The 125,996-nt window shown below is 47.6% G+C and overlaps 33 protein-coding genes, 1 non-coding gene and 1 pseudogene across 49 annotated transcripts in view; 20 read left to right on the top strand and 15 right to left on the bottom strand.

The window, feature by feature from the left end:
- The window catches only part of LOC9652139 (tubulin beta-1/beta-2 chain), a 4,320-nt gene extending 1,213 nt beyond the window's left edge, over window positions 1–3,107 (bottom strand). Inside the window, exons 1-3 of the mRNA XM_024666669.1 lie at window positions 2,705–3,107; window positions 2,370–2,639; window positions 1,647–2,310 (exon numbers count right to left, since the gene is read on the bottom strand). Coding sequence (XP_024522437.1) covers window positions 1,647–2,310; window positions 2,370–2,639; window positions 2,705–3,098 — 1,328 coding nt within the window. The 5' untranslated portion in view covers window positions 3,099–3,107. The remainder of the gene's footprint in view (window positions 1–1,646; window positions 2,311–2,369; window positions 2,640–2,704) is intronic.
- A 612-nt stretch (window positions 3,108–3,719) lies between these two features.
- On the top strand, window positions 3,720–5,057 carry LOC9652138 (peroxidase 5). The gene is made up of 4 exons (XM_002992975.2): window positions 3,720–4,045; window positions 4,109–4,300; window positions 4,364–4,529; window positions 4,595–5,057. Exons 1-4 carry the CDS (start codon window positions 3,839–3,841, stop codon window positions 4,999–5,001), a joined length of 972 nt encoding a protein of 323 aa, XP_002993021.1. The 5' UTR covers window positions 3,720–3,838; the 3' UTR covers window positions 5,002–5,057.
- An 18-nt stretch (window positions 5,058–5,075) lies between these two features.
- Window positions 5,076–7,304, top strand: LOC9652137 (exosome complex exonuclease RRP46 homolog). The gene is made up of 12 exons (XM_002992974.2): window positions 5,076–5,198; window positions 5,249–5,362; window positions 5,415–5,515; window positions 5,586–5,606; window positions 5,673–5,745; window positions 5,797–5,864; window positions 5,926–6,046; window positions 6,124–6,212; window positions 6,270–6,500; window positions 6,559–6,746; window positions 6,863–7,025; window positions 7,090–7,304. Exons 1-9 carry the CDS (start codon window positions 5,090–5,092, stop codon window positions 6,306–6,308), a joined length of 735 nt encoding a protein of 244 aa, XP_002993020.2. The 5' UTR covers window positions 5,076–5,089; the 3' UTR covers window positions 6,309–6,500; window positions 6,559–6,746; window positions 6,863–7,025; window positions 7,090–7,304.
- TRNAL-CAA lies at window positions 6,350–6,433 on the top strand. The gene has a single exon. It is a non-coding gene; the product is annotated as a tRNA-Leu (tRNA).
- Window positions 7,305–8,388: 1,084 nt separating the features above from the next.
- On the top strand, window positions 8,389–10,282 carry LOC9652136 (F-box/kelch-repeat protein At5g15710). The gene is made up of 2 exons (XM_002992973.2): window positions 8,389–8,887; window positions 8,967–10,282. Exon 2 carries the CDS (start codon window positions 9,024–9,026, stop codon window positions 10,164–10,166), a length of 1,143 nt encoding a protein of 380 aa, XP_002993019.1. The 5' UTR covers window positions 8,389–8,887; window positions 8,967–9,023; the 3' UTR covers window positions 10,167–10,282.
- A 348-nt stretch (window positions 10,283–10,630) lies between these two features.
- Window positions 10,631–11,266, bottom strand: LOC112343355. Its single transcript, XM_024666672.1, has 2 exons — window positions 10,909–11,266; window positions 10,631–10,767 (listed from the first exon to the last, which is right to left on the bottom strand). Exons 1-2 carry the CDS (start codon window positions 11,247–11,249, stop codon window positions 10,653–10,655), a joined length of 456 nt encoding a protein of 151 aa, XP_024522440.1. The 5' UTR covers window positions 11,250–11,266; the 3' UTR covers window positions 10,631–10,652.
- LOC9652135 lies at window positions 11,239–13,724 on the top strand. The gene is made up of 8 exons (XM_024666668.1): window positions 11,239–11,355; window positions 11,431–11,782; window positions 11,849–12,072; window positions 12,125–12,158; window positions 12,228–12,961; window positions 13,023–13,291; window positions 13,349–13,384; window positions 13,443–13,724. The coding sequence occupies exons 2-6, from the start codon at window positions 11,470–11,472 to the stop codon at window positions 13,269–13,271; spliced, it is 1,554 nt and encodes a 517-aa protein (XP_024522436.1). The 5' UTR covers window positions 11,239–11,355; window positions 11,431–11,469; the 3' UTR covers window positions 13,272–13,291; window positions 13,349–13,384; window positions 13,443–13,724.
- A 231-nt stretch (window positions 13,725–13,955) lies between these two features.
- LOC9652134 lies at window positions 13,956–18,579 on the top strand. Of its 2 annotated transcripts, XM_024666666.1 has the most exons (8): window positions 13,961–14,748; window positions 14,823–14,854; window positions 14,926–15,073; window positions 15,157–15,549; window positions 15,612–18,018; window positions 18,080–18,195; window positions 18,254–18,366; window positions 18,415–18,579. In XM_024666666.1, exons 1-8 carry the CDS (start codon window positions 14,661–14,663, stop codon window positions 18,514–18,516), a joined length of 3,399 nt encoding a protein of 1,132 aa, XP_024522434.1. In that variant the 5' UTR covers window positions 13,961–14,660; the 3' UTR covers window positions 18,517–18,579. The 2 variants fall into 2 exon arrangements, with proteins under 2 accessions (XP_024522435.1, XP_024522434.1); XM_024666667.1 differs by lacking the exon at window positions 18,415–18,579 and having other exon boundaries at window positions 13,956–14,748; window positions 18,236–18,333.
- A 340-nt stretch (window positions 18,580–18,919) lies between these two features.
- LOC112343362 lies at window positions 18,920–20,271 on the top strand. The gene is made up of 3 exons (XM_024666680.1): window positions 18,920–19,063; window positions 19,107–19,670; window positions 19,774–20,271. Exons 1-3 carry the CDS (start codon window positions 18,920–18,922, stop codon window positions 20,269–20,271), a joined length of 1,206 nt encoding a protein of 401 aa, XP_024522448.1.
- Window positions 20,272–22,471: 2,200 nt separating this feature from the next.
- LOC9652133 (cellulose synthase catalytic subunit [UDP-forming]) lies at window positions 22,472–33,346 on the top strand. Of its 3 annotated transcripts, none has more exons than XM_024666663.1 (4): window positions 22,472–23,164; window positions 23,216–23,241; window positions 31,878–32,286; window positions 32,348–33,346. In XM_024666663.1, exons 1-4 carry the CDS (start codon window positions 22,532–22,534, stop codon window positions 32,507–32,509), a joined length of 1,230 nt encoding a protein of 409 aa, XP_024522431.1. In that variant the 5' UTR covers window positions 22,472–22,531; the 3' UTR covers window positions 32,510–33,346. The 3 variants fall into 3 exon arrangements, with proteins under 3 accessions (XP_024522431.1, XP_024522432.1, XP_002993016.1); XM_024666664.1 differs by lacking the exons at window positions 31,878–32,286; window positions 32,348–33,346 and adding exons at window positions 23,470–23,638; window positions 23,694–23,811 and having other exon boundaries at window positions 23,216–23,410; XM_002992970.2 differs by lacking the exons at window positions 31,878–32,286; window positions 32,348–33,346 and adding an exon at window positions 23,694–24,684 and having other exon boundaries at window positions 23,216–23,638.
- Window positions 33,347–33,870: 524 nt separating this feature from the next.
- Window positions 33,871–36,357, top strand: LOC9652107 (cellulose synthase 2). The gene is made up of 3 exons (XM_024666679.1): window positions 33,871–34,438; window positions 34,530–34,960; window positions 35,016–36,357. The coding sequence occupies exons 1-3, from the start codon at window positions 33,871–33,873 to the stop codon at window positions 35,946–35,948; spliced, it is 1,932 nt and encodes a 643-aa protein (XP_024522447.1). The 3' UTR covers window positions 35,949–36,357.
- Window positions 36,358–36,440: 83 nt separating this feature from the next.
- Window positions 36,441–37,317, bottom strand: LOC9652106 (polyubiquitin 11). 2 transcript variants are annotated; one of them, XM_024666665.1, is made up of 2 exons: window positions 37,304–37,317; window positions 36,441–37,205 (listed from the first exon to the last, which is right to left on the bottom strand). In XM_024666665.1, the coding sequence occupies exon 2, from the start codon at window positions 37,177–37,179 to the stop codon at window positions 36,490–36,492; it is 690 nt and encodes a 229-aa protein (XP_024522433.1). In that variant the 5' UTR covers window positions 37,180–37,205; window positions 37,304–37,317; the 3' UTR covers window positions 36,441–36,489. The 2 variants fall into 2 exon arrangements, with proteins under 2 accessions (XP_024522433.1, XP_002992988.1); XM_002992942.2 differs by having other exon boundaries at window positions 36,441–37,198.
- Window positions 37,318–37,489: 172 nt separating this feature from the next.
- On the bottom strand, window positions 37,490–38,784 carry LOC9652131 (oxygen-evolving enhancer protein 1, chloroplastic). The gene is made up of 2 exons (XM_002992941.2): window positions 38,492–38,784; window positions 37,490–38,392 (listed from the first exon to the last, which is right to left on the bottom strand). Exons 1-2 carry the CDS (start codon window positions 38,726–38,728, stop codon window positions 37,643–37,645), a joined length of 987 nt encoding a protein of 328 aa, XP_002992987.1. The 5' UTR covers window positions 38,729–38,784; the 3' UTR covers window positions 37,490–37,642.
- Window positions 38,785–38,881: 97 nt separating this feature from the next.
- On the bottom strand, window positions 38,882–40,134 carry LOC112343354 (oxygen-evolving enhancer protein 1, chloroplastic-like). The gene is made up of 2 exons (XM_024666662.1): window positions 39,849–40,134; window positions 38,882–39,734 (listed from the first exon to the last, which is right to left on the bottom strand). The coding sequence occupies exons 1-2, from the start codon at window positions 40,023–40,025 to the stop codon at window positions 38,970–38,972; spliced, it is 942 nt and encodes a 313-aa protein (XP_024522430.1). The 5' UTR covers window positions 40,026–40,134; the 3' UTR covers window positions 38,882–38,969.
- A 47-nt stretch (window positions 40,135–40,181) lies between these two features.
- On the top strand, window positions 40,182–42,033 carry LOC9652105 (protein LOW PSII ACCUMULATION 1, chloroplastic). Of its 3 annotated transcripts, none has more exons than XM_024666660.1 (9): window positions 40,182–40,324; window positions 40,447–40,550; window positions 40,611–40,746; window positions 40,816–41,047; window positions 41,101–41,258; window positions 41,322–41,504; window positions 41,558–41,658; window positions 41,715–41,811; window positions 41,873–42,033. In XM_024666660.1, the coding sequence occupies exons 1-9, from the start codon at window positions 40,199–40,201 to the stop codon at window positions 41,945–41,947; spliced, it is 1,212 nt and encodes a 403-aa protein (XP_024522428.1). In that variant the 5' UTR covers window positions 40,182–40,198; the 3' UTR covers window positions 41,948–42,033. The 3 variants fall into 3 exon arrangements, with proteins under 3 accessions (XP_024522428.1, XP_002993013.1, XP_024522429.1); XM_002992967.2 differs by having other exon boundaries at window positions 40,182–40,381; XM_024666661.1 differs by having other exon boundaries at window positions 40,273–40,381; window positions 40,443–40,550.
- Window positions 42,034–51,060: 9,027 nt separating this feature from the next.
- LOC112343367 lies at window positions 51,061–51,179 on the bottom strand (annotated as a pseudogene).
- Window positions 51,180–64,774: 13,595 nt separating this feature from the next.
- On the bottom strand, window positions 64,775–66,634 carry LOC9652130 (B3 domain-containing protein Os11g0197600). The gene is made up of 3 exons (XM_002992938.2): window positions 66,529–66,634; window positions 65,480–66,478; window positions 64,775–65,405 (listed from the first exon to the last, which is right to left on the bottom strand). Exons 1-3 carry the CDS (start codon window positions 66,592–66,594, stop codon window positions 64,821–64,823), a joined length of 1,650 nt encoding a protein of 549 aa, XP_002992984.1. The 5' UTR covers window positions 66,595–66,634; the 3' UTR covers window positions 64,775–64,820.
- A 47-nt stretch (window positions 66,635–66,681) lies between these two features.
- LOC112343361 (pentatricopeptide repeat-containing protein At4g02750-like) lies at window positions 66,682–68,877 on the top strand. Its single transcript, XM_024666678.1, has one exon. The coding sequence runs from the start codon at window positions 66,682–66,684 to the stop codon at window positions 68,875–68,877; it is 2,196 nt and encodes a 731-aa protein (XP_024522446.1).
- A 5,889-nt stretch (window positions 68,878–74,766) lies between these two features.
- Window positions 74,767–75,180, bottom strand: LOC9652101 (probable histone-binding protein lin-53). The gene has a single exon (XM_024666677.1). The coding sequence runs from the start codon at window positions 75,178–75,180 to the stop codon at window positions 74,767–74,769; it is 414 nt and encodes a 137-aa protein (XP_024522445.1).
- Window positions 75,181–76,996: 1,816 nt separating this feature from the next.
- On the bottom strand, window positions 76,997–79,271 carry LOC112343351 (psbB mRNA maturation factor Mbb1, chloroplastic-like). Its single transcript, XM_024666648.1, has 9 exons — window positions 79,075–79,271; window positions 78,590–79,009; window positions 78,466–78,532; window positions 78,233–78,411; window positions 77,825–78,172; window positions 77,656–77,766; window positions 77,501–77,602; window positions 77,333–77,434; window positions 76,997–77,278 (listed from the first exon to the last, which is right to left on the bottom strand). The coding sequence occupies exons 1-9, from the start codon at window positions 79,126–79,128 to the stop codon at window positions 77,084–77,086; spliced, it is 1,578 nt and encodes a 525-aa protein (XP_024522416.1). The 5' UTR covers window positions 79,129–79,271; the 3' UTR covers window positions 76,997–77,083.
- Window positions 79,124–81,242, bottom strand: LOC112343360 (pentatricopeptide repeat-containing protein At4g02750-like). The gene is made up of 2 exons (XM_024666676.1): window positions 79,221–81,242; window positions 79,124–79,165 (listed from the first exon to the last, which is right to left on the bottom strand). The coding sequence occupies exon 1, from the start codon at window positions 81,240–81,242 to the stop codon at window positions 79,284–79,286; it is 1,959 nt and encodes a 652-aa protein (XP_024522444.1). The 3' UTR covers window positions 79,124–79,165; window positions 79,221–79,283.
- A 560-nt stretch (window positions 81,243–81,802) lies between these two features.
- On the bottom strand, window positions 81,803–85,021 carry LOC9652129 (subtilisin-like protease SBT4.12). Of its 3 annotated transcripts, XM_024666647.1 has the most exons (9): window positions 84,527–84,981; window positions 84,372–84,466; window positions 84,146–84,301; window positions 83,978–84,095; window positions 83,443–83,926; window positions 83,298–83,398; window positions 82,882–83,233; window positions 82,607–82,829; window positions 81,803–82,551 (listed from the first exon to the last, which is right to left on the bottom strand). In XM_024666647.1, exons 1-9 carry the CDS (start codon window positions 84,769–84,771, stop codon window positions 82,016–82,018), a joined length of 2,310 nt encoding a protein of 769 aa, XP_024522415.1. In that variant the 5' UTR covers window positions 84,772–84,981; the 3' UTR covers window positions 81,803–82,015. The 3 variants fall into 3 exon arrangements, with proteins under 3 accessions (XP_024522415.1, XP_024522414.1, XP_024522413.1); XM_024666646.1 differs by having other exon boundaries at window positions 83,978–84,466; window positions 84,527–84,618; window positions 84,673–84,981; XM_024666645.1 differs by having other exon boundaries at window positions 83,978–84,466; window positions 84,527–85,021.
- A 512-nt stretch (window positions 85,022–85,533) lies between these two features.
- LOC112343359 (pentatricopeptide repeat-containing protein At4g02750-like) lies at window positions 85,534–87,708 on the bottom strand. The gene has a single exon (XM_024666675.1). It carries the CDS (start codon window positions 87,706–87,708, stop codon window positions 85,534–85,536), a length of 2,175 nt encoding a protein of 724 aa, XP_024522443.1.
- An 82-nt stretch (window positions 87,709–87,790) lies between these two features.
- LOC9652128 (serine/arginine-rich splicing factor SC35) lies at window positions 87,791–90,110 on the top strand. Of its 5 annotated transcripts, none has more exons than XR_002991249.1 (11): window positions 87,791–87,916; window positions 88,014–88,092; window positions 88,185–88,264; window positions 88,342–88,408; window positions 88,672–88,737; window positions 88,802–89,158; window positions 89,222–89,326; window positions 89,372–89,510; window positions 89,579–89,658; window positions 89,721–89,825; window positions 89,911–90,110. XR_002991249.1 is itself a non-coding variant. In XM_024666649.1 (9 exons), exons 1-9 carry the CDS (start codon window positions 87,841–87,843, stop codon window positions 89,585–89,587), a joined length of 978 nt encoding a protein of 325 aa, XP_024522417.1. In that variant the 5' UTR covers window positions 87,792–87,840; the 3' UTR covers window positions 89,588–90,107. The 5 variants fall into 5 exon arrangements, 1 of the variants encoding a protein (XP_024522417.1); XR_002991248.1 differs by having other exon boundaries at window positions 89,898–90,110; XR_002991247.1 differs by having other exon boundaries at window positions 89,750–90,110.
- A 7,843-nt stretch (window positions 90,111–97,953) lies between these two features.
- LOC9652098 (probable E3 ubiquitin-protein ligase ATL44) lies at window positions 97,954–99,474 on the top strand. Its single transcript, XM_002992964.2, has 2 exons — window positions 97,954–98,417; window positions 98,470–99,474. Exon 2 carries the CDS (start codon window positions 98,510–98,512, stop codon window positions 99,269–99,271), a length of 762 nt encoding a protein of 253 aa, XP_002993010.1. The 5' UTR covers window positions 97,954–98,417; window positions 98,470–98,509; the 3' UTR covers window positions 99,272–99,474.
- LOC9652127 (protein MULTIPLE CHLOROPLAST DIVISION SITE 1) lies at window positions 99,424–100,978 on the bottom strand. 3 transcript variants are annotated; one of them, XR_002991250.1, is made up of 6 exons: window positions 100,895–100,978; window positions 100,686–100,844; window positions 100,456–100,631; window positions 100,014–100,404; window positions 99,768–99,949; window positions 99,424–99,721 (listed from the first exon to the last, which is right to left on the bottom strand). XR_002991250.1 is itself a non-coding variant. In XM_024666658.1 (5 exons), exons 1-5 carry the CDS (start codon window positions 100,925–100,927, stop codon window positions 99,866–99,868), a joined length of 843 nt encoding a protein of 280 aa, XP_024522426.1. In that variant the 5' UTR covers window positions 100,928–100,978; the 3' UTR covers window positions 99,720–99,865. The 3 variants fall into 3 exon arrangements, 1 of the variants encoding a protein (XP_024522426.1); XR_002991251.1 differs by having other exon boundaries at window positions 99,424–99,712; XM_024666658.1 differs by having other exon boundaries at window positions 99,720–99,949.
- Window positions 100,979–100,985: 7 nt separating this feature from the next.
- Window positions 100,986–101,717, top strand: LOC9652126 (60S ribosomal protein L44). The gene is made up of 5 exons (XM_002992963.2): window positions 100,986–101,080; window positions 101,139–101,250; window positions 101,306–101,373; window positions 101,442–101,516; window positions 101,570–101,717. Exons 1-5 carry the CDS (start codon window positions 101,078–101,080, stop codon window positions 101,627–101,629), a joined length of 318 nt encoding a protein of 105 aa, XP_002993009.1. The 5' UTR covers window positions 100,986–101,077; the 3' UTR covers window positions 101,630–101,717.
- A 1-nt stretch (window position 101,718) lies between these two features.
- On the top strand, window positions 101,719–104,182 carry LOC9652125 (pentatricopeptide repeat-containing protein At1g51965, mitochondrial). The gene has a single exon (XM_024666654.1). It carries the CDS (start codon window positions 101,794–101,796, stop codon window positions 103,804–103,806), a length of 2,013 nt encoding a protein of 670 aa, XP_024522422.1. The 5' UTR covers window positions 101,719–101,793; the 3' UTR covers window positions 103,807–104,182.
- Window positions 104,183–104,938: 756 nt separating this feature from the next.
- On the top strand, window positions 104,939–108,747 carry LOC9652124 (subtilisin-like protease SBT5.3). Its single transcript, XM_024666653.1, has 12 exons — window positions 104,939–105,344; window positions 105,398–105,492; window positions 105,556–105,653; window positions 105,711–105,887; window positions 105,960–106,071; window positions 106,139–106,691; window positions 106,743–106,840; window positions 106,893–107,135; window positions 107,188–107,302; window positions 107,368–107,560; window positions 107,617–108,454; window positions 108,510–108,747. The coding sequence occupies exons 1-11, from the start codon at window positions 105,189–105,191 to the stop codon at window positions 108,255–108,257; spliced, it is 2,481 nt and encodes an 826-aa protein (XP_024522421.1). The 5' UTR covers window positions 104,939–105,188; the 3' UTR covers window positions 108,258–108,454; window positions 108,510–108,747.
- A 677-nt stretch (window positions 108,748–109,424) lies between these two features.
- LOC9652097 (pentatricopeptide repeat-containing protein At4g02750) lies at window positions 109,425–110,750 on the top strand. The gene has a single exon (XM_024666674.1). The coding sequence runs from the start codon at window positions 109,425–109,427 to the stop codon at window positions 110,748–110,750; it is 1,326 nt and encodes a 441-aa protein (XP_024522442.1).
- A 2-nt stretch (window positions 110,751–110,752) lies between these two features.
- Window positions 110,753–113,518, top strand: LOC112343352 (pentatricopeptide repeat-containing protein At4g02750-like). The gene is made up of 2 exons (XM_024666656.1): window positions 110,753–111,234; window positions 111,287–113,518. Exon 2 carries the CDS (start codon window positions 111,490–111,492, stop codon window positions 113,398–113,400), a length of 1,911 nt encoding a protein of 636 aa, XP_024522424.1. The 5' UTR covers window positions 110,753–111,234; window positions 111,287–111,489; the 3' UTR covers window positions 113,401–113,518.
- A 494-nt stretch (window positions 113,519–114,012) lies between these two features.
- LOC9652096 (probable inactive receptor kinase At2g26730) lies at window positions 114,013–116,382 on the bottom strand. Its single transcript, XM_024666655.1, has 2 exons — window positions 114,888–116,382; window positions 114,013–114,810 (listed from the first exon to the last, which is right to left on the bottom strand). Exons 1-2 carry the CDS (start codon window positions 116,257–116,259, stop codon window positions 114,176–114,178), a joined length of 2,007 nt encoding a protein of 668 aa, XP_024522423.1. The 5' UTR covers window positions 116,260–116,382; the 3' UTR covers window positions 114,013–114,175.
- A 118-nt stretch (window positions 116,383–116,500) lies between these two features.
- On the bottom strand, window positions 116,501–120,423 carry LOC9652123 (filament-like plant protein 4). 2 transcript variants are annotated; one of them, XM_024666650.1, is made up of 8 exons: window positions 120,312–120,423; window positions 120,006–120,240; window positions 119,864–119,945; window positions 119,652–119,798; window positions 119,468–119,582; window positions 117,453–119,394; window positions 117,290–117,359; window positions 116,501–117,218 (listed from the first exon to the last, which is right to left on the bottom strand). In XM_024666650.1, exons 4-8 carry the CDS (start codon window positions 119,739–119,741, stop codon window positions 116,796–116,798), a joined length of 2,640 nt encoding a protein of 879 aa, XP_024522418.1. In that variant the 5' UTR covers window positions 119,742–119,798; window positions 119,864–119,945; window positions 120,006–120,240; window positions 120,312–120,423; the 3' UTR covers window positions 116,501–116,795. The 2 variants fall into 2 exon arrangements, with proteins under 2 accessions (XP_024522418.1, XP_024522420.1); XM_024666652.1 differs by having other exon boundaries at window positions 117,290–117,353.
- Window positions 120,424–121,492: 1,069 nt separating this feature from the next.
- On the top strand, window positions 121,493–123,427 carry LOC112343353 (pentatricopeptide repeat-containing protein At2g03380, mitochondrial-like). The gene is made up of 2 exons (XM_024666657.1): window positions 121,493–123,218; window positions 123,294–123,427. Exon 1 carries the CDS (start codon window positions 121,509–121,511, stop codon window positions 123,186–123,188), a length of 1,680 nt encoding a protein of 559 aa, XP_024522425.1. The 5' UTR covers window positions 121,493–121,508; the 3' UTR covers window positions 123,189–123,218; window positions 123,294–123,427.
- Window positions 123,428–123,526: 99 nt separating this feature from the next.
- On the top strand, window positions 123,527–125,604 carry LOC9652122 (UDP-glycosyltransferase 13). The gene has a single exon (XM_002992959.2). The coding sequence runs from the start codon at window positions 124,124–124,126 to the stop codon at window positions 125,537–125,539; it is 1,416 nt and encodes a 471-aa protein (XP_002993005.2). The 5' UTR covers window positions 123,527–124,123; the 3' UTR covers window positions 125,540–125,604.
- The last annotated feature ends 392 nt before the right edge of the window (window positions 125,605–125,996 follow it).

Below are 125,996 nucleotides of genomic sequence, written 5' to 3'. Positions count from 1 at the left end.
CTGTTTCGTACCCAGGGCTAATGTTGGCTTACCCGGGCCTGTCAATGCTGTGGCTTCGTATCTAGGACAATATGTGTTAGCTTGTGCTGGGAATCACGTAAGTATTTGCTGTTCTTTCTTGTTTTTTGTTTTCTCTCTCTCTCTCTCTGAGGTGCTAAGGATCAAGCGATCAGCTGTTTTGTCTAGGAATTGCTTCCATGGACGAAAGTCCCAGGCGATGGAAGAAGCTGGCATCAATAAAAACGCGCTTTGTGATTACCAGTATTTCTGTTCGTTTTACAACAATTGCTGTTGGAGACTGTCGCGATGGTGTTTTGTTGTTTACATATAGAGAGGTATAGCAAACAGATTTCTCATTCTTGGCTCATATATCTCATGTCTGCAGGATTCCAAGAAGCTGGAACCGATCCGATGCGATCCAATGAGACGTCTGGTTTCTGACTGTACATTGGTAGATGTTGACACTGCTGTGGTCGTGGACCGCCATGGAAACTTCTGCGCCTTATCTACGAACGAAGAGACAGAAGGCAAGTGTGATTCAAGTTGTATCCATGTTTTGACTTCTCTAATCGCTCGGAATGTACAGACAGCGGCAGTCCAGAGAAGAATCTGGAAGCTCACTGCTGGTTCCATATTGGTGAAGTCTGTACGACTGTACGCAAGGTTCGAACCTCCCGCTTTCTCTGCAAGGATACTTCACGGGAATGTTCTGTTGTTTTTGGCAGGGATCATTTGCGTTCAAAGCAGTAGAAGACAGCTGCAGCGTTGATCGGTTAATACCTAACATGGGAAAGTCATGTGTTATTGCAACCACCTTGCTCGGAAGCGTCTTTATCTTCGTTCGCATAACAGGGTACCGAAGTTTTCCAAGTACTAATACAGATAACAACCATGAATTCTCTTTCGATTCAGGGAGGAGTATAGCCTTCTGCAAGCATTGCAGAGGAGACTGTCATTTTTACCCGCCACAGCTCCCGTCCTTGGAAATGATCATGCCCGTTTTCGAGGCCAGGGTCGTCCGGTAGGTGTTTTGTTGAAGATGTTATGCCGTGAACTACGACTGATGTGTGTTGTGGAAGCAGGCTGGCGTCAAGGAAGTTTTAGATGGAGACTTACTGGAACAGTTTCTGGAGCTGACAAGCGCAGAGCAAGTGGCAGTGCTGAAAGAGCCCGGACCGATGGTGCTCCGGAAGTCCGGAGGAGCTTACTCGCCGGAACTACAGGTGGAGCGAGTCCTACGGCTGCTTGAAAAGATCCACCACACGGTCACGTAGAAAAGAGGTAGGGAGTTTGTAAATACTGGTACAGGCAAACGGGCAGGCCAAGCTACGGAGCTAGAGAGTTATGGTCGATGGTTTGTGATTGGATCCCTTCCAGGCCCATGAGGTATGGCATGCAAGGAATTTGCTTCTTGCTATCAAACAAAGATGCATACTCCGAGATCATGTTTGTTTGAGCGACTAAGTTGTAAGTGGCGACGATAAGATCAAAAGTTTGCTGGGCTTCTTCGATATGCTTTCTCACTCGTTAAACTGGACGCCAAGTTCTTCATGTCTGGTGCTCGATACACGACACTAGCTAACTAAACTACAGCAACAGCAGTTAATTCCCGGCATCTATGGCTTTGATCGAACCGGAGAGCCTATGCCTCGCCGCCCTCCTCTTCAAACTCTCCCTCCTCGTCGGCGGACGCGTCTTGGTACTGCTGGTATTCGGACACGAGGTCGTTCATGTTGCTCTCGGCCTCGGTGAACTCCATCTCGTCCATCCCCTCGCCCGTGTACCAGTGCAGGAATGCCTTCCTTCGAAACATGGCCGTGAACTGCTCGCTCACCCGCTTGAACATCTCCTGGATGGCGGTGGAGTTGCCGATGAAGGTGGCCGACATCTTCAGTCCCTTGGGCGGGATGTCGCACACGCTCGACTTGACGTTGTTGGGGATCCACTCCACGAAGTAGGACGAGTTCTTGTTCTGGACGTTGAGCATCTGCTCGTCAACCTCCTTGGTGCTCATGCGGCCGCGGAACATGGCCGAGGCGGTGAGGTAGCGGCCGTGGCGGGGATCGGCGGCGCACATCATGTTCTTGGCGTCCCACATCTGCTGGGTGAGCTCCGGCACCGTCAGCGCGCGGTACTGCTGCGACCCCCGGGAGGTCAACGGCGCGAATCCCACCATGAAGAAGTGGAGGCGCGGGAAGGGGATGAGGTTGACCGCCAGCTTGCGGAGGTCGGAGTTGAGTTGACCGGGGAAGCGCAAGCAGCACGTCACGCCGCTCATGGTCGCCGATATCAGGTGGTTCAAGTCGCCGACTGCAAGAAAACAACAGTCAACGGTTACAGCGGTCAGGAAATGTCAACGGTCGACTTACATGTGGGCGTGGTCAGCTTGAGCGTACGGAAGCAGATGTCGTACAGCGCCTCGTTGTCCAGCGCCATGCACTCGTCCGCGTTCTCCACCAGCTGGTGTACGGACAGCGTGGCGTTGTACGGCTCCACCACCGTGTCCGACACCTTGGGCGACGGCATGATGGAGAATGTGAGCATCATGCGGTCGGGGTATTCCTCGCGGATCTTGGAGATGAGCAGCGTCCCCATCCCCGACCCTGTCCCGCCTCCCATGGAGTGGGAGATCTGGAAGCCTGAAACGCAAGCACAAGAGTTAAGCAAAGAATCCGCAAGTTTGATCATGGGTTTTGTGCTTTGCCTTGGAGACAATCGCATCCCTCGGCCTCCTTCCTCACAACATCCAACACCGAGTCGATCAATTCGGCGCCCTCCGTGTAGTGTCCCTTGGCCCAGTTGTTACCAGCTCCGGTTTGTCCGAAGACGAAGTTGTCCGGCCGGAAGATTTGTCCATACGGCCCCGACCTCACACTGTCCATGGTACCCGGCTCCAAATCCATGAGCACCGCTCTCGGCACATAGCGTCCGCCGCTGGCCTCGTTGAAGTAGACGTTGATCCTCTCCAGTTGGAGGTCGGAGTCGCCGTGGTAAGTTCCGGTGGGATCAATACCGTGCTCATCACACACAACCTCCCAGAACTTTGCTCCAATCTGGTTGCCGCATTGGCCGCCTTGGATGTGGAGAATCTCTCTCATACTTGCAGAGCTGTGTCTGGGAGGAGGACTTGGGGTGTTGTGGGGGACGCCTGCTGAATGGGAGAGGTTTTCAAGTGAACTTGCCGCGTGCCCTAACTACCGTTCAGCCGGCACTACGACTATGTTTGACCAAGTGTTGGCTCAAAGTCAACATACTTATGGCTTTTCATGTTCTTTCTCATGGTTACGTTGTTTTCAGACACATCAAGTGCTATAAACCACAAATAAGTCGTAGGGGTTGACAAAGTTGACAGTGACACCAGAGTTTGGCAGCTGGGAACATCGATCAACACTTTCAGTATTCGCGTGTCAGATCGTGGCTATCGTCTTTCTAGTAGAAAACGAGGGATTCATAACAGTCAGTTCTCTTTAATTATCTTGGAGCATGGCTTCCAAGTCACTCAAGGATTGTGATCGGTATAGACGTGATCTCTCTCTTTGACCTGTTTTGAGACATCCAACGGTGGGCCGCTAGCCAAGGAACAGAAGATCTAAACTATGTTTGAAACTATTGTTTGTTTGAGACAACCATTGAAGACTTTTGTTCTAGGCGTGTGCATCGTCCAGCGAGAGTCCAACGCGCTCACGAAATGTGATGTACATTTTATCGTGGGTTTAATCGTGGGTTTTAATCATCCCAGCGGCTGGTTTCACGCTCTGGTCCGGGTTCACCGATTTCTCGATCTCAAGGGCGTATAAAAGGAGCTCCCGAACTAGATCGCCCTCGAGTTATCAGTTAGATGGGTGATTATAAGGTTTGGAGAGTTTTGAGCCTGTTCTTGCTTGTTGTCATCGCTGCCCGAGGGGATCTCTCGTATGACTTCTACAAAACGAGATGTCCACAGGCAGAGAAGATTGTCATGGATGTCATGGTGAATGCCACATTGTCTGACAGGCGAATTGGTGCGTCCATCTTGCGTATGCATTTCCACGACTGCTTTGTCGAAGTAAGTTTTGATAAACCTTTGGCTCATAAAAACTTAGCATTTGTCAACTCTTTGATTGATCAGGGCTGTGATGGATCCATCCTCATTGATTCCACCTCCACAAACCAGGCCGAGAAGGATTTCCCAGCAAACTTCCCCAGCATTCGCGGCTTTGATGTGATTGACGCTGCCAAGGCAGCCGTGGAGAAAGTCTGTCCGGGGATCGTGTCTTGTGCTGACATTCTAGCCTTCGCTGCGCGAGATGGTGTTCATCTGGTATCTTATCTATCATTCCTAATCATCTTATCGCGAAACTAATCAATCTCTTCTGGTATTCAGTCGCACGGACCATTCTGGAACATCCGGTCGGGACGTCGAGACGGCCGAGTTTCCATGTTTAATCGCGTCCCTCTCTTCCTTCCACCACCCACATCCAACATCACGCAGCTCATCACCAGCTTCGCAGCCAAGAACTTAAGCAAGAGTGATCTTGTCTTCCTCTCAGGTACAGTCTCTGCAAGAATCTCTATAGATGTGCAAATCTTACGATGGGGTCATTGAATTATCTAGGTGGTCACACGATTGGATTCTCTCTTTGCTCCTCCTTCAACAGCCGGCTCTACAATTTCACCGGGAGAGGCGACCAGGACCCAGCGCTCGATGCGGCTCTCGCCCAGACTCTCAAAGGGCAGTGCCCTCGTCCTCCAACCAGGGTCGATCCAATCGTCCCAATGGAGAAGACCCCATTCAAAGTAGACACGAAATACTTCAAGGGAGTGCTCAAGAGGCGCGGCCTCTTCACCTCCGACTCCGCCCTTCTCAATGATCCATTCACGAAGTCTCTGGTGATCAAGAGCGCCGCGGACGAGTCATTCTTCCTTGGGAATTTCATCCAGTCCATGATCAAGATGAGCGAATTGGAGGTCAAGACTGGATCGAAAGGCGAGATCCGGAAGAAGTGTCACGTCATCAACTGAGACATTGTCTATGATTTGTTTGCGCCAAAGAATTTAAAATCAAATTTCCCCCTCTACCGGAGATTAGGGTTTAGGGTTTTGGGCGTCCATGGCGACGATGGCGAGAGGCGATGGGCGGAGCGCGGATCAGATCAGGCCGCTGGCGTGCACGACAGGCTTGCTCCATCGGGCGCACGGATCGGCGCGCTGGTCGCAAGGTGAGATTTCGCGTTTTCTGGAATTTCCTCCGCATGCTCGCCGCTGGCAGAGAAGAGCATTGTCCTCGCGGCAGTGTATGGGCCAAAGGCCGTGTCTGGGAAGCAGGAAAACGCCGAGAGGGCGACGGTGGAAGTGATCTGGAAAGCCAAAGCGGGTCTTTCTGGTGAGCCCTCCTTACATTTATTCTTTCTTTTATTTTTATTTTTTTCTGCTAGGGAGTTCTGAAAAAGAGGCTGAGGTGATCTTGCGAAGAACAATCGAGTACATTATCATGGCGGCACAACATCCAAATACGGGCATTTCAGTGATCGTCCAGGCAGGCAAAACCGCGTCTTTCATGCTCCCGTGCCAACTCTTTCTCTTTGTTTTTTCCTTTTCGTGTGCAGGTTGTGAGTGACGATGGGGCTGTATCCTGGGTCGATTTTATTCATATCCTGTATGGTTGGTTCATTCTTGACTCCCTTTGCGTACAGCTACTTGCTTGTGCAGTGAATGCAGCTTGTGCAGCGCTCGTGGACGCAGGCATCCCTTTGAATGGTTTGCTTGGTACGTAAAGCTCAGAGGCCTGAAAAACTTCTCACCTTTTCGTCTTTGCAGCGGCTGTAACTTGTGGTGTTACTAGCGGAGGGGAGATTCTACTGGATCCGACAAGGATGGAGGAACAGGTTTTGATTTGATTAGCCTCCCGGTTTTATTCTGAAGGAGCCTTCTCTTTTGTGTTACCAGAGAATCCAGGCCCATGTGTGCTTGGTTTTTAAGAGCCCGGTCGCATCTGTGGTGCCTGGCATGTCTCAACACTCTGGAGAAGATGCCATTGTCACATCTATCACACGCGGCTCCATGTCCGGTACTAGCGAGAATTTCATCGGTTGTTTCTTTCCTTGTCAAGCTCAGCTGTTCGCATATGTCTCTCTGCGTGTGTAGTGGATTCTTACCTTGATTGCTTGGCGCGGGCAAAGGCCGCATGCAAGATGGTTTCTGAGTTTTCAAGGAGCAGCATCGAGAAAAAGCAGGTTTAAAGCCAAGCTACTTCGTTGTTGCATTGGTACTAATGTGATCTCTTTTATCAGATCGCGATGGGCATTAATTCCAAGGCGTCTGATAGCTAAATTTCTTGTTCTTGTTGTTAAGTGTTAGATTATACGCAAACGTCAGGATGGCCGAGCGGTCTAAGGCGCCAGACTCAAGTGCTGGTCTCCGTGAGGGGGCGTGGGTTCAAATCCCACTTCTGACAGTCACGAACGACGACGCGGACAAACAACATGTGTAGTTGCGTATCTCGTCGGCGATATCAGTGATAAGTGAGTGTTTTGTAGCAGAGGAAGTTGTGGCTAACTTGTCTTTTGTCTTGCGTTTTAGGACGCAGCAAATGGCTCCCAACATCACGCTTTGATACGGTCGCGGATTTCGTAGCTGGGCCTTTGCAGCCTTTGGGATCATCCATATGCCTATTGCTGGATCGTTTGGTCGAAGATAACGAAGCATCTTGGGCAGTACTCGTATCTCATTGGATCAATACGCGCGACCTTTGACACCTCGGCTGACAGGTACGTTTTGCTCTTACATCATTCAGCTGGTGATGTCACCAGAAAATCTTTTACGAGCACTTTTTGATGCACTGTGCTCGTCCTTTTTTCTTGTTTTTTTTTTTCCCTTTGTGCAGAGCATGCATTGGGCATCATCCACAGCTTGCAACGAAAGGACGATCGCTCAAAACCTGGGTGTTTGCGTGGGACGGAAGAAAACGCTTGCGTGAATTGTGGCACTGTTGCGTAGATATGGATATTGGAAGAGAATCGTGCGGAAACTCTCCTGAGCAATGAAAGGTGAGCCTATCCTCAAATTTTGGATCGCTCTCGATCTGACGCTGCAGAGCTTTTCTATTGGCAGGTAGATCTTGGACACAAAGCCAGTTTTCCTGTTGCGGTCGCTCGCCACAGCGCTCATATCATAAGAAAATCGTAAAGTTGAAAATGGTGGTGGCATGGTCGGTTGAGTGCATTATTATGGGACCGCAAGAGCAAAAGAAGAAGAAGAAAGAAAAGAGAGGAACCTTTCTCTGGCACTATGCGGCATCCATGAAATCAAAGGGTTATTGAAAAGCTCGCTATGCATGATTGATACTGATGCTACCAAGCTTTTTCTATGATAGATGGATAGCTTATAGCATGCAAAAAACAGAGGAGAGAACCAAAAGAAGAACAAAAACACACGCACACACACAGGGGGCATGTCTAGCGCGCGCGAGGTGCGTGTGTTTCATGGCATATTTCTTGCGGATGCGTTACAAGGCAGCAGCATCACGGCTTTGCGGGCTTCTTCGATTTCGAGAGTTTGACACCCAAGTCAATGCTGTGGCGTTAAAGATTGTGTGTGTCGATCCCTCAATCCTGGCTGCGCTCGATATCTCCTTGTTAGAAGAAGAGATTTTGCCGCAAAGTGGGAATTTTTAGCTGTAGCAAACACGGTTGACGCAAAACGTAGGAACTTCCTCCCTCGCGCCAATTCCATAATTTCTGGAAGAAGAAAGCAAACACGCTCTGTACGGGTCGCAGTCAACGTAACCGAGCCCACCTTCCGTGTGACTAACCGAAAACGTCAGCCCTGTCAAAATCAAGATGCCGCCCGTCACCCACGCAATGCGTTTGACGGACCCCTCCCCGTCACTGGCGTGGTGGAAAAGAAGGGCCCCACGTTAAGAGGTGGCCAATACTCGCATTTGGTTTTGGGCCACGAGGAGTACGACAAAAATAATTTACACAGCCAAAAGAAGAAAAGAAGGAAAAAAAAAAAAAAGAATTAGTAAGTTTTTAACACACTGACTCATAGAGGAGCTATGGCGGCCACAGGAAAGAGTCTTTCTTTCTTTCTTGGCGAGCGAGAGAGGAAAAAATAAAAGAGAGAGGGTTTTGTGTGTGCGAGCTTCATCCTCTCTCCTGCATGATTGAGGGCCCCCGACAGATCACACAATTCCTTCTTGATTGATTGATTGATCTTTCGCAAGGTGTCTCTGTTCCTCTCCTCTCTAAGAGAGACCGCTGCCCCCCTCCTGAGAATTTCTCCTCCATTCTCTCCTCATCTCTTTCGGTTTTGTGCACGAGAGCGAGAGAGCGAGCAAAGTTGCAATTCCTGGAAAGCGAGAGAGAGAGAGAGAGAGAGAGGAGCATGAGTTAGTCGCCAAAAAGAGAAGATGGTGTGAGTGAAAGATCTCCTTCCCCTCTTACCATACGTTCCCTCACGCATAGAATCGTAGCTTTGACTGGCTAAATCGGTTCATGTTGCGGTGGCGCTCGCTTAACCCCTCTGGATGCACCCGGTTGTCTCCGAAAGCGTCCACTCCCACCCCCTGCTCCTGCTGCTGCATGATTGACGACGACCAGCCTTGCTCCTCTTGCTCAAGCACCTCGCTTTCACACCGCCTCCTCGTCTCTCCAAGTCTGCTCCTCCTCCCCCCGCTTCCCAGCAGATATAAGTCCTTGACTGCTGCTTGCTCTTTTCTCGCTTGCTCCACCACAGAGTCCTCTGCTGCTGGAGATGACTTTGTTGACGGATCTCTAGCTGGTACAGTTACTGTTACTACCCCTCTTCTTCTTCCAATCGTTGCTCTTGCTGCTGCTGGTGTTGGAGGGTGGACGCAGCATCATCAGGTGTGGCCTTTCTTCTCGTGCCGGCCCACCCAGCAATCAAGGTTTGCACTTTCCCCCTTCCCGCACCTCCACGGCACCACCTTTACTTTGTGGTTTGATCCTGGATCTTCTCGTTTGCAGCTTGTAATTATTGCTCCTGCCCCCAAGTCAGCCAGCCTACGTGCGTCCGTCACACCAATGAGCTCCCGAGCGAGAATCATGGATGGCGGCCAGGAGCAGCACGAGCCTTCGTTCCCACTCTGGCATAGCCTCCCCGAGGACATCATGGACAAGGTGTTCGCCTTCATGCCAATTGAGAGCCTGGTGGCGGCCGGCCTCGTCTGCAAGTCCTGGAACTCCCGGATCAAGTCGAGCAACTTCCAGAGAGTCTACCGCAGCACACCCGCGAGGGAGGCCCCCTGGCTCCTTGCCTGCTCCTATAACTGCCGGGACAAGTCGTGTGCCTTCAGCCCCACGCTCAACAAGTGGCTCAATGTCTCGCTCGCATTCCTGCCACCTTATATGAGGTTCCCGCTGGCTGCCATCGGAGGCCTCATCTTCATGCGAGCCGGTCTCAGCAACTTGGGGATGCTGGCGGTGTGCAACCCGATCATGCAGACCTGGAAGGAGCTGCCTCAGATGACTTACAAGCGATTCAACTCACTCGTCGGGGTGTTTCAAGTCGACGACAGCAGCGGGTATAGGATCATCGTCGCAGGCGGGACGTCCGAATGCGGGGGTGACTACGAGTGCTCCACGGAGATCTACGATTCCAGAACGGACTCCTGGACCGTCCTTGGAGCCATTCCCCGCTACTACACCGTCAAGATTACTGTGTGGACCTCCAAAACCGTCTTCTGCCAGGGCACACTCTACTGTCTGACGTCTGCCCGCCCTTACAACCTCATGTCGTATAACCTGGGTACCAGACTATGGTCCGAGATGAAGGTGCCGCGGCCCGCGTGCCTGTACTCGTCTTTCCTGCTCAAGCGGAAGGAAAAGCTGCTGTTAGTCGGCGGAGTGGGAACTGACCGAGTTTGCGAGAGGATTCACCTGTGGGAGCTTCAAGTTGAAAGCCAGCAGTGGCTTGACAAGGACCAGATGCCGCAGCATTACTTCCAGATGTTTTACGAGAGCAAGGGAGACTTCGATCTTAAGTGCGCTGGGTCCGGCGATTTAATATACTTCTTCAAGAGCTCGCACTCGGGGATGTTGGTCTGCGACCTTTCCACCACCCCGGCTTCATGGCAATGGCTGCCTTCGTGTCCTTTCAGCAATCACGACATCAAGTTCGCCTTGAGAGGTTTGTTTCTCAATCCTCGCCTCGACTACACCTTCTGAGATTGCAGAATACACACGAGTCGGGCATAAGAAAAATGAAAAAAAAAAAAAAACTTAAAGAAGTAGAAAAGCGAAGAAAAATACTTGCAGATGTACAAAGGCCGTTGTCCCCTCCTCCTCCATTTTTTCTTTTTCCTTCATTTTTTAGCACCGTAGGAGCAACGTGTTCTTTTAGCTGGACTCTGATTACAGGAAATGGTCAACAAAAACACCAACAAAAGTACGACAGAGACAATACCTGCGTTCTCTCTCGACGCAACGACACCTGCATAAAAGCCAAGGACCAGCGCTGTTAAAAGGACAAAGCAAACCAAAACAATAAGACGCTTACTTGTCAATCTTTCCGGCTTCCGTCCGGCATACATGAACGAGGACGCTACTGTGGATGGCGAGCGCGACAATATTCCCTCACCCAAGCGTCGTACGAAAGCTCTGAGAGAAATGATCACGGGCGATTGATGCTTTAGGTAGAGAGGTGTCCCAGTATCATGCAATCATCATCGCATCAAGCAACAGTTTTTCCTCTTCTTTGAAAGAATTTCTCTCTGATACCAGTGGAAATTTAGAATCCAAGTCACGAGCTAGCACCAGCCTTGCCAGTCTGCAAGGAACAAAAGAGAATTAAACAAAGGATCCAGAGCCAAGCGATCCAGAGATTCACAGGTAAAAAACAAAAGAAAGACTATAGATAGCAAGGCATGAGTGAATGCAGCGCAAAGAGATCGCAAATTCACTCTCATACCTGATCGAGCTTGTCCAAGAACCCTGGGAAATCCGCCCAATCTCTTCCTGCATTCCACACCGCGAGCGAGCTGAGATTCCTACATTTCTAGCAGCCATGGCGATCGAGGCGCGCGATCGCAGCAATGGCGCCCAGGGAAGAAGAAGAGGGAACGCCCAACAATGCCCTAAAACCCTAAGAGAATGATTCCATGGCGGAGAATATGCCCTTTCTTGCTTGCGAGAGTGGAGCATCACCGACCCGTTACGAGCGGAGGAGGAAGAAGAGGAAATCCACATCTTCCAATCCCACGCCCTTGTCGCCAAGCCTCTGAGATGCGCCGATTCGCCGCCTCGATCCATCGCGCGGGCGATCCGGTGTGCGGCATGTGAATGAAGGGCGGATTCCAGCGATTGTGGCAGTGGATGCGACGAGAATCCGGGCGAAGGACTCCGTCTTCCTCGTCCGGTATGCAAATCCTTTGCCTTGGCTTCCAAGCTTTCTTCCAGATGCGTTAAAGGAGCTCGCGTTCTTTCCTTGCAGCTCTTGGGCGGTTTGATTTCTAGCTCGATTGATTGCAGCATGGATCAAAGAACGCAGCCGGATGAAAGTAGCGAGTATGTGATATTTCGATCCAGGGAGTGTGGCCTGGGTGAGCTCGTGGCGTCTTTTGTGACGTGGAGTGGGCATGCACCAGGGATGGAGTGCTCGCCATCGCTCCAGGGGATGGTGGACCAGAGCTGGCAAGCGAGGTTCGCCATGCTCATCCTCAAGCTCCTCCATCTCGTCTCCAAAGTGCTCGCGGCCATTGGCGAATTCCTCGAGATCTTCCTCAACACTGTCTATGCCAATGGCGGACTTTCCAACCTCGTCCAAAAGCTTCTCACTGGAAGAGGTACGTAGAAGAACTTGTTCTTTCTTTCTTCTTCTTTGTCTCATTTTTCTTTTTTTTTCTTTGTAGGAATCATCATCCCCGACGAGGATTCCGACTCCTACTGGAGTGTGATTGGGTTTTTAGATCCACGCACGGACTTGCTGGTCCATCAACTTGAAGATCAAGTAGCCAGCCACTTTGTGTCAGATCCTCCGGGGTCGAAACTCATGGCAGATGTTTGCATGATGGCGTCCAAGCTTGCATACGAAAACTCCAAAATCATCCGGAAGATCATCACGAACGAGTGGAAAGTAAGTATCAGCATCGACGTTTTGTTGCTTGACTTTTGTGCTGTGAATGTAGATGCATGTCGTGGATATATACGAGTGCATCAACAGTAAGTATCGCAAGAACTTCTCTTCTTCCTGATGCTGAGTTATAGTTCTATGTTTTTTTTTTGTCACAGAGAACGAACCTACGAATCCAACTCAAGTTCTCATTTTCATGGACCGAGCAGTCGATGCACAAGCTGTCTTCGTTGTCTTCCGCGGAACAATGCCGTTCAACGCCTCCGACTGGAGCACAGACTTTGATTTCTCGTGGTACCTTCTCCCCGGCATTGGCCGTGTTCACGTCGGCTTTCTGGAAGCTCTCAGCCTGGTGGATCGCCACGACATGGATTCATTCACTCGCATGAAGGACAACGTCGCCAAAACCAGAGCCTCCGGCAACGCCACCAGCAGCAGCAAGCACACTCCAGCTTCGGGGCTCATCGAAGCTGTTACACTGGGGGATCAGGATCAGGATCACGGTCAAGACAAGGGGAAGCCTCTCTTCGCCTACGACACCGCCTGCGACGAGCTCAAGGTCCTCCTCAGAGCTCACAGGAATGCCAAAGTCTACGTAACTGGACATAGCTTGGGAGGTGCTCTGGCGACCGTCTTTACCACCATACTCTTCCACAACAAGGAAAACACCATCACAGGCAAGCTGGGTGCTCTCTACACGTTTGGACAGCCTCGAGTAGGGGACAAGGAATTCGCAGCTACCATGACAAGCAAGCTCAACGGAGCAGACAATCGCTTCTTCCGCGTTGTCTACAGCGCTGATCTTATCCCACGCGTTCCTTTCGACGACTTTCTCTTCCAGTTCAAGCACATCGAGCCGTGCTTCTTCTACACCAGCTTCTACACCAAAATGGTACGTCTACATATCTTCTGTTCTTCCTTTTCTCTTGAGACGAACTTTGGTGATACTGTAGATTGTGAAGGAGGAGCCCAACAAAAACTACTTCAATCCATTCTACTACATCTTCAACCATGCCGTGGCAGTGTGGGAGCTTCTCCAGAGCTTTGTTCTCCACTTCCGGTATGGTGACAACTATCGGGAGTCCAGCTCGTCGACGGTGCTGCGGCTCGTTGGTCTGTTCTTCCCCGGCGTTTCTGCTCACAGTCCAGTGAACTACGTCAATTCCGTGAGGCTCGGACCAGCAATGCTCGACACGAAATAGCTTGGCAGGAATGCCAAAAGGTGGTGATAGTCTATTGTTTTCCTTTCTTTTCTGAATCCCGGGTGGTGTTTCGGCAGGTGTTCGAATAAAATGGAAATGGATCCACAGCGAAGGTTTGTTGGTTTCCTGCTCTTGGGAAGTCTGCTCATAGGTGGCCTGTGTCACTTTCAGGCAAGGCGTAAGCAAAGCATTTGTTTGAGACATCGACAGTGGAAAATCCAATGAGATGAAGACAAGCCCAACGCTTTTCCAGATTTTTAAGAACCAACGCAGGCAAGCATCATCGTCCAGCTTCTTTCTCGTGTTCCTTCGTTCGTGCTCGTCTCTTACATCGTGAAGTGAATCGCGCATTCATCGATTAGGAGGTTACCACCACCACAATCAAAGCACAGTAGAGTGTGTCCCTGTGCTAGCTAGCTGTTCTTGGTTATCACAAAAGAAGCTCTTCATTAATGCCGCAGCTTATGGCGCCTGCTCGCCAGCAGACATGAAAGCAAAGCAAATTTCTTTCTCTTTTTCTGGAGGGGAGAGGGAAAAAAATTTCGGAATTTTAATAACCAGCTAGATCTAGGATCATGTTCTTCGTTAAGATCTCTCAAGCGTTAAAGCCTTTAAAGGAGAAAAGAAAAAGATCACAGGCATAAAGGCAACAATTTCTCTTATTCTGTCATTGATCACATCACCATCCAAAGCAGCAAAGCAAAGCAAAGGTCGCTCTTTTACTTTGCTCTCTTTCACGACCAAAGTTGGTCACTATCACACTCTCCAAATCTCTCTTAACGAGCAAACGACGATCATTTTCTTCGTGGGGGCATTTGTGATCTTTGCGTGTGGGGAGTGTCCAAATCCCCCCAGGCAGCAAGAGAGTAGCAACTCCTCTGTCCGGTCAGGCTGGAAAGCGCGCGTCCAGAAATTGGATTGCTTTCTTTCTTCTGAGCGCCGAGACCCCTCTCTCTCTCTCTCTTTTCTTCCCTCTTTTCTCTCTTGCAGCTTTTTGTTTCGTGGGCATTCGCTGGAGCGCGCAGGACACATTCTTGCCGGGCTGGGCCGATCGAGCAAGCAATTGGGTCACTGGATTTGTCGTGCTGCTCTACTGGGTGGGATTTGCGAGCCAGAGAGTAAAAAGGATTGGTTTCTCATGCCTAGGGGGAGATGATCATATCTGATCAACCAAAGTCAAGGATAAGTGGACAGCGACTGGCCAGGATGAGAGAAGAGCCGAGAGGAGAAAAGAGAGACCTTTCTCCATCTTTCTTTCCCCTTTGTGTGGTAGTGGCTTAGCTCCTCTAGCTAGCGCTGGATAATTCCAATCCAGATAGATGGTTGGAATTGGATCTGAGGAGCTCTTGATCTTGTCGCTCGCCAAGAGATGAGGAGCGCTACTGGTGAATGGAGATCCGCGAGGTTCCAGAGGTGTCACCTCCAAACGGCGGTGCCAAGTCTTATAGCCATCGCTCGCATTCTTCGTCCTCTCGAGGTAAGAGGAAAAACACTTTTTTTTTCCTCGTGGTAGCTCGAAGGTCTTAAACCGAGCGCTCTTTCGTTGGATAGGTTCTATCAAAGGCGCTGTTGGAGCGAGAAAGGTACGTTTTTGCAAACAAAGCGTCCGGTGGCTAGTCTCTGGAGATTGATGCTCGCTGCTCCTCTTTTCCAGATCAAAAACTCGGGTAGCGAGGAACAAAAGGCTCCGGAGCAGCAGCCCCGCATCTCTCCGGAGCGACCACCTCGCCCATTTCTCAAGACCAGCTTCGGCCAGAGGCTAAGTGCTCAATGCGGCTCAGTTTTCTTCGATACTACAAGTTGTAAGAGAGAAACTTTCCCTTCGTTGAGCTCTTTCTTTCTTTGATACGATCAAACGATAACCATTCTCTTTTTTGTTCCATAGATTCCCATCAAGCTCCACTGGCTAGTACGACCAGGAATCACAACGATCATGGGGGCCAACCTTTAGTGGAAGGATCATCGCTAGGAACAGGAGGAGATAGGACCAAGTTGCGATCAACTGGAAACAGTCACAGTGCCAGCGGTCGCGGGAGCTCGGGGCTCTCGGAAGCGGACGTCAGAGGCATGGCTCTGGTTGCAACTGCTACTCCCGAGGTTCCAGCGTTTCGTCCCGGATCAAACTCACAACAACAACAACAAGCGCTGAAGTTATGGGGTGGTGCGATTCCAAAGCAGCGAGCCATAGCCATGGTTGGACAGCTCGCTACTTCGTCGAGGGTTAGCACTGATACTTTCAGCTTCGGTGGTGGTGTACGTGATCGCTCTTCCAAGAGAGGTGAGTTCAAACGTCTTGTAGCAGCGATCTTTGCTAAGCTTCGTATTGTTCTTCTCGCTTAGATGGTTCTCCTCTGGGACGAACAGCATCGACTAGTCCAGCGCCTCCAGTGCAGCCTCCAGTGCAGGAGCAGGAAAATGAAAAGGAGACAAAGGTGGTGAACAAAGACGCGGGTTTGCAGCTGGTTCCACCAAAGCTGGAATTTTGCGACGAGGAAAAGAACAAGCCCCAAGCTGTAAGATCGTCCTCCGAGCTAGAGCTGGAAGAGGCTCGTAAGGAGATGATGCTGATGGCCAGTGGCTCAGGAGCTGCATTGAGCGGACGACACTCGCAGACGAGCTTGAACTTGGCGCACGTAAAGACCGAAGTCGACGATCAAACGATGATCCTCTCGGGAGCTAAGCCAGGCAGGGAGAGCAGTAGCTTGCCAAGGTGTAGCACAGATATCCTCCAGCCAGCTCCACTCTCCACTGCCGCAGACTCGGAAGCTCCAAATCTCAGCGAGCTTGGAGCTGCTCAAGCAGCCAAGGCTCGGCCATCTTTCAAAAACGACTGTGGCTTCCTCAAGCTTCTTCCTTCCAAGCGGAAGTTCGAAGTGGAGCACGACCAGGCATCTCCACTCCAGAAAACAGCGAGCTATGTGCTGGCCGATAGCGAGAACGCCGGATTGAGGTTGAGTTCCAACAGCAGCTCTGGCATCCCGCCGATCCGGAAGAGTCTTCTCGTCCATCTCGCTGATAAGCCAAAGCAAGTGGCAAACGAGGTGACCAGGAATCTTTCGAACTCCAAGGAGAGATGCTCGGACCAGTTTGCCGCTGCTGCTAGTGCACAAAAACCAGTCGTCGGCTCCTTCATGAAGTGGATGATCGACGTCGGCAAAGGCCTGGCGAAGAAGAGATGCTTTGGCTCCGAGGCAACAGCCGCTCCATCCACCGAGCTCGGATCTCCAGTGGGAGGACTTTGCTCCAGTGTAGACTTGCGGCTGGAATCGTCCTCCAAGGCCAAGGACCACGATCTCGTGCTCTCGCCACCTTTGATGAAGCGTTTCCCCGACGAGCATGCGGTGTCTCCCCAGAGCATGGATTGCACAGACGATGGTGCGCATCACAAGGAAGCATCGGAGATGCAAACTTCTGGTGACGAGCAGCAGCAGCGAGTGCAGCAGCGGCAGCGGCAGGAGCAGCAAGATGGAGGAGAGCACGAAAAGAGCGAGAGGCGACGAGATTTCTCCTCGCGGGAGGAGCCTCAAGCATCGGGTGATGGTAACGAAGGCGGTGGTAACAGTACCAATGCGACGGAAGGCACCACGCGCTCTAGTGGCCCTCCCGAGCAGCTAAAAGACGGCAAAAGAACCAAAGAGCATGCGTCCAAATCTCTGGCACAGCAACAGCATCAACTTCTCAAACAAGATCAAGATCAAGACCAAGCTCAAGCTCCAGCTCAAGCTCAAGCTCAAGATCTCCTGGAAGATCGCGCTCATGCTTCCCAGGAGGAGCAGCATCTCAAGCAAGAGCAGCAAGACGCTTCCAAGTCCAAGTCTGGTGGTGGCGAGGAGGCATCCTTTGGTATGTGGCAAGCCGCTTCGTGTCTCATACCATCTCAGGGGCAGCAAGAGAAGAGTTCCAAGCTCCAAAGATCATCCACAGGTAACCGTAGCAAGGCTCGCAACTTAGCAGCAGCTTTGGATGGATCGGGTGATCCCGAGTGCTCGCAAGGCATGGCCGAGTTCGTAGCGAGCATGGCGACGGTCAAGAACTGGGTGAACGCGAGCTTCAAGCCCAAGGACAAGGCGGCCATCTCGAGCGCGTCGAGGTCATGCAGCTTTTGCGGACTCAAGGGCCATTCGGTCATGGATTGCTCCGAGACGCTCGAGTGCGAACTTAAAGAGCTGGAGAGGCGAGCGCTCGTTCTCGAGGACATGAGTAGCGAGGTCCTCGACTTCCCTTGCTTGAGGTGCTTGGGGATGGGACACTTGGGAGCTCAGTGTCGATTCTCGGTCACCGAGGCGGCGTCTCGAGCTCGAGAGAACAGTGAGATGAGGAACTGGAGATTCATGAGGAGGAACTCTAGCAACGTCGTCAACACCACCATCGTCGTCAAGCCGTCCGTGACCAGCGTAACAGTACCTGCGAATCCAAGTCTTGTGCTCGTGGATCACGCAAAAGCTAGTCCCGCTGCCAGCATTCCTCCGGTTGTATGGACTCAAAGCACCAACCTCGTTCCACAATCGGGTAACTTGTCTATAGCTCCGCTTCACGAGCCCGATCACAAGGTTGCGAGAGCCAAAGATCAAAGAAAGAACGAGGAGAGTCCCAAGGACAACACTCACAAGAAAGTTGGCCTCCAAAGGACTGGAACTCCGGCTAAGAAAGCGGCAGCTCCGCAAACCAGTGAAACACTTCCCAGCGTTCCCAAAGACATGCTTGCTGCTATCGAGTCCGTGAGGCTGTCAAGGTCCGAGCTATGGAGGTAGTGGTGTCTCTCAAACACGTCTTTGTCTTGCTTTCTAACATAGATCTCTCGGGTGTAGATGGATGGATTCTCCAGACTTCAACACAAATGTGCGAGGCTTCTTCTTGCGGCTAAGGTTTGGAAGATGGGAGAAAGATCTTGGTGGAACCGGCTACAGGATGGCACGAATACGAGGTACTAAAGCTCTCGCAACGTTTCACCGAAGTTTGTAAAGGTCTCCCCAAATAAACAGGAGCCATCCGGAAGCTAGGTGGTGACGACAAGAACATGTCCGTCTCCGTGGATCTTGGAGACATGGAGTGCACAGTGGACAGTCAGTACGTCTCGAATCACTCCTTCACAGAGGTAAGAGAAAGTTCCATGGATGGATCCATCGATAAGCTTGGTCTCTAGGCGGAGCTTGTGGAATGGTGGAGGGGACGATGGAAGGCTGGCAAGCGACTCATCCCCGAGGCCGAGCTACAGGCGAAGCTCGCGCAGCGTCACAACTGGTAGGATTTTGTATAGCGCTTATATAAATCTTCCAAAGGATCGAGTTTAGTCTAGATTTTGGAACAACTTACGCTGGTTTTGGTTCTCTTCATCGAGCCTCTTCTATGTTCCAGGGAAGCAAGGATCTTTCAAGCTTGTGGATTGTGCTTTGTAGCGGCTTCGAAGGGTGGCTTGGCCTGGTCGCCCCAAATCGCCGGGACTGTAAGACACCACTGCACGTCCCCGTACTTCTCCTGCAGATGGTGGATGATAAATTGGGAAATAGATCTCAGGTAATCCACGACCAGCCTCTCCTCCTCCTCGCTTCCTTCTTCGGCGCAGCAGCTTGGAACCCGTCTCAAACACACCAACCTTTTGCTCGATCTCCTCCTGTGCAGGGGGAGTGAGGTCTTCTTTGAGCCACAGCATGCAAGTCTATGCCGAGAGGGCCAATCGTGGTGCCAAGAACGATACAGTGTCGGAGAGGGAGGCCGTCACACGCACCTTCGTTCCTCTAAACAAGAGCGATACCATCATGGGCATTAGCTTGCTCGGCTCCAGCAAGTCGCGGGTAAGTTTTGCAGCGTCCCCGATGCGAGCATCTATCCCCTGAGGATCATCCTGGAGCCGGAGGCAGCTTCTTTCTCGTGCCAGAGGCAGCTCCGAGGTGTTCTCTCCTTCGCCCAGGGTTAAAGTTCCTAGTGGCGGATGTCGGTGGAATCATTGATATCATCGTGCATGAGAAGGAGAGCGCGCAGGATTGGATCATTCACAAGGTCCATGAAGCTTGTGCTAGCTCCGGTGCACTTGGAGGTGGGACTTACGTCGACTCCAACTTTCTGGAGTTTCTCAGGAAGAAGATCGGCTGCTTCGACACTTTCAAGCAGCAGGAGCCGGATGTGGTGCACAGGATCTTGAGCTGGTGGCTCGGACCCAAGGGCAAGTGCACGTTCGACGGAAGCGGCTCCAAGTTTTTGGAAATCCCTGCAAAGTTGTCCAAGGCATGGAAGAAGCACGACAAGGCGGAGCTGGGATTCCCAGAGAGCGGTGACTACTACGACGAGATCGAGATCAGCTGCGAGCAGATGAAGGCGATCTTTGACACCGAAGTCGACAAGACCATCAAGCTGATCGACGAGAAACTTCGCAAAGTTGACAACGTCAAGTACATCCTTCTGGTGGGAGGCTTCTCCGAGAGTCGCTACCTGTTCAACAGGATCAAGAAGCGGTTCGAAGACTCGGTCGAGGACGTGCTCTCGCCCCTGAATCCCGGTTCCGCAGTGTGCCGGGGCGCAGTGGCTCTTGGAGTTGGAACAGGCGTGGTTCTCTCCAGGATCTCCAAAAACTCTTTATGGCATTGCGACGAGTCGCTATGCACGGTGGGACGATCCACCAGCATCCAAGTTTATCGACAACTATGGAATCGAGAGATGCAGCGTCTTTAGCCTCTACGTCAAGAAGGACGAGTCAGTCTCGGAGAACCAGGAGATCACGCACTCGTTCTTTCCCATATACACTGACCAGAAAGCCTTGAGGATCGACTTACTCATCTCGAGCAGCAGCACGATCGACAAAGGCTGTGCCATGCTCGACAGCTACAGCATGGACATAAATGAGGATCTAGAGCTGGGGACGAGTCGCCAGGTGGCCGTGACAATGTACTTTGGACGGAGCAACATCGAGGTGTCTGCACAGCGCGTCAACTTTGGGAGGAACCGTGGGCTTGAGAGGCTCTACTCGGTGGAATTTGATGCGGCTCAAACTTATGTCAACAAGTAGAGTCTAGCGAGTGACAAGTTCTTCTCCGTGTTTTTTGTCTTAGTAGTTCTTCATGCTTTTCTATCTGTGTGCTAGTAAAAGTCTCATTTAAAAGATCTGACTAAACTTAAGGCCATATCCCGAGAATATCGTGAGCGTGCCTCGAGCATAGGGTTTTGTTTAGGCTAGCTAGTTATGGCTTCTGCAATCTCCTTTACCGTGCATAGCTCCGATCCACAGGACGTCCATCTTTTCACCGACTAGCCTGGAGCTCATACTACGGTGATGTGGCATACTCGAGTGTGGCGACGTGGGGAGCAAGCGAGCTATCTGGTCAGTAGCGAGTGAGTACAGTGTGCCCCACATTGTGGGCAAGAGTGGATTTGCAACGTAAGACAGTTACAAGTCCAACTAGAACCTGAACTCATACTCCAAGAGCTGTGTAGGAAATACTAGGAACAAAAGTTTCTATTCCTTCAACAATTCAGCCAAGACTTCAACTAATAGCAAAACCCCTTGCCCACAATGTAGTCACACTTCAAATAGCCTCATTTGCTCTGCACATCACCACACTTGAATACACCACATCACCACATCAACTCTATACTGTGTTCCATCTCTGGCTCACACTAAGCTCCACTATTTTCCTCTCGCTTCCCCTTCTTTCGAATATTCTCTGGAATCTCAACACTTCATTAGAACAACAAAAAAATGCAAAGTTTTATCACCGACAACAAGAACTCCAAGAAGGCTGAGCTTGTGAGAGGTAACTTTTGTGAACTGTTTACCCTCCGAGGATCATCTTGGAGACGGAGGTGACGTCATTCTACTGTGGTAGTGTCTCCCTTTCTTGAGGGGACAAGTTCTTGGTGGCGGACATTGGTGGTGGAACTATTGATATTGTTGTGCACAAGAAGGAGAATTGCGTCACCCACAGGGTCCATGAAGCTCGTGCTAGCTCCGGAGCACCTGGAGGTGGTACTTACGTCGACTCTAACTTTCTGGAGTTTCTCACCAAGAAGATTGGATGCTTCAACACTTTCAAGCAGCAGGAACCGGATGTGGTCCACAGGATCCTGAGCTGGTGGCTCGGACCCAAGGGCAAGTGCACGTTTGTCCAAATTCATGAAAGTTCCACCAAAGCTGCCGAAGGCATGGAAAGAGCATGACAGGGAGTTTGATACAGGAAACTGGGATTTGCTCCAGAGAGATGATGAGTGCTACCATGAGATTGAGATCGACTGCGAGGAGATGTGCGCAATCTTTGATACAGAAATCAACAAAACCATCCAGCTAATCGAGGAGAATTTTGACAAAGTTGACGGTATCAAGTACATATATCTGGTTGGAGGCTTCTCCGAGAGTCCGTACGTGGTGAAAAGGATCAAGGTGCGATTCAAAGAAGCAGTGGAAGCTGTGCATTGTCCTTTTAATCCCACCGCTGCGATCTGCCGAGGTGCCGTGGCTCTCGGCACTGGAACAGGCGTTGTGCTCTCGAGAATCTCCAGAAAGTCTTACGGTATCTCCACAAGCCATATCTTTCGCTGGTGTCGATCCACCAGAGTACAAGTTCTTGGACTTCTTTGAGATCGAGAGGTATCAAAATGTTTTCTTCAAGGTGTTTGTCAAGAAGGACGAGCCAGTGACGGAGGATCAGTTGGTAACGCACTCGTTCTTCCCGGTATATAGGCGATAGAGATTACTTGTTCAGCTACACCACCTAAACAGGTTGTGAGAAGCTCGATCACTATAGCTTCGACATTGACGAGGATCTACACCTCGACACTGACCCCGAGGTGGCCGTGACAATTTTCTCTTGGAGGAGCAGCATTGAAGTGTCTGCCCGGCGCATCAACTTTGGGAGTAACTGCGAGTCGAGAGGTTCTACTCGGTGGAATTGGACGCTTCTCGAAAGTATGTCAACAAGTAAACAAGGTTTATACAGCTCTCTTTCAGTACTACATTCCGAATACACATCTGATTTAACATTAAAACAGACCATTGTACACCTTTGGTCACGTAAAAGAATTAGCTGGCCTGTCAAGGTTCGCCGGCGTGATTCATCAGTCAGATCGTTAGTCATGTTCATCTATTCACGTCGCGTGCTTGGTCGAAATCAAAAGATTCGCAATGTTTTCTAAGATAGATTGGTATTGAAAGTCCATGATCTACAAAATGACTGCTGAACCAAAATGCACATGGACAGCTGGACGGAACGTCAATAATAACCCTATCAAACATGAATATGTAAGAAGTTCCAGATTCCTCCTCCCACAGCATCATGTCTAGCGTGCAGGATCTTGAGTTGCAGCAGCAGCCAAGTGATAATCTTAGCGACCAAAGTGACTCTAATGCTCCCCATGAATCTTCTTCTTCTTCTTCTTCTCCGTCCAGTTCTCCTTCATCATCCACATCTGTGTTAGCTGCTCCTCAAGCATCTCCATGGGGAAAGCTAATCTGGCACACAATCATTTGTCTCCTTGTCTCAGCACACATAGCTACATTTGTGAATTACCTCGGTTACAGGTTCTATGTCTACTCCAAGCATCCTGGCGAGTTTGTGAGAAGGCCGTGGCTGATAATTCTGACGATCTGCGAGGTGATATACTTTCTGAATAGCGTTATTGGAGCTGTGGATCTGGTGTTACCACCTCGAATATGGAGGCCCCGTCAGAGTTTGTCGTTGAATTGGGAAGAGCTTCCGACGGTTGACATATTTCTTACCTGCTGCAAAGAGCCCACTGACGTTCCAGAGGATTCGATTCAGGCTGCCCTGGCTATGGATTATCCCAAGGACCAGTTTCGAGTTTTGGTCCTGGATGATGGAGGGGACGATCAGCTGAAACAATACTGTGAGGTATTGGAGCATGTCGAGCCTCCGAGTGCTTCGGTCCGATATCTTCGTCGAGTAAAGGTCAGCTTTTAACTTTTCTAACAGTTCTTTTTACATGACCATTTGTTACAGATTCCAGGAGTTCCACACAACTTCAAATGCGGTAACCTTAACTACGGCCTGGAGCATTCGGACGCGGAGTTCGTGGTGATGATGGACGCAGACATGATACTTCACCCATCGTTCCTGAAGACTTTACTTCCTCATATCGTGAAAGACCCCAAAGTGTCATTCGTACAGATACCTCAGTCGTTTTACAACCTTCCGGTGGGAGATCCTCTAAACGATGCTTGCGTATTTGGCTACGAGCGTGTCATGATTCACAGGGACACATTTGGGGCCGCACCGTGCGTTGGAACTGGAGCAATCTTCCGAAGGAAACATCTGGACGAGATTGGAGGCTTCCAGCCAATGTCAATCACAGAAGACACCTTGACCGCATTCAAGCTCTTCAACCAGGGCTTCAAGTCCGTCTACCTCAACCGCAAGCTTCAGGTCTGCTGTTCCTCAAAACACGGCGACTTTTGTTGACTTCACCTTTGATTGTTAGATTGGTCTTACACCGTGGACGCTTGAAGGATATATCAAGCAGCGGCGGCGGTGGTGCCAGGGAGCTATACAGCAATTCTCTGCGACATGGAGAGAGATGCTTGGGCCAAAGAGCAGGCTTTCATTCCTACTCAAGGTGTGGTACTTCTGGCACACTGGATACTACTTCATCCCAATTTTCAACACTGTAATGGTCTTGCTCTTCATAGTTCTCCTTGCCTTAAACTTGAACCTCATTGTTGGCACCTTTCATGATAGCCGACGCATTCTTATAAATCTCTCAACTCTTCTTATCTGCTGGCGCCTGTCTTGGTTCGCAGTATGGCTCAGTCTTCCCCAGCCAATCCAAAGTCGCAACCGGGACGAGTCACATTTCTGGTGGATGACCCCCTACTTTTTCAAAACGATATACAAGTCGATCTTTTCATACTCTTCCACCTTTATATTCACTCCAACAAGCAACATTGACCGTGCTGCGGCACAAGCCAAGCTCAAGAAGCAACCAGCAGTGATCAAGTTCCTTGTCAAGCTCAAGCACGTAAGGGTGCACATTACCTACATATTCCTGGTTTTGGGTGTGGTTGGCTACAGGATTTATTGGATAGCCAAGCAAGGTGGCAAAAACTGCCAGAATAATTTCTACGTGATCACCATATCGTTTTTTCTACTTTCCACCTGTGCACACATGCTCATACCAATTATGTACATCTTGTGCCCTCCTAGCTACAAACCTGGGGAACGCAAGTCACTGCTTCACTACAAGGAAGGAGTTCCACAATTTTTGGAGGGAGACTATCTCCCAAAGTGGCACTGGTCAATAATCTTTTACGAGGGGATATCTAACGTTGCTACGAGTATCTTCTGGGTGGCGGCACTTGTCATAATCGTCACCAAATCAGATCGACGCTGGTGTAAGGCAAGTGCTATATAGTCAATCAACACTTGCACTTCTTTATTCAATAAAGTGGCAAACTAGCCTGTTTATCTACGTATAGCGAGAGTTCCTTTTTGCATTTGTGCCTTCTTCTCTGTAGTTCTGTTTTCTGTCCTAGCGATCTCTTGAAGATTGCTAGTGTGGTCAACATATAAGTTTCCTGAAAAGAGGCATCAGACTCACACGGTCTTGAATACTAACCTTTGTGCTATCGCAGTCAAACTTGTATTGCAAGACGAAGACAAGTTGTCGGTAGCAGAAAGAAGTAGAATTGAACACGCTACTTGATTTGCAAAAACACATGTAGAATCGAAGGCAGTTTGTGGACAATTCTGATTTGGTCGGCGTCATATGGTACACCACCAATGTAAACCGGAATACTTAGCTGGCTTTTACACATGATATTTTGTTTTCGCTTGCAGTTCTTAACATGATTACGAAAAAACTCTTCTCAGTGGAACTTTACACGATTCAAGACATAATTTGCAAGACAGCAACCAACCATACACAAATGCAGCTGTACGAAAAGTAAACTATGGTCACGAATAAATTCTCTGGAACGAAGGAAACTCATTAAGATAGTAGCATGTCTAGCGTTGGAGATATTGAGTTGCAACTGCAGCACCAGACACCACCAAGTGATCATCTTAGTGATCAAAGCGATTCCCATGATTCTTCTTCTCCATCTTCATCCAATTTGTCTTCTCTTCATCCAATATCGACACCACATTGGGGGAAGCTAATCTGGCACACTATTATCTCCATCCTTGTCTGTGCACACATAGCTGCATTTGCGAATTACCTCGTTTACAGGGTCTATGTCTACTCTAAACATCCCGGAGAGCTCGTGAGAAGGCCGTGACTGATAGTTTTGACGACTTGCGAGGTGATATACTTTGCGAGCAGCGTTATTTCGGCTGCGGATCTGGTATTACCGCCTCGAATATGGCGGCCCCGTCAGTGTTTATCGTTGAATTGGGAAGAGCTTCCGACGGTTGACATATTTCTTCCCTGCTATAAAGAGCCCACTGACGTTCCCGAGGATTCCATTCAGGCTGCCCTGGCCATGGATTATCCCAAGCACCAGTTTCGAGTTTTGGTCCTTGATGATGGAGGGGACGATGAGCTAAAACGATACTGTGAGGAATTGGAGAGTGCTTGTGTCAAATATCTTCGTAGAAAGAAGGTAGCTTACAATATTGTTATTCCCTTCCCAGTGCGTGCTCATGATCTCACTGTTGCAGATTCCAGGAGTCCCACACAACTTCAAATGCGGTAATCTTAACTACGGCCTGGAGCATTCCGACGCGGAGTTCGTGGTGACAATGGACGCAGACATGATACTTCACCCCTCATTCTTGAAGACTTTGCTCCCTCACATAGTGAAGGACCCCAAAGTGTCATTCGTGCAAATCCCTCAATCGTTTTATAACCTGCCAGTGGGAGACCCTCTAAACGATGCTTGCGTATTTGGCTACGAGCGTGTCATGATTCACAGGGACACATTTGGGGCCGCACCATGCGTTAGAACTGGAGCAATCTTCCGAAGGAAACATCTGGACGAGATTGGAGGCTTCCAGCCAATGTCAATCACAGAAGACACCATGACCGCATTCAAGCTCTTCAACCAGGACTTCAAGTCCGTCTACCTCAACCGCAAGCTTCAGGTCTGCTGTTGCTCAAAACACGGTGACTTTTGTTGACTCCACCTTTGATTGTTAGATTGGTCTTACACCGTGGACGTTTGAAGGATATATCAAGCAGCGGCGGCGGTGGTGCCAGGGAGCTATACAGCAATTCTCTGCGACATGGAGAGAGATGCTTGGGCCAAAGAGTAAACTCTCCTTGGTTCTCAAGGTGAGTTTCTTCTGGCGCACGGGATACTACTTCATCGCAATCGTCAACCTTGTTATGCTTCTCCTCTTCATCGTTTGTCTTGCACTTCACTTTGACCTCATGATCGGCACCTCCCATGAGGCGCGGCGTGTTATCATACAGCTCGCCATCTTCCTCATTTTCTGGCGCCTTTCTTGGATGTCAGTCTGGCTCAGTCTTCCACAATCCATCGGACGAGTCACATTTCTGGTGGATGACACCCTTCTTCCTCCAAACCATATATAAGTCCATCTTTTCGTACTCTTCCACTTTCACATTCACTCCAACAAGCAGCATCGATCGAGTTGCAGCACAGGCCAAGCTCACCAAGCAGCCAGCCTTGATCAAATTTTTCCTTGTCAAGCTCAAACATGTAAAGGTTCACATCATCTACATACTCCTGGTCTTGGCAGTGGTGGCCTACAGAATTTCCTGGGTAGCGAAGCAAAGAGGCCGAAATTGCAGCCATGATTTTTACGTGATCGCAATGTCCTTCTTTCTTCTTTCAACTTGTACACACATGCTTGTACCAATTGTGTACATTTTGTGTCCGCCCAGCTACAAGCCTGGGCAGCGCAAGGGGCTGCTTCACTACAAGGAAAAGGTTCCACATTTCGTGGAGGGAGACCATCTCCCAAAGTGGCACTGGTCAGCCATGTTTTACGAGGCCATAGCTAACGTGGTTGTGGTGATTTTCTGGGTGGCAGCACTTGTTATTGCTGTCACTAAGGCAGTTCGCCAATGGTGTAAAACTGGTGCTGTATAAAAGCTTACATAAAGTCTTGTTTAAAGGGTTTTGGGAAGAATGCGCCAGCGGACTTTCGTCACACCATCTGCTAGCACAGGGACTTTTACTACGTCCAGCCCGATGTTGCCTGGACAAGCTGTACCACACCATCAAACGTATGAAAGACGATGGCACGATGTATAAGGTTCAGGGCTTTCTGCTCATCGGCATGATGAGCGTGAAGGACTTGTTTGAGGGGCGATTTGGTGATGGACAATTGCGTGCTATCCAAGACTATCAGCTGTCATTCTGGTTGGAAGACTTGTTTCGACAGGTTAACTACAAGGCTTAATGTCCGGACATAATAAGAGTCTACTCGGCATTTTTCACTTGGGACGCTATTAACTATTTAGACATAAACCTTGACAGCATACACCTCCACAACTCCAACACATTCAGCCTGGTTGGGCGAATACCAACTCAAGGGGCATGATAGCAGACCGGAAGAACTTTGAGATTGTCTTGCTTTCTAACATAGATCTCTCGGGTGTAGATGGATGGATTCTCCAGACTTCAACACAAATGTGCGAGGCTTCTTCTTGCGGCTAAGGTTTGGAAGATGGGAGAAAGAACTTGGTGGAACCGGCTACAGGATGGCATGAATACGAGGTACTAAAGCTCTTGCAACGTTTCACCGAAGTTTGTAAAGTTCTCCCCAAATAAACAGGAGCCATCCGGAAGCTAGGTGGTGATGACAAGAACATGTCCGTCTCTGTGGATCTTGGAGACATGGAGTGCACAGTGGACAGTCAGTACGTCTCGAATCACTCCTTCACAGAGGTAAGAGAAAGTTCCATGGATGGATCCATCGATAAGCTTGGTCTCTAGGCAGAGCTTGTGGAATGGTGGAGGGAACGATGGAAGGCTGGCAAGCGACTCATCCCTGAGGCCGAGCTACAGGCGAAGCTCGCGCAGCGTCACAACTGGTAGGATTTTGTATAGCGCTTATATAAATCTTCCAAGGGATCGAGTTTAGTCTAGATTTTGGAACAACTTACTCAGGTTTTGGTTCTCTTCATTGACTGGCCTGGCAAGACCCAGTCGAGCCTCTTCTATGTTCCAGGGGAGAAGCAAGGATCTTTCAAGCTTGTGGATTGTGCTTTGTAGCGGCTTCGAAGGTGGCTTGGCTCAAAGAAGACCTCACTCCACCTGCACAGGAGGAGATCGAGCAAAAGGTTGGTGTGTTTGAGATGGGTTCCAAGCTGCTGCACTGAAGAAGGAAGTGAGAAGGAGGAGAGGCTGGTCGTGGATTACCTGAGATCTATTTCCGTGTTTATCATCCACCACATAGTTGCCGGAAAACATGTGAAACTTAAAAAACGTAACGTTTTAAACGCGTTCAAAAATGCCATTCTAAACGTTTGCACTATTTGCGAAAAGAGACAAAGGTTTCTTTAGGGTTTCTTTAGGGTTTCTTCAGGGTTCTTGTGGTCATGACAGGAATTGGAGGACACCGCAAATGCTGGAGCTGGAAGCATGTGATATGAGCAAAGCGGCATTGGACATGTAAGTATTGTCATGAGATTCACATTGGGGGAGTGGACCAAGTGCAAGCACATCTCATTGGAGTTCGGGCAAGAGGTGTGAAAACATGCAAAGCAATGCCTATGACGACTAAAATGGCTTCTTCTTTCATTTGTTTTAGTATGTTATTCGATTAGGTTTTATAAACTTAATATCAGATTAAAGTGTCTTTAGTAAATATTAGTGTTTTCTTAATCATTTTAGGCTTTAATATGTAAACGTTGGATTGTCCTGAAATGTTTTAAACGGCATTTAAACGTTGACACGTTGGAACATTTGCACATCTATGATCCACCATCTGCCGAAGTACGGGGACATGCAATGGTGTCTTACAGTCCCGGCGACTTGGAGCGACCAGGCCAAGGGCAGCATGCAAGTCTATGCTGAGAGGGCCAATCGTGGTGCCAAGAACGATACAGTGTCAGAGAGTGAGGCCGTCACACGCACCTTCGTTCCTCTAAACACGAACAATACCATCATGGGCATTAGCTTGCTTGGCTCCAGCAGCGATGCAGTACCAGTCTACCGCTACTACTTTGATATCAGCGAGGATTTGCAGCTGGGCAAGGGCCGCAAGGTGGAGCTGCATCAAGGTGTTTGCCCGGCGCATCAACTTTGGGATCAACCTTGAGCCCGAGAAGCTCTACTCGCTGGGGTTTGACGCAGCCACGCATTAACTAGTCACGTCCATAGTAGAAACGCGAAAGATAACCAAAACGAGTTGTTCTTTTAAAGGAGTTTTTTTTTTTTTTTTTTTTCTTGTCTCGGGATCGCTCGCACTCTGTGACACCCCATTGCCAAAGGTTGTCGTGGGTCTGGATTTCGGGACGACTTACTCTAGTTTTGCTTTTGTGCATCGCTCTGATCCAGAGGATGTCCATCTTTTCATCGACTGGCCGGGCGCTCGCTCCGGAGCACTTGGAGGTGGTACTTTTTTCGACTCTAACTTTCTGGAGTTTCTCACCAAGAAGATTGGATGCTTCAACACTTTCAAGCAGCAGGAGCCGGATGTGGTCCACAGGATCTTGAGCTGGTGGCTCGGACCCAAGGGCAAGTGCATGTTTGTTCAAATTCATGAAAGTTCCACCAAAGCTGCCGAAGGCATGGAAAGAGCATGACAGGGAGTTTGATACAGGAAACTGGGATTTGCTCCAGAGAGATGATGAGTGCTACCATGAGATTGAGATCGACTGCGAGGAGATGTGCGCAATCTTTGACACAGAAATCAACAAAACCATCCAGCTAATCGAGGAGAATTTTGACAAAGTTGACGGTATCAAGTACATATATCTGGTTGGAGGCTTCTCCGAGAGTCCGTACGTGGTGAAAAGGATCAAGGTGCGATTCAAAGAAGCAGTGGAAGCTGTGCATTGTCCTTTTAATCCCACCGCTGCGATCTGCCGAGGTGCCATGGCTCTCGGCACTGGAACAGGCGTTGTGCTCTCGAAAATCTCCAGAAAGTCTTACGGTATCTCCACAAGCCATATCTTTCACTGGGACGTCGATCCACCAGACTACAAGTTCTGCTTTGGGATCAAGAGGTATCAAAATGTTTTCTTCAAGGTGTTTGTCAAGAAGGACGAGCCAGTGACAGAGGATCAGTTGGTAACGCACTCGTTCTTCCCGCTATATAGTAATCAGAAGGCGATAGAGATTACTTGTTCAGCTACACGACCTAAACAGGTTGTGAGAAGCTCGATCACTATAGCTTCGACATTGACGAGGATCTACATCTCGACACTGACCCCGAGGTGGCCGTGACAATTTTCTTTGGGAGGAGCATTGAAGTGTCTACAAATTTTAAAAAGCTTACAACTTCTTGAACTCGTGAAACTTGCTTCCGTCCACAATTCGAGCAATGACAGAGCGAATATCATAGACTGCCTCACTTCCCCAGGAATGATACCATGCAATTCAGAAGGATCGTACAATGGTTGACGACAGCGTCGTCGTCCGCCCGGCGCATCAACTTTGGGAGTAACCGCGAGGCCGAGAGGTTCTACTCGGTGGAATTGGACGCTTCTCGAAAGTATGTCAACAACAAGGTTTATACAGCTCTCTTTCAGTACTACATTCCGAATACACATCTGATTTAACATTCAAACAGACCATTGTACACCTTTGGTCACGTAAAAGAATTAGCTGGCCTGTCGAGGTTCGCCGGCGTGATTCATCAGTCAGATCGTTAGTCATGTTCATCTATTCACGTCGCGTGCTTGGTCGAAATCAAAAGATTCGCAATGTTTTCTAAGATAGATTGGTATTGAAAGTCCATGATCTACAAAATGACTGCTGAACCAAAATGCACATGGACAGCTGGACGGACATGGCACGTCAATAATAACCCTATCAAACATGAATATGTAAGAAGTTCCAGATTCCTCCTCCCACAGCATCATGTCTAGTGTGCGGGATCTTGAGTTGCAGCAGCAGCCAAGTGATAATCTTAGCGACCAAAGTGACTCTAATGCTCCCCATGAGTCTTCTTCTTCTTCTTCTTCTCCGTCCAGTTCTCCTTCATCATCCACTTCTTTGTCAGCCGCTCCTCAAGCATCTCCATGGGGAAAGCTAATCTGGCACACAATCATTTGCCTCCTTGTCTCAGCACACATAGCTACATTTGTGAATTACCTCGGTTACAGGTTCTATGTCTACTCCAAGCATCCCGGCGAGCTTGTGAGAAGGCCGTGGCTGATAATTCTGACGATCTGCGAGGTGATATACTTTCTGAACAGCGTTATTGCAGCTGTAGATCTGGTGTTACCACCTCGAATATGGAGGCCCCGTCAGAGTTTGTCGTTGAATTGGGAAGAGCTTCCGACGGTTGACATATTTCTTACCTGCTGCAAAGAGCCCACTGACGTTCCCGAGGATTCCATTCAGGCTGCCCTGGCTATGGATTATCCCAAGCACCAGTTTCGAGTTTTGGTCCTGGATGATGGAGGGGACGATCAGCTGAAACAATACTGTGAGGTATTGGAGCATGTTGAGCCTCCGAGTGCTTCGGTCCGATATCTTCGTCGAGAAAAGGTCAGCTTTTAACTTTTATAACAGTTCTTTTTCAAATGCGGTAACCTTAACTACGGCCTGGAGCATTCGGACGCAGAGTTCGTGGTGATGATGGACGCAGACATGATACTTCACCCATCGTTCCTGAAGACTTTACTTTCTCATATCGTGAAAGACCCCAAAGTGTCATTCGTACAGATACCTCATTCGTTTTACAACCTTCCGGTGGGAGATCCTCTAAACGATGCTTGCGTATTTGGCTACGAGCGTGTCATGATTCACAGGGACACATTTGGGGCCGCACCGTGCGTTGGAACTGGAGCAATCTTCCGAAGGAAACATCTGGACGAGATTGGAGGCTTCCAGCCAATGTCAATCACAGAAGACACCTTGACCGCATTCAAGCTCTTCAACCAGGGCTTCAAGTCCGTCTACCTCAACCGCAAGCTTGTTGCTCAAAACACGGTGACTTTTGTTGACTCCACCTTTGATTGTTAGATTGGTCTTACACCGTGGACGTTTGAAGGATATATCAAGCAGCGGCGGCAGTGGTGCCAGGGAGCTATACAGCAATTCTCTGCGACATGGAGAGAGATGCTTGGGCCAAAGAGCAGGCTTTCATTTCTACTCAAGGTGTGCTACTTCTGGCACACTGTATACTACTTCATCTCAATTTTCAACATTGTAATGGTCTTGCTCTTCATAGTTCTCCTTGCCTTGAACTTGGACCTCATTGTTGGCACCTTTCACAATAGCCGACGCATTCTTATAAATCTCTCAGCTCTTCTTATCTACTGGCACCTGTCTTGGTTCGCGGTATGGCTCAGTCTTCCCCAGCCAATCCAAAGTTGCAACTGGGACGAGTCACATTTCTAGTGGATGACCCCTTACTTCTTCAAAACGATATACAAGTCAATCTTTTCAAACTCTTCCACCTTTATATTCACTCCAACAAGCAACATTGACCGTGCTGCAGCACAAGCCAAGCTCAAGAAGCAACCAGCGGTGATCAAAGTTCCTTGTCAAACTCAAGCACGTAAGGGTGCACATTATCTACATATTCCTGGTTTTGGGTGTGGTTGGCTACAGGATTTATTGGATAGCCGAGCAAGGTGGCAAAAACTGCCAGAATGATTTCTACGTGATCGCCATATCGTTTTTTCTACTTTCCACCTGTGCACACATGCTCATACCAATTATGTACATCTTGTGTCCACAAAGCTACAAGCCTGGGGAACGCAAGTCACTGCTTCACTACAAGGAAGGAGTTCCACAATTTTTGGAGGGAGACTATCTCCCAAAGTGGCACTGGTCAATAATCTTTTACGAGGGGATATCTAACGTTGCTACGAGTATCTTCTGGGTGGCGGCACTTGTTATAATCGTCACCAAATCGGATCGACGCTGGTGTAAGGCAGGTGCTATATAGTCAATCAACATTCGTTGTACATGCCACTTCTTTGTTTAGTAAAGTGGCAAACGATCTCTGAGAAAAAACGTATAGCCAAAGTTGCTTTGTGCCTTCTTCTTTTGTAGTTTGAATTCTCTTTTCTGTCCTAGAAATCTCTTGAGGATTGCTAGTGGTCAACATTGGGATGCATATAAGTTTCGTGAAAGGAGGCATCAGACTCGCAGTGAGTGTGGTGGTCTTGAATATTAACCTTTGTCCCTGCTATCACAGTCAAACTTGTAATGCAAGACGATGACAAGTTGTCGGTAGCAGAAAGAAGCAGAATTGGACACGCTACTTGATTCGCAAAAACACATTTAGATTCGAAGGCAGTTTGTGGACAATTCTGATTTGGTCGGCGTCATATGGTACACCACCAATGTAAACCGGAATATTTAGCTAACTTTTACACATGATATTTGTTTTCGCTTGCAGTTCTTAACATGCTTACGAAATAACTCTTCTCAGTGGAACTTTACACGAATCAAGACACAATTTGCAAGACAGCAACCAACCATACACAAATGCAGCTGTACGAAAAGTAAATTATGCTCACGAATAAATTCTCTGGAACGAAGGAAACTCATTAAGATAGTAGCATGTCTAGCATTAAAGATCTTGAGTTGCAGCAGCAGCAGCAGGAGACACCACCAAGTGATCTTAGTGATCCAAGCGATTCCCATGATTCTTCTTCTCCATCTTCATCCAATTCGTCTTCTCTTCATCCAATACCGACACCACATTGGGGGAAGCTAATCTGGCACACTATTATCTGCATCCTTGTCTGTGCACACATAGCTGCATTTGCGAATTACCTCGTTTATAGGATCTATGTTTACTCTAAACATCCCGGAGAGCTCGCGAGAAGGCCGTGGCTGATAGTTTTGACGACTTGCGAGGTGATATACTTTGCGAGCAGCGTTATTTCGGCTGCGGATCTGGTGTTACCGCCTCGAATATGGCGGCCCCGTCAGAGTTTATCGTTGAATTGGGAAGAGCTTCCGACGGTTGACATATTTCTTCCCTGCTGTAAAGAGCCCACTGACGTTCCCGAGGATTCCATTCAGGCTGCCCTGGCCATGGATTATCCCAAGCACCAGTTTCGAGTTTTGGTCCTTGATGATGGAGGGGACGATGAGCTAAAAAGATACTGTGAAGAATTGGAGAGTGCTTGTGTCAAATATCTTCGTCGAAAGAAGGTAGCTTACAATAGTCGTTATTCCCTTCCCAGTGCGTGCTCATGATCTCACTGTTCCAGTCTTCCAGATTCCAGGTGTCCCACACAACTTCAAATGCGGTAACCTTAACTACGGCCTGGAGCATTCCGACGCGGAGTTCGTGGTGATGATGGACGCAGACATGATACTTCACCCCTCATTCTTGAAGACTTTGCTCCCTCACATAGTGAAGGACCCCAAAGTGTCATTCGTGCAAATCCCTCAATCGTTTTATAACCTGCCAGTGGGAGACCCTCTAAATGATGCTTGCGGATTTGGCTACGAGCGTGTCATGATTCACAGGGACACATTTGGGGCCGCACCCTGCGTTGGAACTGGAGCAATCTTCCGAAGGAAACATCTGGACGAGATTGGAGGCTTCCAGCCAATGTCAATCACAGAAGACACCATGACCGCATTCAAGCTCTTCAACCAGGGCTTCAAGTCCGTCTACCTCAACCGCAAGCTTCAGGTCTGCTGTTGCTCAAAACACGGTGACTTTTGTTGACTCCACCTTTGATTGTTAGATTGGTCTTACACCGTGGACGTTTGAAGGATATATCAAGCAGCGGCAGCGGTGGTGCCAGGGAGCTATACAGCAATTCTCTGCGACATGGAGAGAGATGCTTGGGCCAAAGAGCAAACTCTCCTTGGTTCTCAAGGTGAGTTTCTTCTGGCACACGGGATACTACTTCATCGCAATCGTCAACCTTGTTATGCTTCTCCTCTTCATCGTTTGTCTTGCACTTCACTTGGACCTCATGATCGGCACCTCCCATGAGGCGCGGCGTGTTATCATCCAGCTCGCCATCTTCCTCATTTTCTGGCGCCTTTCTTGGATCTCAGTCTGGCTCGGTCTTCCACAATCCATCCAGAGTCGTAACCGGGACGAGTCACATTTCTGGTGGATGACACCCTTCTTCCTCCAGACCATATACAAGTCCATTTTTTCGTACTCTTCCACTTTCACATTCACTCCAACAAGCAGCATCGATCGAGTTGCGGCACAGGCCAAGTTCACCAAGCAGCCAGCCTTGATCAAATTTTTCCTTGTCAAGCTCAAACATGTAAAGGTTCACATAATCTACATACTCCTGGTCTTGGCAGTGGTGGCCTACAGAATTTCCTGGGTAGCGAAGCAAAGAGGCCGAAATTGCAGCCATGATTTTTACGTGATCGCAATGTCCTTCTTTCTTCTTTCAACTTGTACACACATGCTTGTACCAATTGTGTACATTTTGTGTCCGCCCAGCTACAAGCCTGGGCAGCGCAAGGGGCTGCTTCACTACAAGGAAAAGGTTCCACATTTCGTGGAGGGAGACCATCTCCCAAAGTGGCACTGGTCAGCCATGTTTTACGAGGCCATAGCTAACGTGGTTGTGGTGATTTTCTGGGTGGCAGCACTTGTTATCGCTGTCACCAAGGCAGATCGCCAATGGTGTAAAACTGGTGCTGTATAAAAGCTTACATAAAGTCTTGTTTAAAGGGTTTTGGGAAGAATGCGTCAGTTCTGCAGCGGACTTTCGTCACGCCATCTGCTATCACAGGGACTTCTACTACTTCCAGCCTGATGTTGCCTGGACGAGCTGTACCACACCATCAAACGTATGAAAGACAATGGCACGATGTATAACGTTCAGGGCTTCCTGCTCATCGGCATGGTGACCGTGAAGGATTTGTTTGAGGGGCGATTTGGTGATGGACAATTGCGTGCTATCCACGACTATCAGCTGTCATTCTGGTTGGAAGACTTGCTTCGACAAGTTAACTACAATAGTGGTGATGTTGTGCGCGACTGTGGTGGGCATACGTGATGGGCTTACTACTCGGCATTTTTAACTCCGATAACATAAACCTTGACATCTCCACACAGCATACACCTCCACAACTCCAACACATTCAGCCTGGTTAGGTAAATACCAACTCAAGGGGCATGGGGAAGAACTTCGAGATGGTGTTGAAAGCGGCAGTGTGTTCTTTATTACATGGAAGAGAGGTTACTTACATTCCACCACGCAGACGAAGGACGAGATGGAGGGTCGACTCCTTCTGGATGTTATAATCCGCCAGGGTACGCCCATCCTCGAGCTGCTTCCCGGCAAAGATGAGACGCTGCTGGTCCGGGGGAATTCCCTCCTTGTCCTGGATCTTAGTCTTGACGTTGTCAATCGTATCCGAGCTCTCCACCTCCAGAGTGATGGTCTTGCCAGTCAGGGTCTTGACGAAAATCTGCATGCCACCACGGAGGCGCAGGACGAGATGGAGGGTCGACTCCTTCTGGATGTTGTAGTCCGCCAGAGTCCGCCCATCCTCGAGCTGCTTCCCAGCGAAGATAAGTCGCTGCTGGTCCGGGGGAATTCCCTCCTTGTCCTGGATCTTCGTCTTAACATTGTCGATGGTGTCCGAGCTCTCCACCTCGAGAGTGATCGTCTTGCCGGTCAGGGTCTTCACAAAGATTTGCATCCCGCCGCGCAGCCGCAGGACGAGATGGAGGGTAGACTCCTTCTGGATGTTGTAGTCCGCCAAGGTCCTGCCGTCCTCTAGCTGCTTACCTGCAAAGATGAGACGCTGCTGGTCCGGAGGAATCCCTTCCTTGTCCTGAATCTTCGTCTTAACATTGTCGATGGTGTCCGAGCTCTCCACCTCGAGAGTGATCGTCTTGCCAGTCAGGGTTTTCACAAAGATCTGCATCGTTGCTGCCGAAAGAAGCCTACAGTCTCGCAAAAAGAAACGATAAATCGATCAGATCCGGTAAGGCAATCACGAAATCCTTGAGAATTTCAAGCAAGAAATCAACACCGCCATACCCACTCACCAAGAAACGCAACCACCGCCTACGAATTGTAGAAAACCCTTACCCTATCCTTTATTTTATACGTGAGAGAGAATGATCATGGCCGTTCAAACTGACGGTTAAGATTCAATCCATTGTGATATCATAGAGTCTTGTGCTCCAGATGAGAAAAATGTGATTTGATTTTAACGTTGGCTACTACAGATGGAATCTTGGAACAGCTTTGTAGTTTAAAAAGGATTTGAGACTTTACAATGTGAGATCGCTCGTTTGAGAAGATGACAGCCTTCTTATGCAAGGATTTTCTCCTGATCAAACATCCGGACATCATCTCTCCTCTCTGATTTTGTGACTCTTTCTTTAGTCAAGTTGCGCGTACCATATACCTTGGATCTTCACTTCCTTGGGAGCCTTCGATCCCAGATCCGTGTCCGAGGGCTGGATGCTCTCAAATACCCCGGCAATCTCTCCAGTGGCGGTGTTACTCTCCGCCACCTTCAAGGTGATGTTCCCAGTCGACCCCGAGGTATCTTTGAGGTTCTCCTTGCCGAGCTCCTCCTCGTCACCAGCGCCTCCGGCCGGCAACGCCACCGCATTGTCATACCCGGTGGATCCACCGCGTCCCTTGGGGTCTAGAAACGAGGAGCCCCTGTAAGACGGCACCAGAAAGCTTCCACTGAATCCATCCGGGGAGCCAGTCGCTACGAGCTCCTTGATGGTGAAGAGGAATGGAACTCGCTCGCCTCCGGGGAGCTGGACGGTAACCGCAGCGTAGTCGATGCCATCCTTCTCCACCAGCTTGAGGTTTCCCTTCTCGTCCACGCTCAAGTCGGCCTCGATCTCGTCCAGCGTGTATGTCAGCCTCGTCATGAGCTTGGTGTCGACGTATTGATCGCCGCCACCCTTGAATGGCGACTCCTTCTTCACGGTGAAGGACGTGGGCTCGAGGCAAAACTTCTTGACGCTGTAGCTGCCGGGCTTGAACTTGAATCCTTCGTCGCCACCGGACAGGATCGGGCACTGGTTGGCGGTGCCGCTGCCTTTCACCTCGAGATACGTCTGGGCTTGGACCTCGTCGTATGTGAGGCGCTTTGGATTCGCGGCGGCGGTCTAGAGCATCACAAAACAGGGGAAATTCATGAGAATGACTACCAGACTTGCTCCAATTCTCTCAATTCATCCGTCCAGCAGAGGAGATCTTTCGCTTACCCCCGCGACGAGCAATGTGGCTGCGGCAGTGGCAACGGCGACCTTGCCCACATCCGTGGCCCTCTTGACAATGTCCTCCATGGAGCAAGTGAGGCGCGCTCCTCCTCCATTGCTGCGCAATCCAAATGCCTTGGACACCGACACCGGGCGGAGGCTGGCGGACGATCCTGCAGAGGCATCGAGCTTGGGCTGGAGGAGCGATGGCCCGGCCTTGGCTGCTACCACCGATGCCGCCATTGCGCTGCTTGGATCTCGCGCACTGCTCTGTTTTAGGGCTAAACAGAGCGTTTAGGGCTCTTGGATAGCGCGGATATATGGATAAGAGGTTTGCCGCCACAAGCTCGAGCAGCCAATGAGCACGCGCCACCTGGCTCTTTCAAAGCCAAAGGATATGATATCTAGCTTTGTTTGATTGAGATATCCAATCCATGGTACTGTTTTTCTTTACATTCTTTCTATCAGAGTTATCTCTTAGCAATCAATCGAGCTTTGCATACCACACGCCCGATACCTTGACCCTCTTCTTCTCCTTGTTTCCAATGAGGAAGCCCGCGTTGGATCTGGACCGTAGATCCAGGCCCGAGAGCTGGCTGGTTTCGAACTCGCCACCCAGCTCCTTGGCTTCCAAGTTGCTCCTCGTCACCTTGAACACAATGCTGCCCTCCGTGGTGGTGCTCTCCAGCGGCTCGGTCTCATCCACGTCCAGTTTCTTCGGTTGGATCGTCGCTGTGGGAACTATAAACTGGCCACCGAAAGATTCCGGCCTACCCGACGCAACCAGGTCTTGGATCCCAAACATGAAGGGCACTAGCTCCTGTTTCCCGGGAAGCCTAGCGATGACTTTGGCGATGGTGGTGTCCGTGTTGAGCCCTTTCTTCTCCTCGAACTTGACACCACCGTCTGGAGCCACGGCCAGGGAGCCCTCGATCCCGTCCACCCTCGCAAGCAGCTTCGTCTCGTACGTTGTCGAGATGTCAAACTCGCCAATCCCGGCCTTCCGGGTGACTTGGTATGAGGTTGGCTGCAAACACATGTTGGTCACGTAGTAGTCACCGGGTTCCAGTTTGAAACCGTCGGTGGCACCGCTGGTGACGGGGCTCGGGCATTTGGTTCCTGTCCACTTACCTTTGACGTCCAGATAGGCTCGCATCATTTGATCGTCGTAGCTGGGGGTTTTGTCCAGGTATTCGCGGATCTCCTCGTCGCTGGATCCGAAGCGAGGGCGCGGCCGGGCATCTGCTGCCTATCAAAGCCAGACAAGGGACACAAGATCTATAAGAGAACTCACAAATGCCCACACCGGGCAAATGCTGTGTCGAAGGAGGAGGTGAAAGATGGTCTATGGCGAGGAGCTTACCCCGGCCAGGAGGACTGTGGCCGCCACTGTAGCGAATGCGAGCTTGCCTGCTTTTCTGGTGAAGTCTTCCATGGAGGAGCAAGAGCAAACTACAATGTGGCCGCCATTTCTTCGAGTAGAGGAGGAAGATTGATGCGGGAGAAGGAGCGACCTGGTTGCAACGAGAGAGGACGCCATTACTCTGCTATCTCTGGAAATGGATTCGAGCAAAGGGTAAAGAAAGTGTGGTTCTATCTAAAGGTAAAGAACGATCGATGTCTCGCGAGCTAAGATCCTCGTAGAGGTCACAAAAAAAAGATAAAAGGGTTTCTTTTGGTGTGTGTGCGTGTGTGTGTGAGAGAGAGTGAGAGATGGATGTCTTGTGTTTTTCCGGGTGCGTGTCGCTCAGGTGTGGTGCCGCCCCTCGTCGCCTCGCATTTGGGCGCGCCAAGATCGCGATCAGGGTGCGCGCTGCCAAGGATGGAAGCGAATCACAGGTGAAAACAGCAACCGACGCCGTCAATCTGGGCTTGTCACTCTTCTCCAAAGGAAGGGTACTTTAGCGAAGCTCCATGGATGTGGATGATTCCATACGTGTTGGTTTGTTCTCACTAGGCAGGTGAAGGACGCATTGCATCAGTTTGATACCGCCCTGGCCATGAATCCAAACTTCGATGAGGCGCAGGCCGCGTACTACAACAAAGCTTGCTGCCATGCTTCAAGGTTTCGTGCTTTCTTCGACTCTTTCGTTTCTTCTCTCCTTTCGTGACCATTTGTTTCCAGGGAAGAGCCCGCGAAAGCAGCACAGGCATTGCAAACAGCGCTGCGTGATTACAACGTCAAGTTTCATGTCATCCTCAATGATCCGGACCTTGCTCCCTTCCGAGCGTCTCCAGAGTTCAAGGCTCTCCAGGACGAGGTTGAGCCAATCTCTCTCTCTCAATCTTTGCTTGGCCCGAAGTGATGAGCTTTGCCGTGCACTGGACAGGCTCGGAAAGGTGGCGAAGACACTGGAAGCAGCTTCCGAAGAGACTTAAAGCTCATCAGCGAAGTCCAGGCACCGTTTCGTGGCGTTCGCAAGTTTTTCTACGTCGCATTCACGATTGCCGCTGGGATCGCGACTTTCATCACGGTCCCGAGGCTCATTCGTGCACTGCAGGGGGGAGAGGACGCTCCAAGCGTCACGGAGACCGCACAGAATCTGGCAATAGACCTCGCAGGTAAATGTGATGAGAGTGTGTTTTCATCTAATCAAGGTTGCGCTTTTTCACAGGTATAGTGGCTTTTGTGTCCTTGTTTATCTGGGACAGCAAGAAAGAAGAGACGCAAATGTCTCAAATCACAAGAAACGAGACTTTGTCAAGGCTTCCTGTCCGGCTCGGAACTGGACGCATCGTGGAGGTGGTGCAACTTCGAGGGATCACACGACCGGTAAGAAGTTTTTTCTTTCCAATATCAAACCAAGCTTGCTTGTATGTTCTCTTGGAGCGAAAGGTGATATTGGCCGGTACCAAAGAGTCGATCAAGGGAGCTTTGGAGAAGGCGGAGAGATACCGCAAAGATCTCCTGCAACGAGGCGTGCTCTTGATTCCGGTCGAGTGGAGGAAAAAGGACGAGACGCCTAAGAAGAAAGGATTTGGACGCTCCGTAAAAGCTCCAGCAGCTGGCTCCGGCAGCGTAAGCTTATCCAATCCGTGGTTCCTAAATTTCCCTTTTCTCTCGTGATTCAGGATGATTTTCAAAAACGAGCGCAGGACGCGGCACTGAAGGCAGTGCTCGAGAGTGAGAAGCGATTTGTAGCGGAGGTGGTTTCTCAAGCAGAATGGGAGAGGTGAGTATCTTGTTTCTACCTTGTTTGAGCGTTTAGAGTGTGGAAACGACAATCAGGTGGATCTTTGAGCAGCAAGAGTCGGAAGGAGTAACCGGTGGCGAAGAGGTTTTCATTGTGCTCCGGCTCGATGGGAGAATCCGCAAATCGGGTCGGGTAAGCAAATCTTCTTAATCTAGTTGGCTAGAGAGCAAAAGTGATTTGGGTGCTGCTACAGGGAATGCCTGAATGGCAAGAGCTTGTCAAGGAGCTTCCTGTGCTAGATTCGATGATGAGCAAGCTCGAGAGATGATATCATCGATCGTTTGCTCATGAGCGGTGCTTTTTAGGCAATTGCTACCAAGTTGGAAATTTTAATAATATAGAAATTTAAATACTTATAAAAACAAGGTAGAAAATTTTAAATTGTAATTATGATTAAAATTCTCCTTATTAAAAGACAAGACAGTGATGAAAGAAACAATTTAATAAGATATTAGAACATGATTAACTATTTTATTAATAAATTTACATATATAATATAAGAAACAGAAATGGTAAGTATAAAGAAAATATGTTGATATCATCGATCGTTTGCTCATGAGCGGTGCTTTTTAGGCAATTGCTACCAAGTTGGAAATTTTAATAATATAGAAATTTAAATACTTATAAAAACAAGGTAGAAAATTTTAAATTGTAATTATGATTAAAATTAAAACCTTCTCCTTATTAAAAGACAAGACAGTGATGAAAGAAACAATTTAATAAGATATTAGAACATGATTAACTATTTTATTAATAAATTTACATATCTAATATAAGAAACAGAAATGGTAAGTATAAAGAAAATATGTATTAGCAAAAAGATTTTGAATCCCATTCAGAATATAATTTAGGGTTAGTGCTAAATGTTTTTTGGTATCCAATATATAAAACCAAATTACAATCATTTTGTATAACTAAATATGTAGCTTTATAACAATTATAAGAAGTGCAATAAGTATTTGTTGTCCAAACAGGTTTACTATCATAAGAATATAAAACTAAATTTCCATCCTCTTGCAATCTTAGAATACAGTTTGTTCCTTTTTTTGAAGTATTTGAAGACCATAATGTTTTTATACCCATATATACTATTAAGTTACAATCAGAGCTTAAATATAAATGTGCTTTATGATTTGAAGAAATTAAAAATTGTGAAGGTAATAGATATTGATGCAGCATATTGATAGAACCACTTATTAAAAAGCTTGAAAACAAATAGCATTGAGAATGTCTTACTAAAATCTGTTGTCTTCTGTGTTGTTGATTATTAAAATTTCTAACAAAATAATAAATTAAAAAATGCTCAGTGTTTATAATAATAAATGAGGCAGCAAAATTGAGCATCTCATCAGAAGACTCTTCTAAAATGTGATTTAGTGAATTTCTTATGTTAACTCCTAATTCTACACCTCCTTCGGAATTTATAGTACAAAATTCTCTAATTGTTTCTAATACAAAAATACCAAATCCAACATATGTATGAGTTCTATCTGGATGTTGAACATCTACTTCTCCATGTACACTTTGTCTTAATGGAATTATACTATTTGGTATATTATTAATTGAATTTCTAATAGCTCCTATAATAGCATGTACAACATTTTCACTTATAGCATCAAATACTCCAGTCTGATATTCAATTTGTTTAGAAACTTTAAATAAAAGTAGTAAAATGAAAATATTTAATGCTATTCTCATTGCAAATAGTAATAGCAAAGAAATAAAATTAAAACTGTTTTTAACCTTATAGATATATAAAAATTTATTTATATAAAATTTAGAATAAGTTAAAATAATAAAATAAAGATTTTTTAAAATGTAAACTTATAGATATTTTTTTTGTCTCTAAGGTTCAAGATAATTTATGAAAGACATTCCAAGCCAGATGGATTTTTGTTTTAGTTTGAATCTTTTATTTGTCTTGTAATGCAGTAGCTAATTTATTTTCAAGTGGATGACTAGGAATTAAGTACAAATACAAAGTACACCAACATTTTGTTGTGAAAGATACCACTTGTTCCCACATCATGGGTGGCTTGTGATACCTAAGTAAAGGGTGAATAGTCAAACTTGTCTTGATTGGTGCATGTGTCACCAGCTTGATAGCTCAAATTGTGGAAGTGTCAATCAAGGCTTTATCAGCCCTTGAACATTAAACTTGTTTACATGAGATGTCAACACAACCTATAAAAGCCTTAGGCAAGGGACCCAACCAAGAAAAGACACAACTCTCTCTCTTAGTCACTCACAGACCATTTGGGGCAATTAGATTTCCCTAGCCAGCTATAAGAACCATAAGAACCCGAGTGTTAAATGTTGCAACCCTAGATGGTGTATAAGGGGGTTTCCACATGCCAAGAAAAACAACATTAGAAGTCTCATATTATAGAACTTTAACTTTAGGTGCTAGCATGGGATGTTGCAAGTCTCAAGTTGCTTTACTTCACACTCTCGAATGCATAGAAAGATCCTATTCCTGACACAAATTCTATTACACTTTTACAGATGTTAAACATTAATAAACACAAATGAGGTGGAGTGTGCATATGATTGATTAATCAATCAATTAGTCTATACTTCTAATTTATGTCTTCAGCCATAGATTTGTAGTAGCTAAGGCCTAGCTTAACCTCATAAAGCTATGAACACTATAAACTAATATACTAACTATACAACACTTTGCCCAACCATACCATACTAGTTGGTGGAATCCTTATGTTAGGCTATTGGTATGCTAAAATTATGCTATATCCTTGTGCTAGACTATTGATATATGCCAAACTTTGTTTAACTTTGTTTTGCATGTTAGTCCTAGTATTGAGATGATGAATGCTTTAGAATTGTTTTAATGTCACTTTGTATATTTGTCCTATTATTCTTTGGGTTATATGTTCATGAGTAATTCCATGTTTTAATTCCTTCACTCTTTGGTTATATGCTCAAAAATTTAGTTTTATCCCTTCATTTAATGGCTGAGTGTAGCGCATGTGATTATGGGATGAGATTTGGATATACTATTACCGTGGATCCTTGGAACCTTGGGGGATAAATGGGGATAAAATAGCCACTAAGGGCTCTTTCATCAAGCAATTGCCCCTTTTCCAGTTGGCTTAAGGGGAAAGAGATAGGGTGCACTACAGTTGGTATCAGAGGATGAGTTTCGGCAAGTACTATCTAATGAGATTGGGCAACTAGTTTCATTGCATACGTAGAGATGAAAACGATGATCCAAATGGGTACATGTTTGGGTGCAAAGGCTTCACAATCGTTCTTTGGGTATGGATTTTGTTACCTTGTTGTACTTTGTAATGTGAGTTTGCTCTTGGGCTCATAAGAGGGATTGAGTTGTTCCGGTTGCACGAGTTTAAGCTTGGGCTCGTGAGTGAGGCACATTAGCAACTCGAGGTTACACTTTGAGTTGGCAGGATTAATGTTAGCCTATCGGTGGTTCCATGAGTTGTTCCATGTACCATGGGTGAAAGTAAACTTTCCCTAGGTTTGCTATGAGTGGCAAATAGGCTGGTCTATAACTGTTTAGCACGGCATTAGTGGATCCTTCCTAAGCATGATTATGAGTGAATCAACCAAGACTGTAGGGATTAGTCTATTGGTTCAAGTAGTCATTGCCGTGCTCTCTCATAAACTTTTCTTAGATTGAACTGAAAACAATGCGAATGCAAACTTGAGGTTTAGTCAAAGATGAGACCGAAAAGAGAGTCATTAGAGACGAAGGATAAAACATGTAAATCATTTTCTCTTGGAGAGATGATTTGCAATGAGGTGTTGACTCATTGCTCGTGTTCACATTATGCAATCAAGAGTCCCTACCTTGATGCATGTTGAAAATGATGGTCTTACAAATGGTGAGTTATGGGATGGATAGCGGTGAAGCGCTAAACCATTTTGTCTAAGCTTGCTATTAGAAGACTTGAGTTACAGTGCTCAATTCTTTTCTAGGGAACCTTGCTATTGCTCCTTAAGTAGCTTGGTGTTAGATTAGTGTTGAGTTTGGTCGGATAGAGAGTGGTATGAGGTTGTCCATGTTGTGAACAAAAGTTAGTGGTGTTTAGTATTGTAAATCTCTATTGGTGGAGTGTGGCATTTATGTTGCATTTTGTTGAATTGAGTTGGCACTTGATGCTCACATAAACTTTTGAAATAATGACATTAGCATTGCTCATGGTGTTGCTCAATTGATGATTAAGTCATTATGATTTTATATCATATCCATGTGATAATGAGCAATGTGTTTACAAAGTTGCTTGGTTAAAAAATGATCAACCCCAAAGTGGTTGATGGTGAAGCTAATCTACTTACATGAAGTAGCATTGTAGTAGCTTTGATTGGATTCTCGATGATGGTCCATTATGCTAAATTTAAGTTGGTTCCCTGGTTCCTTAAGTTTGCCCATTAAAGTGGTGGAAAAGGGGTATAACATTCATTTGCTATAGCTTGTTGGTTTATCCGTTAGCACTTGGAGTAGATTGTTGGATAAAGAAGGTGTGAGGTTTAAGGCATTGACATCACTAGCACATGTGTTAGTGGAAGTGGCATTATTACTTCAAGTGATAAAGAATTTTCCTTAGAGCTTGATTTTCTATGTCATTTTTCTTGTTAGTGTTTTAGCTTCACATTGGATTTTGAGAATGATTGAAGAAAAGTGTTAGTGCAATATGGATATTTGAAAGATATGGTCTTCGTGATCAAGTTTTAGATGTTCACTTTGTATTTTGCAAATGTCGGTTTTGGATATTGGAAATATGGGCATGATGTTCGACGCTTAAGCATACGGTGGGTCATAAGAATTTGTGTTGAGATGAACATATGTGAAGTTGTTAGTAAAAGGAAGTTGGTTGAGTTTTGAAAGTTTGCATTCATAAACTAAGAGTCATTCTTTCTCTAAGATGGAAAATTTTCCACAAATTTTCTTAAGCTTTCTAATGGTTGATCTATTGATCACTTGCTCGAAAACCATTCCGTTTTCGTAAAGCCAATATAAACTAATGAAAGGGTTGGAGTTGACTTTCGTTGGCTTAGATCTTAGTAGGTAATTTGTATGATGCGGCTCGATAAGGATGTTGACTTTTGGGGCTAAAGCAATTGAGTTGGATAGAGTCTGGAGTTGGTGTAGAAAAGTGGCCGTTGCGCTTTTCTAATAAAGGTGACCCTTTTGCCTTTCTTCTGTAGCATTGTGCTTGGTGGCAGGTTGCACCTTGCATTTTGTTAAAACTCTATGAGAGTAATGAGCTTTCACTGATCTTGACTTAGTTTTGGTAGCCCTGTGCCTTGGCTAAGGATAGTGATGTTCAACTTAGTTGTTTGAATTGAGATGTTAGTACCTGTACTATAGCATTGTTTAAGTGGAGGTTGTGTACCAATATGAGTCCATCTCATGATCTTCACTTTAGTTTCAACTAAGTGTTGGACATGTATAGCTAGCCTCTTCAAGGCATGCTCAAAGCTATTGACTGGATGTGTTTGTGAGTTTATCTCGGTTGAGTTGGATTTGAGTGGTCATTTAGTTTATGTTTGTCTATGAAACTTTATCTCATACCTAGGGTATTATGTTTATATTGGACAAGTGTATGACTCAATGACGTGAATTTAGTGTTTAGGTCTTGTGAAAGGCAAGTTTAAAAGTGATTGTTGGTTGCTTTGCAACTAATGATTGTTTGTAGATTTCGTTGAGGACTGTTAACATTTATTTCACTCGATGATAATTTAGCAGTGATGGGTTTGTTTTACCGGATGATGTTGCGGAGGATTATGTTGTTAAACTTACATAGTTTTTCCATGTTAACATATCGATTATACCTTTGTCGATATCATTTGGTTGCATTTAGTTCATAGTGTTAGATTTCATTGAGTCTTGGACATGGTGAATCACTCCTTGATGAAGTGTTATCTATAGCTGAGTATTGTTGAAAGATTAGTCTCGGATATTGAGTATAGTATCTTCGACTTTGATTAGCTTAGTTGCTAAAAAGTTATGAATGGTAATTTACTCTTGCTTTCTTCTAGCTTTGCTCTAGTGTTGATGGCATAGAAGTGATGCTTTGTTGTTAGTAATATTGATATTGAGATTCAAGTGAAATGAATTATCTTAGGATTGATATTGAGTTTCATTAGTCTCGATAGAGATAGTATTGATGATTTGGTTATAGCTTTGTGTTATTAGCATTCACCTATTTGCTAGTTAGCAACTATGTTGACGTTCAAATGAACTGAGTGGCAAATTGAGTTAGTTGTGTTTTAGACGAGATTGTTTAGTAGAGGTTGAGCTTTGGCTTTTCCTTGAAAAGTGATTTAGTCGTGGATTATACTAACTTTACGAGAAGAAGAGTTGGTGATTAATGTTTGAATTCTTATTAGATTTAAATTGAGATATACCAATTATTGATGATTCTTTTTGTGCTTGCTATGAAGTGAGTTACGTCTTGCTATAAATGAATTTGTGGAGGATCGTTTGGTGATCACTTGTTGAGCATAACTTCATTGTACTTGGCTTTTGGATTGATGCAGATATGCTCTTCATTAGGTTTGGCATTATGAAGTTTAGCTTTGGCATTATGAAGTTTAGCTTATGGATGTGTTGAGGAGAATATTATGGGTTGTACCATGATTTCTTCTTTAGCATTGAAGTTAGTTCATATGAGACTCGTGATCATTGTTTGACAAGACTTGGCTATAGACTTCTTCGAGCTTTTGGTTCTTTGAATTTTATATTTATTGTTCCATTTGTTAAAAGTTGTTAGGGAAGGCATTTTAGCTCATTAGCTTCGATGTTGAAGTTGGCTTTTGCATCTAACAATCATTGGTGATGATTGACTATCATCTAGGATAATTGATTATCCTTGTTAAAAGGTTTTGCTTGATTATTGTTGGTATAGAATAATTTGCCATTCTTCGGGATGGTGGACTCCTTCTTTGACAATGATTATGCATCTCTTCATTGATGGGATAATTAATGATTTTTCATGATAGTTAGTTGTTCTCTTTGATGGTTTATGGCTTTTTGTAATACCATATGTTCTTTGTGGTTTGCTTTGGATTGGTCTCTTGGGTTTGAGACATCTATAGAATGTTGCTAGCACTTGCTTAAGCAAATTGAGTTCCTTTGTATTGTTGATCAGGATCTATTCAGATTGGCTAGTGTGATAGTTGACATGAATGAGTGTTTGTTGGTCTTGCCGCATTCATTTTGTTTTATTGATTATTGCTTAAGCTAGTTTTGATAGGTTGGGATGTTATTTCCTTTGGGTGATACATTCGCGAGCTTTGTGCTTGTCAGTTAATGATACTTTGTGTTCTTTGAGTTATCTTTAGTAAGTTATTTAGCATACTATTTACCATCTTCTGTAGTTAGGGTTCATTATTGAGTTTCCTTGATGATATACTAGCTATTGAATTTTATTGGATGGTGAATCCTGTATTTACCAATTATGATGATCTTGGTGGTTCCTATACTATAATACTGGTTTATTGGATGATAACTTATTTAGAATACTTTAGTGTTCTAATCTAAAATATATTCACTGATAATTAAGTCTCTAAGATATTATTATCTCTGACTTTGATATTGTCCATCTATTAATCTTTGAGTTTGGGCCAGTACTGGGCAGACTGGCTTCGGCACTTCATATGCATGTTGAAATCTCTAGTTATGGGGTAGCTATTGTCGATTGGTCACATAACCCACCTCTCTGTCGATGTTCCTTATTCCATTAAAAGGGCGTGGCCATGTAAACAACTCTAACTGCCTGTTTACAGTAGTCTATCTAAACCTTACTGATGGGTTTGGTTTCTTTGCTCAGGAGGGTTGGGGCCTCTGGCTTCTTTCTCTATGTCCTTGCGGGCAAGGGCATATCACACTTTTGTAAATTGGGTGACTCCCAGAGCAGCAAAGGTGGCTAACTTTGTTGGTCATTTCCTTGTTGGCGATGGCCAGAAGGTGTCTGAGTTGGTAGCGCATCCGTGTTAGACAAAGAGGTTGCTTCCTAACTCATTTAAGTTAGTGCATTTCTTACATAGTGTGAATACTGTGAACTTTTTCTGGAGTTGTTTCCTTGGCGGTATTTTAGACTCGAGTATGCATCAACGAGGACGTCAATCTTCTTTAGGGGGGGAGAGTGTTGCGAATGTGACTTCGGGTATCGAAAGTTACCTGTTGGCCAATCCTTACGGACACTCTTTCCTTACTGCCACAATGGCAGGAGGTCGGTATTGCTGGGCCTGTTATCAGTCTATGCCTAAGCTAGTTGAGAAACTGGTCTTCGCGTGTGCACTTGATCAGATGAGCATAAGGAAGGAATTCCTAAGTGTCTATTTAGTCAAGCATACTTGACTTGGTTAGAGAAATTCATTCATTGACTTGCACTTGCTAGTGTTGGGAACCCCTGTGATATTGAGCTTGGTCCCTTAATATTGTTAGATGGTAGCTTACCGTGTTTGCCAAACACCCTCGTTATCATGCCTTTAGGGTTAGTCTCAATTCAGTCCCAAATGCTATTTATGGAAAGTGTTTAGATTTGCTCATTTGGCATATATACAAAATGTAGAGATCAGCCTGAACACGATGGTGTTCGTCCCGTGTCCAAATTCGCAATCTAGCACCATTCGATATTTAGTAAGTTTCGAGCCTCGCAGCCAAAGATGCGCAAGTGTGCCACATAGGGCTTCCGTCCAGTTCAGGCACTGATTTTGGCCATAGTTAGCCAGGCTAATCCAAAAAGAATTGTCCGGCCCTAGATATGTTGGGCATCCGAGATGTCAGGCCCCGGACATGTCTGGCCCCGGATATGTCGGGCACCCGATATGTCGGGCCCCGATATGTCCAGCTCCGTACATGTCGGGCCCTAGACATGTTTGGCACCCAATATGTCCGGCCTCGGACATGTCAAGCACCTGATATGCCGGGCCCCGGATGTGTCTGGCCCTGGATATATCCGAGTTTTATTTTGACACGTGGCATGGCCTTTGGTTTGATCTCATAGAGTTTTATGGTTTTCAAAGTGTGCCATATTGACATGTGGATGTGCTTTGGTTTGTTTTGAGTTTTATGGTTTTCAATATGTGTCATATTGACGTGGCATGCCCTTTGGCTTGTTCTCATTGTTAGAGTTTAGTGTCCTTGTATGCCATGTGACATATATATGTTTGGACTTGTTTGCCATACCACATGGTGACAGTCACAACATATTCTTTGTGACTTATATCCTAGTTAATAACTAACTAATGACACAATTTGGCAAATATACCTTACATTGACAATTGTAAGTAGTATTTAAGGACCATACACTTATATGCTATGGAAAAATACTCAAAGTTTATATATTAAAACAGTGATCTTACAAAAATAAATGACTTGTAAGGAAAAAAAAAAGAGGGGGTCACTTGGACTTCCCAGGTGGCCACCCAACCCAGTACTATTCAAGCCCATGGACACTTAACTTTGGAGGTCTAATGGGATCTAGTGCTATAGTCACAATTTGAACCCACTCTAAAATATTTCACACTCCCCCTACTTTTATAGTGTGGGGCAGCTGATCCAAAGCTATAGTGTACCTCCACAATCCCGTGTACTTTTTGGGCGCCAAAAAGCACGCCCGCGGGACATGTGGTACCTCCCCAACAATTCACGAAGACTGCGTTTTGGGCCCCAAAACGCGCACTGCGAAATGTGGGGTACCTCCCCAACATTTCATGAAAAATCGCGTGTTTTGGGCCCGAAAAAAAGCCCACGAAACATGTGGTACCCTTGCAAATTTTTGTGAAAAATCACGCGTTTTGGGCCCCAAAACACTCCCCATGAAATGTGGGGTACCTCCCCAACTTTTCACGAAAAATCGCGCGTCTTGGGGCCCAGACATTCCAGGCCACTTTTTTTTCCCCTCCCCCCCTTTCTGTGCCACATGGCAGGCAGACAGGGCCTTCCCCCCCTCCCTCACGCACACGCTGGTTGAGGCTTAGCCTGTGTCGTCTCCGCGCACTTTGGGCCTGGGAGAGTCCTCCCCCCTTCCTCCCTCTGTCGCATGGCAGGTGGGGACCCCTCCCCTTTCCCGCCGCATGACGCTGGCCCTTGCCAAGCAACTGTGCCGCCCCTGAGGCTTGCCTCCCTTGGAAGCCTAAAGGACCACACTGCTGTAAGCCACAAATTTTTCCTTTCCAATTTGCTAGCTTACCTCGTCTATCTGACCAACACTGCCTTGGCTTGTGCTAAGTTCCCTTGCCAAGGTTCTTGCCTATTGTACAAGCTCCTACTTGGTCCTACTGGGTTTCAGCTACTCACTGCATGAGCAACGGAGTGTTAGCCATCCATCTACGGATTCCCAAATCTCTCCCAATCCCCCTCCCCGGGTTAGATTGGACTTAAGGTTCGGCTACACTCCCCGCAGGCACAAGCAGCCAAGCACACCAAGCCTCCAGGTTCCTAATACCCCTTGGTACAGCAAGACTTGATCATGGGACCCTCTAAATCCCAAGCCTTGGGTGCAGCACTTGCTTCGGGACGTCGGGGCGAAACACCGTGGCCTAATGGCCCAGTATGGGTACCTTTACTCCCCCACTTCCATCCCGAAGGGAAGGCCCAAGCCCCTAGGAAGGGCGAGGACCAATGAGCCGCAAGGTACTCAAGTGGGGCACCACTCCAAATGAGCTGGGAGCACCGCAGTCGGTTTCCCTTTCGGGAGTGGGAGCTGCTCTTGAACACTTCCCTGGGTGGCCCCTCCGGCACCACTCAAGCCCATGCTCACTCCCACCCAAGGCCCCTCGGCCCCAGTCTCAACCTCAAGTCAGTTTGGAAGCACCACTGGAGAGTTCCTTCAAGACTGGTTCCTGAACCTCACTATCCCTACTATACTTTTGGAACCCCCTGCAGCCCCCCCCCCCCCTGGGAGACGCACACTTTGGGCTTTCACCCCTTGACCCGTATTAGTACTTGGACTTAGTCTCTAGCTCGATCTCGGATCTAACTTCGGATTCGGTCTCGGACTCGATCTCGGACTCGATCTCGGACCTGACCTTGGACCCGACCTCGAACTCGGTCTCCGAGTCGGTCTCGGACTCGATTCCGGACTCTATCTCGAACTCGGTCTTGGACTCGATCTTAGACTTGGTCCCATCCAATGAACTCTTTATCATTTTGGTCAAGCTTTCGGGGCTCCTTTAGCCTACGACACCTCGGCGAGTTGGTTCCTTACAACTGCTGCCTCCCTCCCCCTTGCCTGATGGCATGCGGATGTGGTCCCAAGGCCAGGCCCATGGACCGCACAGCACAACTCTGCCGAACGCTGGAGCGGGTGCCAGGGAAGCCACGTCGAGGCTCTCTCCGTAGTCGAGAACCCTTGCACAACCCCACCCCCCATCAATGCTGGGGAGGCCCCCCCCACGCCACCAGCCAAAGGCCATGAGCACTCACACATGCGACACTGCCCAGGCATTCCACGTCGGGAGTTCCACGTCTGGATTGCCGATCGGGTAACACCTGGATGGATGTTGCACATGCTTGCCACTAGAGCAGTTGAGCACCATTTCCTTTGGCTGGTGGGCACGGGAAGCCCACAAGGTGAGGCACACAAGGGGAGCCATCGAAGTGCCACGACATGACCCTAGCAAGTGAGCCAACCCTCGTTTGTATGGGAAGCAGAGCTGGGCAACCGCGGTTCAACCCTAGCTGCTCGAGAGCCTCCACTCCCCATCCATCATCCTACAGGTAAGAAAGTCCCTCCTCTTTCTAGGACAACAGCTTTTGGCTATTTGTCCCAGTCGGAGTTCAAGCTTGAGCATGAGCAAGAGCCAAGTCCAAACGCGAGCCCGAGCAAAAGCTCGAGTACGTGCTTGAGCCCAACTTCAAGCCCAAGTCCGAGCAGGCAGGAGCCCACGCGTGCGCTGGAAGTCCAGCTGGGGGTGTGGAGCTGGGCACCCAAGGTCTGACCTCGGCTGCCCACACTCCCATCCCCCACTATCCTTCTGGTGGTTGCGGCCTACCACACCCCAGGGAGACAAGCGCTTTGGGCTTTCACCCCACATGTCCATGTCCAAGCCGGAACCCGAGTCTGAGATGGAGCCCGAATCCGACTCGGACATGGTGCACGCGGGGTGGAGCCTGGCAGCCCGCGCATGCACTAGAAGTCCAGCTGGAGGTGTGGAGCCGGGCACCTGAGGTCTGACCTCGACTGCCCACACTCCCATCCCCCACTATCCTTTCGGTGCTCGAGGCCTACCACGCCCCAGGGAGACAAGCGCTTTGGGCTTTCACCCCACGTGTCCATGTCCGAGCTGGAACCCGAGTCCGAGATGGAGCCCGAGTCTGACTCCGACATGGTGCACGTGGGGAGGAGCTTGGCAGCCTGCACATGCACTAGAAGTCCAGCTGGGGGTGTGGAGCCGGGCACCTGAGGTCTAACCTCGGGCTGCCCAACACTCGCATCCCCCACTTACCTTCTAGTGCTCAAGGCCTACCACGCCCTAGGGAGACAAGTGCTTTGGGCTTTCACCCCTAGAAACTAACTCCTAATACTAAGGGAGACTTGGGGTGAAAACCCAAAGTGTGTGTTCCTCAAGGGGGGGGGGGAAGGGCTGTGGGGGGTTCCAAATGTATAGTATAGTAAGGATAGTGGGTAAGTTGGGCATGGCTGACCAACTTGAGGCATAGTCTAACTCCCACTTGCGTGTTTGTCCTTGTTCTATGTCCAGCTTGGGTCTAAGCCCAAGTTCCATTCCATGCTAGCTGGTAGAGTACCTATATCCTTACGTTAGGCTACCAATATGCTGAAATAGCACTAGACTCTATTTGGCTCTGTTTTGCGTGCTGGTCATGGCATTGGGATGCTAGTTACTCTAGGACTATTCCAAGTTGCTCCGGGCTCCTGTTTCTTCACTCTTAGGCTGTATGCTTGGGAGTTGCTCCGGGCATTGGTTCTGTCACTCATTGGCTACATGCTTGGGAGTTTGGCACTGTTCCTTTGTTCAGTGGCCCAAGGCCTTGAACCTCAGGCTCCGCACCACTGTCCCTTGGACACGTGGCATATGAAATGTGGCATGTGTCACGTGGCATAAAGAGGGTTTCGGTTTCACTTTGTGGTGTTATCTTATGGTAAATCACCATAGGATAAAAGGTCAAAACCACGTGCGCTACATTTGGTATCGGAGCAAATGGCACAATTTAAGCCCAACCTCCTATACTGAAATTGTATCAAACACCATTTGACACCATTTTGCATACAAGTGTTAGATACAAGGAGTTAGTGCTTGTAGGATTGAGAGTGTACCGGACTCGCATTTCATAGCACAATAGGCTTGAATTTTGGCTCCAAATTTAAGTGCGATATATTTGGTATTAGAGGAATTGTTTTAGCAATTTTTATCCAACTTTTGTCTAAAATTCTGACTTAAATTGCATATGCAAAGACTTTTCTAGTAGATCTGAAGCGACATGTGTGGGATTCATTGGATTACACCATTTGATAAGAATGTTGTATGCATGTTTAGTTATTGATAGAGGCATGCATGCAGCTAGCGAGATGTTGAAAAGGAACTATGTTGATGATGTTGAAACTAGTGAGTCAAGAGGAGAAAACTCCTGCTAGAGACTGCTAGAGATGCTGTGAAAGAGGCTGAGGCTGAGTCAGAGGATGAAGAGCCTAATGTTGTGGCATTGCAGCATATAGCTCAAGAAATTGAGATCAAGAATTTGCAAAGGGAAGTTCGCAAATTGAAGAAGGAGAACAAAAAAAGGAAGAAAGAAGCTAAACTAGCTAAACTAGCTAAACTTAAGAAATCAGACTCCTCTTCAAGTTTTGAGGATGATGAAATTCTACAACTATCCCTCAAAAACCTGATAGTTTCACATGCCTTTTATTTTGAAGGCTTGAATTTTGAAACTTGGGCAACTGACTAGGTCTATGATATGGAAAAATATTTCATAGTGGCACATGTAGATGATTATACGAAAGTTGTGTGTGCACAGTCTTTTTTCACCAATCATGCAAAAACTTGGTGGCACCAGGTGTGTGTTGAAAAAGAGCAGACTAAAAGTTGAACTAAGATGAGGTCTTGTATTCATAAGGAATACTTGCCAAATGATCCTAATTTGAGACTTCATGTGGAGCTATGGTAGTTAAAGTAGCAAGGGAACCTTATGCATTACGTTAATGCATTTGCTCAAAAGTGCATTATAATTGCAAATATGAGTGATGAAGACGCTCGAAGTTATTTCTTAAAAGGTTTGAGTTCATTTTCTCACAATGAGATTTTGAAATTTAAGCCAAAGACATATATAGAGTGTAAAGAAGCAGCATAATAAGTTGCCTTTAGTCACTCACTCATAGAACTGTATCAATAGCCATGTGTTGGTATATTAGACAAGATTAAGAACTCTAGGAATAAACAAAGTGATCGAAATAGAGGGTGGAAGAAAGGTTTTACCTTGGAGGCTCACAAGCAACGATTAATAAAAGTGGTGGTTGGCAACCACTAATAGCTTCTCTTCTGGTCTTATGCCCTATGTTCCTCCTCCTGATGGATACAAGTAATAGCAATATGTAAAACCTACTCTTAGCAAAATGGGTAGTATGGGTTATTGCTTCCATTGTGGAGAGATAAGACATAGGTTCTTGGAATATCCTAACAAGCATAAGACAAGATCTTGTATTAATGTCATGAGGTAAGATGGTGGTGGTGAAGTTGAAGGGGTTGACAAGTTAGTCAATGTAGATTATGAGGAAAAGGAGGTGAGTTAATTTTTTCAAGCTTTTCTCGCAATCAATGCAAACACTAATCTGTTGATGTATTTGATAGGCTTTATCTGCAGATTACTGAATCCAAGTGATGATTGATACGGGAGTTATGCATAACATGATATCCGAAGACTTAGTAAAGTTGTTAGAATTGAAACCTGAGTAGATGTTGCCTATACACTTTTGGTTTGTAGAAGGTGGGCAAGTAGCCAAAAGATTTATGAGTGATGTTCTAATAAAAATATCTAAGTGGAAAGAAAGATTAGACAAGGTAGTATTGAAAATACTAGATTTTCAAATGGTGTTTAGTATAGATTTCTTCAAAAACTATATAAAAGGGATTTATGGTGTTGAACAAAGTCGCATTATGTTAAGGTCAGAAGGACATCCTAATATGTCTTTTTAGTTGCAAAAGCACTCCTCAAAGGATTGAGATATTAAGTTCTTGATTGTGAGAGCTACTTAAAAAATAGCTAAGAAGGGATGTCGGACCTTTTGGGTTCAAGTGATGGAAGCTGAGGGTGATGATGACTCGATTCAAATCAATGACAATGTTGATCTTGAACCAAAGGAAATATTGAAATTGTTAGCATAGAATCAAGATCTCTTTCTGAAGGATTTCCTGCCAAAGCTACCTTCTAGCCGTAAAGTTGATCATCGGATTGAGATTGTTCCAGGCACCTATAAAGGCTCCATATCATTTGAACATCAAAGAGATAGCTGGACTCAAGAAGCAACTCATGGAACTTCTTGTCAAAGGTTATATCTGACCAAATAAGTGATCTTATGGACCATTGGTTTTTTTTGTTAAGAAAAAGGATGGTACTATGAGGATGTGTATTGATTATTGGTCTCTCAACAAAATCATTGTCAAAAACAATTATCCTTTGCCTCACATTAATGACTTATTTGACCAACTCTTAAAGGCTAAGTATTTTACGTGACTTGATTTGCAATTCAGGTATCATCAGATACTGGTGGCAAATCAAGATGTAAAGAAAACAACCTTTAAGACTTAATATAGATCCTATGAGTTCTTTGTTATGCCATTTGAGTTATGTAATGCTTCAACAATGTTCAGCATAATGATGGATAGAATATTCGGAGATTATTTGGACATATTTATTGTCTTATATATCAACGATGTTCTAGTTTTCGATGAAACGTTAGAGGATCATTTAAAACACTTGGAGTTGGTATTTCAGAAGTTGCGTGAACATAAACTATATGCTAAGGAAAGTAAATGTGCTTTTGGACAATTATGTGTGAATTTTCTTGGACATATAATCAATGGTGGTGTAATTGAGGTAAATCCAAAAAAGGTGGAAGCAGTGAAGTTATGGGAAGTCCCCACCATTGTATCAAATGTTTGTTTTTTTCTTGAGTTAGTAAGATACTATTGCAAGTTTGTTGGTAATTTTGCAAATATTGCTCTTCCATTAACTAAGTTAACAAAGAGTAGTATACTGTTTCATTAAACACTAGCTTATCAACATGCTTTTGTACAGTTGAAGAAAATCTTGACTACAATTCTTATTCTTAGGATCCCAAATCTTGATAAACCCTTCAAAGTGCATTGTGATGCATTTGGCTATGCTATAGATGCTGTGTTGCAACAAGATTGTGACAATGCAGTTAGTGTTATACTAATGTGACATAGTTGTCCTATTGCATTTTATTCCAAAGAATTGGATGAAACCCAATGAAGGCTAATGCATGAGAAAGAGATGTTTGCTATAGTGTCAACATTACACACTATGGATGGATATACCAAGGTTTATATAGATAATAACACACTAAGTTCTTTGCTATGTGGCATACTTTGCTACGCAACTAAAGTTTATGCCGAAGTAGGCTCATTCACAAGAGAAGCTCGCTAGATTTGATATTGAAATCATCTATAAACCTAGTAAAGACAATATTGTTCCAAATGCGTTAAGTCATCAGGCTCAATTCCGGGCAATATCAGCAATCAATTCAGACTAGTTGGAGGATGTTAGGGCTTCATATAGAAGTGATTCATTGGCAAAGACAACATTGCACCATGCGGAGTTGTTAAAGTAGAGTGGCAAAAGTTATTAGTTGTGCCAATATGAAGCTATACTTCTCAGTTTAGGATGGGCTTATTTTCTATAACCAAGAAAGATTGTATCTTCCGTTGAAGGATCTGTGATAGCTATTTCTGCAGGAATATCATGATGTTTTAGCAATGAGATATGGTGGAAAACAAAAGACTCTTGCTTCATTGAAAAAGGGATTTTTCTGGTTTGGTATGGAAGGTGATATAAAAGATTGTTCATTCTTGCCCTATATGCTAGTAGTGTAAGCGAAGAATTGAGAAGTAAACTAGAAAGTTGCAGTGCATTCTAGCACTAGCATGGCCATTTCAGAGTGTGACACTTAATTTTATCACTTGCTTGACGAAGTCTAAGGGTTATGATACTTTGATGATGGTTGTGGATTGGTTGTTGAAGATTGCACACTTCATTTCAACTATGAAAACAATGAATGTGAAGCAAGCATGAAAGTTCTTTTTCCATGAAATAGTATGGGTTTGTGGTTTTCTTAAAGAGATGATCTTCAATAGAGATTCAAGATTTACGGGGAAGTTTTGAGGCATATTATTCCAGTTATTCGATACTAAGTTGAAGTTTAGTATAGTTTATCATCCTCAAACTAATGGGCAGACTAAGTAAGTACTTTGTAGTTGAGGTGTTAGTACCTATATTATAACTTTATCTATTAGGAAATTATATACAATATGAGTTTATCTCATGGTCTTCACTTTAGTTTCAGTTGAGTGTTGATCATGCATTGTTAGCTTTTTTAGTTATGCTTAGAACTATTGGATAAATGTGATAGTGGGCTTATTATTATTTAATTGAATTCAAGTATCACTTTGTTCATACTTGTTCATGTTTCTATATATTGTACATGGGGTGTTATCTTCTTGTTAAACAAGTATATAACTTGATGATGTAATGTAGTGTTTAACTCTTGTAAAGGTGAGTTGAAAGTTGATTATTGGTTATTTTGCAATTAGTGATTGTTTGTAGATTTCCTTAAGGATTGTTAGCACTTTACATAACTCGATAATGATTTAGCAGTGATAAACTCACTTTATTGGACAGTGTTGTAAAAAATTGAGTTATTGGTCTTACATAGTTTTTCTATATTGGCATATTGATTTCACCTCTATTAATATTGTTTGGTAGTGTTTAGTTTGTGATGTTAGATTGTATTAAGTCTTGGATGTGGTGATTCATTCCTTGATAATGTGTTATTTATAATTAAGTATTTAAAGGATTGTTCTTAGATACTAAGTATAATATTTTTGACTTAGATACTAAAAAGCCTTGAGTGGTGATTTGTTCTTGCTTTCTTCTGGCTTTATTTTGGTGTTAATGGTATTAAAGTGATGCTTTGATATTACCATTATTGGAGTTGAAATTGGAATGAAATAAAATATCATAGTTTTCATAATTATCCTAAAGACTAACTCTTGGGATTAGGGTAAAAGCCCAAAACAAGCATTTTTCTAGGGGAGGTCTATAGGGTGCAAATGTATAGTAAGGATAGTAGGTAGGTTAAACATGGCTAACCAACCTAAGGTATAATTTAGTTTCTTACTTGCGTGTTTATCCATGTTTTGCATTTGATTTGGGTTTAATCTTAAACTCAATACCATGCTAGCTACTGGAGTACTCATATCCTTTTATTAGGTTATTAGTATATCAAAATTATACTAAATTCTATTTAGCTTTATTTTGTATACTAGTTCTAGTATTTTGATGATTGATGCTCTAAGTTCTTTAATTTATTAATTGTATACTTGAGAATTTGGCTCTATCCCTTTGTTTAATGGCCCAAGGCTTTGAAACTTGAGTTTTGCTTTACTGCCTTCAACCCATATGTCTAAGGGTTAAAGTTCCACTCCATAGTAAATTATTATAGGGTATAAAAAACTATATGTGTTATAGTGGGACTATGGTACAAGTGGATAATTAGTTAGCTCACATTGAATAGATAATATATACAATGGAAAGAACGTTAAATTCAATGTAAAAATAGAAATGTTGGTTCCTCTTATCTCAATAAGGGTTGTTAGTATATAGCCAATACATTGATATTTTTAGAGGAGGGAGTGTAGCATATTTAATCATTTAGATATACTATCATTATGGATTTTTTAAATTTTATAGATAAATAACGAAGGGATTTTTTATCAAGCAATTGTTTCTTTTCCAAATGGATTAAAGGGAGAGAGATAAGATGCACTACATTAGCACTATATATCCCAATTTACACTAAACACTATCTAAAAATTTAGTATCTTCAACACTACCAAATCAAATCTCTCTTTTAGATATCTTTATTAACACATCATTTACAATTTCCTAGCTACTTGCCCACCTTCTATAAATTAGAAGTGTATAGGTGACATTTGCTTAGCTTTCAATATTAACAACTTAACAAGGTCTTCATATATCTCATTGTGCATAACTCTATTGATCGTCACTCGGTTTTGGTGTTCATAGACAAAACTTTTGAGATACATTAATTTGCATTAATTGCAAACAAAGCTTAAGGAAAATAACTCACCTTCTCTTCCTCATAATCTTTATTAACCAATTCATTAACTTTTTTAACTTCATCACCATTATTTTCCCTAATGACATTGATATGAGATTTTGTCTTATGTTTGTTAGGATATTGTTCTTTTGCAAATTTATGCATTTGATAGTCTCATTTTTAGCTTTTTTCTTGCAATTATCTTCTGCCTTGGGTAGAGCAATAATGAGTTGTTTCAGTTGTCTAACAAACTTGGCAAACTACATTATCTCATCAAAGGAATAAATAGTATTATTTCACCCTTTCCATTACATACTTTACCATTTCTTCGGATCATCTTCATTATTTTTTTTTGCAAAGAAGCCATTGTGGTTGACAGAAAAAATCAATATGGAAAAAGAGACCTTCTCTTACGGCTCTTAGTCTTGTATCTATCTGTGAAAAAAAAAAAAAAAAGGAAACAAACCAAAACCATATATAAGTCTAAATCCTTGTTTTGGTTCTAATGCATACTTTTTTCTTTGGAGACCTCTCTTTTGCATTCTATCATTCAAATAATCTTGCATGAGCTAAGAAACATCACAAAGACAAAACTTAAAAGGGAGTTATTGACTACATCCCTCTAGTTGATGGGGTACCCTCTTTATGTTAGGCCATTAGTATGCCAAATTTATACCAAACACCATTTTGCATGTGAATGTTAGATATAGGGAGTTGATCCTTGTAAGATTGAAAGTGTACTAAACTTTCATTTCATAATGCAATAGGCTTGGAGTTCAACTCCAAATTCAAGTACACTACAACATATAAGTAACAATTAACAAAGGTGGTAATTGGCAACCATTAATAACTTCTTTTAGTCCTAAGCTTTCTATTCCTCCTTTTAGTAGGTACAAGTAGCAACAATTTGCAAAACTTGTTTCTAGCAAAACAGGTAATGTGAGTCATTACTCTGATTGTGGAGAAGCAAGACATAAATCATTACAGGAGAGAAGCCTTGAACAAGTGCTATAGCTGCCAAGAAGGCCTAATAATTAGTAGTTCCACTCATTTTGCTTTTAATTCTCTCTATGTGAAATCATTCACTCTTAGGTGGAACACTTTTTTCCCCTAAAGAAAAAACACACCAAAGGACTCTTGAGCAAATGATCTTAAGGTTATGCAAGCCAAAAAAGGGCAAACAATAAGCACTTGATTCTAAGCAGAGGAAATGGATGATCAGAGTATGACTACTGCAAAGTAGCTTGTGGGTTGAGAGTTGCTCTTCTCCAGTTTTAATTCGAGGCCATTGTTGAATGTAAAAACTTGCTTGCTGTGAGCAATCAGATTTCCTATTGCTACTGGCTGTTCCTTTTTTGAAATATTTTGTTTAGCTTAAATCCTCATGTCCGCGACTGTTATATTTGACTCAGTCTTCCTTCTGCACGACTCTGCGTGAGTGGAGCTCGCTGGGAAACACGTTTGACCAGGTATGAAGTGCCTTGTAGCAGCGCTAGAGGCAGTCGCTAGGGTAGATTCCGAGGCCATAGCATTGTTGCTAAAACAAATTTTGCTCAAATGTTTCAACAGTGTCAAAATTTAGCATCCAAATGTATGTTTTATGATCATAATAATTCTCATTTCAAAGTCAGGTTTCTTAGCATCCAAATGCCTGTTACATGTTAGAGTTTTTCCCTCTGTTAGATGTTTTATGATCATAATAATTCTCATTTCAAATTCAGGTTTCTCAAGCCAAAATATGAATATTCTAAACACGCACAGAGAATATGCTTCAAGCAAAAAAAAGGGTATGGAAATTTGAAACTTCGCATCTCAAAGCCCATACTTACTTCCAAGGCGGGGACTGCAGTGACAAACGAGGTTGAGTTCGAGGAGAAAACAGCAGTAATTAATTAGCAGACTTAACCTTTTCCGGACTGGGAGGGGACTTTGGTCTTGCGGCTGGAGATTGTGATCTGGTACTGTCTACGTTATATGGACCCGGTGATCCTGATCTCGATGACACCATTGTTGTTAAATGGCTCTTCATCCGGCAATCCTCCTCCCTCGTTGTCGGAAGTGGTCCAGTACTGGTAGATCTCATGCTGCAAAAGAGATTTAAAGAAAAGGTTGCTACGTGGTTTTCGCAACTTACCGGTTCCATGGTGGTACGAAAGGCCGCTTCGAGAGTGGATTGTGAAGTACAAGATCCCTTAAAGTGTGCGGGGAGATCACTGGAAAGTCTGCAGCAAAACAAACCATCAAGCAAGGTTCATAAAAAAAACTCTCTGGTGTTTACCGGGATACTCGTCTGCGAAAGCCAAACTTGCTCCTGATTTGAGACTATATCTGCAAGCAAAAGAACAAAAGCATGTTCGAAAAGACTTCGGAGCTATTCGTTCGTCTGCGTACCTGGGAGATTTTCGTCCAGCAAGCGCGCGAATGAAACCATTCTCCCCGAGCTCAAGCATCTTATGCCGCATGAGCGCATTCTGCTTTCTCAGACGTGCCATCTCCACGTCTTTCCTCTGTCCGCCTGGAGCCTTTAAACAACGACTGTTATGCTCGACAGAACACTTCGAAAAAACACTTTCATTACCGGCTTTTAGAGAGTTCTGGTAAGCCCGAGCTTTGGAACGATCAATCCGCAACACAAGGTAAAACTTGTCTCCCAAAGAGCTAGCCTGCAAAAGGACTTGCCATGGCCAATGTAAGTCCCAAACCAGCTTGTTATACCGAACGGGTGTCGCCGTCCATGTACAAGAGCGTCCAGAAGCAGCCAGTCTCAGGCCATCTGAGGTTGCAATCCCCAAGCACAACTTCAATCATGTTTACTGCTTTCTGGCTGGAAAGGGGAAAAAAACGAAAGGAGAGTTGTCAACCGAATAGCTGCTACATCAAAGCTCAAACACTTACGCAGGTGAAGGAAACACGCAGAAGCACAGCGTTCCCAAACACGCACTTATCGGGCCTGACGTCCAGCTGCATATCACTGGCCTCAGTTCTCAACAAAACAAAAGAAAGAGAGAGTTCTAAGTACCTCGAGATGATGTGATTGACCATTTTGATCGTGTCCAAGTACTCCTCGGCAGTCACAAAGTCCTCAAGCTTCGCAACCTTGTACAAGTCGGCAGGATCAAACGCACCACCATTGCTACCTGGTACGAACTGCGCGGCTATGACAATGGGATCTTCGATTGCATACTCGTCGTAGTACCCCGAAACTTGAAGCAACTCGGCCTTGAGCCTCTTGGGACCATCTTTCACACCAAACTTTCGGACAAGTTCCCTCATCAAGTACGATGGATGGATGTACTCGATCTCGCTCTTGCAAATCGGGCACCTGGAACAGTCCAACTAGGAGAGAGCTTTAGCTGGAGCTCGATACAAGGTAGAAGAAGAGAAAGAAAAACAAGAACGAGAGCTTACATCTTTTGGCGTCCCATTTTCCTTCGAAGGCACCGATTGCAAAACACATGCCCGCATTCGATCTCCACCGGATGCTTCAACACCTTGTGGCACACCGGGCAATCGATGAAACTGATGGGCTTCTCCTGCCGCTTCTGGAGCTCTTTCTTCTTCTTCGCCGCATTCTTGTCCTTCTTGTCCTTCTTGCTCTTGGAGGCGCCCTTGTTCAATTCCTCCTTCCTCCTCGATTGCTGCGGCATGACTGGCACTCACCGGGATGGAGGACGATCGCCCTCCCGCATGAAAACACCGTCCTCGCCGCCAAAAGGTTGCAAGCACTCTTTTTAGGGCTTCTTGGCGAGGAAGAGACGTGCCACGTCACACTGCACTTTTATGCCATGTCATACAAGAAAATCTTTGTTACTTCACACATTAACAAGAGTACTTCTAAGTTTCTTTATCATCGCCTCCATCTCCGTCGTCTCCCCCATCGTCTCCTCCATCGTCTTCCTTTGGATCATAGTCTTCGTCATCGCCCTCCTCGTCATCGTCCGCCTCTTCCTCCGCGATGCCATCTTCATCCCTGTTTGATCCACCAGTGATACCAGTCACAACAGCATCCAAATCACGCTCACCACCACCACCACCACCACCACCACCACCACCGCCACCATCGCCACCATCGCCACCATCCACATCGCCATGGCCATCTTCCTTGGCGGCCTCAAATCCCGCACCTTCGTTTGCGGCTGGATTCGCAGGAGGAGCTGCCGCTTCTCCTCCTCCTTGGGCTGCTTTTGGATCCGCCTTGAAGATGTTAACTCTGACCCTGTTCTCGCCGAGCATCTCCAGCACGCACACGTCGTTGAGCTGCAAGTTGTGATCCTGCGCAAAGTAGCACCACCCTCCGCTGAAGGCACGCTTTGGAGGGCCGAGCCACCGCACCCCCCACGCCTTGTTCGTCGAGTCCACCATGTCAAACTCCTTGAGATCCTCCGGAAGGTGCACCTTCGCGAATTCGTTCGGAATGCTCTGCGGCAAAACCACGATCGATCGTGTGTCAGTCACGGCAAAGGAGCAGCAAAAGCAGGGAGATGGATGGCTACCAGGTAAAAGCACGGAGCGATGTTGCTCTTCTTCATCACTATCACGGTGCTCGGGTTGCTCGTCTTGAATGCCGCCGCTTGTGCGAGAGCTGCCGAGTCTGCCGCAGGAATAACCTGCTTCTTTCCCCTGGAGCTCGATGATTTCCTCGCAGAACTCGTCTTCCTCCTCTCTCGCGTCTTCTTCTCGGCTGTTCCTTTTCCCGACTTGGCCACCTTCTTCCTCTCTCTCGGAGTGTCCTCCTGCTTCGCTGCAGGGAGAGTGGAAGTGGAATCCACACGTACCTCCAGAGCCGTGATCTTGCTCACCACCTTGCTCTTCCTCCTGCTGGGCCGGCCTTTGCTGCCACTACCCGACTCTAGCGAGCGCCTGGTGGAAGCTCGCGTTACCTCCCTCCTCTTGGATGGCTCGGTCCTGGCCCTCTTGGCAGGAGGAGCCTCCTCCTCGGCGTCCGACTCCGACACCGGCAGTGGTTGCTTCTTCTTCTTCCTCGACTCCACTCGCGCCACCGCCGCTGGGGGTGGAGCGGTCTTGGGCGACGACCTCGTCCTGGCGGACGGTCCATTCCCAATCCCCGCGGCCTTGACGATCTTGCGAGGAGTGGAAGGCTCCGCGACCTCGACGTCGACCACTCTGGGAACCTTGGAGATGACGAACTTTAGGCTCGACTCCTCATCCAGATGGACGACGCACTCCTTGATCACCTTCTCCATGGCCTCCGCCAGGGCATTTCCTCCGGAGGTGGAGCTCTTGGCTCCTCCTCCCGGCTTGGCGGATCCATCGCTGCTGTAGAGCTCCACGGAGAAGCGCCTGGCCGACTGGTGGTGGAAGACGAGCGAGTCGTTCTCCTTGATCGCGTTGTCGAGGCAGAACTGCTTCCATCCTGTGGTGAATGATCCGGAGCCCACCTCCACTTGCCAGTCGCTGCCTCCCAGCTCCAAGATCACGGTGCCCCGCAGAGCGCCAGTGGAGTACTTCTCGTACACTGGCTTGGGAATTGGCTGATCGATCACAACGAGAATTAGAGGGAAAAGAAGGAGATGGGGATTACCATTTCGGCCATGTGTGCCTTCTTCATGATCTTCGTGAAGGAGATCCTGCTGTTGGTCGCGGCCATCGCCAGTAGCTCCAAACAAAGCCCTCTCTAACCCTAGAAGAATCCCGAGCTTAGCTTTGATCTACGGCCTGGATTTCTTAATGGTTTATGCCACGTCGGCCGTCCTCTTGGCTCCTTCTGTGGCGCCAGTTTTGCTCTTCTTCTTCCAGCGCTGCTGCGCTCGATCGCACAGGCGAGGCAAATCTCGCGCGCCTGGTGAAAGCGGCCGGGAATTCCAGGGATTTGTTCCAGGGGAAGCGTGCCCATGCGCTCATCGGCGGGGATCCAAAGCGATACCTGGCGCATCTCCTGGTGGAGATGTATGGCAAGTGTGGCAGTGTGGGTAATGCGGTCTTGGTCTTCCATCAGATCAAGGACCCCAATCTCTTCTCGTGGACGATTCTCATCAAAGCGTATGCCCTCAATGGGCATCTTGAGGAAGCCTGGAGTGTTTTCATCAGGATGCCACAAAGGGACGTTGTTGTGTGGACAGTCATGGTACAGGAGTACGCGCACAAATCCTTTCTTGTAGAAGCGACCGCGGTGCTGAGAAAGATGCCGGAGCACGACCCAGTTGCTTGGACTCCTTTGATTTCTGCAAATGCCCACAAGGGGGATTACACGGAGTCTCGCGGCCTGTTTGAATCTATGCCGCAGCGCACCGTCGTCTCGTGGAACGCTCTCATTCAAGCTTACGCACACAGTGGGAATCTTGGAGAAGCGAAGGAAGTCTTTGAGAGGATGCCTTCGCGTGATGCTGCGTCTCACAACACCCTGGTCGCGGCCTTTGCGGAAAACGGAGACTTGCAGGAGGCCAGGCGAGTGTTCCATTCCATTCCTCACAGAGATAGTGTCTCGTGGAATGCGATGATCCAGGGGTGCGTTTGTAACAAGCTTCTCGAGGAGGCCAGGGACTTGTTCGAGCGGATGCGTGAGAAGTCTGTGGTGACTTGGAACGTGATGATCACCGGGTATGCCGAGTGTGGCGATCTCCAGCGAGCGCTGGAGCTGTTTGAAAAGGCCGAGGTTCGGAATACTGTGACTTGGAACGCAATGATCGTCTCTCTTCCAGGAAAGATAAGCCACTCGGTTTCTTTTTTCAAAAGGATGCCAAACAGGAACGCAAGCTCCTGGAACGCGCTCATCCAGGCCTATGTTTTCAACGAGAAGCTGGTTGAGGCCAGGCAAGTCTTTGAGAAAATGCCGCATTTTCATGTCGTTTCTTACAACTTTATAATCTCTTCGTATGCACAGGTTGGGAACTTGGAGCAAGCAAAGCTTCTCTTTGATCGCATGGAACACCCGGACATTGTTTCCATGAATGCCATGCTGGCTGCCTACGCGGTGGAAGATCAGGTTGGTGACGCAAAAAAGCTTTTTGATGCGATGGCGCTGAGGGACTTCATCTCTTGGAACTCGCTCATGAACGCCTACACAAACGTTGGAGACTTGGAGCTAGCAAAGGTGGTTTTCAAGAGGATGGCGCAGCATACGAGCGTGTCGTGGAACACCATGTCCGCGGCCTATGGATTCGGAGGATCATCACTTGCGGAAGCCAAGTTTATGTTCGACAACTCGCCGGAGCAAACAGTGATCTCGTGGACGATCATGATGGCCGTGTATGCTTACCACGGTCAGCTGACTATGGCTAGAGACATATTCGATGGTTTCCCGAACGAGAAGAACGCGGTTACGTGGTCAGTCATGGTAACGGCTTACGCCCAAGCCGGAAAGATGGAGCACGCTAGAGATCTATTCAACAGATGTCCAACGAAGAGTTTGCTGTTGTGGAACTTGATGATCCAAGCTTACGCACAAGATGGACACTGCCGTCAGGCGCTCGAGATTTTTCACGTGATGAACTTGGAGAGCTGCCCGACTCCGGATGAAGCAACTTTGCAGATAGTTCTTGCCGCTTGCAGCTACGAAGGCTACGTTGATGGAGGGAGGGACTGCTTCATTTCAATGCAGCAGGATCACGGGCTGGTCCCAGAGGTGGAACACTTCTGCTGCATTGCCGATTGTCTGGGACGGGCCGGGCTGCTAGTGCAAGCCGAGATGCTGATACGAAGCATGCCGTGCCTACCAAACTCCGCCGCCTGGACGTCACTGCTCGGTTCTTGCAACCTCCATGGCGACGTTCAGCTCGGAGCCAGCATCATGGACAACTTTTTAGAGCTCGAGGAGATGGCAGCTCCATACATTCTTCTGTCTAACATCTATGCCACAAATCCTCGTTCTCTGAACATGGAGAGCCGTATCAGTTGGATGCCGAAGAAGTGGCAGCAACGAAGTTGGCCGTGATGTGTTCGCCATCCTCCAGATCTGGATAGTGAGCTGTCTTCTCTGACACTGCTGATAAGATTGTTGGTAAGGAGATATTGTGGACTATGACCATTTTTGTGGAATGAAAAGGATCCTTTCGGATGGTCTCTCAGCTTCTTGGACACGCTGGTTGATCCACATGATGGGAGCTCATGAACAATGGATCAGTGTTAGCACATGCCTACATTCTTATGGACCACATAATTCCTGAGGGCATTGTTAAAGTTCCATACTTCCAATTTGTGTTTTACCTCATTGCCAATACTGTTAGGATCCTATGGGTGATCATTTGATTTCAAGGCCTTTCCTATTTTATTATCTTGAGCTGGTGTTTAACAATTCTCCCCTATATAGATAAGGGTTTATTAAACTTTGGTTCTCCCTTTAGATCCCCTCCTTTTAAATCCACCATGTTGACTATCCCTTCAAAATATTCTTACCCCACCCCACTGGTCTGCCATCAGAATCTAACTAAGCTTCAATACCAATGTTAGTATTTTATCCTTTACACCTTAAACTAACTAGCTAAAGAAGTGATCACTTAATTGCAAGGCCTTTTCTTATTCTATTATCATGTTTAACAACTATTGCAATTGTAGAGGGGGGCAAGGAAACAATGGCACTCTAGAGCTTGTATTCATCTGCAATAGAATATGGCCATGCCAACTGAAGCACATGGACTAAGACCAACCATAAGTACTGAGGTGGATAACATAGATGTTGATGAGATTGCAACAGCCATAGCAATTGTCATTACAGCATATTTGAACCTATCAGTCTCATGCTTCTTAGGGCTGCTGTAAATAAACAGTATATGGATGACTAAATGAATTATTATTTAGGTTGTTTTCTACATTCTTGCAAGCATTCACTCATTGGCATTTGTTCTAGATGAGGTTTGTCCTCTCAATATATCTCATGTTCTAGAGATTGATAAACACAAATTGCCTATATATTTTAGACAAAATACCATCATAGAGCCTGAGAGATTAATTTCTTTTACATGTTATGCAATTACCTTACATATCATAATCTTTATATGTCATACAATTATTTTGCATGTCATAATCTTTACATGTTATGAAATTCCTAGCAAAATTACCTCCCAACATTAATTATGAATCTATAATCAAAGCCTATTGATATTGTACAATGGAATGATCACATATTGTGGAATTGCTTGCTATCAAGCATCCACATTCCACAGCAGGATAGAAACCATGAAGAGATCACTTGAAAATTGCTGAATATCAAGTCCTTGCATTGCCTCTAGAAAAGAAAAGCAAACTAAGACTTTAAAATGACACCTTTATAAATTTTATCCACATGCTAGAGCATCGATCTGCCAGAGAGGCTTTTCATAATAAACTCTCTATAGAGAGAGTCCTGGTCTTGCTCCTTTGGTCGTTGGGATACTATTCTTGGCTCACTGGGATATTGATCAAGAATAAGATACTAGGGTGGCTATCCTATGGGAGGAATCAATTATTAACTCTTTTATTTTTTATGTGCAATAGTTGCAAGAAGTTCCATTTTCAGATTCTGAGCGTTTTTTTTTTTTTGCACAACGTTTAGTCTTCCTCATCTCCTCAGTTCCAGGCATTTGCATGATCAATATACAGCAAGTTTCCTATGTAATTTTCTTAACATGTTTTAAATCTTCAAAACTTGCAAGTTGTTTGTTGCCACATCAATAAGCTCCCAAGACTTGAGCTTGAGAGATTAGTCCATCTAAAATTTCATAATTAAAGTCCCTCTTCTTCAAATCTATTTTCTCCTTTAAGAAATGCCCTAAAGATATAGTGTTGATGTAGGTCTAGAAAGTGTTAGGATATTATCCCTTACACCTTATCCCAACTAGCTAAAAGGGATTAATTGATTATAGAGACTTTTCTTATCCTATTATACTGATTTGGTGCTTAACATGCCTAGGGAATGATCATCCATGATCATACTTAAGCACAATTATAACATTGGTATTAGTTCAAGAATATTCTAAAAGAATATTTGACATAGTGGATTTATAAAGAAAACTAAAGTTTGGTAGATCCTAAAAGGATAGTGGATCTAAGAATGATTTGGATTATCATTCCCTAATGAAGGGAGGATTGTTAAGCATGAGGTTAGGATAATAGAATAAAAAAGGGCAATTCATATAGTGTAAGGGATAAGATCCTAAGATTAGTATTGGAGCCTATTTCAATTCTAGTGGTTAGTGAGTGAGGCAAAAATATTTTGAAAGAATATTCAACATGGTGGATTTAGAGGGAGGGGAGAAATAAAATTTAGTAAACCTTAAAAGAAGTATGGCATAATGGATTTGAAGGGTGGCCTAACTATTAATCATTTTCTAGTGAGGGGAGGATTTGCTTTAGGGTGTAAGGGATAGAATCTTAACAAAAAGAGCCTATTCAAGGGGTTAGAAGCTTCATGATATAGACTAATTCTAAGAATATTTGACACACACAAACTCTAGGAATTGGTCAAAGAATTCCAAGAGTGGCTTGGAATTCAAAAAGTGAAAAGATTGAGAAGGGAGTTGTCAATATTTAAAGGAAATTTTACACTTTTTGCAAGTATGTCTGGAACATAACTCCTCCAAGGCTGAAGACATACTTATGTTTAGCTGTCCAGGTAACATGTCTAGATCTTGAAGAATTAAATTAGCTCTAGTGGGAGAAATTACTACTGCTCCCTCTTCAGGATCCAATCATGGAGAGCACTCCATGATCACAAATTAGTAACAAAGAGATGCTACTAAATAATTGTCATTATGTTGCAAGAGTACAGAAGCATTGTCACATGTGCTAGATGCCTATTCTTCAATCATCACCCTCATTATGAATCATCACATGAAGCATTATGTTTGTCACACTGTGGGGTGTATTAATAGGATGTGGGTAGTCACATTAACAGTGTATCATATATAGTGTAAATCCTTGTCTTGTATGATGTCCCAGTGGAGTCTCTATTGCTCTTGAATATGTACCATCCTCTAGATCTGGGCAGATCTGGGCACCATCATCAATCTATTAGTGACATTATATTGAAAGAGATTCATTATGGTTTAAAGATATGGGCTTTTTTTTTAATGATTAAGGGTATTAAAAGTAAAAAAGTCTTTACTTTTTTGGTTGACTAGGGATGTTGAGATTGTTTTTTAATTGATTAAGGGTCTTCTATAGTGGAAACTGAATTCAAAGTGGACAGATCTATCAATCTCTTCACCTAACACTAGATTTGACTAGAGTCTAGTGGAATACATCATCGGGGCAGCAAAAAACTCCTCCACTACTTCTTTGACATTGAATTATGGAGAGCAAGATGTTACTAAACAGCTGCCATCTAATGTTGCAAGAGCACAGAAACTAATGCTGGTGATGAGATTGGTGGTGGTGCCATAAGAGAAGTCATAGACTATGTACCATGGATGAAATGGATTGATCAAGTTGTGATAAAAGTACCAACAATGTATGCACTGGAGGTCTGTATGTCAAAGATCCAGGCAATGTTATTATGATCAGGAGCCCACTCGCCAGTGGCCAATTGAGCATGAGTAATGACCACATCGTAGAGACTAGCATGTGCTTCTTCCAAATCCGCCATTGCGATAGCTGAGCTCTCTCTCCTCCGCAAGCTTAATTTAAATTATGGCATATGCTAGGCTCCTTTATTGTGAACTGTCTGTCTAGGCACGCCAATCTAGACTGTTGACTGGCAGTGACGGAGCTGAAATTAACTTCATGGAGACTAGTGTATCTTATATAAATCATTACGATAAGAACCAGTTGATCACTGGAATGACTATCCCATCAACACCACCAAGGGTGTGCATTGGGTCAGATGACTAAAAAGACATTGCCAAAACACGAATTTTCCCAGACCTTGATGTCTTGCGGGAGATGAACATCAGTTTTTTTTCTGTTAAAACAAGAGATCAATAGCATGAGCGAAATTTTACGCACTTTGGGTAGAGTATGAAGCGAGAAAAGGTTTGTGTTTTTTACTCTTTTCATGCTGGTTGCGGCGGCATCTTGTTCTCTCGTGCTGTAATCTTCGAAGAAACTGGAAACCTCAACTACTACGTGCTTACACTGCAAGGATGGGGCTTCTCTGGAGCCAGAGCTTCCAAATCGTTAAAAGCTTGGAAGGAATCCATATTCGTGGCTAAAAGGTAGGCACTGGTGTTCTTAGTTTTCCTTTACTGAGCTAGCCATAGTTTACTGCTTGCACATGTGGAAGACAAAGTTGAAAACTTGAGTCAGGCACGAGAGCTTTGCAAAGAGCGGCAGCCATTCAGCCAGAAACATTGTGGTCCATCAGAGAGCTCTCATGGAAGCCCCCCTGGTGTGCTCCTGGCACTCGTCTATACACTCTCCAGGTTATTAATTTAACTCTTGATGAAAAAACGAACAAAAGAAGTTGGTTAAAGAAGAGGCACCATCGTTCCATCTCCCAGGACATCATTCACTCTCAAAATCTTTTGACTTTTAGCACAAAAATCCTAGCCATGGCATTTACTCATGGAATTTATTCGGTAAAGGTGGAATTCATCAACGAATTCAAGGAATAAGTGTCATGGCTTAGAGTTTGTGAGCTAAAAGTGAAACAATTTGCAAGAGAATGATGTCCCGAGAGTTGGAACAATGACACCTCTTTTCTGAGAACTCAAGGGAGATCTTTGGGGTGTGAGGCTGTGAAGTTTAAAATTTTCAGGCACTTTATGGTAAATTTGTAGATCTTGGAACGTGCTCATGTTTGGAACTTCGAACTAAACTGGTTTACAAGACGAGAAATTGCGCCATACATGAGTAGACGTACTGTAAGCATGTTAATATGGGACGACTACTCACGTCCCACAAACACACGAGAGACCATGGCATGATCCACTCAAGAGATTGCCATGACAAATGCAATCCTTGTGTCCCTTGAACAACACTGGATCCGAGTATACTTTGTGCTGATCCTCGTGCTTGCTAGTGTCTTTGCAACAGTTCGGACATGATGGCGATGATTGAAGGAGGCATAGTAACATCTTTGTTGCTCGTTTGTGATCATGGAGACCCCTGCTCTCCATGATTACATCCCGAAGGGGAAGCAATGGAGGAGTCCCTGATAGTGCACTCAATATGTTCTGCCATCCTCCAGATCTGGACAGTGTGGTCTTCTCCGACACTGGTGATGAGATTGGTGGTGGCGTCCCAGGAGAAGTCGTGGACTATGTCCCAGTGTCCACCGTGATGAAAAGGAGCTCAGGTGGTCCGTCTTTGGCATCCTCAGCGCTCTGTTCTTCTCCAATCCTGCATTCACCGAGGCCAAGTTAAAGTTAAACTATAGTTTTTCACAAGACCACCTTTTCACGTCCCAAAGCATGAGCCTGTGATCTTCTGCCGACGTAACCAAGACACTTGGATGGTTGGGACTCCAGGCGACGCATACAACCGTGTCCCTATGGATTGATCAAGTTGGGAGAAGAGAGGAAGATGGAAATATAATCAAAGAGACTTACATGTGACCGACAAACGTGTGCAGAGGCTGGGAGAGTGCGCGTGTGTCGAAGATCCGGGCGGTGTTATCGCACGAACTAGTTGCGAGACAAAATTCATCATAAGGATGATAGGCCAGTGACTCCAATGGGTCTCGGTGAGCACGACTGGATTGAAAGGATCTCGTAAGTCCCACGTACGCATCCAGCCCGGAAGGGAGACCATGGCCGCCTTTGGTGTGCCCCTTGAGTAGCATCTCCGGTTGAGCCTGGGAGATCACTTGCGACGGCAGGCCGCCGGAATTCTCGTGCTTAGTGGTGTGGTGTCGAAGATGCAAACTCGCGACGTCCTTGGTGGCGACGATGGAAGGGGTTTGCGGCATTTAGCGAGCTCGATTGACCTGTCCTTCTTCATGCTTGATCCATTGAGTCATCTGGACCCATTCCATACACTCTCTAGAGGTCAAGAGAAGGAAGAAAGACGTGGAAAAAAGAAGCAGCCTTACCCAGTTCTCATGGATCTCGGCGTCAAGATCGGCTGGGACGGCGAGCTTGACGATGAGGACACAATTCTCGAGACAATCGTGGGGATCATCCAGCGCTTTGGATCCAAGCAAGATCCTCTGATGATCAGGGAGCCACTGCGCCGACGTGACCGGCCAATCGAGCCCATGAGTAATGACCACATCGTAGAGATCTGCCGTGTGTTTCTTCCACACATGGTAATCGTCCATCGAGCTCTCTCCGTAGGATTTCAAATAAAGGCATATCCTAAGGCCCTTTACTGTGAAGCCCATCTAGACCGTTGCCTGTATTGGATTTAAATTTTCGCGGGTAGAGAATCTTCAAACGGATTTTCTACTACTCAAAATAACTTCTCCAACTTGAAACAAGACGAGAAATTGCATGGTTAATGAGACGAGATCTCACCACACAAGACCATGGCATGATCCGCTCAAGAGATTGCCATGACAAAAGGAAAAACGGCCGCCGTCCTTGTGACCCTTTGAACAAGATCGCTGGATCGGATGATACTTGAGAGCTGGTAGGCTGGGAGTAGAGCGAGTGACAGCAGCAGTGCCTTCGTGATCTTGCAACGTTGACGCTGTTTTAGAGCTCGAGGAGACTGTTGCTCGTTCTCTGATCATGGAGAGGAAGGGGTCTCCATCCTGGATGGCGAAGAGCCCCTCATAGTGCGCTTGATGTGTTTTGCCGTCCTCCAGATCTGAACAGTGTGATCTTCTCCGACGCTGGTGATGAGATTGGCGGTGGCGTCCCAGGAGAAGTCGTGGACTATGTCCCAGTGTCCACCGTGGATAAACACGAGCTCAGGTGGTCCGTCTTCGGCATCCTCGGCGCTCTGTTCGTCCCCAATCCTGGATTCACCGAGGACGAGCAAAAAAGTTACTCTATAGATTACTGTTTTTCACAAAGGCCACCTTTGCACGTTCCAAAGCATGACCCTGTGATCTTCTGACGACGTAACCAACACACCCTGATATTTGGGACTCCAGTCGACGCGTACAACCGTATCCCTAGATCAAAATGGATTGATCGAAGAGAGGAACATTATTCGACCAAAGAGATCACTTACCTGTGACCGACGAACGTGTGCATAGGCTGGGAGAGTGTGCGTATGTCGAAGATCCGGGCAGTGTTATCGCACGAACCAGTTGCGAGACAAAATTCGTCGTAAGGATGATAGGCCAGTGACTCCAATGGGTCTAGGTGAGCACGCACCGCAACCACTAGATTGAGAGGATCTCGCAAGTCCCATGTCCGCATCCAGCCTGCTTCATCCCCGGTGCTAAAGACGTTCTCGTGTTTTGACGTCCAGGTAACGTCTCCCACTGGAGTGTTTTGCTAAGACAAAAACGAGGAAAAAACTATGAGCAAGCATCAAATATCTTTGCCTCATGAGGTCTACGTACCGGGTAAGTGATAATGGGACGAGACGATGATCCAGCGGCGCCCACATCCCACACGCAAACGAGACCATCGCGTGATCCACTCGCGAGGATGCCACATCGGAAGGGATTCCAGGATAAACCATGGCCACCTTTGGTATGCCCCTCGAGTAGCATCTCCGGCTGGGTCTCGGCGATCACTTGCGACGGCAGGCCGCCGGAATTCTCGTGCTTCGTGGTGTCGAAGATGCAAACTCGCGACGTCTCGCCCTTGGCGGCGACGATGGTTGGGCATTGCGGCATGTAGCGAGCTCGATTGACCTGGCCTTCGTGCTTGATCCATTGAGTCATCTGGACCTAGGATGGAGCATTCCACATCGAATTTCAGCCTCATCGGACAAAGATCAAGAAACGCAGGAAAGACATGGAAGGAAGAAGGAGGGGGGCCTTACCCAGTTCTCAGGGATCTCGGCGTCAAGATCGGCTGGGACAGCGAGCTTGACGATGAGGACGCAATTCTCCAGACAATCTTCGGGATCATCCAGCGCCTTGATTCCAAGCAAGATCCTCTGATGATCAGGGAGCCACTGCGCCGACGTCACCGGCCAATCGAGAGCATGAGTGATGATCACATCGTAGAGATCTGGCGTGTGCTTCTTCCACAGATCGTAGTCGGCCGTCGGCGCCATAGCCGAGCTCTCTCCTGTCCGCGCCCTTTAGGGCTTAAGAGCAATTCAAATTATGGGTATATCCTAGGCTCTTTACTGTGAACCGTCCGTCTCAGCAAGCCCATCTAGACCGTTGCTTGCCTCGGATTTAAATTTTCGAATTTGACGGTGTTTCCCGGGCTTTGCAACCTCGATGTCTTGCGCGAGATGAACATCCGCTTCTTGATACGGCTCTTTTCCCTGTCGATCTTCCGCGCGCGCTTGAAAAATTCGCGAGCGACGTCGTTGTTCCCGAGCTCAAGCTCGATCAGGCCGGATTCCTGTTTTCTTTGTTAAAACAGAGAGATGGAGAATAGTCTATAGATTTTACTGACCATGAGCGATGGAGCATTGTGAGGATCAATCTTCCGAGCAGCTTGCAATAGTTTCCTGGATGTCTCAATGTTTCCCTGGCTTTTCTCCAGGCGAGCGTATGCCTGTGATATGGTTTTAATATTGTTTTCTAGCAAAAGATGAAAAAAAATTCGCCACGAATAACTTACTTGGAGACAAGGAACGCTCGAAGGATCAATCCGAAGGCCCTGTTCGTAAAGCACTCGAGCACCTTGATGGTTCCCCGATCTCTCCTCCAAAAGACCCCACGACTGACCAAAACAAAAGTCTCGTGAAGCCAGTGAAAAGAAATCTAGTGACAAACCTGCCAGGAATAAATATTCTCTGGAGAGATCTCCACACATCGTTGGTACAATTTTCTAGCTCGGTTCTTGGACTTGGTGGTGCCAATGAGCGCTTCTTGATGAGCCCATGCCTGTTTTGTATGGAAAGAAAATAAGAAGGAACCTTGGAACTAAAAACTTTGGTTCTACCTGGAGAGTGTATAGATCGTTGGTGTTGACGAGATAAGCACGGTAGAAGAGCTGCCTCATCTCTCGAAACTTGCGTTGGCTTGCCTCGAACAAGGCCCAAGCCTGCCAGCACTTTGCATCGTGTGAGTCCGCCTTGACAGCCAGCCGAAAGTTGGAGCGCGCCAAGGAATAGTTGTGAGCGCGGGCTTCCATGAGAGCTCTCGACTGATGGACCACAGCGTTTCCGGGCTGAATCGCTGCCGCTCTTTGCAAGAGCTCTCGTGCCTGGCTCCAGTTTCCAACTTTATCTTCCACCAGAGCCCACGCGTGCAAGCCGTAAACGATGGCTCGCTCGGAGTGGTCTTGCAGCTGACGAATGCACCTTGCTCAGTAAAGAAAAAACTGGGAAAGAAGAAGACGAGTGCCTACCTTTTCAGCTGCGCGTATGGATTCCTCGAACAAAACTCGAGCTTTCAGCGAATTGGAAGCTCTGGCTTCGGAGGAGCCCCATCCTTGCAGTGTAAGCACGTAGTCGTAGTTGAGGTTGCCAGTTTCTTCGAAGATAGTTATGGCACGGGAGAACAATGATGCCGCAGCTGCTTGGTTACCTGGTTAAGTCGAAGGCTCACAACCAGCATGTAAAGCGGAAAAAAAAAACGAACCTTTTCTCGCTTCAATGTATGCATACTCAACAAGAACTCTAGTGTGATTGGGAAACTTTGCATACAACTGCAGGAAAAAAAAAAGAAAAAAATTTAAGAAAACAAAGAAGTAAAAATACAATACCTGCTGAATTGCCGAATGCGCTGCAGCCAGACTTCCTCTTAAAGCTTGCTGTTTTATCCTTGAGACTTGCTCTAGTATTTGGGCCTCCTCAGCCTCACTCGGAACATAAACTTCTCGGCTACCGATGAGCTGCCTAATCTCTTGCAAGGACTCAGGCGACGATTCTTCCGAGCGAAGAGGCCGAGTTACAAGTCTCAAAGGCCTGCTCCGGTCTGCTTCATACGTGAAATCCTGCTCGTTAATTCCATCTCTTCCAGCAGAGAAGCGTACTTGGACTGCAATCCTTCGTTGCTTTTGTAAATGGCCGGGCCTCGAAATGAAGATGACATGACAAAGGCTGTGCTGCTGCTGCGTGAAGCTCCTTGGGCCCGGTTTGTCAGCTCCAATGCGATGCTCCACGCAAAGAAGAAGCTCCCTGACCTGAATCAAAGAAAATGTATTGGAGAGCGCTCTTGATACTAAAGAAGAGTATGCTCAAAGCTTGCCTGGACGAAGCCGCCAGTGTTTTTGGAGCCGCTGCTCAAATGGCACAGTCCCATGGTCCTATACTTGTCGTTGGAGCTCCATGCCGAGACCCTACAGTGCTTCCATTAGGATAAGCAACAGATTAAACTTAGCTCCACGCACTTACCAGATGAGAAGCCAAGTGTAAAAGTAGCGACAGCAACATCTGGAAGACGAAGTTAGCTTAGCGTTACTCTTTGAGATGACCAATGCTGTTAGACAAAAGCACGTAGGGAGCAGAAGCTTTCAAGCCCAGAGTAAACATGGAGCCTGCTGTTCTTGTGGCACGCTCGACATCGCCTTGGACATGGCAAGCACTGAGAAGAGCTTTGGAATCCGCCATGCCGCTCGAGAATGGCATGTTTTCTACGAGATCTTCGGCGTCTTCCAATTGTCCTGCTCGACTGAGAATGTCTACCATGCAGCAGTACTGCTCCCACCTCGGTGTTAAGTTGTGGTCTTCGACCATGGAGAGGAAAAAAACTCTGGCCTCGGCGACGAGACCACCATAGCTGCACGCCACCAATGCATTGGTGAAGCCCACGTCCGTGGGTTTGCTTCCACCATCGAGCTCCATCTCGCGGAAGAACTCGAGCGCTTCGGCGTAATGGCCGTTTTGGGAGAGGACTGTCATGATCGCGTTCCAGGATATCGGGTTCTTCACTGGAGTGCTGTCAAAAACCAGTTTTGCGTTCTTGACATCGTTGCGCTGAGCGTATGCAACGATCAGAGTGTTCCAGGAGACCGTGTCTCTGTCCGACATGTCGTCGAAAAAGAGCTTCGATCGCTCCAAGTCACCCTCTCGAGCGTAAGCCGCCATCATCGTCTTCCTCGACACACAGTCGTGCTGCGACATTCTCCGGTACGTAGACTCGGCACTCTCGAGGAGATTGTGAATGGCGTAAGCGTGAACCATGGCGTTCCACGACACAACGTCCCTCATGACCATGGAGTCAAAAATGGATTTCGACTCTTCGAGATTTCCTCCCTCGGCATTGGCGGAGAGAAGCATGTTGGTGGAAATCACGTCCACCTGAGGCGCTCGATCGAAAACCTTCTTTCCTTCCTCAAAGTGACCGTTTAGAATGTAAGACTGCGTCATCGAGTTCCACGAGATGATGTTCCTGTGTGTCATGCTGTCGAAGATGGTCCTTGCTTCACTCAACCTCCCTTTCTCGGCGTACGCGATCAGCATCGAGTTCCACGTTGCCATGTCGTGCTTGGGCATCGCGTCAAAGATCTTTCTCGCTCGACCGACTTGGCCGTTCTGCGCCACGGCATTGATCAAAATGTTCCACGAAACAATATCCTTTTCCTCCATTCGATCAAACATGCTGGCCGCAACGTCGAACTGAAAGTTTTGGAGGTAGCCTTGCATCATAACCAGCCACACCACTCGAGCATGGTGGGGCATCTTGCCAAAGAAGTTCTTGGCGGCCTGGAAATCGCCACACCGCATGAGAGCCGAGATGATGGTGGTCCAAGACGTGGAGTTCTTCTCAGGCATTGTGAGAAAAATCATCCTGGCCTCGTTCATATACCCGTTCTTGGCATGGAACCCAAACAGACTCGTCCACGACACGACGTCCGAGAAGGGCAGCCGATCAAAAACGGCCATCGCATCTTGCAAATACCCGTTTTGGGCATATGCAGTAAGAAGCGCGTTCCAGCTCGAGATTGTTCTGGCCGGCATCTCCATGAATGTCTTTCGTGCGTCGTCAACTTTCTCGTGCTCCCCAAAAATCTGCAGCATAGAGTTCCAGGCAACAACATCGCGCTGAGGCATCAAATCAAAAGACTGTGCTGCTTTCTCAAGTTGCCCGTTTCGGGCATATGCATGAAACATGATTGTCCACGTAAACATGTTGATCCCGGGCATCTCATCGAAAATGCCGCGGGCGTCGTGGACACTGCCAACTTTCCCATACATCTCCACAAGCAAGTTCCAGAGGAAAGGATTTCCGGACGCTTGCTCGCTCCTGGCAATCACGGAATGGATGCGCTTCCCTTCGGCGGAATCCCTGGCTTCACCGCAGGAGCGGATCATCTGGGCGAGCTCCTGGACATGGTGTGCCGAGAAGCAGCACAGCGATCGTGTCAAGACCAATGCCGCGGCTGGAGATGATCCAGGCAGCGAAAATCTTCGCATAGAAAGAAATACCCAAAGTTGGAAATTTTCTAACAGTTTATTACACTTGTTTTTGTCAAGAGAGAGCAAACGAATCGCTTATAGTGGCTGGTTTTTTAAGCCGTAGAGTGGGCCTTGAGCTGGGAGAGGTCCTGGCGATGGCAGTGGCGATCCCGGGTGGTGATGCTTGTGCTTGCAAATGTTGGTCTTCATGTGTACATCGTCGCCACACTTCTTGGAGTGGAGGCAAGCGAGCTTTCCCTTGCAATCGTCGTGTTTCTTGCAGGAAGATCCACACACGCCGAGCTTACTGTTCTTGCAGATGGTAGTCTTGAGATCTGGATCGTCGGCGCACTTGTGACCGTGCATGCAAGCCAGACGACCGAAGCAATCCTGGTGATGCTTGCACGAATCGCCGCAGTGTCCCAGCTTATGGGCAGTGACCTCCACCGAAGAGAAGGAGAAAACCAAGGCGATAGCGCACACCATCAAGACAACCATCACCGAGCGCTCCATCGATCGATCTAGCTATGTATCTAAGATCGACCAAGGAAGAAAGGAAGGAGAGAAGAACTTGGATGAAAGTATGGAGTGAGAGCTTCGTTTTTATAGTCGACGTGAAGACAATTAACTGGACGACACTGGCAAGGAAGATCACGAGCAAACATTTGGCGGCTTGCTCCCTGTTCAAAGCTTGCATTGGCTGTCACATTTGTCTCGAGACCACGGTTCCATTTTCTCTTGTGTCACCTTTACCTTCTTTTGTCTACTTTGTTCGAGCTCGATAAGAATGATCAAGCCTTGGTCTTCACAGCAACGGGGCTGGACACCGTATGCCGCCCATCCGTCCAAGCTATGGATCCAAACTGCCAGCTTTTACCGTTGGAGCTGCTCGAAACAGTGACTGTGAAGGAGAGCGTTGCTCCTGGGGAGAATGTGAGCGTGGTTGGCTCCACTTTCACGCTTAGCGTCGATGGTGTCTTGACTGTTACTTTGTAAGTCGAGGAGGAGGACGAAGAATCCACGCTCGTCAGGTACCTGGTGGTGGTCTGCGTGCCGCTCAAGCTCGGGAAGGCGATGGAAGGATAGTTGAGGTTGGAATTCTTCTTGGAGCAAGTCGTGTTCTTGCTTCCTGTGATCATCCTGACTTTGCTCTCACTGTAGCCAGTGGCACAGAGGTAAGCGACGTAGTCGGAGGGTGTTGTGTCGTAGACCAGTCCTGGACTTAGAGATCTCGAGGGATCGATCTGGCCGGCGCCATAACCAAATGGATTGCTCAGGCTTCCATCATAGTCGAGTATGCCTTCTTTCTCGTCGTCTTGAGTTGTCGCTGGAGGGTTCAAAGACTTGTATGAGAACTTTGGAGTGGTAGAAAGTTAAGTTACCTGTGGTCATGATCGCCGATCTTAGAGCCGCAGGACTCCAAGAGGGATACGCAGACTTGAGCATGGCCAATGCTCCCGTGACGTGAGGACACGACATGGAGGTTCCAGAGATGATGTTATACTTGACATACACGGGCTTGGCCGTGTCGTAGTTCTCATAATATGCTGGAGCGATCTCCGACCAGGCCGCAAGGATGTTCACTCCTGGAGCAGTAACATCGGGCTGCAAGAAAGCTCATGATCTTGATCAAAAACTCGGAATTGCAAGCTTGTACCTTGATTATATCCTGGCCGATGGAGTTTGGACCTCTCGAAGAGAATCCGGCAACTACTGGAGCTGGATTGTTAGTTTCTGCCACCGTCGGTGTTAGTGTAGCGACTGGCGTGGTGGTGCTGTTCATGTAGGATAGCAGCTGGTCTCCCACGGCTTTTTTCACGATGGTCGTAGGCAAGGGGAAGTAGCTAGCGAGATCTGCGTAGAAGTCGTTGATGAGAATGGCGCCAGCGGCCTTGTTCTGCTGCAACCATGTCACAATTGTTCTCCTGGAAGCATAGTTGGGGTCGAACTGGCAGACGACGATCTTGTTCTTGACTTGCTTGGCATTTAGACTGTCTGGATCACAGGAGCTGAAAAGTAAGCTGTGAGCAACCATTGGAAAGAAAAGAAAAAGAGATTTTGAAGCACTTTCACCTGGCTGCTGAGGCCCGGATAGATTTGTTAGCAGGAATTGAAGAGCCAAGGACGAGGCTGTAAGGTGGTTTCTTCTGAGCTTGAAAGCTCAAGGCCGTTCCCTGCGTAGTAAAATGAGAAAGGTGAAGACAAAGTTTTTGCTCACCCGAAGAGTTTTTCCATCTCGGAGATAGATGTCGGACGAAATGGACCTGTCAATGGTGCTTGCTCCGACCGTGACAATCCAAGGGGCCGCGTTGGAGACGGACGATTCGTCGGGACCAGAATTCCCAGCAGAGCAAACGACAGTGATGTTGTGCTGGATGGCATGGAAGGCTCCAATCGCGATGCCATCCTCGTCGTAGCTATCCGGCGAGCCACCAAGCGAAAGTGATAGGAGATCCACCCCGTCGTTCATAGCGTCATCAAAGGCCTTGAGGATGTCTGACACGAAGCAGCCGACGCTCCCACACACTTTATACACTGCGAGCCTGGCGGATGGGAGTCCACCCCTGGCTGTTCCACTGGCAACACCCTCCATGCTCGCGTTGGAGACGACGCTGCCACCCGCGGTGGATGCGGTGTGTGATCCGTGGCCTTCGTCATCTCTGGCGCTCTCGGCGTTGTAGAAGCGAGCTCCGATGATCTTGCTGCAGGAAAAAAATATAATCTAGAACGGTACAGTTTTAACTTTAACTTACTTGTTGCAATTCACGGCCTGCGTGGAATTCACACCGGTGTTATTGCAGAATCCTTTCCATCGGCTGGGAGGAGATGACATTCCATCGTCGCTGAAACTTGCAGACTCTGGCCATATACCTGAAGCAGGAAGAGGTATCAATTCCCAGGCTCTTCTTTCAACTCTGTACCTGTGTCCAGCACGCCAACAATGACATCGGCCCCCTCTCCAAGTTTGCTTCTGGAGTACAAGAGCCCCGTCGAAAAAGTCTCCAGGAATTTCCAGGACCGTGTTGTATGCAGCTGCAGAGTTTTGCTCGGGAACACACTGACCACGTCCGGCAGTCCTGTAATTATGACCAGAGCCAAGCAGGAGAATTGAATCATCCGGGAGAAGAGCTTTTTGCGATGGCTTGCCTGCTATGGCTTTTGCCTGCTTAGCGGTCATCCTGGCAGCAAATCCATCAAATCCATGCTTGTAGCTGTACACGATCTCAGGGGACTCTACTTCTCTGTCATGTAAGTTTTTAAAGTCAGTCCGGGCTATACTTTGGAGCACGATCACTTCTTGCCTGCTTGTGACAGATGCGAGAATCTTGCTGTGTCTTTGGACCAGCTCCAAACTCTGGCGACTGCCTTTTCCACCGAGATAGACGATATAGATCTGCAAAAAAAGAACAAGTCGTAAATATATGCAAAAGGATGCCAGTGGAAGTACCTGACGCTCGTCATCGATGCCTGCAGCCTTGTTCGACGAGAGGATGCTGAGAATTATGAACAAGAGGCCAGGCACAGCAGTGATGGCTGTCAAGGCCATTGCGGCTTCTTTCGCTTTGCAAGTTTGGATTTTGGATGGTCCCGTCCCGGTTTTATAGTGACCTCAGTGTAGAATGAGCAGGGCGAAGACGCTACGGTATTCTCGCCGTGGGGTCGCACTTAGTCCAGTGTGGGAGCACTTGTTAGAATTGGTTGTCCACTGACGAGAAGAAATACTATTCTTCCCGTGCTTGTGCCCTCCGGAGCGTGAAAGAGACGGTGAGCAATCATCGTCGAGCGAGCGCTGCCTTTTCGGTTGAGACGACAACTTCGCTGCCGCGCCAGTTTGGTCGCTTCGAAACACGCCACAGAAACTAAAAACTTTGGGTGACGGACGGGAGGACTTGCATGTGGAGGTACGACTTTGGCCTCGCAGCAAGCATCTAGAAACTCTTCTTTGTTCGTGGCGTGTGCGGAGATTTGCTTCAACCCGGGGTCAAGTGCCAGTCGCGCAGAGCTTACTTGAGTCCGAGAGACTTGCGTGGTCAAGTCGGGGTAGTCGCCTTGATCTTCTCCGCATTAGAATACATTTCTTAAGCAGCCACGTTGCTTCTTTCCTTCCCACTTTGTTACTTTAACATCACAGCTGCGCAGCGCACACTAGCGATGTGTGTGCCACAGCATGATAACACTCCCGAGCACGCAAAAATTCCTTTTTTTTCATTGCGGCTGCGCATTCAATCCATCTCCATCCATGAATTCCTTGCTCGCTCCACTTTCGCGATGCTTCCTTCCATCCTTGTCTCCATAATCCAGCAGCGTCTCAAGCGATCGAGTACATGTTGGAGATAAGCATGTAAGGAGCCGAGTTGGCCTGGCTGAGCTCGGATGACTCCTCGGCGGACCTGCTCGCAATCTCCTCGTCACCATGAAGTTTACAAGATGCCAGGAGTGTCGTCCACATCACGGAATCCGGGACGAATGGCATCGTCTCTATAAGCTCCCTCGCCAGACCAAGCTGTCCATTCTTTCCCAAGATTCCCACCATGCACGAGTAGTGCTCGAGAAGTGGACGCAGTCCACGATCGGATTGCATGGACAGGAAACACTCCCAAGCGCGTTCTATCACTCCGCTGTGGCAGCAAGCCGTCAACACGCTGAGCAGTGTGACTTCGTCGGCTACCACGCGGCCATCGAGGTCCATCAACCTGGCTAGCTCGATTGCTTCTTTGTTATACCCGTTTTGGGCATAGCCAGCGATCATTGCATTCCAGGAAATGGAGTCGGCGAACTCGAGATTCGAAAAGAAGTGCCACGCAGAGCTCATGTGTCCGTTCTGAGCATAACCAGCGATCAAGGTGTTCCATGAAACCGTGTCTTTGTAAGGCATGAGATCGAACACCATGGCTGCGTCGACCATGAGAGCAGCACAAGCATAGGCCGAGAGCATGGCATTGCAAGAAACGAGACTGTGCCTCGCCATCTTGTCAAACACAGCCTTCGCCTCCCGGGGCTGTCTGTTGATGCCGTAAGCCTGGACCAACGCGTTCCAAGTCACCAGGTTCCTCTCTTGCATTGCGTGGAAGAGAGCTCTCGCTTCCTTGCCCGATCGCCAGCACCTCTGCGCGTAGGCGGCGATCATCGAGTTGCAAGTGATGACGCCGCGCTGCGGGATTTTCTCAAACATCTCCTCCACCTTGTCCATCCGCCCGACAGACGCGTAGGCCGAGACGAGCGTGTTCCAGCTCACGACGTCGCGGAAGCTTCTCATCTCATCAAACACTTTTCTCGCGGCAGCAACATACCCTCCTTGGGCATATGCAAAAACCATGGTGTTCCACGACGCCAAGTCCCACTGTGGCATCCTCTCGAAAACAGAGCGGGCTTTTCCAGCTTTAGAAGAGTGTGCGAGAGCTGCCAACACCACGTTAAACGATACCACGTCTCGTTCTACAACGCCCAAGAACAGCGTTACTGCAGCAACCAGATGACCCGACTGGGCATTTGCTTGGATCATTGCATTGTGGCAAACAAGGCTGTGCTTGGGCATTGCTTCAAATAAAATCTTTGCGTAGTCAAGATGGCCATTCTGCGCGTTCAATATGAGTAGCACTGTCCACGATATAGGATCTTTCTCAGGCATATAATTAAAAAGGCTTCTCGCATCGTCCAAATGCCCAGCTTGGGCATATGCCTGAAGCATCGTGTTCCAGGTTACTGCGCTCGCCAGCGGCATCACGTCAAAGATCTTTCTGGCACCAGAGATCTTGCCAAATTGCGCGAGCGCAGCCACCATGCTCGTCCACGAAACCACATTCTTTTCAGGGAGATTCTTGAAGAGTTCCTGGAACTGGTCTGGGCGATTGTTGTCGGCGTATCCCTGGATCATTGCGTTCCACGACACAATGTCTCGTTCCGGCATTCGATCGAAGACCCTCTCCGCCTCTTGGGGCTGCGATGATTGGGAGTAGAGCCCGATCATCGTCGTGCACGACACCACATCGCGCTCCGGGACCTCTATGAAAACTTTTGCTGCTTCCTCCACACGCCCTTCTTGGGCATACGCCTGGATCACCGCATTCCAAGAGATCGTCTCCAGCGCCGGCATTCGATCGAGGATGGCTCTCGCCTCGTCCGCGTCCCCGGCCTGCGCGTGGAAATTCATCATCGAATTCCATAGCACCACGTCCCTGTGCGGCATCTCGCGGAAGATCGCCGCTGCCCGGGCGAGATACCCGTTCTGGGCATACGCCGAGAGGATGAGCGTCCACGAGAAGAGATTGGGGCGAGGGATCGCATCGAAGACCCACTGCGCCTCGTGCACGGAGCCACACCGCCCATACATCTCCACCAGCAGATTGGCGAGATACCTGTCCGGTCCGAGATCCAGCTCGCGGATCCGAGAGTGCGCTCGCCTGGCCGCGGAGAGATCTCGCGACTGCCCACACCCGCGCAAAACGAGCGCGATTCGATCGATAGAGGCGTCATTCCTGCGCATTCCAATCCCTAGCCGTTGGATGGGGGATCGAACGGTGGGCGCATCTGGGCTGTTGGATTTGTGGTTGGCTTTCTTCTTCTTCTTCTTCGTTCTAGGGTTTGTGTGGATGCATGCGCCATTGTCGAGGGAACAATGTCGCATTTCGGACGTGCCGGCCCGCCCGACATACGGGATACGTACTCGCTTCTCGTCCTCAACATCACATTCAGTAAGCTTGGATCGATCGATCGATCGATCGCTCCCTTTTCTCTTCCATGATCTCCAATTCGCGAGCGATGTAATGAAATGAAAATGTGGGACTGCAGGAACTACCGCCGATGATCTCTACCCTCTCTTCGATCGCTACGGCAAAGTTGTGGACATTTTCATCCCCAGAGATCGCAGGTTTGTAAGCTAGAGAGCAAAAAATAAACCGTTTTTGTTTTGGTTGTTTGGTTTTTTTCTTTGCTCTCTTTTGACTATCTTCCATTCTCTAGGTCTGGTGAGTCACGAGGATTCGCATTTGTACGCTACAAGCATGTGGATGAAGCACAAAAGGCGATCGATAGACTGGACGGTACATGCATTGCATTTTGTGCTGTTCTTTCTTGTTTTCCGTGAGCTCCAGTGACAAATGCGCGTTTTTTTTCGCAGGTAAGAATCTGAACGGACGTAACATCATGGTTCAGTTTGCAAAGTATGACAAGAACTCTGAATCAACGTAAGTCATGGTTGTGTGTTTAATTTCCCTAGCATCACGCAGGTATGACCATTGATGGAAGGCAGATTGCAGTACAGTTTGCAAAGTATGGTCGGAACGATGAAAAGATGTGAGTCTGTTTTGGGAGGGAGGCGACACGATCCACGATTTGATCTCTCAAAATGCAGGAGTCTTAGATGATTAGATTTTCTGCGTGGCTGCTTGTTTTTCTTCCTTCATTTCTTCGCGGATCGTGCTCAGAACAATGTGCTTGCTTCTGGCAGATATTGTGGAAGAATAACAACGTCCATATGCAGCAGGTCACGGAGTCGGAGCCCGAGACGACCAAGGTTGGCCATTTTCTTACAGTTCATAGAAATGGTTGGCGGCAGCTGACGTGAATCTTTTGCACAGTCGATACAGGGAAGAGTATGGACGAGGGAGGGATTATCGCGACAACTTCCGCGGAAGAGACAGATACGAGCACGAACGAAGCCGGGACGATCACTTTTATGAGCACGATCGCATGAGAGACAGATACGAGCGCAGAGATAGACACGAACGTGACTACAGGCATCAACATGAACGAAGCCGGGACTCACACGACGTTGGTCGGACCAAAGAAAGATACGAGCGGGATCGCTTTGATGCCGAGGTTGGAAGAGGCGGCCGAAGTAGGAGCCGGAGCAGGGACCGCTATGCAGAAGATGATCATCGCGAGGCAAGAGGAAGGCCCGTCGAACGTACTAACTCGTCACCAGCACCACTAAGGTACGCGTGCATTGCCTCCTGATCTTTAGCACACGCTTTTTGAGGTTCTTTTCTCTCTTTCAGTCCTGCTCCAGCTCGGTTATCGAGTCCTGTCCGGGAAACAGCGTTGGGATCACCAAGGCCAGTGACGACGGCGAACAGAGACGCAAGTCCTTTGGAGCAAGCAAGGTAAGAAACGTCTCCTTCTGGACACATTTCTCATCTACTTTGCAGGAAAAGCGAGCGGTCTCCAGTCCGAAGTTTGTCGCCAGAGAAAAGCTACTCCAATGGAAAGCGTGAAGCTTCTCCAGGACCCGTAAGTCCCGCTGGCATCGGCGTCGATATCCAGAGCCCCTACAACACCGACCCCGATGTAAGTAGATTCCATTTGTTGGCTTTCACCAAGTAGCAGAGTCTAAAAGTTGCGCTCTTTCGGTGCAGGAGTCATAATCTCGATGCCTACGAGACGCTGTCCTTCTAGTTGTGGTAGTCATTTAGTCGTCGGAATGACACTTTTGAAGGTTTGGACTGTAGTCTCGTGTTGCAGATTTGTGAGCTTGCATTTGTTTTTCTGTTCTTTCAGCATCTAATTTTGTGCTGGGTTTTAAATAGTCTGCTGGTGGCTGTGGTGGTGGGTTCCAAGGGGACTTTGGTGCTGTACGGTGGAAACCTGTGCGGTTTAGAATAGGTCTGTACACTTAAGTTGTTTCGTTTTTCTCTTTTTCTTCCTTTTGGTCTGGACTAACTGTTCCAGCACAAGTTGGTGTTTGCAGGACATTTGTTGCAGCAAGAAATTTGTGGTAGGTTTTCTTTGCACATAATAATGTAGTGGTGACATTGTCACCCGCTCCAAAACAAGCACTCCATATGCTCTTCTGTTGACCAATTTCTCAACTCAACTGGCTTAAGTTTAAATGGTGTTGTTCTGGATTCAAACATGTAATATAATGAACTACAACTGGTTTAAAAAGAATTTCTTATATAATGAACTACAACTGGTTTTAAAAAAATTTCTTGAATATAACTGAGTCCAAATGAAAGCATAAGATTGAACCCAAGATGTCAAAAGAGGAGAGCTTTTGTCTGAAACAAATTGAGGGCAATTGGGAAAATGATCCACTAGGATATCAAAATAGTAAGTAGGAAGTTTTGGTAAGTTAAAAAGTTTATTCAGATTCATAAATCTCCTTTGAGTGATATGATTTTATATTTTATGATTGCAAAGGCTACTTTATACTCTTTCAAATATAGATTTTTCTCATGGGGCGCCTAAAATGCTTTGATGCTCGATACATTCTATGCAACTGTCCTTAAAAATATGTAATAATGATTAAGTTAATTATTCTTTTATAACTTTATTTTACCGTTTTGGTTTGCTTAGAAATATAAATAAAATATTCTTGGAAATTCTAGGATATTCTACCATCTAATGGTTGTTATTCATTTAGATTAATCTTGTTGTTTATAATTTATAAACTTTCCTAAGCACTTCCTAGTATATTCTATTTTATTCTTGATATTAAATAAGATTAATCTTGTGTTATAAATTATGAGCATGTTTATAATTATAAACTACCATTTGATTAATTAGATTAATAAATAAAAATTACACTATATGAGTGCATAGAATATAGAAATGGAATATAAAAATGTGCATGTCAATTAACCCAAAAACCTTAGTTTATATAGAAAAGTTTTAGATTAAAACCAATCATGGTTTTAATCTAAAATGGCTATTAAAATCCCACTATACTAATATTAATATACGACATTGTAGCCATACACTTTGAGTTCACATCATCCCCTCCTTTTGGAATGATAGAACATAATCAAGGTTCTTTTGTGGATGGGCTAGAATCTGGAGGAATATCAAGAAGAGGCATTAGTGAATTTATAGGTGGTGTCAATTATTTTTAATCCCTTTGTACAAAGTGTTTAAGCTATTGAACATGCATAATTTCTAGAGGATTAGCTTGTTAGATGTCATGCCAAACTTTATAAATTTGCAGTCTAACTTGCTATAACACTCAATATAGTCCCTTCCATTGAACAATGAGCCCCTTAAACAAACCACATACCATAAAATTAAGAAAATAGATTAACACCAAGTCATTCACTTTGTACTTCATAAGTGGATGATGATGGGAGTTGTAGTGTTGTTGTTATCCTATTTGTACATGGCCTAGGTGTTTAGTAAACTCTATTGCAATAAGTGGAAGAATACTTGTCAAATACTGATCCAAAAACTTAACATCAGTAGTTTATGCCAATTGCAAAGGTAAACTTACTCTATTGGTAATATTGAATCATAACTATAAAAGAGTTTATATGGTAAAGCATCAACAAAACTTTATAGCCCTATGACATATATATATTTAAAAGATGGTAAATAACCATCTCTATTCGAATGCTAAAAGTTCATGTACTTCATGATCATCTTTTTGAAGATCTAAATGAGTCATTCCACCAAACCATTTGACTGTGGATAATAAGCACTCATAAAAATGTGGTGTATCCCCAAATGAGACGTCAAAACATAAAATGCCTTAGCCATAAATGAAAGACTATTATCCAAAAGAATTCACTCTGAACAACAATATTAAAACACTATTCAATTGAGGAAGAAGTATCAAATAGCAATTACAAACACACTAGCAAGAGCTTCAATTTCCACATAGCAAGTAATGTAATCAAAAACAATAATGACATACTCATTGTCAATAATTGACTATGGAAGAGGCTCTATCAAATCAAACACCACTAACTCAAATGGACGGAAAACTACAATTAACTTTAATTATCCTTCTATTACTAGGGGGAGTATTAAGAGTTTAGCACCAAATACAACTATGCACATACCAATTAATATCACGTTGCATCTTTGGCCAATCAAAAGACTTGTATAGGTTCTTAATCATAAGAAGATATCCTATATGCCTACCTAAAATAAGAGAATCATGGTAGCTATGAAGAAAGCATGAAATAAAGATTGAAGGCACCACTAGCTATAAATAATCATTAGGATCTGTTCTCACAAAATAAAGAAAACGGTTCTCATGGTGATATTAAGAATGTAAATGCCAAAATAGTAAATCATTATTAAGTGATGCAAAATTCTCAAATCTATCGTGAAGCCTTCAAATCCACAGTCCACAAATGCCCATTCACAGTCCACAAACCAGATGAAAAATAATGTTGATGACTTCAGCAACACTCATAACAGTGTAGTGCGATTAGAAAGATGATCAACAAAACAACTAAAATACTGTACCTTGCCCAAGAAGTGTTACATATCGTTCACACACTTTGGAATACAAAACTTCAGAATATCCACAAGTTTATCAAGATCATCTTTCCCTCATGAGAAATATAATACCCAAGATAAAGCATGTCCTTGGACCTAAACAAACACTTCGACCACTTTAGTTTTAAATCAACTTTTGATAGCTAATCTAACACCTTACGAATAGCACAAATATGTTCCTCCCACATCCCCTTTGAGTGCATGAAAACATTATTGATGAAGTTAGCAATCACTTCTAGCGTATTCTAAAGAACCTTGTCCGTCATCTACTGAAAGGTTGTTAGAGTATTGTTCAAACCAAACAGCATCACCAAAACCTTATACAAACTAAATAGTGTATAAAAACTAATCTTAAGGATCTTTTCCTTGACCATTGACACTTGCTAGTACCCAAAAACAATATCTAACTTAGCGAATCAATGACTTTTCCCAGATGATCCAAGAGATCAGCAATGTGAGGAATAAAATACACATCTGGGATTGTTACTTTGTTTGATATACAATAGTCAATGCAAAAGTGAATACTCCTATTAGGCTTTGTCACAAGATGAGGTTTACACATTCAAGAATTCCGCAACTTTCGAATAACACCCTTTTCTAATATTTCCTTGATGTTTGCATATAAAATTTTCATCTCTTTTGGTGATCGACGACAAACATGAATCTTGATTGAACTAGCATTCCCAATGGGAATAAAATAACATACTGCTATTTTAGTCCCAGATGATAGGTCAAATTCAAAGAGATTGATATTGTAGTGCATGTGGTTTTGACCCTTTTATCCTATGGTGATTTACCATAGGATAAGACCACGAAGCAAAACCTAAACCCTCTTTGTGCCACGTGTCCAAAGGACAGTGGTGTGGAACATGAGTTCAGGGCCTTGGGCCACTGAATGAAGGAACAGTGCCAAACTCCCAAGCATGGAGCATAGGAGCAACGGAACTGAACCACGGAGCAACTCCCAAGCATATAGCTTAAGGAGCGAAGGGACAAGAGCCCGGAGCGATTTGGAACAATCCTGGAGCAACTAGCATCCCAATGCTAGGACCAGCACGCAAAACGGAGCCAAACGGAGTCTGGCGCTATTTCGGCATACCGGTGGCTTAACGCAAGGACATGGGTACTCCACCAACTAGCATGGAATAGAATTTGAGCTTAGACCCAAGTCGGACGCAAAACAAGAACAGGCATGCAAGCAAGAGCTAAACTATGCCTCAAGTTGGTCGGCCATGCCCGACCTACCCACTATCCTTACTATATATTTGGAACCCCCCATAGCCCCCCTCCCCCCCGCCCCTTGAGGAACACACTCTTTGGGCTTTCACCCCAAGCCTCCCTTAGTATTAGGAGTTAATCTCTGGGACAAGCTCGAAACTTACTAGATATGGAATGGCACTAGATTGCGAATTTGGATATGGAACGAACACCATTGTGTTCAAGCCAATCTCTACATTCTGTAGATATGCCAAATGAGCAAATCTGGACACTTTCCATAAATAGCATTTGGGACCGAAATAAGACTAATACAAAGGGCATAATAGCGAGGGTGTTTGGCAGACACGGTAAGCTATCATTCAGCGATATTGAGGGACCAATCTCAATACGCGAGGGTTCTTGTCAAGCCAATGCAAGACAGTGCAAAAGAGAACTAACAAGCCGGGCCAAGTATGCTCAGCTAAATAGACACTTAGGAATTCCTTCCTTATGCTCATCCGGCCAAGTACAGATGCTAAGCCTAGTTTACTAACACTTGAACAAGAGGGGCCAATAAAGGGAATTAGCAATACTAACCTCTTGCCATCGTGACAGTATGGTAAGAGTGTCCGTAAGGACTAGCCGATAGGTAATTTTCAATACTTGAAGTCACATTTGCAACAAGTATACTCCTTATTGAGCCGATCAACCACTACAATACAAAGATTGTTAGAGGGATTTGAAAAGGGAATAAATGAACAAAACAGAAATATAAGAGGAAGTAATAGGGAGACAAAAGTGATGCAAACAGAGGTGGATGAAAATGAATATAAGTGAGAGAAATGGAAGAAATATAAAAAAGTATAAGACAATGAGGAGAAGCTTCAAAGTCACACTTGGCATGATTATGCTATTACTAATCCATATCAAGGATGAGGTCAAAAGCTTAACTCAACATTATTTGCAATAACTGTAGCTCAAGCTTGAAATTGCCCACATACATAACTAGGTTCACCTCATCCCGTGCATATACATATGTATGGTTGTTGTCATAAAGAATGAAAACTAACTTTGCCACATGACACAAATGTAGATGGCAATGTGTGGTAATAAGCCAAGAAATAGAAGGTAAACTCATGCTTGTATTAACTAACATAGAGAGAATAATAGGAAACCTTTTGTTATAAAAATAAGTTTGAAAAGTAAACACTGAATAAATTGGTGCCAAGTGAATCCCTTGATAATACTCTCAAAAGAAAGATAGAGAGGTCACTGACTTATTTACGTGAGGACCCTCTGTTACTCGTGTGACTTTTTATTTTCCATAAACATCTCAGTGTCTAAACTTTCTATTGTAGTAGCACGAATAAGATGTTGTTGATGCTAAGGTCTTTACCTAGGAAATAGAGGTTGCTAATCTAAAAAACAACAATAACACCAATAAGTGTGACCAACTTTATCACACACCCAACAGCAAATATCATGGCCACAACCACATCTTCACTTTTATCTTTGAACTCGAATAGAAGTAACATCAACCTTATTGGAATAGGACCATTGCAAATAGGAAGTGGATTTAAAGGATGTGTAATAAGAAGTGGAAGAGGTAATGTCTGATAACGTTGTGTTAAATAAAGAGCATTGTCAAGTGTGGTTAAAACAAGTGCATACATAAGTTCTACAAAATTTTGATAAGATGCTGGCCACAACATTCCCAATTTAATCCGCCCCAACATATTTGGCTCCACACGAAGCAAAAAGTTTTAGAAATAGATGCCAAATTGCATCACTGACTCAAATGGCCCTTGACAAAAATAATATAATTGTTGGAAGGTATTATCACAATTATTAACATGTCTAAATTTGTATTTAAAGATGTTCAGGAGAATGCTCCAATCCTTATAAGTGGCTGTGCTCAAACCATTGTACCATTATAGTATTGTCCCTTAGAGACATATGGGAAACTACGCAAATGCTAAACATCATTCTAATAATGATATAAGGCAATTATCATAAAGTGATTATACACATCATCTATGGAATAACTTCAGCTGAACGTGAGGATTGGCATCAAAAGCAGGAAGAGCTGTACCATGTGCCATGAATATTGCCATCAACTGGGTTTAATTATTCAACTATAACCACATAACATTGAGCAACTACACCATTTGCTACTCCAAAGTTAAAGGAAGAGGCTATTATTATACCATGAAGATGAACGAAAAGAAGAAAGTAAAAAAGAAGAAATCAAAAAAGCTATAAAGAAAGGGAGATCTAAACAATACAAAAGCTAAATCTAAATCAAAATCCTAAATCCAAACATGCCTTAGAGATAATCAAAGTTGCCCCTCACCTACACCAATATGAATGTATGAAATATGGAAATAAAATACAAAAATATGAATATCAATTAACCCAAAAACCTTAGTTTATATACATGAGCAAATGGTTTGAAATGAAATCAATTCTACAGCTATCAAAATCCCACTATGCTAATATTAATATATGACATTATAGCTGTACATTTGGATCTTACAACTACTATTAAGCAAACCAAAATGTTGTTGCATATCACATAGTTAGATTTAAGACTATATAAAATATGTAGTAAAGTAATTAGTTTAGATATATCTAGATTATTGTTAATATTTTAAAAATATTTTTGTTTAGAATTTTGATTGCATAGTATAATCATATAGATATTGTTTATCTCCATGTCATAAACCCCTATAATTTGCTAGTACCCATATATTATGATGAAATTTTTCTTTTAAAGGAACTCAAAATGGCTGAAACAATAGTGTATATTCTTCCCAAGATATAAATGCTATTAAGGATAGTAATTTTTTTCAAAGTTTGTTTTATTTTTCTTTTCTTTTCCTAGTATATGCTAGGGAGCTAACACTTAAATTCCACTTAATATTAGTGCTTTATGCTTGCATTTAACTTCCTATAAGTATAGAATAGTTTAAATATAAATTAGTTATTATTATAAACTAATTTAATTTAATTAAATATAAGAAAGTATATAGTTATGTTTATTATTGAATAATATACTAAAAATGCACTGAACTGATAGTTTTAGCAAAATGTTTTTGAATCCCATATAGCTTCTAATTTAGGGTTTATATTAAATGATTTCTGATAAATAGTATATAAAACTAAATTGCAATTATTTTGTATTACTAAATATGTATTTTTATAGCAATTATATTGCATACAATTAGTATTTGATGACCAAACAACTTTATTATTGTAAGAATATAAAACTAAATTTCCATCTTCTTGTAATCTTAAAATGCAATTTTTTCCTTCAATTAAATTCTTTGAAAACCATAAGTCTATTTTACCATTATATATACCTAATTTACAATCAATACTTAAATACATATATGTTTTTTTATTTGAAGAAATTAAAAATTGTGTTGATAACAAATACTGATACGGCATATTGAAGGAACCACTTATCAACATGCTAGAAAAAATATTACATTTAGTATGTTGTGCTAAATCTTGTTGCCTTCTTTGTTGTTGACCATTAAAATTTCTAATAAAATAATAAATAAGAAATTGGCTATTTCTTACAATGAAATATGAGGCAGCATCATTTATTAAATTTTCAGTTATTTCTTGAAAAAGTCCACTTATTGATTGTCTTATAGTAGCTCCAGATTCTAAATGCCCCCCAGATTCTATATTACAAGTTTCCCCAATTCTTTGTAAGAAAAAAGCACCATATCCTATAATGGTATAAGTTCTTGTTTCTGGATTTTTACCAACAATATTTCCATAAAACATTTGTCTTGAAGGAAGTGGATTATCTGGTATAGCATTAATTGCATCTGTAATAGCTTGTATAATAGCATTTACAACTATTTCATTTATAGAATTCATATCTCCAACATTAATACTAGGTTGTCCAGAAAAAACTTTAAAATGTATTATTAATACTAAGGTAACTATTATTACTCTCATGATGTTATACATTGTTTTATGGATGAATTTTTGACTTAGGCTTATTAAGGTTCACAGCTTGACTTCTAATTTAAAATGTAAAATAAATAATTTTGGATTTTATGAAAGAGTGGAAATAAAATTCAAATTTAAAACTTTATTTTCTAGAGGTGTTCCTTAGTTTTTTTAAAGTCCTTTAATGCATCACATTTTTTCTCTCAAAAACATGGATGTGAATATTTATATCAGTGCTGTTCCACGGTCTTCTAGTGCGTTCAAGAACGTTGCAGCGGCAGTGGCAGTTTTCGAGTTCCCTAATGACTCTAGATGCTAAGAAGTTTATCTCAAGCTTTGGAATGCTATTAATTGTAATTGCCTCAAGAATAAAAAGCTACTCGCAAAATGCAAGCAGCTGAATAACTGATTGATTTTATTCTACACCAGGGAGTTGCCTTTTCAAAAGTTGGTCTCGTAACTGCTGTAACGGAGTTTCGGAGGACTCTTTGTTTACAGGAAAAGTTCGTAAACAAGATCTTTCCTCACAGTTTTGCTAAACCCCTTTTAACTGCTGAAACGGTGTTTGCTTGTACGGCTACGTGTGTATGTGTACTGAGGAGCGAGCCGAGCGAGAAGAAAAAGAAAGAATGCTGCCCTCTCTTTCTTCTCCCTGACCTCACCCCACTTTGCAGTTTCTTCTCTTCGCTCTTGTCAAGCTCGGAGATGAGATGACAGGCAGCTAATTACACCCAGTCACTAAATCCAGTGCCATCGCCGCTGCTGTTTGCTGCTTCTGGCTTGTAGATTCGAGCTACAATCCAGATCCAGGTTGGCTACATTAGCTCCAAACACGACTGCCTGACGATTGGTTGCTGTGCAGGAGGAAGAAGAGCAGCCGAGCTCCAGTCCAGAGTTTCGCGATGGCTCTCAAGAAGAAACCCGGCCCTCTTCCGCCTCGAGACGTCCACGACCACGACCGCTTGTTTCCGCCACTGCCAGGCAGGCCACAGCCCCATCAGCCGCAGCATCGGCCGCAGCAGCCACAGCCGCAGCCATGGAGGCCGCGAGGTGGAGAGACCGTGTACAAGACGGCAGTGTTCCTGGGAAGTATGATCGTCGTCGCAATCCTCTTGGTGATTCTCATCTGCATGGCTCGCTGGGACAGCATCGTGAGGTTGGTTCCAGCTTTCAGTTCCACAGACCTCCGGCGATGGATGAGGAGGCGACGGTCGAGAAGGAACAGTGATTTGCCCAGGGAGCCCCGTGATCTGGACCTCGAGGCCTCCTCCGAGGACTTCACCATGAGTAACAGTCTGTCCAAGAAGAACAGGAGCAGCAACCGGCGAGCTGTGGAGGCGCTTCCCGTTGTCAACTACTCGGCAGCAAATCTCAAAGACAATCTGGAGCTGGGCTGCGTGGTCGGAACCGAGTGCACAATCTGTCTCTGCGAATTCACCGACGGGGACAGAGTCCGGATCCTTCCCGACTGTTACCACGGCTTCCATGTCGAGTGCGTCGACGTCTGGCTCATTGCTCATGCGTCATGTCCATCATGCCGGAGAAGTCTTCACGCCCCTTCCAGGCTCGAAGACCAGCAGCAGCAGCAGCAGCAGCAACAGCAGCAGCAGGAGCACCAGTCGCTCTCTTTTTCGTCATCTTCTTCCCAGACAACCTTTATCTGATTTCAGCTCGGTTTCGGCTCGGCTAGGCTCGGATCGGTTCCGCTCGGACTTGGAAGAAACACGAATTGCTCGACGACGGTGATAAGAGTCGTCGTTAATCTTTCTTTCTCCGAGTCTGTCCCTGTCGTGCTTTCTTTCCTCCCACTGTTATGTATTGGCAGCAGATATGTTAAGACCCGGGTGTCACATCCAGGATAGCTTTCTTTCCAGTACCCCACCAATGCCACTAGCAGCACCACACACCAGAGCTGCCTCGCGTCACTCGCAATGGACACTAGAGCCGGGTTGGTTGAGAGAGGCCGTTCAGAACAGTGCATTCCCCTTCCCAGTGCTGGAATATAATAGCTATCACTGCCCAAAGTTCTCCATCCATCAGTATCATGGCTAGTGCGCTTTTGACTCTTCCAGACAAAGCCAAGTCTCATGAGCGACCACAAACACCTGGACATGCTTTGCAAACCAAATCGGTTAGATTTTCTTAAACCCGAGCACTCACCTGCTGGCAACTCCCACGAACACCACTTCACCTCGACCAAAGTAACAGACGAAATTCTATTCCCACTTCGACGCCTCACTTCACCTCGCTTTGCTGCCTCACGGAAGAATCTGGCTGCTTTCCAGATGATCGCGATCGCTGGGAGGAGATAAAGTCTTATCTTGGATAGTATCCTCTCGGGCCTGGAGCCAATCCCAACTCTGATCGACTCAGTACCGAGCACGCACAGAAAAGCAAGAAACGCACCTTTTGGACTGATTCTTTCATCTTCTTCCGAAGGGCCTCGTGCTCGGCTCTTACGCGGGACGGAACGCCACGGGTCTGGTACACGTTCTTTTGCGCCAGCTCTTCGTCAATATAGTCTTGGGTGGTGGCGAACGGGTGGTTTGATGGTATCCACCTTACTTCTTCCGGGTCTACACCCTCGGGCACAGGGTCTCCCTCGTTAAGGAACACAACGGGCCTCCTCCAATGATAAGCTTGTATCCTCCTGTTCTGGTGGCTCACGACTTTCTCCTCCGTCAAAGTCACTGGAGTTAGCCTGAAGATTTTGCCGCACATTCTCACGATCGGATTCTTACTGCCGATCTTTACCAGAGGATTGTTGAAAGGATCCTCGTATTTCAAAGGTCTCGAGCTACAATCAAACAAGAGCAACCATAAGATTCATAAAGGAAAACCAACTTACTCGGGCCTGACGTTTCTATCGGATCGTAGCTGTCCTCTCCTGATCAGATCTGACACGGAGCCTCCCACCTCGTTGCGTGATCGCACAAATTCTCTGATCAAAAGAAGCACACACACGGTAGCCACAGCTCCTGCAGCCGCGGCCAAGTTGACAGGAGCAGCCGCAACACGGCTAGCCTGTGTAAAATCCAGTGAAAAGAATTCCAAAGAAAAGAAGGAAAGAAGAAGTACCAGTTTGAGAGGTGCTGCTACAAGAGATTGGAGCCTTCCGGATGAACCAGAGGAAGGCGCATCCACAGATTGAGCTCGAACGATGAGAATTCTTCCCGGAAGCGTCCTCCTCTTGGCCACCGACGGCGAGCACAAGCAGCAATGCGCGGAGAGATTGGCCTAAGAATCACAATTGGAGCTACATTTCTTGGAAAATCTAGGCAGCGTACCGTCATCGCAGCGCCCGGAAGAGGAGCGCCCATGAAGACAATGCCCTAATCCATGAGATGTATGACGTGGCCACATGCCAGCCGTCGATGATATGCTTCCATCGACGGCGATCTCAAAACCCTGTAAGACCCTAACCCTAGAGCCCGGGGGAGCGCATTTCGGCGGCTTGGAAGAGCGGCACAATGGTATGTTCTTGCGAGGCGCTCGCTGCTCAGATCTTAGATCTCTCCCCAATGCCGACAGGTGAACGTCCCCAAGACGAAGAAGTCCTTCTGCCAAGGGAAGAATTGCCGGAAGCACACGCTCCACAAGGTCACGCAGTACAAGAAGGGCAAGGACAGCCTCTACGTCCAAGGTAAGAGCCGGAAGATTTCTCGCGAGCGTGCTCTGAATTGCGGTGAGGTTCACAGGTAAGAGGCGTTACGATCGCAAGCAATCTGGCTATGGCGGCCAAACGAAGCCCGTGTTTCACAAGAAGGTAGGAAGCTTTCGCTATTCCAAATTCCAATCGATCTAAGCTCTCTCCCTGCGATTGAATGAATGCAGGCCAAGACCACCAAGAAGATCGTGCTCCGGCTCCAGTGCCAGACGTGCAAGCGCGTGTCGCAGCACCCTCTAAAGGTGGGATTTTTCTCTTTGCTCGTCCCTGATCGATGGCTTTCTTGCAAATCCAGAGGTGCAAACACTTTGAAATCGGTGGTGACAAGAAGGGCAAGGGAACGAGCTTGTTCTAAGCGCGCGCGATTCAATTTTCCTCTCTTGGATATGATGTTCTCGAATTTGCAAGAAGAAATAGACAAGCTTTGATTACCATTACCACCATAGAGAAGTGTCCTAGGTCTTCCTCGCGAGTTCTAGGCGATGGCAATGCGGCGATGAGAGATGGGCGCGATCGATCATGGCGCTGCGAGCTCGAATCAGGTACTACTGCTCCGTTCCAGGGAAGCCAGCGAGCATCGGCAAGCCCGCATCCTTCGATTTGCCGCTGGTGGCGCGCATGAATCATCCCATCGACGCGGAGCCGGTGCCGGGCGAGGACTCCATCACCGCCATCCGGCAGCTCCTCAAGTGGCTCCACTGGGGTCCGGGCACCATCGACGCGCTGGTGGACATGAAGCACCAGTACAAGCTCCGCCTCACGCCCTTCGTGGTGGAGGGTGTTCTTCGCGCGCTCCACACCGACGTCCAGACGTGCTACGAGTTCTTCCTCTGGTCGGGCCGCCAGCCCGAGTGTGGATTCGACGCTTACAGCTGCAGCCGCATGGTCATGATCCTGGGCGCCGCTCGCGAGTACGACGTCCTCGAGAGAATGCTGGCCGCGATCCAAGACACTCCCTGCAGATACCACGTCCTGGTATCCAACGCCGTGATCGCGGCTTACGGCCGGAGCTCCAGGATCCACAAGGTGATGGACGAGTTCCAGGAGCTGGACAAGCACGGATCCAAGCCCAACGCCTACACTTACAAGTGCGTCATCCAGTCGCTCGTCAAGGCCGGGAATGTGGTGCTCGCCATGGATTTCCTGGACAAGATGATCAAGACCGGGCTGGAGCCCGACACTCTCCTCTACAACGTGGTGCTGGATGGACTGGGCAAAGCCAACATGATCGACGAGGCTTGCAAGCTCTTCGCGAGCATGAAATCCATGGGCTGCCCCGCGGATGACTACACGTATGCCATCCTCATCCGGAGCCTCGGGCGGTGCAAGCGCGACGAGGAGGCGACGCTGCTCTTCGACGAGATGGAGGAGCGGGGATGCACGCCCAGCGCTCCGGCCTACACCAACGTCATCGACATCTACTGCAAGGCCGGGAGGATCGAGTCGGCCATGGTGGTGCTCAAGAAGATGCTGGACAAGAACTTGGCACCGGACGACTACACTCTCAACTCGCTCATCACGGCCGTGAGCCGGACCGGGAGGGTCCGCGGCGTCTACCAGGTGATCCGCGACTCGAAACACTTCGCCACCGCTGCCAGCATGAATGCTCTCATCGCCAACTTGAGCCGGCGAGGGAACGTGAGCGAGGCGTGCATGATCTTCGCGGAGATGAAGTCGGACGGGATCGAGGCTGATGCTAGCACGTACGCGCTGGTGCTGGACGCGCTCAGCCGGGGGCGTGAGATCGACCGAGCGGTGGAGCTGTTTGGCGAGATGGAGCAGCGCAAGATCGCGATGAAGATCGAGAGCTGCAACTCGCTGCTGCTGGCGGTGGGACGAGCCGGGAAGACGGAGCTGGCTTGCGAGATCTTCGAGCGGATGAAGAAGAGTGGAGTGGCTGTCAACACCGTCTCCTTCAACGCCATGCTCGACTGCTGCGGCAAGGCTGGGAAAGTTGGCCTGGCTTATCAGTTCATGGACGAGATGGAGGCCCGCGGGATCAAGCCGAACTCGATCACTTTCAACACGCTCATCAACTGCCTGGGACGAGCAAAGTACGCGTCCGAGGCGTACAAGGTGCTGCAAGAGATGCGAAGCGCGGGGCTGACGCCGGACGTGTTCACGTACACTTGCATGATCGAGGCATTCGCCAAGGCTGGAAACATGGGCAAGGCGTTTGAGATGTTTGGCGACATGGAGAAGGCCGGGTGTAGTGCGAACGTTGTGACTTACAACCTGTTGATCGACGCGCTGGTCAAGGCCGGGCGGTACCAGGACGCGCGAGACATATACTTCGACATGAAGAAGAAGGGGATACTTCCGGACGCCATCACCGCCACTGTCTTGCAGCAGCTGGCTGGGAAGTGTAAGCTGTCGGGGATTTCGCTCGACGAGAACGAGCAGCGGCCATCGCCATTGTCAGCGCCATCGCCATCGTCACCGGTTCTAGAGAAGAAGAGTTTGCAGCAGGAAGAAGAGGAGGAGGAGAAGAGCGCGAATGATATCTACCGCAGTACGCTGTGGAGGTCATGAGCAAGGAGATTCGTGTCTTGGCAGAGCGTTCCATTCAGCGTAAGTAACGAGTTCTTTCGCACTTGATGTATTGTCAGAGGATTGCACAGCCATCGCCATGCGTACCAGAGGTGAGAAGCTCTCTCAGTGTTTTCTTTTTTCCAAGGTCGCTCTCTCTCTCGCAGCAATTGACCACTGACTTGGACTGACCAGGCCAGGAAAGAGGAGCATAATTTTCGTTTGGAGCTATTCCAATCAATGCGGGAGATTTGTAGTAGAGATTTGGAGAAATTTGGAAGTTTCACTGGCACTTCTCATGGGAGGAGTGGAGACGAGACTTCTTCGCGGCAACTTTGGTTGTGGTATTAAGAAATATTTGTCCACGATTGCCATGTTCTCATGTTCTCATGTTCTTCGCATGTTCTCATGCAGTCTAGTCGTGTTTGTTGATGTTTCAACCTCCAACCAAGAGGACAAAAGGAAATCTTTCCAGTGGCATTTTGGTGGATCTATTTCTGTGGGAATTTTTGTGGAGCTTTGACACCCACCCACATGCCTCACTGACTTTATCTTTGGCTGGGTACGTACAAGCAATCCACCAAAACACCATCGAGAAGAAGGTCGCCAGAGAGATTGATTGATTGGATTCAATGCATCGAATCACTGGATCGATTTCAAATCAGAGGGAAAAGAGGCCTTGCACTCCTTCAATCCGTGGCTGAGCTCCATAGCCTTACAAACAAAGTGGTGACATCGTTCGTAGTAGTGGCAGTAGTGCTGGTGGTGGTGGTGGAAGAACAACGCAGCTGCCGCTGAGTCGAAAGCATGATTTGATTGGTTTCAAGAAACAAGCTGGAGTGGAATGTGGGGCAGCGAGGAGCGGCGGGAGCGCACGCACACCGAGTATAAAGGAAAGCTCTCACTATCTTCCTCCACATAAACGATCACTTCCAGAGGTCTAGGCCTAAAATCCCTCCTTTTCTTGAGTAAGCAAGCCAGGAGAAGCACTGGTCGCAGCCATGATTCATCCAGATTCCGCGGTTTTTCTTCTCAATCATTCAATCAAAGCTCCGTTGGGTCTTTTCTTTCTTCCATAGTGTAGTAGTCTTTGTTCTACGGCGTTTGGTCACGAGCATCCTATTCGTGTCGGTGTCGCCAAGCAGATAGTCGCAGGGCAAGGGAGCTGTGAGTGACGCACTGCCTCCACTGCCACAGGCGTGCGGCGTGCCTATAAAAATCTCTCTTTTCCCTCTCTTCTCCTGTGGTGTGATTTTCTGTGCGGTGCTTGCCAGTACAGGATCGCCAGCTAGGTCGAGCTCTCTAGAGTCTAGCCTCTTCCTCTCTCTCTCTCTCTCTCTCTCTCCAAGAAAACTCGCTCGCCCATATCGCATTGTCTGTGATCGATGGCAGCCTCTTGGAGTAGGATGCTTGTCGCACTCTCTCTTCTACTCCTGGTGCTTTCTTCTTGCAATGCCGGCACCGCGAGAGCTTCTTCTTTTCCTTCTTCTTCTTCTTCTTCTTCTTCTTCTTCTTCTTCTGGAGATGGAGATGGACGCAAGGTAGGCTTCTTTGTTGGAGGATTTGCCAATGTGACTTCTCCTCCTTGTTCCAGGTGTACATTGTCTACATGGGTCATAGAATTCACGACGATCCTCAGGTGACTTGCGATCACAACCATCAAGTCTTGTCATCCGTTTTTCAAAACGGGTAACCAATTTTCTCTCTTCTTTCCTGCCAATCTCACACTATACACGGTTCCTGTTTTTTCAGCTATGATCAAGCCAAGGAGTCCATGGTGTACAGCTACAAGCACGGGTTTAGAGGCTTCTCAGCAAGGCTGTCTCAAGAACAGGCCTTCGATCTGTCAAGTACGTGACGATAACATCTTTCTCTAGCTCATGTTATCTTACGCTGCGATCGATCAGAAAAGGATGGCGTTGTGGTGGTGTTTCCCAGCATGCCGCGGCAGCTTCACACGACACACTCGTGGGAGTTTCTGGGCTTGCAACAATCGCAAGGCCTCAATCCCACCCACGAAGCCAGGAGCCTTCCTCACAGCTCCAAGCAGCAATCCAATGTCATTGTCGGTGTTCTTGACACTGGTAAGCTCAAAAGCTTTCTTCCTTGCTTTGCGATCTTCTTACAACCTCGGCCACCCGCTCGATTTGACGCAGGAATCTGGCCAGAGTCTTCGAGCTTTAGCGACAGTCTGATGCCTCCGGTTCCATCACGCTGGAAAGGCGAGTGTGAAGCTGGCGAGCTGTTCAATGCTTCACACTGTAACAGGTGAGAGATTGATCAGATCGAAGTGTTCTTCGTGGGATCACCTGTGATCACTTTACTTGGCTCGTAGAAAGCTTGTGGGAGCGAGATACTACTTGCGAGGCCTGGCGTCTGAGATGGGAGGTCCATTAGCGTCAGCAAAAGATGGTGGCCTCGACTATATCTCTCCGCGAGATGCGAGCGGGCATGGAACTCACACGGCCTCTACCGTCGCTGGAAGATACGTTACCGACGCAAGTTTCTTTGGACTCGGCAAAGGCAGCGCTGTTGGTGGAGCTCCTCGAGCTCGGCTCGCCGTCTACAAAGTTTGCTGGTCGAGTGGCTGCTTCGATGCCGATATCTTGGCCGCATTTGATGATGCGATCAAGGATGGCGTTGATGTTATGACGCTCTCGCTGGGGCCGGATCCTCCACAGACGGATTTCTTCAAGGATGCCATCTCCATCGGCTCGTTCCATGCGCTTCAAAAGGGAATTGTGGTGACTTGTTCAGCTGGAAACAATGGAGACACCAACACTGGAAGTGCTACCAACATTGCTCCTTGGATCATCACGGTGGCTGCGAGTTCTATGGATCGGGAGTTCGTTTCCGAGGTTGTGCTTGGCAACAAAACCGTGTTTAAGGTTCGTTTGTTCGAGTATCATCTTTATGCCTGAGACGATGTTGTTTTTCAGGGTGCTTCTCTTGCAACTTCACGCATGGGAGGCTCCTTTGCTCCACTCATCCTTGCTTCAAGCGCCAACAGGAAGAACTCAACCAAAGCTCAAGCAAGGTTTGAGGAAAAACCAACTTTTTCTCAAGTTATATAATCTCTTGGCTTGCAGGGATTGCGCCAGTGGCTCGCTGGATCCATCTAAGGTGAAGAACAGCATCGTCGTTTGCATGCATCCTCAAGACTCCCTCGACACAAAGGTTGGCAAGAGCGACCTTGTGCTTTCGGCGGGTGGCAAGGGGATGATCCTTATCGATCAAGCCGACTCCGGCCTTGCAGTCCCGTTTGCTCTCCCAGCAACGCTCCTTGGCCCGAAAGATGGAGCAGCAATCCTCTCATACATCAACTCCACAAAGTTAAGCTTTTCTTTGATCTCCAGGTTCTTATAAACTTTTCCTTGGAAACAGGACACCCGTAGCACGAATCAATCCCACTGCAACAGTACTGGGATCCAGACCCGCTCCACAGATCGCGAGCTTCTCATCTCGGGGTCCCAACTCGGTCACCCCTGACGTGCTCAAGGTATATGTAATGGTTCGCAATGGTTCTCCGAGGAGCTAACTCCAACTTTCGATCGATGGTGGCAGCCCGATATTGCTGCTCCCGGATTAAACATCCTCGCGGCATGGTCTCCCGGAAGCAAGCGAATGCCAGGAAAGTTTAACATCATCTCCGGAACTTCCATGGCTTGTCCTCACGTCGCTGGCGTGGTTGCGCTGCTCAAAGCCGCGCATCCATCCTGGAGCCCAGCAGCTCTCAAGTCGGCCATCATGACAACAGGTAGTTCCAAACTTTCAGGAAGAGCTTGATTCATCTGTGAACTTTGCCTGTTCTAGCTCTCACGGAAGACAACACTCGATCGCCAATCCTCACACTGCCTCACGGAAAGGTGGCCAACGCTTTCGACTATGGAAGCGGTCACGTAAATCCCCGCAGAGCTGCCAATCCGGGCCTTGTCTACGACGCTGGCCCCGGCGAGTTCATGGCTTACCTTTGTAGCTCCGGCTATGACACCAAACTCCTCCAAAAGGTAACGGGCGACAAGAGCATCTGTCCATCGTCCCAGTCCGCTCGCCGCCCCATCTCAAACCTCAACTATCCAGCCATCGTCGTCTCCCGGCTGGGCGGAGGCGTCGCCGCCACCGCCGCGTCCCAGAACAAAACCACCGCCGCCACGGTCATTGTTTCCAGAAGTGTCACCTACGTTGGAGCCTCTCCGGCGAGGAAGAACTCCGACTACTCCGCCTCTACCGCCGTTACCACACCTACAGTGTTCAAGGCGAGCGTGGTGGCGCCGCCAGGGATACGCGTGAGAGTGGTACCGGACGAGCTGAGATTCAGCTCCTACATGGAGAGACGAGCGTTCAACGTAGAGTTGACCTCTGTTGACCACACGAATGGGCGTTTTGTGTTTGGCTGGTTGACGTGGTCCAATGGAAGGCAACGAGTTAGAAGCCCTTTAGCGGTCAAAACATAGCACACAACACACATACACATTCTTTCAATACAAAGAGAACGAGCTAGGGTTCTTGGCAAGCTCTAGAGAGAATGAAGCGATTCTGGCGCACGATCGCCGGTGGTGGCAGCAGGATTCCTACGATCAATCCTCTCTCCTGCCGGATTCGCTACGAATGGCGCACCAAAGGGATCGACAGCGTTGGCGACAAGCATGAGGTGAGAGAGATCACTCCCCTCCGCATTTGCTTCGATCCCAAGAAGGAGGCGCTAGTTCTCTTGCAGCAGCAGGATTCCAGCAGTAGCAATGCTAGCGGCAGGGAATTGTTACACGCGATGCTCGCCAAGCATCACACGATGCATGCCAGATGCCAGCACCAAGAACAGCATGACAATGTAGGGCGGTGGACTCTTCTCAAGGATTGTCAGCTGGAAACTCTCAGGCGATTGGGATCCATCGGTAGTTTCTTGCAAGGGACTTGTGTGAATGGAGCAGGGAATTTCTTGGTGGATCTCAAAGGGAAGGATTCTTGTGCCAGTAAAGCTACTGGGATGGCACTCCAGTCCATTCCCTTGGCAGCCGCTTCTTATTCTGCCTTCGTCACGACCGATCGAGGGGCATCGTTGCGCAGTGACGTGTTTTCCAAGGCCGCAATCGAAAGTGGTGTGAGCCAAGAGGATGCTACTCTCCAGTGGCAGCAAGTGGAACACCAGGGCGTGAGGAGATGTGGAGTGATCGATCTAGAAGCTGCTGGAGTGGGAGAGAATGTGGCATTCTTTCTCAGCGAGGAGGATTTGCAAGAGCTACACACGAAAGTTTTGGTGACTGGAGCTCCGGTAATGAGGAGGGAAGTGGAGACGAAGTGGCCTGCTGTCCAAGAGCTCCTGGAAAGATTTGGTGTCAAGGTGGATGGCTTACGAACTCCGTGGTTCATTTGGACTGATGAACTCCTTGATGCGTCTTTGCCATCGTCGTCGATCACAGAGATGGTGCTGAAGGCTTGCGATGAAATCTGCTGGGATGTCTAGTAGCCCTTCTCATCCAGAAGAAAAGAGCGAAGACTTCTACGCAGGCATTGTGAAACAATGCGGAGAGTCGAAGAACATCGCCAGGGGGAGGTGGATTCACGCACAGATCAAGAGCAGTAGATTTGGAAGTAGCAGGTACCTTGCGAATCTGCTGGTGAAAATGTATAGCAGCTGCGGGAGCATCCGTGACGCTCAGATTGTGTTCGAGGGGATATGCAAGCCCAGCATCTGCTCGTGGAACACGATGGTCTCCGCGTATGCCCAGTGTGGGCATGTGGATCTCGCAAAGTCGCTGTTCGACACGATGCCGCACAGGGACGTGGTATCGTGGACGGCTCTTCTTCACGCCTTCGTCGGTAGCATCACCACCATGGCTCACCAAGTTCTTGACAGGATGCCGCAGCTCAACGTTGTGACTTGGACTACCATGATCCAGGCCTGTGTCGACCAGGGTCACCTTGGTCCTGCCAAGGATATCTTCACGAGGATGCCGGAGAGAAACGTTGTCTCCTGGAACACGATGGTTGCTGCGAACTTCCAGCTCGGAGACTTTGCTGGTGCCAAGAGCACTTTCAACAGAATGCCCAAGCACGACGTTGTATCATGGAATGCAGTGGTCTCGGCGCATGCTCACGGCCGAGAAGTTCTCGAGGCTAAGGCGTGCTTTGAGAGCATGCCTCAGCGAAGTGTGGTCTCCTGGAACACGATGGTGGCTGCCATGGCGCCTTTAGAAACAAATAGTGATACTGGAGAAGCGAAGAAGTTTTTCTGGAGAATGCCAAGCTGGGATGCTGCGTCCTGGAATGCGGCGTTGGCCGTGACCGCGGACAATGGAGACGTGGCAGGAGCTGCGCTTGTGTTCGAGAGCATGCCCGAGAGGAACGCCACGGCATGGGCGTCCATGATCTCGGTGTATGCTCATCACGGCCATCTCCAAGCTGCTAGACAGGTTTTCGAGCGGATGAAGCAGCAGGATCGTGGTGTGGCAACCGATACAGCCGCCTGGAACTCCATGGTGGCTGCTTACGCCAAGTCGGGCCATGCCAACGACGCGATCCTAGTCTTCCGAGCGATGCAAGTCGACGGTGTTGCTCCGGACGCTGCCACCTTCGTCATCCTCCTGACGGCTTGCTCGCACCAGGGCCTGCTCCAGCAATTCTGTCACTACTTCGTGGCGATGAGCAGCGACCATGGCTTGACGCCAGTGATGGATCACTACTCGAGCATGATCGACATTCTCGGGCGTGCGGGACTAGTGGAGAGAGCAGTGGAGCTCGCGGAAAGCATGCCTCTGCGCGGAGATGCTGCAAGCTGGGGAGCTTTGCTGGGGGGATGCTACATCCATTGCGACGTTGGAGGAGCAAAGTCGGCGGCACAGAAAGTGTGGAGCGTCAGTCCCGGAGATGTTGGAGCTTACTTGGTGCTGGCAAACGGGCTGAGCGAGAGCGTGTGCTTAACACTCACAACACACGGTGTTACACACTGATGAGAAAGGTGGTGGGCTAAGCTAAGCTGGGAACAGGCATCCGCCCATTCATTCCTCATCTGGTCATCTCCTGGCTATGGTGACGACACGTTGGACGCGAGTCGGATGCCAAAGGGAGAACGTTCTGGCGAAAGAGCAAAAGAGGAAAGAGGAAAGAGGAACTTGGAGGAGACTGCTGCCAGGCAATGGTGATCATGGTCGTCTCGGAGTGAGAGCTTCTCCCAGATCTTGGCGCAACAGTTCAATGGCGTTTATCGCTGGATCGATCTCAAGCAGGCCTTTGGCTGGGCTTGAGTTGGAGACCAAGAACTTGAGCTCTTCCTCCGCAAGGCAAAGACAAAGACGATCATCGCTGGTGGTGGTGGCTGGCAGCAAGGAAGGAAGCTCGGGAATCTTTGCTCCGCTGGTGGTGGTGGCGCGCAGTGTTTTGGGAGCGAAGCAATTCAACCAGCTGCGTGGAAAAGGAATTGCTCTTCACTCCCAGGTACTGTCGGTCTATAGCTTGCTTTGGATGAATCCACATTCTTCGTTTCCAGGTGATTACCGAGTTTTGCAAGTCCGTGGGCGCAGACAACAAGGTCCGGCAAGGCTTGATAAGAATCGCGAAGAAGAACGGAGAGAAGCTTGGATTCTTGGCGTGAAAGCTCCCCATCGCTCGCTCGCTCGCTCGATGGTCAATCCAAACAGAGGCAATGTTTTTGTCCACAGATGATAGATAGTTTTTTGTTATGTATCTTGTATGACTACAGCAAGGTTACTGTCAGCTTTGGAAGAGCAATGGAGGATTCGAGAAGAAGACGCGATTGCTCGGCGTGTTCGATCGTGCAGGGATCTGTCACAGGCCCATTTCCTCCACGCCGAGATCGTCCACAGCCCCCACCGCAGCAGCAGATACCTCGCCAATCTCCTCATCCACATGTATGGCCGCTGCGGCAGCGTGGGCGACGCGCTCGCCGCATTCCACCGCATCCAATCCCCCAATTCCTTCTCCTGGAATCTCATCATCACCGCGTGCCTCCACAATGCATGCCTGGACACAGCGAAGTCGCTCTTCGACTCCACGCCGCCCTCCAAGCGCGATCTCGTCGCCTCCAACGCGATGATCACGGCATACGGGCAGCAGGGCATGATCGAGCAAGCGCTTGCGGCATTTGGTAGCTACCACGTCCGGGATCTTGTCACCTGGAACGCAATGATCCAAGCATTTGCCCATTGCGGGCATTTGGATCAAGCAAAAGAATATTTCGAGAGAATGCCCGAGAGGGATTGTGTGTCGTGGAACACGATGATCCAAGCGTATGCCAACGACGGGTGTGTGGAAGAGGCCAACCGCTTGTTCCGGAGGATGCCGGAACCCAATCTCTTGACGTGGACATCCTTGCTTGTAGCATTTGCCCAGAATGGGAATGTGGCCGGGGCCGAGACCATCTTCTTCGCCCGGATGCCGGAGTGGGACGCGGTGGCGTGCAATGCGATGGTTGCGCTCTATGCCGACGCTGGATGCCTTGCGCGCGCGGCTGCCATGTTTGACAGTCTCAAGGAGCGGAGCATGGCATCATGGAATAGCATCGTCCAGGCGCACGCGCAGAACGGGGAGTACGAGGGTGCCAAGGAAATGTTTGATCGAATGCCTTGCCACGACATGGTGTCGTGGAACACACTCCTGGCAGCGGCCATCCACAGTGGTAGCATCGATCTCGTCGAGCGATTGTTTGATGCGCTTCCAGAGCCAGATGTTGTGTCTTGCAACATAGTGATTGTTACTTTTGCCGAACAAGGACTGATTGAAAAGGCTGAGCGTCTCTTCCGAAGAATGAGCGAGTGGAACATCGTGACTGTAAACGCTATGGTTGCCGCGTATGCCCAGTGTGGGCGCATGGAGCAAGCGAAAGAGCTGTGGAGCAAAATGCCTGAACAGAATGTTGTCTCCTGGAACGCTCTGGTGGCTGGCTATGGACAAAAGAGAAACGTTGAGGCTGCCAGAGTTCTGTTTGATTTACTTCCTGTCAAGAACGTTGTTTCGTGGAACGCCATGGTTACGGTTTATGTCCAAAACGGATACGCTGATTACGCCAAGGATCTCTTCTACAAGTCTCCCGAGCGCGATGCTACAACTTGGAACGTAACTCTCGCCGCAGATGCCCAGGCAGGAAATGTTCCTGCGGCGAAACTCATGTTCTTGACGCTGCCAGGGAGAGACACTGTATCCTACAACACAATGCTTGCAGCATATGCTCAGTTTGGGCACTACAGCGATGCGTTTGAGCTGCTTCACAGCATGGGGTTGGAGTCCGTGTTGCCAAACGACGTATCGTTTCTGATAATTCTCAATGCCTGCGCTCACAAGGGATTGCTGAGAGAGGCACGCTCCTACTTGGCTGCCATGGCCGACCATGGATTGAAGCCTTGCATCGAGCACTACTGCATCTTCATCGACGTGTTTGGGAAAGTGGGGCAACTCGAGAATGCGTCCGAGCTTGCGGGGTGCATGCCTTTTCAAGGGGATGGAGTGTCGTGGGGAAGCTTGGCTGGAGCTTGTGGACTCCATCGTAGCGTCAGGCACGGCGCCGGTGCTGCTAAGCTTGCCTGTGAGATGGCGCCCAAGAGTGCTGCGAGCTATGTGTCACTGGCAAACCTCTATGCAGCTTAATGAAGGTAACCACGTATAGATGCGGTTCTCTTCCTCATTTTGAATTTGCAACTTGCAACTAGCACCTTAGATCTTAATTCCAAATTATCTAAAAGAACATTGGTAGAAAGGTCTGATATACCTGGGGGATCTCATGAGTCTTAGTAGGAAAAGCTTGGGCATTTTTTGCAGCAGAACTTCATAGATCAACATTTTATTAAATAAAAAATTGTTATATGAAACAAAATCATTTCAAGCTCTATAGTGTTATAGGTCTATATCAGCATCTTGAATATGCTAAAATCCTATTTAATTCAATGCAATGGCAAAGATTCTATTTCATGGACAGTACAGTGTCAAATCCACGGGAAGAGTAAGGAAGTTTATAAACTTAGAACAAAAGAAGAAAAACAAATTAACCTGATCAAAGACAAAATCAACGAAACAAAAAGAAAGGGAAACCAGAACTGCAATTTGAAGTTCCTTCCAGTTAGAAGATTTAGTTGATCATCACAAGATTAGTAAGATATAATTTGAAATCTATTAAGCTTTCCAAAGTTTATTAAAACTTGTGAAAGTCTACACTTCAATTTTTTAAAACAAGCTTTATATTTGTTGGTACTTGAACAAAAAGATCAAATGGAGACAGGTTTTTTCAAAATCCAATGTAAACAATCCAATCCCAGGTGTTCTACATGGATGATGGCGATTGATGACAACAATGATCGAAAGATCTTATGCAACACCCCGAGTAAAGGAACAAAACAATGGAGTTCGATCAGGCCTAAGGAATGAATCAGGATGTGTCCTCGCCAGTGCCACTACCACTACCACCGCCACCACCACCACCATCGCTACTGCTGGCACGCCTCAGCTGCTCGATCGTCTCCATCACTTGCCTCATGCTGGGCCGCTGCTCCGGCGCCACCGACGTACAACTCAAAGCTAGCTGCAGCATTTGCACCAGGTCCTCCTCGATGTTGTGGTAGCGCATGAGCTCCAGATCAAACACCTCGGCCGTCCACTCCTCGCGCACCACCGACTGGACCCATCGCGGCAGATCAATCCCCTCGTCGGTAAGCGACGCCTGCGTCGGGGCTCGCCCAGTCAGCAGCTCCAGCAGCAGCACTCCATAGCTGTAAACGTCCGACTTTTGCGTCACCTTGCGCGTCTCCAGCACCTCGGGCGCCCGGTAGCCGAGCATCCGCGACGAGGTGGCGGCGGCGTTGGTGGTGAGGAGATGCGCGAGCCCGGCGTCCGACACACACGCCTCGAAGTCCTTGGCCAGCAGCACATTGGACGATTTGATGCTGCCATGAACGAACGTGCCGCCGTTTTGCTCGTGGATGTATGCCAGACCCTTCGCAGCGCCGTCGGCGATCCGGAGACGCGATGGCCAATCCAGGGGACTCCTCCCAGCTCCTCTGTTCCCTGCAAAGATCCCATTTTGTAGCTTGCTCACCACCTTTTCTCTTGGAAGAACTTTGGAAGAACTTAAGAGAACTTACCGTGGAGGAGAGCCGAGCAGCTCCCTCGCGGCATGTAGTCCGAGACGAGCAGCTTCTCGTCCTTGGAGTGGTAGTAAGCTCGGAGCGGCACCACATTCCGGTGGCGGAGACCTCCAATGAGTTGCATGTTGTGCTCGAACTGCGAGGGAGGCGCGGTCACGTCCTTGAGCCTCTTCACCGCCACAATGCTGCCATCCTCGAGCACTGCCTTGTACGTGGTTCCAATGCTGCCCTTGCCAAGAACCTCGGCCGACGCTCGCAGCAAGTCCTCGAGATCAAACGAGCCCCTCCTGGCCGGGTCCAAGAACACGAGCTTGCTGCCCACCAGCTGATCGCCCTGGAGGGAGCTGGACAGATCCTCCTCCTTGGACGTGGAATCGCCCGCGTGATCTCGTCCTGATCCGCCAGCCGCCACCGTCCCGGCGCTGGGCTTGAAGCTGGGTTGAGCTCGAGCTCTCACTGTCACATGCCTGTTTCCTCCTCCAGTGGCTCGTCTTTGCCGACGGGATCTCGCGACGAGCAAGCAGCAGAGGAGGGCGGCGACCACGGCCGCAGCGATGCTTCCCAGCACAATTCCAGCGATGGCGCCCGAGCTGAGGCCTCTGGAGCGTCTTCTTCTTCCCGGGGGCGGGATGGCCGGGGCGATGGCCGGAGGGGCAGCGGTGATGGGGCAGGGATTGTTGGTGAGTGGAGGGCCGCAGATGAGAACGTTGCCATCGAAGGCGGCCGAGGAGAATCCCTGGAGGCTCCGTGGCACTGGGCCGGAGAGATTGTTGTTGGCGACGCTGAATCTCACCAGCCTGGGGAGGGAGAGCTCCGGCGCCAGGCCCCCGGACAGCGTGTTGTTCTCGAGGTTGAGCGTGGTGAGGCGAGTGAGGTTGTCGATGGAGGTGGGAATGCTGCCATTGAGCGCGTTGTAGGCGAGATTGATGTGGAGGAGCTGCGGCCACAGGCTGAAATCCGGGGGGAGCCGGCCGGAGAAGCGATTGTCCTGGAGATAGAGCGCGCGGAGCTGGGAACAGTTGCGGAGATCCGGGAAGGGACCGCCCAGCCGGTTGGAGCGGAGGCTGAGAACCCGCAAGCTCGTCAGCGAGGAGAGGCTCCCGGGAGGGACGCTTCCAGCGAGACCCACCCCGGGCAGTCGAATCCTGGTGATTCCAGTGGAGGAGCACTCGATCCCGCGCCAATCGCAGGGACCCGCGCCAGCGCTCCTGTTCCAGCCCAGCCGCCGGTTGCTGCTCGCGCTCCCAACTGCATTGTAAAAATCTAGCAGCGCATCTCTGTCCTGGGATAAATCTCCTAGGCTCGCCACCACCGCCGCCACCAGCAGCAAGACCACCACCACTTCCACCTCCTCCTTTTTCTTCCTCATTGCATAGCTATACCTCTCCCTCCACTGTTGGATTCCTCCTTTACCCAGTCAAATCGATCCCATCCAGGTATCCATAGCCGCGAGACCCGGTGTGCTTGCGTTGCGCCCACAAGTAGTGGAATGCGCGTTGGGCTGGTCAACGGTCGCCGGCCGCCCGGTCAACCATCTACAGCCCTCGCCCGTCCCCCTCACCGGCATTGCCTTAAACGCGCCACACTTGGCAGCCCACAAGGAAGGGAGGGAGAAAAGAGTGAGTTGCGTATAACAAAGAGCAAGGAGCGAAGAAGTAGTAAGCTTCACTTGTCCCAAAGCTCAAGCAAAGTTGCTCCTCTCACCCCCCCGCCAGCGAGAGTGCGCTTGATGATTCGCTTTTTTCTCGTTGCTTGCTACCTGGACGAGCAGTGCAAGCCAAGCCATGCCAAAAATCTCCAAAACTCCATCGCCATCCACACTGTACACCCCGTTCTAGACTGCCCCGGCCAACTTTGTTTCTGTTCTTCGTCCATCCACTCCACTCCACTCCACTCCACTCCAAGTCACGCACTGTTCTTGGCTCTGAAAAACCGCGAGAAGCTCGATCGTCTGGCTTTCGTGGCCGGGGAGCTCGAGCCGGCACCCCCTCGCTGCATCATCAGCGGGCTCGAAGGTGGGAAGCCAGCGTCCTGTTCCTCGTCATGATCCTGGCGTAGCGTCGGAATGTAGGACTCGTTCACTGGTGTTGCAATGGTCACGTCGCGAGAGACCATTTCCTCCTCGGGGTCGCTCTCCGAGAAGTTTCGCAAGACTGAGAGCATCGAGTTGGCCCTCGACGACCCAACTATGGAGTCAGCGTTCGTGCTCGTGTTCGTGTTCGCCTCCCGGCGGGGTGACGACGACAGGACTTTGAGTTGCTTGCCAAGAGCGAGGATGGTTTTCTGGCACTCGGCTAGCTTCGCTTCGGCCTCGGCGATCTCTTCCCCCTGCAGCACGAAAGCCAGGCACGGGCGTTTCTCGATTTGACAATCCTGTTAAAATATTCATAGGAACGAACCTTTCGTGTCCGCCTGTCGTCCTCGGCTTCCTCCGCTTGCACCGCACTCTCCTGCTGCTCTTTCCTGCAACTGCAAACCATCAGTTTCCCGAATCGTACTGACACACCTTTGTCGTATCAAAAGAGAAAGATAGAAAAAAAAGAGAGAGAGAAAGAAACTCACCTCCTTGCTTTGTCTTCTTCATGGTGCTTGTATTCTTCTTCGAGCTCCTTCTCTAGCCGTGACACCGCATCTTGCATTAATGAACCGCTGGATCGAACCTGAGATTCCACTTCAGTGACAACCATGGCCTCCTCCTTGGTCCCGTCCGGTACTGAAAGAGAGAGCTTTGTTTGTAGCTCCTGAATGAGATGCTGTGCCTCCTGGAGCTGAGCTTTGGATGCTTCAAGCTCTTGATTCCCCGCATCTAGGCCCTGCTGCAGCTGGACCTTGTCGCTTCTCAGCTGGAGCACCTCGCCTTCCATAGCTGTCAGGCGACTAAGCTCGGACTTCATGTGGCTCTCGAGAGCATTCTTCTCAATGCGGACCAGTTCAAGCTCCAGCTTGTCATCGCCATTGCACGTCTGGGTCTCGCAGTCGAGGACTTCAACCGCACTGGACCTGTGCTTCTTGCTGCTAACTGCGGACGATATAATCTCCAACGCTCCAAGGAGCTCGCTGACAAACTCTTGCAACGATGGTGCCGGTTCCACACTCGGCTGTGGACTCATTTTCTGGAGCCTGGCTTCCAGTCCACCATCTATGATCATTTCCGCATTATCCCCAGGCGATAGAAGACCGAGGGACCCCGCAAGAGATTCCACCACCTTGCTTATCGAGAGTTGGAGCTCCGTCACTCCACCGTCTTGAATAACCTGTGGCTTGAGCGCTCCTTCTGCCTTCTCGAAATCCTGTTCCAGCTTCCTTGCCGCGGGGACTTCCCTGATTGTTACTTCATCATCCCCGATGGCAAGAGAAGCTTTCTCGCTCGTTAACTCGGATGCCAGTTTCTCCATGTCCGTGAAGTCATCCATGATGCCGCCAAAGGTTGATGGAGAGCTGATGGCTTCGCTCGTCATGCTGTTTGGTGATGGTTTGTCCTTCCTGAACTGTGACAATTCCGCAATCAGTGCAGAAGCCCAAGCATCCGCACGACTAACTTCATCGTCCGCAGTGCCGTTCTCCGAGACCGTTACCACACTAGGCGAGCAGTCCGCGTCGATGCCATTGACTTTCGGCTTGGACAGTCCATGCGTTCGTGAAACGCTGTCGAAGTACGCTTCCATGGCTGACAGTTTGGTTGCCGTCTTGGCGCATATAAGCCGAGAGGAGTGAAGCTCGCCATTCCGCTGAGCCAGTGCCTCCTTGAGCATCTTCGTCTCCTCCTCCATGGACAGCAACCTCTCAAGAAGCAGCTCGATCTCCCGGCTACCATTCTGATGCAGCTTAGTTTCTGTGGAGCTCCTAGTACCCCTTCTCTTGCTTTCGCCACCCCCGTCTAGGCTCTCCACCTCCATCTTCATCTGCGCTAGAGCATTGGGACCAGGGAGCTTCCTCCTGACCAGAATCCGCAACTTCTGGCACTCGGCCTCCAGTTTGTTCATCACCTTTGTGTCCTCCGCGTGCTGCCTGTTGAGAGCTTCGATGTCTCGCTTGCTGTAGTCTCGCTCCTCGTTTCGTATCTGTATCTGCTTGTTGAGGACATGCACCTCGTACTTGAGCGCTCCCTTCTCCTTCTCAACCGACTCCATGCGGTGCTGCAGCAGTTTGATCTCCGCCTCGGCTCGGGACTTGGCATCTGTCACCTCCCCGATTGTTCTAGCATGCTCCTGGAGCGTCATCGCCATCACCTTGTTCTCTGCCCCCGCCTCTAGCAGCTGTCGCCCAACGTCTGCCAACTTGGCCTCATACTCGGCTCGGATTTTGTCCACCTCCTTGTTTTTCTTGTGCAGCAGCTCTTGTCGTTTTTGCTCTTGATCTTCTCTGACAAGTCGCACTTGGCGCGTGCAGTCCTTGAGCGCTGCATCTAAGTGCGAGAGACGCTCCTGCTGTGCGGCTTTTTCTTTCTGGACGAGCTCCAGCTGCCTTCTCATGGACTCCGTCTCGGCCTCCGCCTTCTCCCATCCTGCATTGAAATCGAAATAAAGATGGAATTTTCAGAAAGAATTCGCCAAAGATGGACATAAAGAAGACGCTACCTGCGACAGCTTCTTCGGCGACTTTAGCATGCTGCTTCACTTCGGCCTCCTTCACCTTGAGAGCCAACTCCGATGGTGCTTGCGTCCATGCCTCGGAGATCCTCGCATGATCACCCTGTGCAAGAGAGTGCGCAAGAGAATTGAGAAAAAAAGAGTGTCCTTTTGCTCGCTCGTGATGACTCACATTATTTGGACTCGGTGGGAGGTGCGAGGTGCTGCTGATCACCGCGTCTCCATTTCTATCCGAGTACCGTTTCTTCCACGTCCATGCCATCTTCCTCGATCAGTAGCAAGCAAGCAAGCAAGTCGAGCAGCCCGAGTGCGACTATCCCTGTTTACACACCACGCAAGAGCCAGGGATGAACAAAAGCCTTGCAAGACCAATTCTCACTCAACTGGAGCTGAGCCACGCGAGTGCTCGTTCCTTGCCATCCCACAATTGTGGACGATCAGTTGGCCTGGCATCACGTTGCAAGCGCTGCGAAAGAATCATTTGAAGAGAGTGAGAATGAGTAGCAGGCAGACTGCAATGGCTCACCAAATGGCTGCGCCTAGGGCCGCAGCGCATCCATCGCCGTGCGTGCGTGCGTGCTCCTTCCTCCTCGAGCGACGAGAAGAGCAACAGCGAGTTAGGTGCCTGGCATCAGCACGCACTGAGATGTGCTTTTGTTGGTGCAGCGCTTTGCTCTGAAGCTGGCAGCCCCCACAAGGAAGAAAGGCGAAGAGGAGGCTGGAAACTTTGCGTCGATCATTCGGGTCACACCGCGACTGAGCTGTCCAACATTAGGAAAGGGAGAAAAGTTAGTAGCAACATCGCTGTCCCTCCACAAAAACAATGGCTCACCCCCATTTTCTACGTTGGAGCTTGTCCTTCCTGGGTACCATTTCGCGATCCCGTTCCGAGGCCCGCCAGCCCAGCCGGCCCCACGTTGTTGGAGCGTCAGTGTCGGAAAGCTTTGATCCATCTCTTCTTCCGCTCTCTCTTGCTCTCTCTCTCTCTCTCTCTCGCTTTGTTGGAGAGAGAAGATAGATAGATAGGTAGCATGGTGGTGTCGTTCGTGGGCCATCCAGCTCTTTGCATTGCAACCGTCGGTGAAAATCCATTCTTTTGCCGTCCTCCCTCCTCATTCATTCATGTCATCCATCGTGGAGGAATTGGTTGGCAGCGGCAGCAACGCGCCAGTGTCGACAAGACTCGCTCTTCCAAGCAAGGCCCCACAACACCACAGAGAGCATTCAAGGCAAGGCCCCCTTCCTTGCCTCTGCCAAATCTCCAGCTGCTTGGGGATGGAGTCCTCAAGATCTTGTGCTCCAAACCAATGCCCCTCCAATGCTGCTCCTGGGTGGAAGAATGTAAAACAAGACCTCGCTCCCATTTCTTGCTCTGCAAGAAAGAGCAAAATGTGTTTTTGATCCAAGAACTCCACTCCACGCACCTCAAGGTAATCGCCCATGACTCGTCTCATTGGATGAGCGACGTGAGCGCCTCCCTCATTCGATGCGTATTCCATTTGCAGGTTCCTGCATTTTTAGGGCTCTTGGACTGAGATCTTCGAACTTGAATCCCATCGCCCGTGACTGCCTTGTGTTGCTCAGAGCTCCCGGATCTCGAGGACGCGAGAGAGCAAGGTGGAGACGCTACCAGGCGGTGTTCGCCGTTCGAGCGACGCTAGACTGGGCGGCAAGTTATCAGTCACGCTCTCGCCAAGCTTGTCACGGAGGTGGACTGCTACACGAGAACGTAGTCAGCGAGGTCGAGCAACCTTCGAAGCTCATCGTAAGTGAGGAGGGCGAGACTCTCAAGGCAATGGAGTGCATCCACAAGCGTGGGGTTCCCATCCGCGACATGGACTCGTCCAAGCTTGTCAGCCAAGTTGACGAGGCCGGGAAGCTGCGTGTTAAGCTGGTTGGCCGCCTTGGCGGTGGCATGATCACACCGGTTTAGCAAGCAAGAGTGGCCCGGAGTGAAGATCATCAAGCCCACATTTGTTGGATCGCCCAATGCAAATCCCCTCGATCTATCCATCGCAAGATACCCTGAATGCTACACAAGCACCATGGGGCTCGGTCTCCACCACCCCATCCAGCGGAGGAGGCATTTGCGTGGTCGCGGCTTGTGCGGCGCTGCACCGCCTCGCAATCCCTGGCGGAGGGCAAGCGTCTCCATAAGCAGATCGCCGCTGCAGGCATGGATCGCGAGACGGTGCTTGGGAATCTCCTGGTGGACATGTATGGGAAGTGTGGCTGCATCGACTCCGCTCTACAAGTGTTCCAGCGGATCCACTGCAGGAACGTCTACTCGTGGTCGATCTTGATCGCAGCATATGCCCGCAATGGGCATTACCACCAGTCGATCCAGCTCTTCCGGAGAATGCACCACGATGGAGTGCGCCCAAACGAGTTTACCCTCAGCATCGTTCTACACGCGTGCTCCAGCGCTGGCAGCATTGCTGACGGAAGATTAATTCACGCCGCAATGGATCCTAGCCACGTACTCTTCGAGTACGTAGGAAATGCGCTTGTCGTTCTTTATGGAAAAGGTGGCGATGTTGGAAGCGCCGAAAGAGTGTTCTTGGAAATGCAGCACAGAGATCCTGCGTCATGGACAGCTATGGTTGCAGCATATGCCCAAAACGGGCATTACAGGAAGGCTGTTGATGTCGTCCAGAAAATGCTGCTAGGGCGGGCTTTCCTCGACAGCCGCGCGTTTGTTGTGATCATTGATGCTTGTGCAGTGGCCGAAGACATCGACCAAGGGAAAGAGATTCACGAGCTAGCTGCTCTATCCAAGTTTGAGGAGCTCGTTGCAGTTGCCAACGCACTTATCAACATGTATGGCAAATGCGGCTGTCTGAACGAAGCAAGAGAGGTTTTCGATCGAATGCCCTCCAGGGACGTGGTTACCTGGACCACGATGATCGTTATTTACGTCCAAAACGGTGAGCCAATGCTGGCTCTGGATGTCTTCCAGCAAATGGAGCTCGAGCCAGACCAGGTAACTTATGTTGCGGTGCTGGAGGCTTGTGGAAGCGTAGGAGCACTTGTTTGGGGGCGAGAAATCCATGCCAGACTCACATCAGCCCTCGACGAAAGCTCGTCCAACAACAGGGTGTTTACAGCTCTTGTGAAAATGTATGGACAGCTTGGCTGTGTGGACGAGGCCGAGATCATCTTTGGCCGCATGAAATGTCTAGACGTAGTTTCCTTGTCCGCCATGGTAGGAGTTTATGCTCAAGGCAGTGACAGCATCCGAGCTTTAAACCTCCTGAGAAGAATGCTGCAGCAAGGATTCAAGCCCAACGCGATCACGTCTATCAGTGTTTTCTCGGCGTGCAGTCAATCTGGTTTTCTACACGAAGCGTTGCTCTTCTACAGCTCGATGGAACACGACTATGGGATACAACCCACCGAAAAGCATGTCGTGTGCATGGTGGACATATTCGCCAAGCTTGGATGGCTGGAGCAAGCCGAAGCACTGAGCAAGGAGCTGCTGTCTTGGGAGTCTCGTGTGATTGCCAGCAGCATCCTACTTGCAGCATGCCAAGTTCATGGGGATGCCGACACGGGCCTGCAAGTTGCAAGGCTCGTTCTCGAGTGGGACTCCGATAGTGCTGCTCACTATGTTGGTTTTTCGAACATGTGTTTTGGATGTGGCCTAGCTGCGAAACATGTGAAGAGTGTGCTTTTCGAGGCTGTGAGTGCATGGGAAGAAGTGGATTAAGCGGCAAGAGTCGATTGACCTCTACCCAAGGTTCGTTGTTTTACTTTGCTTTCTAAATTGTGCTTACTTCTTTCTTTCATTTTTACTGCTCGATTTAAAATGAAGGTGGCGAGCATTCGCGCACTCCTTTGGTGACTGTTGGCTTTTGGTCTTTTGGCGATCGAAGATTGAAGATCAATGGACAACTCACTCTGTATATATGATCTTCAAATCTTTGCGGTCCACAGGTTCTTTTCGAATGGCTTCGGCGTCCTATCCATGCTTCATTCAACACTTTGCTTGACGCGGTGGACAAGCTGAGGTCCATGGACGTCATGGAAGAAGGCAGCGAGCTGCCAACCATCGTTATTGTTGGTGATATCCAGTGGGAAGTCGAGTCCCTTGCCGGCTTAAGTTTGCCGGATGGAGAGGGAATCGTGACACGATCTCCTTTGGTGATCAGGCTCCAGAAAGCGGACAACGAGTCGGAGGAGGAAGTTGTGGAGATGATTGTGAGTATACTGGAAAGTGGAGCTATCTCGGACGAGATACTCACTGACAAACTCGAAAAGGCTCTGCTGGAAGATCTAGAAGATGAGGCAGGACTCAAGGTGGATGGGAGAGGATCCAGCTGACTAGTTGACACAGAGCCTGGACAACTTGCACAAGTGTGCCGCGGTGGTGGCACAAGTTAACAGCAGCGGTCGCAAGCTGTTCCTCTCGAGTTCCATCTATCGATGGTATGTAAGTTTGTTTTGTTTGTTATGCCTCGTTCCTTTGTCTTCTGCCAGGTTGGTTTTAGCGTGTTTGTCGATGCTGCGTGCTTCGTGTCCACATTTGGAGCGAGCGGTGCTGCTTCGTTTCTGCCGGAACAACAGTGATCACTTTGGCACCATTTGTTTCAAAGCCTTTATGATCGTTGCGAAGGAAGTCCGGGGTAAGGAGAGCGATCAATAATGGGGGAGGAGGTGCCTCACTTGATGGTCGTTCCTTACTCGGCTCAAGGGCATATGATCCCGGCTTTAGTGCTCGCGAGCAGGCTAGCCGGCCTTGATTTCGAGGTAAGCTACGTTTGTCACGAGTTCAGGCTTGAGCAAGTGAAGAGAGAGGCCAAAGCACGAGCGTGCAACCCACACATCAAGTTCCAGACGCTCAAAAAAAACTTCCCACCCAAAGAGCAGCAGGAATCGAGCTCGGGGCACGACTCGATGCAGGTCATTCTCTGGTCCTTTAGATTCCATCCCGAAGATGGAGTAGAACTGAAGGAGCTCATCAGTGCTGCCAATCCTCCGATAAGCTGCATCATTACGGACAACTTGCTCGCTTCCTGGGCCCAAGACGTAGCGGACGAGCTCAACATTCCCAGGATTATCTTCTACCCATCGCCGGGAATGGCACTGGCCTTTCATTTCTATCTCAAGAGCATGCTACACGAAAACAAGCTTCCTGTGCGAGCTCAAGAGCTGGTGCGAATACCCGGGATAGATTCGGCTGGACTCTCGCCACTTTCGAGCGACCAAGTTAGCAGCCCAGTCATAGAGACAATCCCCGATGTGATGCGGTATTTCTACGTGACAAATGCTCTTCGAGCTCACGAGGCAGCTGGAGTGATGTGCAACACGTTTGCTGCGATCGAGGAGGAGGCATGCATCGCTCTGAGCGAGAATGCGATGATAAATCCCAACAAGGTTCCTTTCGTGGATATCGGGCCTTTGCTTCCAGACCCCTACTTCGCGGACGACGATGCTTGTGAACACTGTGACAAAGTCGAGTGCTTGGCATGGCTGGACGAGCAGCCCACCGCGTCCGTCGTGTACATCTCGTTTGGAAGCTTCGCTCGCGCTAACCGGGAACAGATCGAAGAGCTTGCGTTTGGATTGGAAGCAAGCGAGAAGAGATTTCTGTGGGTTCTGCACAATGGTGCCGAGGAGTTTCTCCCGGAGGGATTTTTGGAACGGGCGACGACGAACAAGACAGGAATGGTGGTGAAGAAATGGGCACCACAGCTCTTGGTTCTGTCGCACAGGGCTGTGGGTGGTTTTATGACCCACTGCGGATGGAACTCGACGATGGAGAGCTTAAGCCGGGGCGTTCCGATTATCACGATGCCGTTTTACGGAGAGCAGCGAGGGAACGCACGGATCATTGTGGAGCACTTGGGGATTGGAGTGGGACTAGCGAAAGATGGTGAAGATGGTTTAATCCCGAGGATTGCTTTCGAGCGAGCTTTTCGCGCTGTGATTGACGAGGGCGAGCTTGTGAGGAGCAAGGCTGCCCAGGTGAAAGAGACCGCTCGCGCTGCTTTCAAAGAATCGCCTCGGAAGATCAAAGGCTTCGTCCACAAAGTCCTCCACTCGCGCCATCCTAGTTAAAATTTCAAATTCTTCTATGTTCTTCATTAAATAATCTCTCTAATAATTTCACGTAGAAAAATGTACACCTCTGTCCAAAGCGAAAGCTGAATTTAAGGATCGCTTCGCTCACACGTTGGGTGGGGGGACGAAGAAGAAGAGCGAGTCCCATAGTGCTTGACAGAATCGCTTCCATACAGGCACCTGCATTTGCTCTGCGAGAAGGGTGGCGATCGTGCATTGCTGTGAAACCATAGAGAATTTGATAGATGGGTGGGTGTGGCTGGATCCAAAAAGCCGATGTTGCAATGGTTTTGCTACATTCCCCCAATTAAATCTGGACCAACAGAGTTAATAAAGGAAGACAAAGATTGTGTGCGAGAACATCTTTATAACCTTGTACTTGTTCCCGTCGCTTGATCTCCTCTTTTGACGAAGAGCTCTTCTTCTGAGCGCAAGCCCTTGATTTAAGAGACGT

This window comes from Selaginella moellendorffii, unplaced genomic scaffold (assembly GCF_000143415.4).
Source record: "Selaginella moellendorffii unplaced genomic scaffold, v1.0 SELMOscaffold_146, whole genome shotgun sequence".
Taxonomy (NCBI): domain Eukaryota; kingdom Viridiplantae; phylum Streptophyta; class Lycopodiopsida; order Selaginellales; family Selaginellaceae; genus Selaginella; species Selaginella moellendorffii.
Note: the sequence above shows the minus strand (reverse complement) of the source record. Positions and strands in the feature narration are given on the sequence as shown.

Bases quoted from the DNA above. Each gene is read 5' to 3' on its own strand.
- LOC9652125 (XM_024666654.1), top strand. From the start codon at position 101,794: ATGGCGCTGCGAGCTCGAATCAGGTACTACTGCTCCGTTCCAGGGAAG.
- LOC9652138 (XM_002992975.2), top strand. From the start codon at position 3,839: ATGGGTGATTATAAGGTTTGGAGAGTTTTGAGCCTGTTCTTGCTTGTT. The intron at 4,046-4,108 runs GTAAGTTTTGAT...TTGATTGATCAG, and splicing joins TCCACGACTGCTTTGTCGAA to GGCTGTGATGGATCCATCCT. The intron at 4,301-4,363 runs GTATCTTATCTA...TCTGGTATTCAG, and splicing joins CGCGAGATGGTGTTCATCTG to TCGCACGGACCATTCTGGAA.
- LOC9652127 (XM_024666658.1), bottom strand. From the start codon at position 100,927: ATGGGCGCTCCTCTTCCGGGCGCTGCGATGACG. The intron at 100,845-100,894 runs GTACGCTGCCTA...TGTGATTCTTAG, and splicing joins TTCCGGGCGCTGCGATGACG to GCCAATCTCTCCGCGCATTG. The intron at 99,950-100,013 runs GTGCGTTTCTTG...GATTGGCTCCAG, and splicing joins TGAAAGAATCAGTCCAAAAG to GCCCGAGAGGATACTATCCA.
- LOC9652098 (XM_002992964.2), top strand. From the start codon at position 98,510: ATGGCTCTCAAGAAGAAACCCGGCCCTCTTCCGCCTCGAGACGTCCAC.
- LOC112343352 (XM_024666656.1), top strand. From the start codon at position 111,490: ATGACTACAGCAAGGTTACTGTCAGCTTTGGAAGAGCAATGGAGGATT.
- LOC9652137 (XM_002992974.2), top strand. From the start codon at position 5,090: ATGGCGACGATGGCGAGAGGCGATGGGCGGAGCGCGGATCAGATCAGG. The intron at 5,516-5,585 runs GCAGGCAAAACC...TTTCGTGTGCAG, and splicing joins GCATTTCAGTGATCGTCCAG to GTTGTGAGTGACGATGGGGC. The intron at 5,865-5,925 runs GTTTTGATTTGA...TTGTGTTACCAG, and splicing joins CGACAAGGATGGAGGAACAG to AGAATCCAGGCCCATGTGTG.
- LOC9652136 (XM_002992973.2), top strand. From the start codon at position 9,024: ATGAGCTCCCGAGCGAGAATCATGGATGGCGGCCAGGAGCAGCACGAG.
- LOC112343360 (XM_024666676.1), bottom strand. From the start codon at position 81,242: ATGCGAAGATTTTCGCTGCCTGGATCATCTCCAGCCGCGGCATTGGTC.
- LOC112343361 (XM_024666678.1), top strand. From the start codon at position 66,682: ATGCCACGTCGGCCGTCCTCTTGGCTCCTTCTGTGGCGCCAGTTTTGC.
- LOC9652135 (XM_024666668.1), top strand. From the start codon at position 11,470: ATGGATCAAAGAACGCAGCCGGATGAAAGTAGCGAGTATGTGATATTT. The intron at 12,159-12,227 runs GTAAGTATCGCA...TTTTTGTCACAG, and splicing joins TATATACGAGTGCATCAACA to AGAACGAACCTACGAATCCA. The intron at 12,962-13,022 runs GTACGTCTACAT...GTGATACTGTAG, and splicing joins CCAGCTTCTACACCAAAATG to ATTGTGAAGGAGGAGCCCAA.
- LOC9652106 (XM_024666665.1), bottom strand. From the start codon at position 37,179: ATGCAGATCTTTGTGAAAACCCTGACTGGCAAGACGATCACTCTCGAG.
- LOC9652096 (XM_024666655.1), bottom strand. From the start codon at position 116,259: ATGAGGAAGAAAAAGGAGGAGGTGGAAGTGGTGGTGGTCTTGCTGCTG. The intron at 114,811-114,887 runs GTAAGTTCTCTT...GGATCTTTGCAG, and splicing joins CTGCTCGGCTCTCCTCCACG to GGAACAGAGGAGCTGGGAGG.
- LOC9652126 (XM_002992963.2), top strand. The intron at 101,374-101,441 runs GTAGGAAGCTTT...GAATGAATGCAG, and splicing joins AGCCCGTGTTTCACAAGAAG to GCCAAGACCACCAAGAAGAT. The intron at 101,517-101,569 runs GTGGGATTTTTC...TTGCAAATCCAG, and splicing joins TGTCGCAGCACCCTCTAAAG to AGGTGCAAACACTTTGAAAT.
- LOC112343354 (XM_024666662.1), bottom strand. From the start codon at position 40,025: ATGGCGTCCTCTCTCGTTGCAACCAGGTCGCTCCTTCTCCCGCATCAA. The intron at 39,735-39,848 runs GTAAGCTCCTCG...TGGCTTTGATAG, and splicing joins CCACAGTCCTCCTGGCCGGG to GCAGCAGATGCCCGGCCGCG.
- LOC9652130 (XM_002992938.2), bottom strand. From the start codon at position 66,594: ATGGCCGCGACCAACAGCAGGATCTCCTTCACGAAGATCATGAAGAAG. The intron at 66,479-66,528 runs GTAATCCCCATC...GTGATCGATCAG, and splicing joins AGGCACACATGGCCGAAATG to CCAATTCCCAAGCCAGTGTA. The intron at 65,406-65,479 runs GTAGCCATCCAT...GTTTTGCCGCAG, and splicing joins TCGCTCCGTGCTTTTACCTG to AGCATTCCGAACGAATTCGC.
- LOC9652131 (XM_002992941.2), bottom strand. From the start codon at position 38,728: ATGGCGGCATCGGTGGTAGCAGCCAAGGCCGGGCCATCGCTCCTCCAG. The intron at 38,393-38,491 runs GTAAGCGAAAGA...GTGATGCTCTAG, and splicing joins CCACATTGCTCGTCGCGGGG to ACCGCCGCCGCGAATCCAAA.
- LOC112343355 (XM_024666672.1), bottom strand. From the start codon at position 11,249: ATGGATCGAGGCGGCGAATCGGCGCATCTCAGAGGCTTGGCGACAAGG. The intron at 10,768-10,908 runs GTATGAGAGTGA...TGTTCCTTGCAG, and splicing joins TCTTGGACAAGCTCGATCAG to ACTGGCAAGGCTGGTGCTAG.
- LOC9652124 (XM_024666653.1), top strand. From the start codon at position 105,189: ATGGCAGCCTCTTGGAGTAGGATGCTTGTCGCACTCTCTCTTCTACTC. The intron at 105,345-105,397 runs GTAGGCTTCTTT...TCCTTGTTCCAG, and splicing joins GAGATGGAGATGGACGCAAG to GTGTACATTGTCTACATGGG. The intron at 107,303-107,367 runs GTATATGTAATG...CGATGGTGGCAG, and splicing joins TCACCCCTGACGTGCTCAAG to CCCGATATTGCTGCTCCCGG.
- LOC9652105 (XM_002992967.2), top strand. From the start codon at position 40,199: ATGGATGTCTTGTGTTTTTCCGGGTGCGTGTCGCTCAGGTGTGGTGCC. The intron at 41,048-41,100 runs GTAAATGTGATG...GCTTTTTCACAG, and splicing joins TCTGGCAATAGACCTCGCAG to GTATAGTGGCTTTTGTGTCC. The intron at 41,259-41,321 runs GTAAGAAGTTTT...TTGGAGCGAAAG, and splicing joins TTCGAGGGATCACACGACCG to GTGATATTGGCCGGTACCAA.
- LOC112343351 (XM_024666648.1), bottom strand. From the start codon at position 79,128: ATGGGACTGTGCCATTTGAGCAGCGGCTCCAAAAACACTGGCGGCTTC. The intron at 78,533-78,589 runs GTATTGTATTTT...TTTTTCCTGCAG, and splicing joins CGCATTCGGCAATTCAGCAG to TTGTATGCAAAGTTTCCCAA. The intron at 77,435-77,500 runs GTAAGTTATTCG...ACCATATCACAG, and splicing joins CGAGCGTTCCTTGTCTCCAA to GCATACGCTCGCCTGGAGAA.
- LOC9652133 (XM_002992970.2), top strand. From the start codon at position 22,532: ATGTCTAGCGTGCAGGATCTTGAGTTGCAGCAGCAGCCAAGTGATAAT. The intron at 23,165-23,215 runs GTCAGCTTTTAA...CATTTGTTACAG, and splicing joins GATATCTTCGTCGAGTAAAG to ATTCCAGGAGTTCCACACAA. The intron at 23,639-23,693 runs GTCTGCTGTTCC...TTTGATTGTTAG, and splicing joins ACCTCAACCGCAAGCTTCAG to ATTGGTCTTACACCGTGGAC.
- LOC9652123 (XM_024666650.1), bottom strand. From the start codon at position 119,741: ATGGCATGGACGTGGAAGAAACGGTACTCGGATAGAAATGGAGACGCG. The intron at 119,583-119,651 runs GTGAGTCATCAC...TCTCTTGCACAG, and splicing joins TCCCACCGAGTCCAAATAAT to GGTGATCATGCGAGGATCTC. The intron at 117,219-117,289 runs GTTCGTTCCTAT...TTCGTGCTGCAG, and splicing joins ACGACAGGCGGACACGAAAG to GGGGAAGAGATCGCCGAGGC.
- LOC112343359 (XM_024666675.1), bottom strand. From the start codon at position 87,708: ATGCGCAGGAATGACGCCTCTATCGATCGAATCGCGCTCGTTTTGCGC.
- LOC9652101 (XM_024666677.1), bottom strand. From the start codon at position 75,180: ATGGGCTTCACAGTAAAGGGCCTTAGGATATGCCTTTATTTGAAATCC.
- LOC9652097 (XM_024666674.1), top strand. From the start codon at position 109,425: ATGTATAGCAGCTGCGGGAGCATCCGTGACGCTCAGATTGTGTTCGAG.
- LOC9652122 (XM_002992959.2), top strand. From the start codon at position 124,124: ATGGGGGAGGAGGTGCCTCACTTGATGGTCGTTCCTTACTCGGCTCAA.
- LOC112343362 (XM_024666680.1), top strand. From the start codon at position 18,920: ATGCAAGTCTATGCCGAGAGGGCCAATCGTGGTGCCAAGAACGATACA. The intron at 19,064-19,106 runs GTAAGTTTTGCA...CTATCCCCTGAG, and splicing joins TCGGCTCCAGCAAGTCGCGG to GATCATCCTGGAGCCGGAGG. The intron at 19,671-19,773 runs GTGGGAGGCTTC...CCGGTTCCGCAG, and splicing joins ACGTCAAGTACATCCTTCTG to TGTGCCGGGGCGCAGTGGCT.
- LOC9652107 (XM_024666679.1), top strand. From the start codon at position 33,871: ATGTCTAGCATTAAAGATCTTGAGTTGCAGCAGCAGCAGCAGGAGACA. The intron at 34,439-34,529 runs GTGCTTGTGTCA...TCACTGTTCCAG, and splicing joins ATACTGTGAAGAATTGGAGA to TCTTCCAGATTCCAGGTGTC. The intron at 34,961-35,015 runs GTCTGCTGTTGC...TTTGATTGTTAG, and splicing joins ACCTCAACCGCAAGCTTCAG to ATTGGTCTTACACCGTGGAC.
- LOC9652129 (XM_024666645.1), bottom strand. From the start codon at position 84,771: ATGGCCTTGACAGCCATCACTGCTGTGCCTGGCCTCTTGTTCATAATT. The intron at 84,467-84,526 runs GCAAGAAGTGAT...CTTACATGACAG, and splicing joins CTCGCATCTGTCACAAGCAG to AGAAGTAGAGTCCCCTGAGA. The intron at 82,830-82,881 runs GTACAAGCTTGC...GCTTTCTTGCAG, and splicing joins TCGGCCAGGATATAATCAAG to CCCGATGTTACTGCTCCAGG.
- LOC9652134 (XM_024666666.1), top strand. From the start codon at position 14,661: ATGGAGATCCGCGAGGTTCCAGAGGTGTCACCTCCAAACGGCGGTGCC. The intron at 14,749-14,822 runs GTAAGAGGAAAA...TTCGTTGGATAG, and splicing joins GCATTCTTCGTCCTCTCGAG to GTTCTATCAAAGGCGCTGTT. The intron at 14,855-14,925 runs GTACGTTTTTGC...CCTCTTTTCCAG, and splicing joins GCGCTGTTGGAGCGAGAAAG to ATCAAAAACTCGGGTAGCGA.
- LOC9652128 (XM_024666649.1), top strand. From the start codon at position 87,841: ATGTCGCATTTCGGACGTGCCGGCCCGCCCGACATACGGGATACGTAC. The intron at 89,159-89,221 runs GTACGCGTGCAT...TCTCTCTTTCAG, and splicing joins TCGTCACCAGCACCACTAAG to TCCTGCTCCAGCTCGGTTAT. The intron at 89,327-89,371 runs GTAAGAAACGTC...TCTACTTTGCAG, and splicing joins AGTCCTTTGGAGCAAGCAAG to GAAAAGCGAGCGGTCTCCAG.
- LOC112343353 (XM_024666657.1), top strand. From the start codon at position 121,509: ATGCTACACAAGCACCATGGGGCTCGGTCTCCACCACCCCATCCAGCG.